General features: G+C 33.6%; 6 protein-coding genes and 1 pseudogene across 11 annotated transcripts; 1 reads left to right on the forward strand and 6 right to left on the reverse strand.

Moving 5' to 3' along the window:
• Positions 1–6,710: 6,710 nt before the first annotated feature.
• LOC118048845 (inorganic phosphate transporter 1-4) lies at positions 6,711–9,798 on the reverse strand. The gene is made up of 2 exons (XM_035058669.2): positions 9,476–9,798; positions 6,711–8,533 (listed from the first exon to the last, which is right to left on the reverse strand). The coding sequence occupies exon 2, from the start codon at positions 8,524–8,526 to the stop codon at positions 6,961–6,963; it is 1,566 nt and encodes a 521-aa protein (XP_034914560.1). The 5' UTR covers positions 8,527–8,533; positions 9,476–9,798; the 3' UTR covers positions 6,711–6,960.
• A 9,708-nt stretch (positions 9,799–19,506) lies between these two features.
• LOC118048844 (probable inorganic phosphate transporter 1-3) lies at positions 19,507–21,408 on the reverse strand. Its single transcript, XM_035058668.2, has one exon. The coding sequence runs from the start codon at positions 21,375–21,377 to the stop codon at positions 19,785–19,787; it is 1,593 nt and encodes a 530-aa protein (XP_034914559.1). The 5' UTR covers positions 21,378–21,408; the 3' UTR covers positions 19,507–19,784.
• Positions 21,409–24,337: 2,929 nt separating this feature from the next.
• On the reverse strand, positions 24,338–100,479 carry LOC118048842 (uncharacterized). Of its 6 annotated transcripts, none has more exons than XM_035058666.2 (5): positions 28,183–28,481; positions 27,981–28,099; positions 27,639–27,831; positions 27,360–27,536; positions 24,480–25,303 (listed from the first exon to the last, which is right to left on the reverse strand). In XM_035058666.2, exons 3-5 carry the CDS (start codon positions 27,804–27,806, stop codon positions 25,238–25,240), a joined length of 411 nt encoding a protein of 136 aa, XP_034914557.1. In that variant the 5' UTR covers positions 27,807–27,831; positions 27,981–28,099; positions 28,183–28,481; the 3' UTR covers positions 24,480–25,237. The 6 variants fall into 6 exon arrangements, with proteins under 6 accessions (XP_073267916.1, XP_034914557.1, XP_034914556.1 ...); XM_035058665.2 differs by having other exon boundaries at positions 24,482–25,303; positions 27,981–28,032; positions 28,183–28,477; XM_073411815.1 differs by lacking the exons at positions 27,981–28,099; positions 28,183–28,481 and adding an exon at positions 100,293–100,475 and having other exon boundaries at positions 24,338–25,303; positions 27,639–27,815.
• On the reverse strand, positions 48,585–54,361 carry LOC118048841 (probable inorganic phosphate transporter 1-3). Its single transcript, XM_035058664.2, has 2 exons — positions 53,588–54,361; positions 48,585–49,587 (listed from the first exon to the last, which is right to left on the reverse strand). The coding sequence occupies exons 1-2, from the start codon at positions 54,340–54,342 to the stop codon at positions 48,708–48,710; spliced, it is 1,635 nt and encodes a 544-aa protein (XP_034914555.1). The 5' UTR covers positions 54,343–54,361; the 3' UTR covers positions 48,585–48,707.
• On the reverse strand, positions 77,523–79,645 carry LOC118048840 (low affinity inorganic phosphate transporter 1-like; annotated as a pseudogene).
• A 19,819-nt stretch (positions 100,480–120,298) lies between the features above and the next one.
• Positions 120,299–121,331, reverse strand: LOC118048839 (ethylene-responsive transcription factor 1B). The gene has a single exon (XM_035058663.2). It carries the CDS (start codon positions 121,219–121,221, stop codon positions 120,556–120,558), a length of 666 nt encoding a protein of 221 aa, XP_034914554.1. The 5' UTR covers positions 121,222–121,331; the 3' UTR covers positions 120,299–120,555.
• A 13,437-nt stretch (positions 121,332–134,768) lies between these two features.
• LOC118048838 (ethylene-responsive transcription factor ERF098-like) lies at positions 134,769–135,587 on the forward strand. The gene has a single exon (XM_035058662.2). It carries the CDS (start codon positions 134,874–134,876, stop codon positions 135,318–135,320), a length of 447 nt encoding a protein of 148 aa, XP_034914553.1. The 5' UTR covers positions 134,769–134,873; the 3' UTR covers positions 135,321–135,587.
• The last annotated feature ends 8,592 nt before the right edge of the window (positions 135,588–144,179 follow it).

Below are 144,179 nucleotides of genomic sequence, written 5' to 3' on the forward strand. Positions count from 1 at the left end.
AGGGTAAGAGAAGAGAGAAAGATAAAGAGAGAATGAGATTCAAGTTCACGCTCTAGCTTTAATAATAATATTTCCCGTATTATATTAAAAATTTCATTGAAATAAATCCATAAATACCTTAAAATGCTACTATTAAAAACTAGAGCGGAACAAACACGATGCTTGAAGATGGTAAGTTGGCTATTTATTAAACATGTACATTGCACACACCAATCATGTAGATTATTTTAGCTTGATAAAAATGGGTGACCTTTATAGACATTTTAAGTTTTTAGGGTATAGTAGTATTTTAGAGAAAAAAGAAAAGGAAAAAGAAAAAGGGACCTCACCAAACCTAATAAAAGAAATTTTATTTACATTCTTAGCAATAACAAGTAGTAATAACATTTCTTGAAATCAATCCGCATGTCAAAGAGCCCACAAGAAATTAAGCAATGTAGTTGTGAGAGATGAAAATAACAGAGATAGAAACAGTGGTGAAAATAGAGGGCTGGCAATGCCTCGACCCTTGTAAAAACAATTTTGTCCCTGCCTCTCCCTTGAGCAATTTTAAGTTTTGTCCCTAAAATTAGTAAAATAGACGTGTCATTTGTATTCTTAAAAACAATTTATACACTACCTTTTATATAACATTGATATTAGTAATATATATTACGGTTGCTTAATTCTTAGAGAATTTTTATATATTTAAACATTTTTAAAAAATAAAATTAAACCTATAAAAACTGGATTTCTTTCCTAAACTGAGCTCATGTTTTTTTTGCTATTCTTTAAGGTTGAGCCCATGATGATAGGATTTGAACATATTATCTGAAATTATGAGTGTTTTTGGTTTTTAAGAGATTTTTTAAACTTGTTAATTTTTTTAAACCTGAAACTATGAGTGTTTTTTCTTTTTAAATATTTATTTTTTCTAAAATTTGACATTTAGTGACAAAAACAATACTCTTTTTTTAATAATATAAAAAAAAAAAACAATCAAGATTGCTTTCACGGGGGAATTTGAAATCCCATACCAAATGGTCCATACATATGTATGTAACAAAGGAAAGGCATGTGCATATTGAAATTAAGTTTTTTTTTTCTTTTTTGGTTTAATCAAATACATTCGTTTTTAAAAAAAAATCATGAATGTAAAATAATTTTCTTATTTTGTGTGTCTTGTTTTAGCGCGTTAGTCATGCTCAAGTTCATGCCATTCGAGGGAAATGAACATCACTTGGCAGACTGACGTGGCCAAGTATTAGCATCATTGAAGCAACAGAAATTTGGCACATCCAAGGGTGCAAAGCAGAGGAGACATCTTCCAAGATCCATATTGTGGGTACTTGCACCCTAGATATCGCCCCACCCCTTTCCCTTGTCTATTAGAATAATATTTTTATATTTTTAATATATTATATATAAAAAAAATATTAATTTAAAATAAAAAATAAAAAAAATTATTAAAAAAAATACTTTTAAAATATAAAAATAAATTAGATCTTATGCTGCGATGACCTAGGTTCTGAGGGGCCTAAAAAAAACAGTGGGGTTTTGTACATCAGCCCGTTGACAGGTCAGCCCAGAGCCCAGTTAGAGCCTTTAAAAAGTGGTTCTCCGTTTTTGTTTTGGACCAGAGAAATGTGATCCAATTTGATGCTTGGCAGAAGCCTGGGTCAATTTCCTTATCGTTGAGGCCGGTCCATTTCAATGGCTGGCGAGCTTAAATGCAACCCAATTGGTCTTCGGAACCCAGAGAATATTTAAACTTTGGAGTTCCTCCTCTCAAGTTCAAAAGGGTATGGAATGGAAATTTAGGACCGTGTCGAAACTTAATTTTAACATTAAATAAAATATATATGAGGGAGTTGTTAAGGTTTTTTTAAAAACAAAGAAAAAATTCAAATGTGAACGAAAATTTGTCGTGGGTATTTAATAAATTTTAAAAATAATTATATACACTAATAAATAATAAAAATAAACATAATTATAATAAAAAACTAAATTAGAAAACTATGAAATAAATGTAAATAAAAAAACCTTGATCTTGTGCCGTGTTATGCTATTTAAATTTTTTATTTAATTATATTTTAATATTTTTAGAAAAAAATTAAAATTAAATTTCACTCAAAACAGAATAATTTGTTAGCATAATTACTATTCTTATTGTTAATTTTACTTGGCCTTGCGACGTGGCTTCTTCGATGGTATAAACTTCAAAACAAATAGTATTGGAGTTGGCATGATGTAATTTATTCACTCGATTTAACTCAAAAGAATTTCAAGCCATTATCATTATATTTATTTAAAAAAATATATTGAGATAATTGTGTTTTTTATTGATATGGATTAACCCGCCACATGGAACCATGAACCAGTTAAGTTTAATAACTTTGTTTTCTAGAATTAAGTTTTTTATATAATTATATAATAAAAATAAAAATACAAAGGAAATTGATTGAATATAATTTAAGAAGAGAAATCACTAATGGTTGTTAAAAAATAGTGTTTGTTAATATTGAAAAAATATGTTATATTCTTATTGAAAAACAAAGTAGGAATTGATTTATATTTATTTAATAATATCCCAAATAATTTTTTAATTAATTTATTTAAATGAATAATATTAAGATAACTATATTTTGGATCAAAACAAGTTAATTTAATTAACTCTTAAAACTCGTATTTAAGTCATGCACATGCTTGAATCTATTTTTTTTTTCAAATTTATCTTTCATCCAATTATATGACACTAAAAATATATATTTTTCAAAAAATAATAAAATAAAATTAAAAATTAAAAATATTTTATAAAATTTAAATTTAAATAAATAAAAAAATTAAAGGCTAAAAAAAGCTCAAGGCTTGGGTGGGCTAGTGCACCATTTTCATAAATTGAAAAGGCTACACTTGCATGCCTACAAGGCTTAGGCCCACATCCTTTTATTTTAAAAAAAAAAATTAGACTAGATTTTTTAGGATCCAAAAAACTAATTTTCAAACTATTTATATATAAAAACACTTAATAAACACTCTTATATGCTTAAAAAAATATTTTATAAACTCAAAACACCCCTAAGATTAGTAAGAAAAAACAAAAATCAAATCAGGGGAAAAAAATATATTTATTAAGCCCCAATATACTTTTTCATAACATAATAAAGAGGAAAAAACACATAAATAAATTTTTTTTTTCATTAAATAAAACTTGTTGACATGAAAAATAACTTGTTTCATTGTCGAGATTTGGCCAAGCATCAACTGTTCTCTCTCTTTCTCTATTTTTCATTGATTTTCTTCTCTTTTAATTTCAAAGACTAGAAAATAAATAAAATGAAGATATGAACCAAAACAAAAATTACAAAAAACCAAAAGTATCAAAAAAAGATTCGAAATAATTCTAAAGGGAAGAAAGTTTAAAAGGCGTGATTTGAATAATAACAAAAAGAAAAAAAAACCATCATTTTTTCTTTCATTGTCAATTTTGATCAACTCATTCTTATTTTTCACAAACAATCAAAACATTTTATATATATATAAAATCAAGCAACTCAATATCAGGATGTTCTTTTTAACACAAGATTAACTTTATAAAAAATAAATCAAAATAAATTATTAAGTTTAATCCTTAATTAATGTAAGATGAAATTGATTTTTTTTTAAAAAAAAAAATATTAATTCAAAGGAATAAAAACAAAAACACTGTAAAAACAATAACAGAAAAGTACAAACCCCACTTTTTTACTTTACTGTCAACTTTTACGTCCATATTTTTAATTTTTCACAATCAATCTAACTAATTTTTTTTTTTTTTTACAAAACCAACCATCAATTAAATATAAAAATGTTTTTTTATATCACAATAACTCTACAAAAATCAAAATAAAACAAGCTAAAGAAAAAAAGCAATCTCCAATCAATACAATATGTAAAAATAAAACTGGAAAAAGAAAGGAAAACGACTATAGATTTGCACAGTATTTTATGAAGTGGTGAATAGTGAAATCATCCTCTCTTTTAAGTTTTCTGTAATATATATTTTATTGATAATGATGGAAATTTATGATTTGGATAACTTTCTCGTTTTTAATCCAAAGCCTATCGAATTTTTCCAACGTAATCTAGTTGTCTGTGCCAACCCTCCTCTTAGTTGATTTTCTTTTCTTTTTGTCCTTTTGAGATAAATACCATTAACTGAACAGAGGCAAACCAGGACATCTGTTAGTTAGTTAGGTTGTCTTATCTCTTTGGCTACACATATGCCCTCTCGAACTTTTTAATGGAGGTTAAGACTTTCGTTTGTAATGGCAGGCATTTCTCATTTTATAGTTTAAAATATAGAACAAACCAGAATATATTTATCTCATGGTCCATTCTAAAATTTCTGCTCGAAATATTCTTGTCTCATTCTAGCCATTTAATACCCGCCAAATAGTGTATTTGTTTTTATTTTTTTATAATTTGTTATGATTTGTTTTTTATATGGTTATCTCGATTTTTATATTACAAGTTTGATGAGTTAATCTAACTATTCAAGTTTTTTTGTCTATTTTTTTAATTGATTTTTTTTTCTAGTTTCATCACTCAACATCTTCAACATTGACTTGAATAGATCAATATGTTGTTGTTTTAATATTTTTTTCAAAAAAAAAAATGTAATCTTGTATTTGTTTTGAGTCAAACTATATTTTTACCAGTCATCCAAATTATTTTTGGACTCATTGAGTTAATCAGGTCATATCAGTTCAACTCCTTTTTTTTACTTCTTATTTAAAAAATTAAATTGTATAATTTTAAGTTAATTTATCCTTAAATTTGAATTGAAATTATATTTGTTGAATTAATATTTTAAATTTTTTATACACACATAAATATATAATCAGCATAACTCCAAAATGGTATACCAAAACATACAATTCTAATTAAAAAACAAAAGGCAACAAAATTAACGATCTTTTTGTAGTTCATTTGCTTCCGGAACTTCATGATAGTTTATTGAAGTTGAAAATTAATTAATTTATTATATAGTTCTCGTAATTCCTCGTTTTGATTTTAATACTCTGCCAGATTTTTTTTTAGTGAAAAAAGAAAACCCCTTGCATAAAAGCAAGATATTATATACTCCTTTTTGTTTAGCCAAAAGTTATTTTTCACATGGAAGTTTTTGCACAGCAAAATCAAAATTGTTCATTTGGAGATTCTCTAAGAAAAGACGTTAGTGGTTGTGATTGAAACATACCAAACAAATTTTAGTTCAATTAATTACTTTGTAGCATGAATCATGATGGATAGCACATACAAACCACTAAAAAATCCAACTAGCAACCTTGCGACAAAACAGTGGCCAAGCTGCCGATTATAAACGTGTTAATTTTTTAAAATGTTTTTTTTTTTAAATTAATGTATTTTTTTATTTTAAATTAATATTTTTTGATGTTTTCATATTATTTTAAATGTGTTAATATTAAAAATAAATTTTAAAAAATAAAAAAAAATATTTTAATATATTTTAAAATAAAAAATATTTTAAAAATAACCACAAATACACTACATGTAACCTCTGGAATATCTATTATTCTTGGAGGATAACGTCATTACACGAGTTGCTAACCAAAGTTTTTTTCAAAACGAAAAAAAACAAAAACTAAATTCCTTCAAGAACGATGGTCCATCTTGTGATTTCGCTCCACAAATTCTACTCTCCTATTTTGTTCTACAAGTTGGCCAGTAGCATCTTAACTTCGTTGTCATGTTGAGTACAAGTTCGTCATTGCGCTGGGCATGGACAGCTGCGCAGGTAAAGGGTCTAATCAAGGGGTCCCTTCAATTTGAAACCAACAAGTCCAGCTAAACTTCCCCGGACATTTACAGACCAGACAGCAGTGGAAACGAGAGAAAAAATGGTATGTTTTCCATTGGTTGCTAAAAGGCCGTGGAAGGAAGAATTGATGCAACTTTGGATTCTTTTGGGTCGATTCAGAATCCAAAATCGTATAAGAGAAAAATCACGAATGTTACGGAAAAGGATTGCGGAAATTGTAGTTATGTGCTCATAAAGTAACGTCTCTTCTTAAGAGTCTGATAAAGATGCAAATCTTTAGAAGATTATGAGAAAATGAAGTGCACTGACGAGCTATGTAAACTTCTTTTCGACTCTTACTGCTTGTTACAATGCGATACGGATGGCATCAAAGTACAGCTAGCAGGGACAGAAGCAACAAGCCAAGGTTAAATCAGATTCAAAGATGCCTGTCTTCTGTAGGTTGTGTTCTCGGTGGAGCGAAGTGACACTTAGCTAATGAAGCATGCTAAAGGCACCTTAAACAGTGATTGTTTCGATTAATTAAGAAAAGATTTGATCATGTTGGGACTGTTCTAGTACCCCTCAGGAGGTGTAGTGGCTGTCAGGATTAGTAGCCCAGAATACATCACTGCAAACAATAACAGAAACAATTGACAAAGGGTCCCTAATTTTCGATCTAATTCCACATCTCAACCTAAGGTAACGGAGAACAATGAATGTTACCAGTAAATGCCGCAAGCAAAACAACGAAAGTGCCCAGAAAAGAAAAACAAATCACATGCTTTCCTGTTGGTTCTAAGAAGAGACGAGGGCAAAACAACCAAGAAGAATTGGGTTTTCACTGTACTCTTGGCAAACCAAGGAGCCATGAGAAAAATAATTAAAAAAAGGTTATTAGAGTGCAGGAATACGATACTATAATGAGTTTGTGTGAAAAGTTATGTAAACGGTGAAATAGAGATTCATTCTACAGGAACCGTACAGGAAAGTGAGAATCACGCCACTAGAAACGCTAATTTTTCTTATTTTTCCTACAACTAAAAGACCAGATAATTCACGGCTAGAAAAGTAAGCACAGCCCTGAGAGCTTACTATGCTCATAAGCATGCTTATCCCTGCGTCTTCCGCTAAGTTCCTGAGGTTGTACAAAGATACCACGTAGTATGAAAACCTAACTAAACTGGAACGGTTTGCCTAGACTCAGCCGTGGATCCGTTTTCTTCCTCACCTTCACCGGACATTTCCTCGAGTGATTTTCCCTTCGACTCAGGTACTAAGAAAGTAAAAATCATTCCCAGGAAATTTACTACACCCAGAACTATAAGAGTCTTCCTCACTCCGATACCATCTGCAGCATACAAGAACCCGAATGCACCCACAATTGCCCCTGCTTTGCCAGATGCAGCTGATATACCATGGCAAGTGGACCTCAGTCTCGCTGGGAATATCTCTGCAGGAACAACAAATGTGGTGGCATTGGGACCAAAATTGGCAAAGAAGAAAGTGAGTGAATATATCACAACGAAGCCAATTCGGTTGTCGGGCAGAGTCCAGTGATGGTAAGGGATAGCCAAGGCAAACATGAATACTGTCATGAAGAAGAATCCCATCAGTTGAATTGCAAACCTGCCTATCCTGTCAATAAATGCAACAGTAAACCAGTAACCCGGAACCGTGCTGCAAAGAGCAATTAGAGTCTGTGCTCTAGCAATTTTAAAGAGCTCATCAAGGGCGTTCATAGTTTTGGGCTTAGGAATCCACCCAATAGCACTGAAAATGTCCTTTTGAAACAGATTCTGGCTGTAGAATGCAATGTCTAACAAGAACCAAGTGGTAGTGGTTCCAAGCAAGTGGAGTCCATGTCGACGAGCAAATTGTGTGGAGAAAAGACCAAAATCATTCCCCTTTTCCTGTGACATCTTCTCAATTTTCTCCTGCTCTGACTCCAACTCAACCTCAAGCACTTTTGCCATGTCAGACGCAGCCTGTTTAGCATTCTTCGCAACCAAGGCAGTGTAACGCGCAGTTTCAGGCATCTTCATTCGCCAGTAGTAAGTAAGAGCAGCTGGAATTGCACCAAACATCACAATAATCCTCCAAGCATAATCAGCTTGAGGCACAGTAGAGCCAGCTGGATCAACTTCAAAAACTGGGGCAGGAAACTGGGCCTTAAAAGCCGCAGAAATGATAACAGCGACCATCCCCCCGGCCAAGATTCCAAAACCTTGCATGGCAAAAACAGCTGCAATGAAAGCACCGCGGGTCTTTTTATTAGCATACTCCGACATGATTGTAGCGGAAAGTGGGTAGTCACCACCAATGCCAAATCCAAGCCAGAAGCGAAAGAAGCAAAGAGTAGACATAACAGCGGTCGGATTCTTGCCAAAAGAGAGGCCAGAAGCAATGGAGCAAATGACCATGATCATCAACGTCATACCATAGACACGTTTTCTGCCCATTTTGTCACCGAGCCAGCCAAAGAAGAGCTGACCGGAAAGGGTGCCACAGAAGGCAACACCATTAACAGCTGACAACACATTTGAAGGTAAAGCTCCCGGAGTATCAGAACCTGGCTGGTAGTAATATATCCGACCCAGCAGTTTGGTCACAAGGGAGATGCAAAAAAGATCGTATGCATCAGTGAAAAATCCCATGCCAGCAATCACTATTGCTGTGAAATGGTACCATTGTGTTTTGGCCACATCAAGTGCATTAAGCACCTGCAATTGTTCCCTTGCCATGATTTCCCTGGATTTATGGAACAAATATCAATCAATAAATCGGCATACAAAGCATACATAATACTTCGGACGGGAAAAAAAAAAAAAAAACACGCTTCTGGAAGTTTTGTGTAGTGTAACCATAGACTCAACCTGTTGAAACTATTAGACATGTGAGTGTCCAAAAAAGATGGTTTGAGAAAAAGACATGGAAGTGTTAATTATGTTCCAAAAGGTAAGGTCCACTGCCACACGTCATTACGACAACTGAACTGACGCGGGAAAATTAAAAACAACAATAAAAACAGCGAAAATTCAATTAACAAAACGAAAAACAACCAAATCTTTAAAACGGAAATAAAAGAGTAAAAAAAATTGTACGGTGGCTGATTGTGTTCGGTATTCTAATAACCCTTTCAAAGTATTTTTTTTAAATATATTTAATTTAAATATTTTTTTATTTTTAAAAAGTTATTTTTAATATCATTATATCAGAATAATATAATAATATTAAAAAACAAATTAAACAAAAAAATTCAAATTTTTTGAAACATGCAACTGTGAAGGGGGAAAAAACGCCAAGAGCATTTCTAGAAGCTATTTAAAAGAGCTAAATTGTTAAATAGTGTAGATACAGTATTTTTTTTATATACATACTCCAATAAAAAAAAACCATTTAGAAAAATTAATTATATTTTAATGTGAATTGGCTGATTTGGAGATGGTCTAAAAATCGCCATTGTTCTACAAAGTACTTGAGGGGTTTCTTCCTCTTCCATCTCTACCATCAAAAGATCAACCAGGCTAGAAAAGAAAGGGGTGCCTATCTATCTTGTTTCTAATTTCAAGAAAAAAAAAAGGGGGTGAATTAAGATATCAAAATTGAAGGAAAGATCATCCATGCTCTTAATTAACAGGAAAAAAAAAAGTATTTAACGAAGCAAAGTGGAAAACAGAGGGCAGCACATACCTCGAGTGCAGCAGAGAGAGAGAACAGCACAAAAAAGGATTATGAGCGCTCTTAATGTCAAGGAGAGGTGCTGGCTAGGTTTTGCTTTTTATTATAAGTAATCAACGGACGAAAGAGAATTATGGAAGAGCAAACGTTACGTAGAGTAGATGTTAGAGAGAGAGGGAGATTGGAAATGAAAGAGAGAGAGAGAGAGAGATTTAAGTGATCGCAAGGAATCACAAAGGAATGTACTATCTATGTATATCTCTTCTATGTATAGTTAATGACTCTGTGAGAGAGAAGAGAAGAGAGAGAGCATGAAGGGATGGAGGGATAGAATGGAGAGGCAGCTGCGTATTTAACTGCAACGCAACCTCTCTGCTTTCGGATTTTATTATTTTTATTTTTGTTATTATTATGACCTTAAGAGCTTCTGTCAGTTCTTTATCCCTCCTGGCTGCACTGTGAGAAATTTCTTTTTTTATATACACATTTCTTTATTTAAACAAAAAAACAAAATTTTTATTGAATATTTGAAAAAACACAATTATTTGGGTTTCTAATTAGTATTAAAATATTATCACTTAATTTTTTTCATTTACTTTATAAATTTTTAACAAAAAAAAAATATTAAGTTTCTTCTGTAGTTGGAGGAGGGAACTTATGGGTAGAAAGAGTTGGTTGAGGATTTTGGAAATTATTTAGTTGTCAGGATTTTGACAATAAAAATAACTAAGTTTTATGACAATTGGATTTATTCAACGATAAAAATTTAATAATTATTATATTTAGGCCTTATCTTGCTTAGAAAAGTAGAAAATTTTATAGTTTCTGATTGTTTGATGATTTTAACCAATGTTTTCTATTTTTATTTTATAAGTTTATTGAGTTTTTTATAGTGTTTATCAAATGTTTTTGTGTGAAGATTTTGTTGAAATGGGTGTGCTTCATTCAAAAGTTAAAAACTTGACTTTCCAATGATTTTTCGACCACACGAGATAGCCAGAAACTGGATAGCAAGCGATTCATCGTTTGCTTTAATTTTTTTTTAAAAAAAAAAAACAAAAAGGTCCGCTCTTTCTCGTGCGCACGCGTGTATATAAGATGGCCTTCGTATTGGAAAAAAAAAAAAGTGGGCTTAGCTTTTTTTCATTTCTAAGAAATAGACAAGGGAAGCTTCTTCTTTGCTTCTGTGAAACGTGAATCACCATCTCTTACTGTTTTATCTTTTTCCAAAGTTTTGAGCAATTTGCTATCAGCAATCCTATTGTAGATTTGTAGTGCGAGGCAAAGTGCGAACATCCTCCGTGATTGATAGACCAGCTACTCAGCTCTGGTCTTTAATGTCGTCTCGATTGGATCCCACTGTCTTTAATCTTTGTATGGGAAGTCAAGAGTCAACGAGTCAATTGAAGCATGAAAAAATATTAGAAACTACTAGTTATTTAATATAAACAAATTTAACGAAAAAAAAATTAAATATACAAGCTTTGCAAATGTCTCTTTTTTAAAAACATCAATTATAAATAAAAAAAATCTATGCATACATTTAATTAAATATATCAAAAATCATTTATATCAATAAATATAAAAAAAACAAAGTATTAACAATTTTATTTCAGGTCGAACAATTCTTTTTCTAACATAAAAAATTAATGTGTTTTTTTTTATATCGAGAGATAAATATAACACTGAATCAACAAATCAATGCTTATATATAATACAATATAGTAAATATTATATATGTTAATAAAAATATGTAAATTCTCAAACTAATTTTTCATATAGCAAAAGAAAAAACTAATGTTACAATTGCTATTGTGAAATATCATTTTCTTAATCTTTGTATCATAATTTTTCAAAAAAAAAAATGTAAGGAAAAATCTAAAAATAAATTACAAAAAAATAAAAAAAAATGATATAAATAGATCAAGTGTAAAGTAATAAATATTAAAGTATAAAGAATAAAAAATAATATTTTTTTTCAAAGAAAAGTGTAAAGAATAAAAAAGGAAAAACTAAAAAAATATATAAAAAAATGAAGATAAAAAAAAGAAAAAGAAATGGTGCTAAATCATAAGTGTAAATGATAAAAATACCAATTACAAAGAGTAAGAAAATTTGTATTTTTAATAAATAAATTGGAAATTACAATTTTACCACCATGCGGTGCCACTACAATAAAAAAAAAAATCCATTTCATCATGAAAACACTGATTTGTTTTAATATATGTATAATTACCTAATTACCGGTGTCATTCCCTATCATTTCTGCCTTGGCCCAGCTGTTTATGAATGAAATGGCATCCCATATGAAGTACAGACGATATGACACTATATAGACATCACAAAATGGCATCCCGCGTGCTGTCGGGTTTATATGTTAGATAGTGACATAATTATTAATCAGTAATAATGCTAGATAAATAATAAAAACTAAAACAATGATGAAATTAATATTTTATAATAAAAAATAAATTATGTTGGTGATAAAAATTTAAAAATTAAATAAAATAATTTATAACAATTCACAGTGTTTTATGAGGACAAATACAATACGTTTCCCACATGATTTAGCTTTTGAAGTTAATAAAAAATAAAAAAAAATTACAAAGCTAAATTCTTTACCTCTTAATATTAAAAACAAATCGACAAAGATAATTAAAAAAAAAGAACTTATGAGGAAAAACATTGTAGCAATTGACAATGTTTTGTGAAAAAAACTACATCGTTTTCCTCAATAAAATCGATAAATATAATTTTAGAAAAAATCAATAAAAAAAACCATTTAAAAAATTATTGTAGCAATCTACAATGTTTTTTTAAGAAAACTACAACATTTTCCCATATGATTTAACTTTATTGAAATTATAATTATTTACCAACTCAGTATTAAAAAAAATTAACAAATATAATTTTGGAAAAAAAATTCAAAAAAAAAATCATGTTGGAAAACATTGTAACAATTCACAGTGTTTTAAGGGAAAACATTACAAATTAAATTCTTAATTCAGCATAATATTAAAAAAATAAAATCGATAAAGATAATTTAAAAAAAAAACATAACAAGAAAATAACACAAAAAAACAAGGAAAAAAAAAACCGTTTTGAAAACACTGTCGCAATTTACAATGTTTTGTGATGAAAGCTACAATGCTTCCCATATTATTTAGCTTTATTTGTAATTGTAATTCTTAACCAACTCAATATTAAAAAAAAAAATTGACAGATAATTTGAGAAAAAAACAAAAACACAAAAAAATTAACCATGTGGGAAAAATAAAGTAGCAATCCATAGTAGTTTGCGATGAAAGATACAATTTTTTCCATATATTGTAAATATAATTTTTAACCAACTCAATATTCAAAAATAAAATCAACAAATATAATTTTAAAAAAAATTATTACAAAAAAAAAAACACAAAAGAAACTGGAAAAAACACCATGTGAGGAAAAAACTATAGCAATCCACAATGATTTGTAGGGAAAGCTACAGTGTGTTTCATCACATGATTTAGCCTTACTTATATTTACTTGTAATTGTAATTCTCAACCATCTCAATATTAAAAAAAATAAAAATTAACAAAGATAATTTGAGAAAAAAAAAACATAAAAAAACCATGTGGTAAAAATATCGTAACAATGTAGCAATCCACAATGTTTTAAAGAAAAAAAATTATAAAATTAAATTATCAATAAACTCAATATTAAAAAATAAAATAAAAAAATATAATTTAAAAAAAAATCATAGAAAAATAAATTAGAAAAACCATGTGAGAAAACACCGTATGGCAATCCACTGCATTTTAAAGGAAAAAAATTATAAAGCTAAATTTTTAACCGATTAAATATTTAAAAAGTAAAACTGACAAAGATAATTTTGGAAAAAAAAAAAAAGAGAAAGTACTCCAGGAAAAAAAAAAACAAAAAGAAAAGAAAAAAAGGAAAGTACTGTAGCAATCCACATAACATGCGAGGAAAGCTACAGTACTTTCCTTATATGTTTTAACTTTATGTACAATATTAAAAAAAAAATAAATTGAAAATATAATTTTTGAAAAAAAATCATAAAAAATAAAAATAGAAAAATTATGTAAGAAAACATCGTAGAAATACACAATATTTTAAATTAAAAAAAATATTACAAAGTTAACCTTTTAACCAGCTAAATATTAGAAAAATAAAATTGACAAAGATAATTAAAAAAAAAATAAAAAAAACTAAAAAAAAAAAAGGAAAATATTGTAGCAATCCACGGTAACATGTGAGAAAAGCTATAGTACTTTCCCTACATGTTTTAGCTTTATGTATAATATTTTAAAAAAATAATATCCACAAATACAATTTAAAAAAAATCATAAAAAAATAAAATAGAAAAATTATGTGGAAAAAAATACCTTAGCAATCCACGGTATTTTAAAAAAAAAATTACAAAGCTAAAATTTTTAACCATCTAAATATTAAAAGTTGACCGCATTCTATTTGTCATAAACTTTGATTGCGACTCCCATTTTCTTCGTTACCGCCAAGCTATCTATTCTGTTACTATCTGTTCAAGTTGGAGTTTTAACAATATTTGTTGAGAGCTAGAATCTAGATGTTGTCGAACACTAATTCTTCCTCAAAAATCAAAATCAAAATCAAATAAAATCTTACTTTTTATATTTTTATTTTCGAGAGTCACGTGTTCAGTCAAAAGTTGAATCCAAATATCTCTTAACGTCTTTTGCTCTTCCAAAAGTATTAAATTCAGTTCTTTGATTTTTTTCAGTTGTTTGGGATTCTTGTTGTATCTTTTATTAAAAAAAATTTTTTTTTTATAGTTTTATATTAATTTTTTATTCGTGTTACTGGATCCTTTTTATATTATAAATTAAAAATAATTTTTAAAAATAAAATAAATATTATTTTAATATATTTTCAAATAAAAAATATTAATTTTTTTTAATTATATTTCTAAACAGATACCTTATTTAAAAACCAATGCACTACACGTTTGGCAACACTTTGGGTTTTTTTTTATTTAAAATTATTTTTTATATTGAAAATATTTTTTAAAAATATTTTAAAATTATTAATTTTTTAAATAATGCTATTATCAAGTAGCAAACACTACAATGAATCTTCAGTACCAAACACTGCAGTGAATCTTCTAAAAATGAAAGTGATTATATATATCTGAGCAAAGATCATAATATCTTGTACTATTAGCAAAGATGATTTGTCATTCATGCGTGATTAGGCATAACTCGAGCCCCGTGAAAAAAGAAAAAAAAAAAAAAGAACTTAATGCTAATGCTATTATTATTATTATTATAGTATAAACTAAAAAAATGGTGTCCCTATTTATTTTTTAGATTTTATAATTTAGTGTAGTTTGCATTATATATTATTAACTCAGTTTTATAATTTATATTATATGTTTGACAAATTAACTTAAGGGTTTTTTTAATTAATAATTTTATTTTATAATATTTGGTTAATTAAGAATTAAACTTTTATAATTTATTTTGATTTATTTTTTTATGTGGTTATCTCGATCTTATTACTCAAGACTCTAGTTTAGCAACTTAACCCAGTTAACTCGAGTTTTTTATTTTTTTTAATTGATTTTTTTTTTAATTTTATCATTTGATATTGAGTTGATTATAAATTAAATTTCATGATTTATTTTGGTTTGTTTTCTATGAGGTCATCCCGATTTTATGGCTTATGTCATGTGATTTAATTTAAATAGATTTAAGTCATTTCATTGTACTTGCTCTTACATTGATTTTTTTTTTCATTTTCAATCTTTAACAATGAGGTTATTGAAAATTATACTTTATAATTTGTTTCGATTTGTTTTTTTGTGAGGTTATCATAGTTTTTATGACCTTGATCATGAGTTTGATAGATTAATCAAAGTTAACTTAGAACATTTTTATTTTTATTTTTTATGATGTTATCTTAATCTCATGACTCATGTTATGGTTCGACAGGTTAATTTAGGTCATTTTTTTTATAATTCTATTATTTAACATTTGGTTGATTGAAAAATTGAGTTTCATAATTTATTTTGATTTGTTTTATATAGGGTTATCATGATTCCATAATCCTGATCGTAGATTTGAAAGGTTAAACAAGGCTAACCTGAATTGATTTCAATATATTGTCATTTTAATTTTTTTTAGAAGATGTCGTCTTGAATTTTTATGAATCAATTTTTTATTATTTGAATTGTTTTTAGAATTATTAAATCAATTAGGTTATATTAAATTAAATTTTATATAATTTAGAAGTTTTTACTAGAAAAATATTATTAATACATAAATATCTTTTTTAACATATTTTTAAAAACTGATCCCGAAGTGGAGCGCCGGTGAACAATGTGTTTTTTTCTTACTGCTCATCGTGCGCCTAGGCCCTAAAGAGGCAATGAATGTATCCATTTTGTTAGGCCGAAAATTAAGTACGACCAGCCTTGCGAGTGGAGAATTATCTTTTCCCACTTCCCCAATCACTGTGTATTAGTGCCATATACCGTCCCCTTCTTTTATAATTTCGTTTCGCACAGACAATTAGTGACCTGTTCCATTTTGAGTCCTTTTGGTTTCTAGCACAGTAAAAAAATGATAGGCTTATTGACTCTTTCAATGTAAAATTATTCCAGACATGATAAAGAAAGAAGTGATAGAGGAGAGGTAAAAAAATATAATAGCATTAAGACACTAATAATACATCATTAATATTATTAAAAAAATATTAATAAAACAATTACAAAAAAAATGATTCATGATAACTAAAATAGACCACATAAATGATAAAAAACAAGTAAGGCCTGATATTTTGGGACAATTCACGTTATTCACTTCATTTATTTTTTATAATTTTATTGAATATTATTAAATTTATTTTATCGTTATCTTTTTAATAATATTATTATTGGAGTTTTTGTGTGGCTAAGAGGTTTTTTTTTCTTTTCACAAATTACAGAAGAAATAAAAAAGAACAAAAAACACCATGTCGACACATAAACTCTGATGAAGGGTGGAGAATATCGCAAGTGTCTGAAGTCCCGCGATGCACTGTAAATAGTGCTACAATCTGGTTTCTGTACCCTCAGCAACTATTTTTGTCTTCCACTTTCGTTATTTGGCAATAGAAGTCAAATTTTTTCACGAAGGCATCCATACACCTGTCACCATTTTAACCGGTATTATTGGTGTCTTATGATGTTTTAGTTACTTTAGTTTCTAAAATAAGGGTGGCCATTGACTTTTGAGTAGTGGCTATAAGCTTCAACGTTAATTACTGTTCAAAGTTCTGCCTTAAATTTTTTTATAAAACAATATTGTTATGGTAAAAGAAAAGGATTAGTTTTTTTCATTGAACGAACCTGGTTAATACCTGAAGTCACCCATGAGTACAAGTGATAATTTTTTATTTGATTAGGTTATTTTTACAAAAAAAAATAAAATCAAATTGATTTTTAAAAAAACAAAACCGAACTAAAACTGGTTCATATCAACTGGTTTCGATTTGGTTTTTTAGGATAAAAACCGGTTCAAACTGGTTTGACTTAGTTTTTTTAGTTTGAATTCGATTCAGTTTTTTTTTGTTTCAAGCTTATAAAACTGAAACCGAATCGAACCAGTTGATTTTTTCAAAAATTTAATCGGTTTTCTCGATTTTTTAATTTTTTTGCTCACTCCTATCCATCAGTTTGACTTGTTACCACTGTTCTTGTAACATTGAGAAAAAGTGTGATTCCTCAAAGGTCTCTCGTTCACGCTAGAACATTGTTTTGTGCCTAATATAATTACGAGGATTGTGGTTGAATAGATCAAGTTTTAAATTTTCTTCTTAGAAGTCATTATTTAAAGTTTTATAAATTTTAAGACAACTAAAAACTTATATGATCGTTAATTTAAGGATTCATGAAATTAATTGAGGTATATGCAAGCTAACACAGACATACATGTTAATAAAAAAAAAAAGTTTGGTGCCCAATATATCGTCTTCATTCTCTTCAAGAAAAAAGTTCATCTTTTGCAAGTGAGAAATTGGTCCCATTTCAAACTTTGAAAATGTAGAGCACGTATTGCACGGGGAGTCAGGAGCCAGCATCTTTAAGCAACATGCATCCTTTTAGTCTTAAAGTTTCAAGAAAACCCTATTGATATACGCAATAGGCCAACAAAAGCATCGTCAAAACAGAGGAGAAATGCAGAGTCTTTGTCCAAATCAGTAGACCTTCAAATGAAAGTAGTGGGGAAGTGATAAAAGTCTAAAGATGGGATGGGTCTAGGTTTTGGACCAGCAACCACCAAAGCGCTGGGATAAGCTTGGCTGCTTGCTTACTCTGTAACTTGGAGACACGTGTCTCCTTTTGTTGACTTTGAGGTGGTGGGTGGTTAGCCGTTTGACGATATGGACATGTGGAGCTGTCGGAATAAGTTTGGCCTTAAGAAAAACACATAATAGTGTGCAAGCAATTTTATACTAATCGGGTATGATGTAGCTAAAAACAAATGTTGATCCATGACTACAGAATCCGTACATCACTGAAAGTGAAGAGCAATTGTCTTTGAGTTTGTCATTTAGAGGTTGACTGGTTTGAGTTTCGTAAATTTTATAATTATTGAAGATTTATATATGTATTAATTTTAAGGTTTGTAAGATTAATTGATATACATGCAAGATGGTCTGGACACCCATATTAATAACAAAAATAATTTGGCACTAAGATCACATTTATTTTAATGTTTTAGAAGCGTTTTTGAATAAAATAAATTTTTATTTTGTTTTGTTTTGTTTGAAATAGTATTTTTTAATATTTTTATATCAATTTGATGTGCTGATATTACAAATAAATTTTAAAAAATAAAAAACTATTTTAATGTATTACAAACAAAAAATATTTTAAAAAATAACTGTCATCATAATATCAAGCTCTAAAACATGCTTTTAAGATGTTAAACCAATTATTAAAAAAAATAAAATAAAAATTATTTTGATGTATTATAAAAAAAAAACATTTAAAAAACCAATTGTCATTGTAATATCAAACTCTAAAACATGCTTTAAGATGTCAAACTACTTATTGCCAAATTTATAATATCCAATTTAAAGTTTGACATGAAAAAACTTTGAATTATTGAAATACTGAGTTAATTAGCGTGTACAGAATTAACCTAAATCTATTATTTTTGTTTAAAACAACATGATTTTACTCTTACAAAATTAAATGAAAAATTTAAATGAAGATTCCAAAACCGGGAAAATCAATTCAAGGACTGGCCACCTTTTCCAACACAAGCTCTGCTATTAAGAACACCAACTCACCTCTGCTATCAGCAACCAAATAGAAACTCCCTCTATTAGATAACCTTGTCCCTGGCAATCCACACCTCTCTCTCTTTCTCATCACCATGGCTATGGCTGTGGTCTTGCGAGTGGTGGTCATTTGGCTGGTAGCTAGCTCAATTGTGACTGGCAATAGGGATCCTGGGTTTTATTAATTCTGGTATTAGTTAAGATAGGATCTTTTGATAACTAGAATTTTGATATACCAAGAGCTACAAATCAAGCTGGAGACGGAGTTAAAAAGATTGAGAAATTAGAATAAGCGGGCTGAGCGGGTGGTTGTTTGAGTTTTTCTATGGACAGACATGAGAGATTTAATAATTTTTTTTTCTAATTTGCTTTTAAGAGGAAAATTAGTTCATCCCGTCCTTTAATTGATTTTTGCAGTTTGTTGGAAATCTTGATTTTGCAATTTTCATGTTCATGTTCAGATTTTTCAAAATTTTATTAAGAACTTTTTTATTATTATGCTTATCATCATCAAGAGGTGTTTAGTATTTTTTATTTGAAAATATAGTAAAATAACTAATTTTTTTATTTATTTAAAAATATTTTTTACATCAATACATAAATTAAAAAAACGAAAACATAAAAGCAATTCAAACAATACACTTGTTACATCTTTAACGTTGCTTTCCCCTTTACTTAAAATTTTCCCTCCAATTCTGTCACCACTTGATGCCAAACACAACTTTAGATGTGAAGTAAGAAACAAAAGGAACTCTTTAACTAAATGTATGACGTTAACTGATCGTCAAAACAAAAGCAATAGATTTAAGTATATAGACACGAATCACTTGGAAAGCCAAAACAACTAAAAATAACTAAAAATCAAATCAAATCACACCGAGTGGTTGCCGGTTGAACTAAGACATTGGATATGTAGCGACTACCTCCATATTTATTGCGTTGCACAAGAAGAACGAAGTATTGCATTAAACCCAGAGTCAAATAAACCGAACGAAACCTTGGCTGAAATCACACTGAAGCCTGCTTCTCCCCATCATTTTCGTCAGCGTTCTCCCCTGACAACTCTTCAAGTGATTTACCGTTTGCTTCGGGAACCAATAGAGTAAATAACATTCCAAAGAAGTTAACAACACCGAGCACAATAAGAGACCATTTGACTCCAATACCAGGAGGGTAACCTGCGTCAGTCTTACTTGGGTCTGTGCTTTGTGCAGCATAAAGGAAACCAAATGCACCTATTATAGCACCTGCCTTTCCTGCTGCTGCTGATATACCGTGACAAGTTGATCTTAGCCTTGCAGGGAAAATCTCTGCTGGGACAACAAATGTGGTGGCATTGGGTCCAAAATTGGCGAAAAAAAAGGTCAATGAGTACATGACTACAAACCCAATTCTATTTGGCTTCAAGGTCCAGTGATTGTAAGGGATAGCAAGGGCAAACATAAAAACTGTCATGAAGAAGAAACCCATCATTTGGATAAAGAACCTCCCCAAATGGTCAATGAGTGCCACTGTAAACCAATATCCCGGAACGGTGCTGCAGAGTGCTATAAGAGTTTGAGCCTTTGCAATTCGAAAAACCTCGTGAATCGCATTCATGTTTGCTGCCGGAGGAATCCAGTTGATTGCAGTGAAGATATCCTTCTGGAAAAGATTCTGGCTGTAGAATGCAATGTCCAACAAGAACCATGTGGAAGTGGTTCCTAGCAAATGAAGACCATGTCGCTTGGCAAATTCCTTCGAGAACAAGCCAAAGGAATTGGCAGGTTCTTGGGCTATCCTCTGTACCTTATCTTCCTCTACTTCAATTTCCACGTTCAACACCTTAGACATATCTGACGCTGCTTGTCTTGCGTTTTTGGCAACGAGTGCGGTGTAACGTGCGGTCTCAGGCATTTTCATACGCCAATAGAATGTAAGCCCAGCAGGGACGGCACCGAACATCAAGATTATACGCCAAATGTAGTCAGCTTGAGGAGCAAGTGAGGCTGCCGGATTCTCATGGTATGTTGGGGTCTTGAATGCATGATCAAATGCAGATGACACAATAAGAGCCACAATCCCACCAGCCAAAATCCCAAATCCTTGCATTGCAAACACTGCTGCAATAAATGCTCCACGAGTCTTCTTGTTTGCATATTCAGACATGATAGTGGCTGACAAAGGATAATCGCCACCAATGCCAAACCCAAGCCAGAACCTAAAGAAACAAAGAGTGGCTATGGTTCCGTTAGCAGAGCTTCCAAAGGATAAACCAGAGGCAATAGAACAAAGAACCATGAGAATCAGAGTTAGCCCATAGACTTTCTTGCGTCCCAATTTGTCACCAAGCCAACCAAAGAATAGTTGACCAGCTAAAGTGCCACAAAGGGCGACACCATTAACAGCTGCTGCTACATTAGGAGGTAATGTGCCTGGCTTTGGTGCCCCTGGCTTGGTGTAGTAAATGCGGCCAAGCAATTTGGTAACTAGGGAGATGCTGAAAAGATCATAGGCATCTGTGAAAAATCCCATTCCGGCAATCACGATTGCTGTGAAATGGTACAATTGAGTCTTTGCAACATCGAGTGCGTTAAGGACGACCAATTGGTCCCTAGCCATGCCTAATCCTTTCCACTGTATAACAAATTTCCTGCACAGTAACAGCAAACCAGAACCCCCGTCAGGACATTTGATAAATATAACAAATTCAATTAGCCCAATAATGAATTGAGATGTTTACTTTTCAAATACGACCCACGAGCCTTTACTACATATCAATTGGCATCAGTGTTTTTTTTTTTTTTTTTAAGGAGATTTTTGAGAAGGAGAAAAAAGAAAAGAAAAGGAGCAAAGAGTGACGACCGGATAAAAAAAAAGTATAGGCAGACTAGGAAACCAAGCCCGAAACCAATCAATAAGTGCTCGAAGAAAAAAGAGAGATCAGTTCGTAGGAATTAAAATTGCAATCTCAAAACAATTACCCAGATCTTGGAAATCTTATCTTCCTTGGTTATGCTAATTAACGTGACTCTATCAAGGATAACTAGTGTTGTTTTTTTTGGTTAGAGAGTAATTTACTGTTTGAAAGTAGTGGTAATTTCTATTTTTAGATGCGTTTTAAAAGTTTACTTAAAAAATAATATTAAATTTATAATTTTTTATTATTTTCTGATGGTTTTGGTATGTTGATATTAAAAATAAAATAAATAAATTTAATGTATTTTTTGTGAAATACATTTAAAAAACACCCTATATCATAATAACAAATATAAAAGTGTTGATGTAGAAGTTAGAGTTGGTCAAACCATCTAGATGATGCAAGGGTTTTAACTAAAAAAAATTATAATATTTTATTTATCAAGTTAAACTCCATATTAGGGATTAGTTGCCCCTGGTATCCCATGACAATATGATTTTTTTGAAAATTGATATAGTTTGGTAAATTTTGTGGAAGAATGATATTTTTCAGGTTTGAAAATTATTTGAAAAATAATACAATTTAAAATCAGTTTGTGTTAAAATCTTGTTATTTTTCAAATATTTTTTTAACATGTATTGTTCTCTCAAATTTGTTATTAAACTGAGTTATCATTACAAATTAAAGACCCATAACAATACATACAATCTCTTTAAACCACCTACCAAAATGGGACGAATGAAAGCAAAAACAAAACAAATAACACATTTTCAAAGTAGCAGCAGCATATATTTTAGCTCACTAGCAGTCGAAGATCATGTTATGATCAGCTTTAAGATCTTCATGAAGATAAGGTATCCACTACACATAAAGTGATTTACTTGCTACGTATACCAAAGTGCTCCCACTACTTTATACAGAGAAGCCAGTTCCAAGAAGCAAGGAACTTGTAGTGGCTCATGATGACTCGTCTAAAAAGACAAGACTTCAAAAGACTCAGATATTAGACACAGACTCACGTACCTGCTTCTTCAACTAATTACACCAGTGAGAGAAGATTGGAAAAGGCCGGAGAGGGAGAGAGAGGAGAGGGAGAGATGATTGTTGTTGGGGGTGGAGAGTGGCCAGCTATTTATAAAGGTTTCAACTTTCATGTGATTAACACAAACCCAAAATCAATGCGGCATCTAATTAATGGTATATACCCACTTAATGATAGTCAACTCTTTCACAGGCTTGCCACTTCTCTGTATCCTCTCTGTTAATCACAACCCCTTCTTTATTCTTTATTGAATGGATGTTTTAGCCTTTATATATATATATATATATATATATACTTGTGCCCTTTAAATAGTTATTAATCGTCATCTCTAATTGAGGCGTTGGTACGTTCAAAACAATCATGATCATCATGGTTCGTACATGCTATTCTGAGACCAGCTCGTACAGAGTCTAGACAGCTACAGGCTGATATATTAAAACGTCACCACTTTGCATTGCAAATTCGATGTCGACTCGTTGTGCTTGACAATATTTTATAATTTATCCCGAGGCCTCTTAGAGCTCACAATATAGCAACCCTCCAAGTTTACTCTCGTCTCGTTTAAATAATATGAAATGATTGATGACTGAGCGGCAATCAATTGAACTAAATATAATTAAATTAGTGATTTGAGCTACGAGTTAAATAAAGAGTTTAATTGAAGTATTAATTATTAATTAAAAAGGACATCGGTGATCGCGAAAAGTTATTTCTTGATATTTCTTTCGATTAATATATCTTATAGGTATAGCAACAAGGAAGGGCAAGATGCAAGTCAAAGAGATCTTTCACAGCATATGCCATATTCCATGTCAACCAAAAGCTAAGTCAACACCCTTAAATTTTTGGAATGATAACCTGACGATCTGAATAGAGAGTGTTTGAAAACATGATGTAAATCGTATTTTTATAAAATTAAATTTTTTTTATTAAAATTTAATATGATTTATACATTTTGAATTGTTTTGATGTGCTGATATCAAAATAATTTTTTAAAAATAAAAAAAAATATCATTGATATACATTTCGGCACAAAAAGTTATTTGAAAAACAACTGCTACCACACTGCCAAACACGCTCTTAATTGACTACATGGAAAATCTTGAGGTTGTTTATTTGACTTTCAGATGCATTCTCTTCTAATTATTTTACCTTTAATCTGTTTTTGGGATGAACATTTTACGATGTTAATGAAAACAAGTTTGTTGTGCTATTTTTTACCTTGAAATTTAATTTTTGAGGATTTTAAAAACAATTAGCATAGTAAATTATAAATATTGGTGAAATAATTTGAAAATAAAATAAAATAACATACTTTCAACCCATCATGTTTTAGAAGCACAATATCCATGAAATATTAGGATTACAAAACACTACAATTGATGCTATCGCAAAATAAAACCCCAACCCTGTTCTTCTCCCCTAACAAAAACAAACTCAATATTTTACATCGTGTTTGAAATTATAGTAAATATAAACCATGCTATTTAACTAATTTTGTTATTTCAGTAAAATTTATATGTCATGTTTGAAATCGTGGTAAATACAAATTAATCATGCTATTTCACTAATTTTGTTATTTCAGTAACATTTTAAAATTTATATGCTAATAGCCCACAATTAATAACCTGCATGGTGGACCTTCATCTACATACCATGGGTTGATGATAATGGGTGAAACTTTACTTAGATTATTTTTTTTGTTAAGCAGACGTTCGTTCCCATTATTTTTTTCAAGAAAATATCAGTGATAAATCTTGAAATCAACGGTTGGGTTTTGAAATTACTACCATTCTTGGTGTGAAAAAGAAAAGGAAATACTGATATCTTTTTTTATTTGATTGCAGAAAACACAGTGAAGTTCAATTATATAATTTATAGTCCATAGGAAAGTTTAGGAATCTGTGGTTAAAACTGCGTCTAGATGTGTAGGCATGAAAAAGCTTATGCACAAGCACCTATGATTTTTTTTTTTTTTTTTGTGTGAAATGAATATATTATTTTCACACAACCTGTTAATAAAGAAATATCGATGCGTATTGCAGTAATGTCAACTGTGGGCGCACATCAGCCGGGAATGCAACTGCAACAAGCAAATGTCAAATGCATTTGACATTACCTAATTAAACCAAAATAAAGTGTCCGTTTCGTTAATCTCGTTAATAAAAACATCAGCTTTAATCATCTATGAAGACATTCAAGATGTTACCTTAAGAAAACAACATTTTCAGAAGCTGTCTTATCCTAAACAAAAATGAAGCGCGATTAATTAAGAATGTAGGGACGTCAAGGTACATAGAAAGTCAATGTCTTCTTGTACTCAAGTGGAGAGCGTGACATTTTTAGAGGATGGGAGTAATAAATTTCACATCATAGAACCAAAGTTAAGCGTTTTCTATGGTTAGTTTCTTCGAAGTAGCCTCATAATAATGAAACGAGGATGCTCCGAAAGAATCTCACAAGGAAATGGATGCTTCGAAAGAATTTCTCTGTGGATGTGGACCATGTACTTCGTCTATTTCAAGCTTGCCTAGTGCCAAGGGGTTCTAATATAAATGTCCAAAGCTTAACTGCGAAGAAAAAGGGCTAAGGCCCGAGAAATTGTGAGTGGGATTGCATTTATTAGTAACTAACTTATTCAATTCTCGAACAAATAAGCCCATCCTTACTTCGGGCATGATTTTTGTCCATTCATGATCGAAGCTTTTTGGGCCTGGGGTGTGTGATTGCCGAGAAGCATGTTCAAGTTTACACAGATGAATGAAGAAACACAAGGACGATACTATATTTACACATGAACAGAGAATCAGACACAAATAATAAACAGATGGCAAAAATAGTCAACCTAGAGCTAGAAGGAAGCCAGCAACATCTTGGAAAAAGAAAGGGAGAGAACATTTTAAGTGGGACCCTCCGTCGTCTGCAATATTCTCAATTTCAATCTCAATTTTAAATGAGAAACTTTAAGGGACTCCAGGAACACTTACGATCGCCTCAAAGAGACCTCGAAGTTCAATACCCCATGATGTAATTCATGGATTCCCAAATTTGAAGTAACAAAAGTAGATTTTGTGCCACAATAATCTCAAATAGAACTGTCATAGCCCCACAAGTGATCTAAGATAATGAAGAATAAATTAACTGTCCAAAAGATCAATGTCAAAATCTCACACTAGATTTTCACTTGCACTATAACACGCCATTGGAAAGGTTAAGACTTGAAAGAGAACCCACTCTTTAAGGTCATTATTAATGTTTGTTAGGTACAATGGGCCATTGTAATCTGATATATGCAATGGGATAACGGTCAACTTTGCAGATATATGCTACCACTATTCGTGTAATAGAAGAGATAAGCCTTCTATTCCCCTACGTGGCAGGTGCATCTCTTGTTGAAGCTGGCAAATGCCCGCAAGAAACCTATTTATTTATCTATTTATCGTCTAGATCGATGGGGTAGGTGAAGTCTACCTTCGTACAAGATCCAATCTCGATTATGTTTCCGCGGAAGTATCTACTCGTTACAGAATCTCAAGTATCAAGGTAATAGATGTTATGTTAGAACCTGGCTTTCTGGGCAACTGGGATCAACTTTCAGTAAAAAAGGGGGCATCTATGTCCGTCCTTGACAGACCAACAACCGCCTTTGGGACGTGCTAGAGTCATGTCTGTAGTTCATGGTTTAAATCTTGTGTTTTTTCTAGTTTTCTCTCGTATTACAATATTCGTCAATAATTACATAATTACTGCAGGTTTTTCAAAACAAACTTCTAATGCATGTTGTAAGAAAAAAAAAAAAAAACCGAAGTGCTTGTTCATCAGCCGGGCAAGTTATCTGTTATTCAGCGTTCAAGATAGACAGGTTTGCTGTTAATCTAAAGAAACGCATAAAGAAAGAAGTGAAAGGTAGTCAAGAAAGTAAATAAAAGCTGTAAGATAAATTGAAAATAACGCTAAATTACTTTAGGAATTTTCCATGATTTTTTTCTGCCACGTTGCACATTCCATTTCATTAACAAGTCTCGTAAGCAGTAGATTTGAAGTTCCCACATGTGCTGGTCGATGCTGCGCAGCTTCTCCCTGAAGCTTTCTTATCTTGATCGCTCTCTTTCATAAGAATCGACCAACTCACATGTGCTCAATGGGAGATGTTTATTTTGGGTGTAATCAATATTAAATATCATTATGTGCATGGAATACTCGTATGTGATGCTTATTGAAAAACTAATTGACCAGTTTTCAAGCACTATACCACTCGGAGAAAGCATTATAAGGCAGAGTTGAGGAAACACCACGTAGCTTTTAATGATTCCTAGGTGCTATATCTAGATACTGCCACTCACAACCAAGACTAACTAAAACCTCAACATAAAGCACATACGTGAAAGTCTAACAATGCTGATGAAAGCAAAAAATCAATTATCGGAATCAATAAACCTTCTAATCTGATTTTTCTTACTTCTAAGGAAAAGGAAAGGATAAACGATGAGAAGGAACTCCCCTGGCAATGAAACCTCCACTAAGATCTACACTAACAAATGACCATGGTTCTCCTAAACAAACCACCTAAAAACCTCTTGGAATATTATTTGTAAATAAAACAACAGGTATGTATACGAGGAGCAGGGTGGCCTGCATATACCTTGATTTTATGTGGAATGGTGCCACTCTTAGCTGTAACAGTGCTCCCAACGCCAAATTTTGGCTTCTTCGCTGCGGGTCTCAGTATTTGGAAAGAACATTGTGGATTCTCATCCAAGGTCATCATGGCACCAGCATTGTCAATCTCAGGCAGACAGCTATTTCTCATATCGCTTGCCTGCTTGTTTCATAATCTAACAATTCCTGAAAACCTCTTGGAATATTATTTGTAAATAAAATAACAGGCATGTATACGAGGAGCTGGGTGGACTGCATATACCTGGATTTTATGTGGAATGGTGCCACTCTTAGCTGTAACAGTGCTCCCAACGCCAAATTTTGGCTTCTTCGCTGCAGGTCTCAGTATTTGGAAAGAACATTGTGGATTCTCATCCAAGGTCATCATGGTACCAGCATTGTCAATCTCAGGCAGACAGCTATTTCTCATATCGCTTGCCTGCTTATTTCATAATCTACCGATTCCAAAAAAATTCAGCAGGCCGAATATTAAAACATCACCTAGATCTCATTTTTTTAGTGCATATTGTCCAATGAGTCCTGTGTGCTATATATTCAGAAATGAAAATTTTCAATCATTTAGGCATTAGATGAATGCACTCACCACTTTTATCCATAAGAACAGAGTTTAGGCAGTTTCCCATAAGCCTTGATCCCTAACAAATTCAAATTCCAATCAATATATACATAACAAATCCACTTTGACGTGATAATCTGCTTTGACTGTCCTAACATGCAAAATTCAATTTTGACATTATAGATATGGTTGGGAAAAAAATAATGGGGTTTTATAAAAGGATATTTACCACAAATCTTGATAGGAGCTTCAAGCTCTAGAAGATTGGGCCGCTTCAAGAAAATCATCCTCGAAGTGATGCGAAGTTGCCTAATTTCAGCCTCGGAAAGCTGAACCTAGTTTCCCCCAACTTCAAGCAACCTATTAATGATTCCATCAAGAACAAAAGGCTCCAATTTTATTTTATTTTATTTTGCCTCTGTTAAGTCTTCTGACTAAAATAAAAGGGTGAACAGGATTAAAGGGAATATGATCTCTTTGGGGGTCTGGGTTTCTTAGTAGTGGAGTAAAGAATGAATGGTGTTATTTTGAAAAAAAAAGAAGATAAATGGAAAGCAAGTAGCGAGTGTTTCGAGTAGTAGAAAAGTGGTGGCTAGGCGAAATATTAACCCCAAAAAGAAGCTCTTCCTCGAGAGAAAGAAATACTGATAATTACAGAGATCTTGACGCTTATTTTCTTTGAAAATTTTTAAGCGGGGCGGCAGGCTGCGACCACCCAATTGAAGCATTGTTGCTTTTTTGAAAGTGATGGTGGTGGACCATTGTCCATTGCCACTCGAGAGCCGGGCCGGCCTTATCTCCATCTCATATTCACTTCTTATGCCTTCTCTTTGGGCTGAAAAATTGCTTCCTCTTGGGAGCTCTTTGGTGACCTTGAATATTATCCTCAACCAACCAACACAGAAAAGGGCTCCGAAAAGAGGTGGACATGGTTACTTATGTTCTGTTTGATTTAAGATACGAGTGTTAAAAGATAAAATATTAAAGATGTAAAAAGTGATTAAAGGATAAAATATTGAGAATATTGCATTCCCGTGTAATAACTATGTATAATGATGGAATCCAATAAATTTAAATTTAAAATCAAAATTTTAATTATAATATTTATTTGTGGCGCCTATTGATTGTTTGTAAAGAAATAATAGTTAGAAAAAAATAAAACTTGCACTAGTCTTAAAAATTTGGACCGAAACTGTCTAAGGAATAGAAAACCGTGACCAATGTCAAATATTAGAAAAAAGAAATGGTTATTCACGTGGATACAATTTTGGTGCCTAGAGAAATAAGAAAACTTCATCACACAATTTTCCGTGAATTTTTTTTTCCTGCCAGGTGTGTAACTTTCATGTCCATCTTCATTTATAAAGTTTTCTAGCAAACAAATATTTCTTATAAGATCAGCTATATAATCTCTAGAAGATGAAAAAAAAAAGGGACGAATGAAACAAAAACAAAACAAATAACACATTTTCAAAGTAGTAACAGCATATATTTTAGCTCACTAGCAGTCGAAGATCATGTTATGATCAGCTTTAAGATCTTCATGAAGATAAGGTATCCACTACACATAAAGTGATTTACTTGCTACGTATACCAAAGTGCTCCCACTACTTTATACAGAGAAGCCAGTTCCAAGAAGCAAGGAACTTGTAGTGGCTCATGATGACTCGTCTAAAAAGGCAAGACTTCGAAAGATTCAGATATTAGACACAGAGACTCACCTGCTTCTTCAACTAATTACACCAGTGAGAGAAGATTGGAAAAGGCTGGAGAGGGAGAGAGAGAGAGAGAGAGAGAGAGAGAGAGAGAGATGATTGTTGTTGGGGGTGGAGAGTGGCCAGCTATTTATAAAGGTTTCAACTTTCATGTGATTAACACAAACCCGAAATCAATGCGGCATCTAATGGTATCTACCCACTTAATGATAGTCAACTCTTTCACAATCTTGCCACTTCTCTGTATCCTCTCTGTTAATCACAACCCCTTCTTTATTGAATGGATATTTTAGCTTTTTTTTTTTTTTTTTTTATATATGTATATATACTTGTGCCCTTTAAACAGTTATTAATCGTCATCTCTAATTGAGGCGTTGGTACGTTCAAAACAAACTGAGGTGTTGGTGGTCTATTTACAAAAGAATTTATGGTCAAGTACCATAAAGTTACAGTGATCAAGATGGAAATTGCCCGCCCTCCTCCTGGTAAACTAGCTGGGAAAGTAGAAATCAAGGGATTTCCAGGATTCTGACCAATGCGAGAGCCATAGACAAACCATGGAGTCCTCACTAACGATGAAGTTGCTCGAAAAGACTTGCCTTTTAGCAACCGCCTGGAGTCCATCCATCCTTCCACTCCACCTTGATCCATTCTTAATTACAAATAGTTTGTATAAAAACATAACGTAAAACTTGGGGATTCCTTCATCCCTTTAGATAATTCTCATTTCGTTATCGTCATCCTATTTTTTAATCTAACCAAGGAGGCCTGATTCTATGGGACAGAATTCATCTCAGAGAGCGCATTTTCTCATCCTCTACTCTCCAAAAATAAATAAATAGATTAGTGAAGACCGAGGAGTAAAAGAAGTTCAAAGGGAGTTCAGGGAATGTAACCGTGAATCAAATACTTTGTTGACCCCATCATGAAAATGATCACGCAGTTATTTTCTGAGATATACTTGTATTTTGTTTTTTTGTTTAAAAAATGTTAAAAAGAAATTAAAAAAAATAAAAAATCTTTATTTTTTATGCGTTTCTAATTAAAAAAACTTTTAAAAATAAATGCTACCATAATTACATATTAATGCGTTTTATTTATAGTTAAATGATTAGAATTTAGGAGTACTGAGTTTGCCGCAAGCAATACGAGGGATTTTCAGAGCACCTCGTCCCTCTTGTGTGCAACGATATATAACCTTAACAACTACTCACTGACTTTAAAAAATGAACGTCAACGTGTTATTATAGTAATGTTGCTTGTAAGGAAGGAGACAGTACAAGTAAGGTACAGATAAGTTGCCCTTACGGGTCCCACCCTAACTTGAAAGTTATCGGTTTATTTGATAAGCCATTCGAGGCTCTCCAATTTATTAATTTTCTCCCTAAAGTTAGGGTAGTTCTATTGATTGTTCATTCTGTCTTAAATGTTGATTGAGTGCTTAGCAGTCATGATCATCATGTCCGTACATGCTATCCTGAGACCAGTTCGTACAGAGTCCAGACATTTACAGGCTGATATATTAAAAGGATGCCCACTACCACCACCACCATTGCAAATTTGATGTCGACTGGATATGCTTGCAATATTTTATAAGTTTATTTTTCGCATCAGATTAATTTTTCCGATCCTAACACGGATATTGCAAGTTAAATATGCAATATGCAGTTATGTAACTTTTTTAAAGATTAATATAAATACTCAAATTAATTTATACATATTTTAATTAATTTTACATATCCTAAAATTAATTATCATTTAACCATAATTTAATTCTTAAGTAAATTTAAAATTTATAAAGCTAATCATGAAAATCCACAACGGCTAAAGTCTATAGGCATCGGAGTTGTGTCATCGCATCATAATTTAGAACACCAGCAAATGATTCAGAAGTAGAACTCCATCTTTTTAAGCCCGCAGGATTGGAAAATTTTTCAAGGGGAGGATCTCAGCCAGTTAGTTCTTATCAGAGGTGATCCGAGATTCTGCTCTGTTGTCCTGATCTTGAATTCTTCGTAGCAGGTGCTCCATTGTCCATAGCTTTCCTGAAGCTTAGGTTCTTCTAATTAGACAGTTTATTGTTTTTCGCCTTTTTTTTTTCTGTGTGATGTGATGGCAGAACAAACTTATGATCTAATTAATTATATCAGCTTCTTCTTTTTTTTTTTTTAAAAAATTAACGTGTCCACTTGATTGTTCATTCTGTCTTAAATGCCGATTGAGTGCTTAGCAGTCATGATCATCATTACCGTACATGCTATCCTGAGACCAGTTCGTACATGATCATCATGTTCCCGAAGCCTCTTAGAGTTCACAATAGAGCAACCCTTCAAGTTTACTCTCGTCTCGTTTAAATAATGTGAAATGATTGATAATGGAGCAATCAACTGAACTAAATATAATTAAATTAGTGATTTGAGCTACGAGTTAAATAAAGAGTTTAATTGAAGTATTAATTATTAATTAAAAGGGACATCGGTGATCAATCGTTAATTAGACATCATTTCCGGATATTTCTTTCGATTATATATATATATATATATATATATAGCAAGAAGGAAGGGCATGAAGCAAGTCAAAGAGATCTTTCAGAGCATATGCCGGATTCCATGTCAACCAAAAACCAAGTCAACACCCATTACATGCTAACCTGATCATCATTTCCGTACATGCTTACCTGAGACCAGTTCGTACAGAGTCCAGACAGCTACAGGCTGATATATTAAAACGATACCCCCCAGATCACCACTTTGCATTTTTTTTTTTTGTGTGAAATGAATATATTATTTTCACTCAACCTGTTAATAAAGAAATATCCATGCGTATTGCAGCAATTTCAACTGTGTGCGCACGACATCAGCCGGGAATGCAACAGCAACAAGCAAATCTCAAATGCATTTGACATTACCCAATTAAACCAAAATAAAGTGACCGTTTCGTTAATCTCTTTAATAAAAACATCAGCTTTAATCATCTATGAAGACATTCAAGATGTTACCTTAAGAAAACAACATTTTCAGAAGCTGTCTTATCCTAAAATAAAATAAAGCGCAATTAATTAAGAATGTATGGACGTCAAGGTACAAAGAAAGTCAATGTCTTCTTGTACTCAAGTGGAGAGCGTGGCATTTTTAGAGGATGGGAGTAATAAATTTCACATCATAGAACCACAGTAATGCGTTTTCTATGGCTTGTTTCTTCGAGGTAGCCTAATAATAATGAAACGGGCATGCTTCGAAAGAATCTCATAAGGAAATGGATGAGGCCCTGTGTTCTTTGAGGTCGGTAATGTTCCTTTTAAACTTTATGTACGGTTTAAAGTTTGTTATAAATATATATTATATCACTCAAGTTAAAATAAAACTTTACATTCCTGTGGATGTAAATATATTCTCCAACCACATTAAATTTTATATTTTTTCTGCTTTTTTTTTTCTTTTTTTCTATTGTGTTAATTTTGGTAGATACGGGTTCTCTCTTTATGAAATATTTCTCTGTCTTTATTAATTCATCTTTACAACATAACAACACTTATATACAAGATGGTAAGGAACCTATTCTACACCGACTCCTTCTCCATGGACTCCTATTCTACATAGGATAATACTATGTATAAGAAAACTAACAGATTCCCTATAACTCTGGAATCTATAAATATCTTGCTAGCTAACACTCCCTCTCATATTGATGCATATATATCTATCATGCCTAACTTGTCGATTATACTATCAAAGTCTTCGTTTGATACTGCCTTGGTGAGAACATCAGCTAGTTGACTAGCAGATCTAACAAATAAGAAACATATAATTCTTTGATCTAGCTTCTTTTTGATGAAGTGACGATCTACTTCAACATGTTTAGTTCGATCATGCTGAACAAAATTGTGTGCAATCCGAATTGTAGCCTTATTATCACAATACAACTTAATAGGATCCATATATTTGACCTTTAAATCTTTTAGAACACTCTTGATCCATAACAACTCACATATTCCCTGAGCCATTACTTGAAATTCTACTTCTACACTAGATCATGCTACAACCTTCTATTTTTTACTTCTCCAAGTAATCAAATTTCCTTCCACAAAGGTTAGATAGCCAAATGCGGACCTTCTGGTTGTTTGATCTCCTGCCCAATCTATATCAGTATAACCTTTAATATTTGAGACATCATTCTTCACGTATAATAAACCTTTGCCAGGCACACCTTTAAGATATCTTAAGATTCTATAGGCTGCATTCATATGCTCCTCACTTGGTGCATGCATAAATTGGCTTACAACACTTACAACATTGTGATATCTGGCCTAGTATGGGTGAGATAGATTAACTTACCCACAAGTCTCTCATATCATCCTATATCAGTAGGGATTTGATCTGGAAGAATCCTAAGTTGATGATTCATTTGTATTGGTGTTTCAATCAGTTTGCAAGCTAGCATCCCAGTCTCACTTAGAAGATCTAATAAGCATTTATGTTGTGGCAAGGAAATTCCTTGTTTGGACCTTGCTACTTTAATGCCAAGAAAGTACTTTAGTTGTCCCAAATCTTTCATTTTGAATTCTGCAGACAAGTACTCTTGCAATGTCCTTATTTCTTTAGCGTCATCTCTTGTTAAAATTATGTCATCTACATACACAATCAAAGCTGTTACCTTTCCACCTTTATGTTTTACAAATAATGTGTGATCTGCATTACTCTGTTGATAGCCAATTGTTTTCATTGCAAATTAAACCTTTTAAACCAAGCTCAAGGGGATTGCCTCAAACCATACAAAGCCCTTTTTAGTTTGCACGCTTTGCCTTCATGTTTATAGCTTTGTTTTATTCTAGGTGGAAGTTCCATATACACTTCTTCTTCGAGATCGCCATTCAAAAAAGCATTTTTTACGTCAAATTATTGTAGAGGCCAATCTTGGTTCATAGTAATAGATATGAGGATACGAATGGTATTCAGCTTAGCTACCGGTGTTAAGGTATCTTGGTAGTCAATTTTATTTTTCTAGGCATACCCTTCGGCTAGGAGTCTTGCCTTATATCTGTCCAAGCTCCCATCTGCTTTAAGTTCAACAATGTATACCCATCTACACCCAATTGCTTTTTTTTTTCTTTCTTGTAACACAACAAGTTCCCAAGTTGAGGTCTTCTACAATGCTTCCATCTCTTCATTCATTGCCTTTTTCCACTTTGGATCTTCCAATGCATCCTGCACATTACTAGGAATAAATACTTTGGATAATTGATTAATGGTTAGTGCATAAGATTTCGAAAGTCTATGAGTAGAGACATAGTTATTGATAGGGTATTTAACATTGGTTTTAATATCCGGCTCATATTGTTTCTTTTTAATGCCTTTGTTGGGTCTTTGTGGATACCTGATAGCTGGTTGGGGTATGTCTTCAATGATGAAATTATCCAGGACATTATGGGTAGAAGACTCTTTGGTTTGTGGTGCAAGTATGTCGATTATTACAATCTCTTCCTCATTAAGATTTACGGCTTCTGCAACTGTTTCACCATTACATAATTCAATCATCTCAGTGTTTCCCCTATCATGATGTTCAACTTATTTGTCATCAACATAACCTTATAAAAGTCATTGTCCAATAATAGATTCCTCTTATCTAGAATAATTTGAGTATCAGCTAGTGAAGTTATATTCTACTTGGTGTTACTTATCCCTTCTTCAACTGCCTCCAACTCTTTGTCATTCACCTTCTCCCCCCTGAAGAGTAGAGCTGAAGTCACCTTCTAAGTAGTAAGGGGTCGTTTCATGGAAAGAGACATCAACAGAGACATGAAGCTTACATGTGTGAGGGCAGTAACATCTGTACCCTTTTTGAAAATTAGAGTAACCCATAAATACACATCGTTGGGCATAGGGATCAAGTTTTCTACGCAAGACTTTGGGTATATGAACATACATAGTACAATTAAAGATTCTAGGTTCTAAGTTCGGTTGATGGGGTGTCTCAAAGAAGGTTTGTAATTTCTGGTATGGGGTCCGAAACTTAATCACCCGAGAAGGCACACGATTGATAATATAGACAACAGACTTAACAACCTCTCCCCAATACAAATGGGGCAATTCATCCTAAAAAGAGATGCATGTACCATTTCCATGATCTGCCTATTCTTTCTCTCTGCAAGACCATTTTGTTGGGGTTTGTAGGGGCAAAAAGTATGATGTCGTATTCTGTGTTGTCAAAGATAATTACCAAGCAAGTTCATAAGAAATTCCATGGCATTGTCAGATTGCAATACCTGAATTTGTTTTTGAAACTGAGTTTTCACCATGCTGTGGAATTCCTGACAGGCAGTACTAGCATCACTTTTCTTATGAAGTAAGGATACCCACGTCATTTGAGTGCATTCATTAATAAAGGTAATAAAGTAACGAGCTTTAGACATATATGGGATTGTTGCAGGTCCCCAAATATCATAGTGAATAACCATAAAAAGGTTTAGAGCTTGTATTCAAAGAGGAAGAAAAAGGTTTACGATGGCTCTTTGCCAATTCACAAATGTCACATTGAAGATCCAAAATTTGCAATTCTGTAAAAAAATAAGGTTTCAATTTCTTAAGATAACTAAATGAAAGATGTCCTAGTCCCTTATACTAAAGCCACACTTCAAACAATATCTTATCACTCTTTGTCGCAAAACAAGTCATGCTATATTGTTGTTCACCAGTTTTTGGCAATTCCAAGTAGTAGTGATTTCCTCGTTTAACACCACAACCAAGAGTCTTCCGGGTCAAAATATCCTGAAAAACATAATAAAAAAGCCAAAAAGTAACGGTACAATTTAGTGCTGAAGTGATTTGGCTTACAGATAAGAAATTATATTCAAGGCTAGGCATAACCAATATTGTATCAAGAATTATAGTTGTAGTTAAATCAATGAAGCCTTTCCCTGTAATAGGGGAGGTACCACCATTAGTTATAGATATGACCTGTTGGGACGATGGACAAAGATTTTGTAGTTTACGAGAGTCTCTGATCATATGCACCGGTATCAATTATCCAAGTATTATCCATAGTAATAATAGAGAGAGCACTAGCCTTATCAATACTACCTGGTTGAGTTAAATTTGCAGTAGGAATTGAAGTCCCCTCTTAGGTTGAAGAACTTACACTCGAAGTGGCCATTGCAGCTTTCCCGACAATTTTCTTCTATGGTTTCTTCGAAAAATCCCACCATTCAAAATATCCAATAAGCTTATAGCAACATTGTTTGGAATGGATAATTTCACCACATTAAGTGCATACATAATTATTTTTCCCTTTGGTAGAAATAATACCCATCCCTCGTTGATTTCGATGAGTTATCATAGCTGTGTTTTCAGGAGCTAACTGAGAGAATCCTATAACCTAGCACTGCTGTGACTCTTTTCTTGCACATGCATAGGCTGCTTCCAAATCCATTTTTGGTTCTTTTTGAAGGATTTCACCACGGATTTGATCATACTCAGGATCAAGAATGCTTAAAAAAATATGTACCCGTAACCTCATCATCGCTGCATGAAGATGTATAATTCCTTCAACAGATTCTTCTTGATTTGTGCTGCGATGATTGATTTCCTGGAAGATTGCAACACGTTCATTATAATATGTGGACAAAGACCTACCATTCTGAGTAGTCGAAAAAGACTTTTGATTCAATTCAAACAATCGTGTTTCATTAGATCCATCACAAAAGGTCTTTGATACTGCCTCCCAGATTTCTCTAGCTGTGACATGATGGATAAATCTCTGCATCAGATGTGGACTCATTGATTCGATAAGCCAGCTCTTGACTCTATGACTTTCAGTAATCCATATATCATAGTTTGGATCATTAAGTGTAGGTTTTGCCATTGCTCCAGTTAAATATCCAACCTTGTTACGGTCTCCAATACACATCTCTATCAACTGAGACCATAATGTGTAGTTTGTTTCATTGAGAATAACATTGACAGGGAAGCCAAAGGTTTCCTGCTGAATGATGATTCAGTTTGACAAGGAATTGTTTGTGGTGGTTTGAACGATTGGACTTTGTTTGTGTTCTGCCATTATTTGCAGGAGGAAGATTTATGGATTTCAAGGTTCAAAGAAGGATGCAGAGAAGAAACGGTGTAGAAAAGAAAAAAAATTCAGGTTTGCTCTGATATCATGTTAATTACGGTAGATACATGTTCTCTCTTTATGAAATATTCCTCTGTTTTTATTAATTCATCTTTATAGCAGAACAACACTTATATACAAGGTGGTAAGAGAACCTATTCTACATGAACTCCTTCTTCATGGACTCCTATTCTATGTAGGATAATGCTATGTACAAGGAAACTAACAGATTCCCTATAACTTTGGAATCTATAAATATCTTACAAGCTAACATTTTGTAATATTCATCAATAATTACATAATTACTAAAGACTTTCACAACAAACTTCTAATGCATGTTGTAAAATGATTGTTCATTGCTCGGGCAAGTTATCTGTTATTCAATGTTCAAGATAGAATGGTTTGCTATTAAGCTAAAGAAACGCATAAAGAAATAAATAAAAAGGTACTCAAGAAAAAAAAGTTGTAAGATAAATTGAATTAAAAGCGTGTATGGGTCTGCCTGGAGAATTAAAATGAGATGACCTAAACTTCTATTTTAGTAACGCTAAATTAGTTTAGGAATCTTCCATGATTTTTTTTGCCATGTCGCACATTTCATTTCATTAACAAGTTATGTAAGCAGTAGATTTAAAGTTCCCAAATGTGCTGGTCGATGCTTCGCAACTTGTCCCTGAAGCTTTCTTATCTTGATCGCTCTCTTTCATAAGAATCGACCAAATCACATGTGCTCAATGGGAGATGTTTATTTTGGCTGTAATCAATATTAAATATCATTATTTGCATGGAATACTCGTATATGATGCTTATTGAAAAACTAATTGACCAGTTTTCAAGCACTATAGCACTCGGAGAAAGCATTATAAGGCAGACTTGAGGAAACACCATGTAACTTTTAATGATTCCTAGGTGCTATATCTAGATATTGCCACTCACAACCAAGACTAACTAAAACCTCAACGTCAAGCATATACTTGAACATCTAGCAGTGCTAATGAAAGCATTAATTGAAAAATCAATTATCGAAATCAATAAACTTTCTAATTTGATTTTCTTACTTTTAAGGAAAAGGAAAGGATAAACGATGTGAAGGAACTTCCTTGGCAATGAAACCTCCATTAAGTGTCACAGAACCATCTCAATCCAATAACTTAAGCTGTTAGGTGAGACGTCGAGATATGATTTATACTATTCTCTAATACACCCCTTCAAATGAAAGCCCTTTTAGGCTTTAAACTTGCACATGCACACATTATCTTATGCTTAATTTTTATCAAATAAATAGAAATGATAAGATTCAAACTCATGATCTCTTGGTCATTAAGGCTCTGACACCATGTAAAATCATGTTAGAGAATAATATAAATCATATCTTGGGGCCTTACCTAACAGCTGAACCTATTAGGTTGAGATGATTCTTTTACATGGTATCAGAGCACCTCGTGATGGCTTTTCTTTTTCGCTGCAATTTTTGTCTTTTCTCTCTCTAATTGAAACATCTTTCTTTTCTCTCTCTCTCTTATTTCATCATGGGCAATGACGATGAGTCTTCTCAAAACCTTATCACTGAGACATCTAATTTTCTTTTTATACACTCTTCAGATCACCTAGGGCTCTTGCTTGTTACCAAGTGCATTAATGGTGATAACTATCCCACATGGAAACTCTTTATGATCATCGCCTTTACAGCCAAGAATAAGATTGGCTTTGTCAACGACTCCATCGAAACACCTTCACAAGCAACAAAACTAGCTAACTTCGCCTTCTGGGAAAGGTGTGACAAAATGGTGCTTTCTTGGCTAATTAATGTAGTCGAACCCGATTTGGCGGAAGGGGTTGTTTATGCAGACACAAAACGTGAAATTTGAAAAGATTTTAAAGATTAATCTTCTCAGGGCAATGCCCCACGAATCTACCAAATTCAAAAGGAAATTACCTTTCATACCAAATCCACGAATCTACCAAAGATTTTAAAAATATTTTTTAAAATAAAAAAGGTGGTGTCATTATTTATTTTTTAGACTTCATAATATATAATTTATTGTGGTTTGCTGTATATATAATTAGCTCAATTTCATAATTAATGTTATAGGTTTGATGAGTTAACTTGAGTTTTTTTTTGTTTTTTTAATTAATTTTTTTTTCAATTTCATCATTCAATACTGGGTTGATTGAGAATTAAATTTTATGATTTATTTTTCTTTTCTCTTTATGAATTTATTTCAGTCTCGTGATCCAAGATGTTGGTTTGGCGAGTTAACCCAATTTACGTTGAGTTTCTTTTGTCTTTTTTAATTGATTTTTTTTTCAATTTCATCCTTAAACATTGAGTTAATTATGAATTAGGCTTCATGATTTATTTTGATTTGATTTCTATGAGATTATCTCAATCTTATAACTCCGGTCATATGTTTTGCAGGTGAGCTTAGATAAACTTAAGTCATTTTATTATATCTTGTTTTTAAATTGATTTTTTTTTTCATTTTCAATCTTTAACAATGGGGTTATTGAAATTTAGGTTTCATAATTTGTTTGATTTATGTTTTATGAGGATATCATAGTTTTAGACCTTGATCGTGAGTTTGACTGATTAATTCAAGTTGACTTGTGTTATTTTTTGTGTTTACCTTCTACGAGGTTATCCTGTTTTCATGACTCGTGTTGTGAGTTTGACAAGTTAATTCAGGTCAATTTTTTTAATTAATTCTCTTTAATTTTATTTTTTAACATTAGATTGATTAAGAATTAAGTGTTTTAATTTGTTTTGATTTTTTTTATACGAGATTATCAAGATCTTGTAATTTGAATTGTGAGTTTGAAAAGTTAACCCCGGCTGGCTTGGAATGATTCAATATGTTGTTGTTTCATTTTATTTTTAAAATAAAATATTGTCTTTTAATTTTTATAAATCAAATTATATTTTTAATGGTTATGTAGATTAATTGTTTTTAGATCTATAAAATTAATTAATTCATATTTATCTTATGTCTGGTTTAATTTTATTAGCAATGCATAAATATTCTTTTATACTTGTAAAAATTTAACACCACTGCTCAACGATGTAAGGCCACAAATTAAGTACGATCACCCTTGCGACTGAAGAGTTATCTTTTCCCACTTCCCCAATCATTTTGAATTAGTGCCCTGTACCGTCCCTTTCTTTTATAATGTCGTTTTGCACAAACAATTGGTGACCCCTTCCATTTCGAGTATTCTTGGTGCACAATAAAATACACAAACACACGAGGTTTAAAATAAAGTGAACTCTGGTATCTTGGTTGACTCATTGATCTTTTTTATTGAATTGGAGTTTTGTTGTATTTCTAAGGTTATTTTTATTTTTTATTTTTTTCCCTATCCTCTCTTTGCACATTATAAGAATGACACAGAACCGGAAAAATGTAACTTAACTAATTAGGCTCTATGTTTGCTTTATAGAGATCATCAGTTCGAGTTTTACAAATCTAAAGATCACTAAAATTTTAAATAATTATTAATTTTAGAACCCGTGAAATTTAATTAAAGTATGTTCAAGCTGGTCCGGACTCTCACATAAAAAAAAAAAGAGGAAGAATGACAAGGGAGTATAACTATTTTTGTCCTCCACTTTCGTTATTTGGCAATAGTAATCAAATTTTATCACTAATTAATCCATACACTTGTCACCATTTCAACCGGTATTATTGGTGTCTTATGAAGTTTTAGCTACTTAATTTCTAAGATGTGATTCCTCGAAGGTCTCATTCACACTCGAGCAATGTTTTGTGCCCATTATCATCTTCATTCCCTTCCAGAAAAAGTTCATCTTTTGCAAGTGAGAACCTGGTCCCATCTCAAACTTTGAAAATGCAGAGGATGTATTACACGGGGAGTCAGGAGCCCAGCATCTTGAAGCAACATGCATCCTTTTAGTCTAAAAGTTTCAAGAAAATCCTATTGATATACGCAATAGACCAACAGAAGCATCATCAAAACAGAGGAGTGCACAATCTTTGTCCAAAGTAGTAGACTTTCAACTGAAAGCAGGGGGGAAATGATAAAAGTCTATAGATGGGAAGCCAACAAAGCGCCGGGATAAGCTTGGCTGCTTGCTTGCTATAACTAGGAGATACGTATCTCCTATTGTTGACTTCGAGGTGGCGGTGTTGAGAAAATTAGTAACTTCCATGTTTGGGTTGTCCTAGTCTTTAGGAGTGTCAGTAAGTTTGTTTTCTGTTTACCTAGTTAATAGGAGTTTGTTTTGAACATTGGATAGTGTGCCTATTTTCATGTTGCTTTCAGTTATGTATTTGTCTATTTATAGGCTGCTTGTTTATCAATAAAATGCAAGTTTATCCTCTGCTTTCTCTATATCCTCTGCGTCCTACTGTTACGTGTAAAAACATCCTAGAGGCACTTTGTTTTTATCAGTGGTATCAGAGCAAGGTTAAGTTCCTCAAAAAAGTGAAATTGATGGCTTCTGAAAGTTTTGTACAACCTGCCATTCCACGCTTTGATGGTCACTATGACCATTGGAGCATGCTCATGGAGAACTTCTTGAGGTCCAAAGAATATTGGACGGTTGTTGTTTCTGGAGTAGCAGAACCAGCAACAGATGTTGTGCTGACCGATGCGCAACAGACAGAGCTTGAAGGGTTGAAGTTAAAGGATCTCAAAGCAAAGAATTATCTCTTCCAAGCTATTGATCGCTCAATTTTGGAAACCATTCTTTGCAAAGACACAGCCAAGCATATTTGGGATTCCATGAAAAAGAACTACCAAGGTACAACAAGGGCTAAGAGGCAGCAGCTTCAAGCACTTCGTTCAGAGTTCGAATTGCTTCTAATGAAGTCAGGAGAATCAGTTACAGACCATTTTTCAAGAACGATGGCAATCGTTAACAAGATGCGGATCCATGGTGACAAGACAGAGGACATTCTCATTGTTGAGAAGATTCTTCGATCTGTGACACCAAAATTTAATTTTGTTGTCTGTGCAATAGAAGAAGCTAATGATGTTGGTTTACTGTCAATTGATGAATTACAGAGTTCTTTGTTAATTCATGAACAAAAAATTAACCAGCAGGAAAAAGAAGAACAAGCATTGAAGGCTTTATCAGAAAATCACTCTACACCCAGTAGAACTTATAGAGGTCGAGGTAGAGGAAGCAGAAACAACAATGATCGTTGGAACCAACAACAAAATCATTATCATCAAAAGAGTCAATTTCAAGGAAGAGGCAGAGGACGTGGAGGCCATCACCCAACAACTCATAGTTCAGAGTCAGTAGACAAGTCCAATGTTGAGTGTTTCAGATGTCATAGGTATGGCCATTATAAATCAGAATGTCAAACTGATTTGAATAGACACAGTGGAGATCAAACTAACTTTGCAGAAAAAGAAGAAGAGGTGTCTCTTTTGATGGTTGTCACGTGAAGGAAGAAACTCAACAAAATATGTGGTATTTAGACACTGGTTGCAGAAACCACATGTGTGGGGAGAAGGAGGCATTTTCTTCCTTGGATGAATCCTTTCGCAGCTCTGTTAAATTTGGTGACAACTCCAAGATTTCTGTTATGGGCAAAGGAAAGGTAACAATTCAAACCAAAGGAAATTCTACTCACACTATTGCTAATGTTCTTTTTGTGCCAAATTTAAAGACCAATTTGCTTAGTGTGGGTCAGTACAAGAAAAAGGATATGAGATTTTTATCAAAGATGGAGTATGTCAGATTCAAGATGCAAAGTCGGGCTTTATTGCTCAAGTTAACATGACGGCGAATCATATGTTCCCACTTTATCTCCACAACACAGCTCATTCGTGTTTCTCAGCAAAATTAACAGATGAGTCATGGCTATGGCATTTTCGCTATGGGCATTTGAATTTTGGCGGATTGAAAACACTACAACAAAAGAACATGGTGACAGGGCTTCCTCAAATTACAGCTTCTTCCCAAGTTTGTGAAGAATGTGTTATTAGCAAGCAACATCGTAATCAATTCCCACAAGGAAAATCCTGGAGAGCGAAGAAAGCATTGGAACTTGTTCATTCCGACATTTGTGGGCCAATTACACCACATTCCAATGGAGGTAAAAAATATTTAATTACCTTCATTGATGATTATAGTCAGAAGTTATGGGTTATTTTTTGCAAGAAAAATCTAAAACTTTTGTAGCTTTTAAAAGCTATAAAACGTTTGTTGAGAAAGAAGTTGGCCACCAAATAAAAGTTCTTCGCACGGATCGCGGTGAAGAATATAACTCACATGAATTTGTAATTTTTTATGAGAACCATGGAATCAAGAGACAACTTACAGCAGTTTATACGCCCCAACAAAATGGTGTATGCGAGAGGAAGAACCGCACTATTCTTAATATGGTGCGAAGCCTTTTGACAACAAGTGGCATTCAAAAAAGTTGCTGGCTTGAAGCAGTTAATTGGAGCGTCCATATATTGAATAGAAGTCCCACACTTGCTATAAAAAATATGACACTAGAGGAAGCATGGAGTGGAAGGAAACCTGATGTAAATCATTTTCGAGTTTTTGGGTGCATTGCCTATGCCCATATTCCAGATGAGAAGAGGAGGAAGCTAGATAAGAAGGGAGAAAAATGCATTTTTCTTGGTGTTAGTGATAAGTCAAAAGCTTATAAATTATACAATCCTAACACCATGAAAATTGTCATCAGCCGTGATGTAATATTTGATGAAAAAGAAACTTGGTCATGGAATCAAAATGTTGTTAAAGAAAGTATTCCAGCAGATTTTGATGATCATGAGAAAAGGCAGCAGCCTATGGAGAATGAGCAAGAAGTGGAAGTCACTCAAAATGTTCCAATTGATCAAAGCCCACTTGGAGCTGAATCACAAAGATCTCAATGTGTTCGAAGAAAACCCGCATGGATGACTGATTATGTGATAACTGGAGTTGATCAAGGTGATGACCCACTTACACATTTTGCTCTGTTTTCAGATTGTGATCCTACCATTTTTGAAGTAGCTGTCAAAGAACCAAAATGGAGAAAGGTTATGGATGCTGAGATTACAGCTATTGAAAGAAATGATACATGGGAGCTATGTCATCTTCCAAAAGGGCAAAAGACAATTGGTGTAAAATGGGTTTACAAAACAAAGCTGAAAGAGAATGGTGAGGTTGATAAGCACAAGGCACGCTTGGTGGCTAAGGGCTACAAGCAGGAGTTTGGTGTTGATTATAAAGAAGTATTTGCTCCGGTTGCAAGGCATGATACAATCAGATTGGTGATTGCTATGGCAGCTCAAAACTCATGGCCTATCTTTCAGTTGGACATGAAATCAGCTTTCCTCCATGGAGATTTGAAAGAAGAGGTATTTATCGACCAACCTCCTGGTTATGTAAAACTTGGCAATGAGCATAAAGTGTATAAGTTAAAGAAAGCTCTATATGGATTAAAACAAGCTCTAAGAGCTTGGTATAACCGTATAGAAACTTATGTTTTAGAAGGAAGGATTTCAAAAATGTCCTTATGAACATACACTTTTTATAAAGATTGAAGATGGAGGAAAAATGCTCATTGTTTGCTTATACGTAGATGATTTAATCTACACTGGAAACAATACAGCCATGTTTGGAAGTTTTAAGAAATCCATGATGGCTGAATTTGAGATGTCTGATCTTGGCATGATGCATTATTTTCTTGGCATTGAAGTGGTGCAGTCTTCTATTGGCATTTTTATTTCCCAAAAGAAGTATGTGCGCGAAATCTTGGACAGGTTTCAGATGATGGATTGTAATCCTGTAAATACTCCATCTGAGTTTGGTATAAAGCTGCACAAAGATAATGGAGGAAAGAAAGTTGATGACACTCTTTACAAACAAATAGTGGGGAGTTTAATGTATTTAACAACAACAAGACTTGATATAATGCATGCTGTAAGTGTGATTAATAGGTACATGGAATGTCCTACAGAGATTCATCTCTTGGCTGCAAAAAGAATTTTCCGTTACTTGCAAGGTACTAAGGAATTTGGGCTGTTCTACAAGAATGGAGAAAAATCACAGTTGCTTGGCTTTACAGATAGTGATTATACAGGAGATTCAGATGATCGAAAAAGCACATCTGGGTATATTTTCATGATGGGGATAGGAGCTGTTTCATGGTCATAAAAAAAGCAACCCATTGTGACATTATCATCCACCGAAGTTGAATTTGTTACTGCAACAGCTTGTGCTTGTCAAGCTATTTGGCTAATGAAAATCCTCAAAAAGCTGCATTTTAAGGAGGACGGACCTACTCAGATTTATTGTGACAACAGTTCAACAATAAAGCTTTCAAAAAATCCAGTTTTACATGGTCGAAGCAAACATATAGATGTGAAGTATCATTTCTTGAGGGATCTCACGAATGATAGAGTCATTAATCTTATTTACTGCAGAAGTGAAGACCAGCTCGCTGATATTCTAACCAAGCCTCTCAAGTTTCCTACATTTCAGAAGCTCAGGAAGTTACTTGGTGTTTGCACTTCAAATGATTCAATTTGAGGGATGGTGCTTCAAATTTTGACTCTTATTAAATTGAATGTTATGTTTGGAACATCAGTTTAAGAGAGGGATTGTTGAGAAAATTAGTAACTTCCATGTTTGGGTTGTCCTAGTCTTTAGGAGTGTCAGTAAGTTTGTTTTCTATTTACCTAGTCAATAGGAGTTTGTTTTGAACGTTGGATAGTGTGCCTATTTTCCTGTTGCTTTCAGTTATGTATTAGTCTATTTATAGGCTGCTTGTTTATCAATAAAATGCAAGTTTATCCTCTGCTTTCTCTATATCCTCTGCGTCCTACTGTTACGTGTAAAAACATCCTAGAGGCACTTTGTTTTCATCAGGTGGGTGGTTAGCCGTTTGAGGATATGGACATCTTGAGCATTTGGAATAAGTTTGGCCTTCTGAAAATTAAACACATGCTAGTGTGCAAGCAATTTTATAATAATCGGGTAAGATGTGGCAAAAAAATGTTGATATATGAATACCGGATCCCTGCATCGTTGAAATGATAAACAATTTGGTATTAAAAATTAGTTTGTTTTGTGTTCTAAGAGTTTTTTTAAGAAATTAATTTTTTTTATTTTGTTTATTTCAAATTAATTTTTTTATATATTTTTGAATCGTTAAAAATAAAAAAATAAAATATTATTTTAATATATTTTTAAAATAAAATATATTTTAAAAAATCACCATTATTACACTGTGATCCAAAACATGCTTTTATGATGTCAAACTAGTTATTACAATATTTGTCATATCAAATTTTAAAAAACCATGAATCAGTTAAAATTTGAGTTAATTAATGGTTCATCCGATTAGCTTAAATCTATTATTTTACTCTTAGAAATTTGAATGAAAAATTTAAAAGAAGATTCCAAAACCTGAAAAATCAATTCGAGGCCACCTTCTCCAACACAAGCTCTGCTATTAACAACACCACCAACTGACCTCTCTTATCAACATCCAAATGAAACTCCCTCTATCATCTCTCTCTCTTTCTCATCACCATGGCTATGGTTGTGGTCTTGCAAGTGGTGGTGTTTTGGCTAGTAGCTAGCTCAATTGTGACTGGCAATCGGGATTCGGGTTTTATTTGTAGGAAATTCTACTAATGATGTTTTGATAATTGTTTATTGAAGGCTAAGTACACTGAAACATAACATTTAACGTGGTTTGATAAATTATCTACATTCACGGGAGAGTTTCATATTATTAGAAATAGAAAAAAAATACAATATAAATACATGGAGGAGAAGGATCGCATCTACTCTACTCAACTCCCATATCTCACTACTGCATTTGCAGGTGTTGCAATTGCAGCCCTCTCTCTTTCTCTATGCTTCTCTTCTCTCTCTAACACTCATTCACTTTGCTTTTCAAATAATACCTTTATTTATATGCAACAATAGCAAGACAAGATCCATAAAACATGGCACCAATTATGCTACAACATGTGCTTTCACTTTGTACCAAGTGAGTGATGAGTTGTTCCACTTGTACAAAGTGGAAGTGGGGTATTTGTTACAATAATAATAATTTCCTAACATTATTGCTTCTGGCATACTAGTTAAGATAGGATCTTTTGATGACTAGAATTTTGATATAACAAGAGCTACAAATGAAGCTGGAGACAGGGAATTAAAAAGATTTGGAAATTAGAATAGGCGGGCTGAGAGGGTGGTTCATGGTTGTGTGAGTTTTCCTGTGGATAGACATGAGAGATTTAATAGTTTTTTTTGCTTAATTTGCTTTTAAGAGGAAAATTAGTTTGTCCCGTCCTTTAATTGATTTTTACAGTTTGTTGGAAATCTTGATTTTGCAATTTTCATGTTCATATTTTTCAAAATTTTAATAAATACTTTATTATTGTCATAATTAAGATGAAAAAGTGTAAAAATGGTTGTTTTTTAAAGTATTTTTTATTCAAAAATATATCAAAATAATAATTTTTAATCTTTAAAAAATTATTTTTAATATCAACATATAAAATAAAAAAAAAATAACATAAAAGAAATTCAAACAATATACTTTAGAACACTTGTTACATCTTTCACATCGCTTTCCCCTAAACTTAAAATTTTCTCTTCAATTCTTTCTCCGCCCGATGCCAAACACAACTTTAGATGTATAGTAAGAAACAAAGAAACTCTTTAACTAAATGTTTGAGGTCAACCGATCGTCAGAGCAAAAGCAAGAAAAGAAAAGAGGAAATAAAATTCAGATTTCAATCGATTTAAGTATATAGATATGAATCACTTGGAAAACCAAAAACAATTAAAAACCAAATCAAATCACACCGAGTTGTTGCCAGTTGAACCAAAACATTGGATATGTAGCGACTACCTCCTTATTTATTGCGTTGCACAAGAAGAACGACGTATTGCATTAAACCCAGAGTCAAATAAACCGAACGAAACCTTGATCAAACTTGGCTGAAATCACACTGGAGCCGTCCTAGGTGAAGCAGCCTGCTGCTCCCCACCATTTTCATCAGCGTTCTCCCCTGACAACTCTTCAAGTGATTTACCCCTTGATTCGGGAACCAATAGAGTAAATAACATTCCAATGAAGTTAATTACACCGAGCACAATAAGAGACCATTTGACTCCAATACCAGGAGGGTAACCTGCGTCGGTCTTCTTTGGGTCTGTGCTTTGTGCAGCATAAAGGAAACCGAATGCACCTATTATAGCACCTGCCTTTCCTGCTGCTGCTGATATACCGTGACAAGTTGATCTTAGCCTTGCAGGGAAAATCTCTGCTGGGACAACAAATGTGGTGGCATTGGGTCCAAAATTGGCGAAAAAAAAGGTCAATGAGTACATGACTACAAACCCAATTCTATTTGGCTTCAAGGTCCAGTGGTGGTAAGGGATAGCAATGGCAAACATAAAAACTGTCATGAAGAAGAAACCCATCATTTGGATAAAGAACCTCCCCAAATGGTCAATGAGTGCCACTGTAAACCAATATCCCGGAACGGTACTGCAGAGTGCTATAAGAGTTTGAGCCTTTGCAATTTGAAAAACCTCGTGAATCGCATTCATGGTTGCTGCTGGAGGAATCCAATTGATAGCGGAGAAGATATCCTTCTGGAAAAGATTTTGGCTGTAGAATGCAATGTCCAACAAGAACCATGTGGAAGTGGTTCCCAGCAAATGAAGACCATGTCGCTTGGCAAATTCCTTCGAGAACAAGCCAAAGGAATTGGCCGGTTCTTGGGCTATCCTCCGTACCTTATCTTCCTCTACTTCAATTTCCACGTTCAACACCTTAGACATATCTAACGCTGCTTGTTTTTGTTGGTGGGAGAAACCACTGGTGGTGGCTTTGAAACACTCAGAGGGGATAAAACACACTGTTTTATTACACAAAACCGAAGCTTACAATTAAACACAAAAGCTTAACAATTACATGCCCTCTCTCTCTCTTTCTCTTTCTAGTGTTCCTCTCAATTCTCTCCACACATATAACATAAGCTGGGCACTCTATTTATACACAAAAACAGAATACGAAAATTCAAACTTTCTTCAAGTGTGAAAGCGGCTGGCGGCTGTGGCAGCTGGTGGCTGGCGGCTGCGGCTGGTGGCTGGTCGGTTGGTGGCTGGTCGGTGGCAGCTGGTGGTTGCCTTCCTTGACCATCTAGAGGTTGAGTTTAATTCAACAAATCTCCCCTTTAAACTCAATCGAGAGATATCATGCCAAGCATGAACACTTCTCTCTTCAATGCCTTCTCTCTGCTTGTAGACCCTTTTGACACCTATTGCTTTCTTCTTTTCTGGTGGGTCCTTATCTGCATGGAAACAAAATAGAGTTGTATCTTCCATAACCTGAGTGGTATCGTACAACTCTTCAAGATTCCGCATCTTTCTTGGTCCTTCTGACGAGGATGCTGATGGTGGTGTTGATGATGATGCTCCTGGTGTGTTCCTCCTGTTGAATACAGGGAAACTGTGTGCCGGACTTTGTGGTTCAGCTGCTGGCACAATAGGTTCTTCGACAAGTACTGTTGGTACTTCTTCACCTTCAAGGATCAAATCAAGATTGATCCATTTGATTGCTTCTTGATCATCATTCCATGCCCAAGATTTATCTTCTTCAAAGATAACATCTCTACTTGTAATCACCTTCTTCGTGATGGGATTATACAGTCTGTATCCCATCCTTCTTTCACCATATCCGACAAAGATGCATTTCTCGCTCTTATCATCGAGCTTTCTTCTTCTTGCATCTGGGATCTTTGCATATGCCACACAACCAAAGACTCGTAGATGAGTAACACTTGGTTTGTGACCACTCCATGCTTTTTCTGGAGTAACTCCTTGCAAACTTCTGGTTGGGCAGCGATTCAGTAGATACACTGCACATGATACAGCTTCAGCCCAGTATTGCTTGGGCAACTTCTTTGCTTTGAGCAAACTTCTAGCCATGTCAAGAATCGTGCGATTCTTCCTTTCTGCTACACCGTTCAACTGTGGTGTATAAGCTGGCGTCGTCTGATGTCTGATGCCTTGTTGTGTACAATAGGCTTCAAAGTCGTTGGCTGTATATTCTCCACCTTGATCAGATCTTACAGTTCTGATCATGTAACCACTTTGCTTCTCCACAATTGCTTTAAAATCTTTAAAACAATTGAATACTTCTGACTTCCTCTTCAGAAAGTATATCCACGTCTTTCTACTAAAATCATCAGTAAAAGTGAGGAAGTACCTATTTTGTCCAGTCGACATAGGCGTGATTGGGCCACACACATCTGTGTGTACTAACTCCAGTGGCCTCTTTGCTCTCCAGTTGACTTCTTTAGCAAAACTGGATCTGTGATGTTTGCTGAGGACACAACTCTCACAGACTTCATCTGGATGATCAATGTGAGGCAAACCTTTGACCATCTTCTTGCTTGCTAGCATCTTCAAACTCGTGAAATTCAGATGTCCAAGCCTCAGGTGCCAAAGCCATTCTTCACTGTTGGTGATGGCGCTCAAACACCTTGCTGCATCATACTGGATGTTCAAAGGAAACATCCTATTCTTGGACATTTTCACATAGGCCATTAATCTCCAATTATTGTCTCTAATTGCCAGATGACAATTCTCCGAGTAAAAAGTATAGCCTCTCTCCAAAAGTTGACCTAAGCTGATTAGGTTCTGTTTTATGGCTGGGACATAATAGACATCGGCGATGTAGCTGGAATCGCCATTCTTCATCTTGACTGGGATGTTGCCTTTACCTTTGAATGGAACCTTTGTGGTATCTCCAAAAGTAACTAGACCTTGCTTGGTCTCATCTAGATCACCAAATAACTCTCGGTAGCCGCACATGTGATTGCTGGCTCCAGTATCTAGATACCATATGTCCTCCTTTTTCTTATCAAGTCCTTGTTGGACAAGATATGCAGTTTCTTCTCTGTCATCCTTCTCTACATAGTTAGCTTGCTCACGTATCTCTAATGGAGCTTTGCTTCTGCATTCAGTGCTATAGTGCCCAAATTGATTGCAACTATAACATTGGATATTCCTCTTGTCACGGTTATTGTAACCGCCTCCTCTTCCTCTGGGAGTGAATGCTTGTTGTCCTCGGCCTCCTCTGGTGGTGTTTCTACCACCTCTTCCTCTAAAGCTTGTATTCCAAGAACCTCTTCCTTGGAATCTCTGGAATCCTCCTCTAGATTGTTGACTTCCTCCTTGAGTGGTGTAGCCACTTGATGAAGTCTCCCCTTGCTCATATCTGTCCTTGAGGGACAACTTTGCTTGTAAGGCATGCTCAATTGCCTTATCTCCATTTCGCTTTACAATCTTCTGCTCATGAGCTTGCAAGGAACTCATAAGCTCATCTACTGTCAACTTGTCCACTTCCTTGGACTCTTCAATGGCGACAACAACATGATCAAATTTTGAATCTAGGGATCTCAAAATTTTCTCCGTAATTCGAGAATCGATGAGGGCTTCTCCATTTCTCCTCATCTGGTTGACTATCACCATAATCCTTGTGTGATAATCAGAAATAGACTCCGAGGACTTCATTTGCAATAACTCAAAGTCACCTCGCAAAGATTGAAGACGAATCTTCTTGATTCTGTCAGCACCTTTGTATTTCTGTTGGAGAGCCTCCCATATATCATGTGACGTTTCAGCGGAAGCTATGATCTCGAATGTATCTTCATCAAGACCTTGGTAGATGATGGTCTTGGCTTTGTTGTCTTTCTTTCTGTTGACTTTCAAGGCTTGTTTCTGAGCCTCTTGTAAAGCATCTTCTCTTTCTTTGGACTCTGGTTCATCATAACCAGTTTGTACAATATCCAAACACTCTTGTGACCCAAGGAATGCTTTCAATCTGATGCACCAACTATCATGGTTGTCTTTGGTCAGCTTCGGGATGAGTGTATGTGTACCTTCTGTAGTCATTTTGCTTTTGGAATGACTATATCACCTCTTTGGGAGCCGAATTTGGACAAACGGACACTGTATATCGATCCGGAATGGTCCAAATAGTAGGGAACCGGTCTGACTTTGTTAAAATCGGGTCAGAAAATGGGTGAACCGGTCAAAAAACCAATTCTGTACGGCGGGCGGTTCGCTGGGTTGAACCGAGAATATTCTGGGAATATTCTCTCGCTCGGCTGCGGCTTGAAACGCGGCTCGGCTCGGCGCGGAGTACGGCTCGGCTGGACTCGGCTTAAGCGGCTCGGAGCGGCTCAAATATGGCGCGCGTGTACGTCAGTCGTCGTCTTCCTCTGGAGCGCGTGGCTGCGCGTGGTCTTCTGGGCAGAATCTTCAGGCGGCGCGTGTAGATCACCTCTGTCTCCGATCAGGCTGATTCTTGCGACAGTGAGTTCGTCTTGATGAGATCTACACTTTGGAATGATCAAAACTTGTTTTTGACAACTTTGAAAATTCGGATATACCCCAAAACACTTCTGTTTTCTGACGAACGGGGCTCTGATACCAATTGTTGGTGGGAGAAACCACTGGTGGTGGCTTTGAAACACTCAGAGGGGATAAAACACACTGTTTTATTACACAAAACCGAAGCTTACAATTAAACACAAAAGCTTAACAATTACACGCCCTCTCTCTCTCTTTCTCTTTCTAGTGTTCCTCTCAATTCTCTCCACACATATAACATAAGCTGGGCACTCTATTTATACACAAAAACAGAATACGAAAATTCAAACTTTCTTCAAGTGTGAAAGCGGCTGGCGGCTGTGGCAGCTGGTGGCTGGCGGCTGCGGCTGGTGGCTGGTGGCTGGTCGGTTGGTGGCTGGTCGGTGGCAGCTGGTGGTTGCCTTCCTTGACCATCTAGAGGTTGAGTTTAATTCAACAGTTTTGCGTTTTTGGCAACGAGTGCGGTGTAACGTGCGGTTTCGGGCATTTTCATACGCCAATAGAATGTAAGCCCAGCAGGGACGGCACCGAACATCAAGATTATACGCCAAATGTAGTCAGCTTGAGGAGCAAGTGAGGCTGCCGGATTCTCATGGTATGCTGGGGTCTTGAATGCATGATCAAATGCAGCTGACACAACAAGAGCCACAATCCCACCAGCCAAAATCCCAAATCCTTGCATTGCAAACACTGCTGCAATAAATGCTCCCCGAGTCTTCTTGTTTGCATATTCAGACATGATAGTGGCTGACAAAGGATAATCGCCACCAATGCCAAACCCAAGCCAGAACCTAAAGAAACAAAGAGTGGTCATGGCTCCGTTAGCAGAGCTTCCAAAGGATAAACCAGATGCAAGAGAGCAAAGAACCATGAGAATCAGAGTTATCCCATAGACTTTCTTGCGTCCCATTTTGTCACCAAGCCAACCAAAGAATAGTTGACCAGCTAAAGTGCCACAAAGGGCGACACCATTAACTGCTGCTGCTACATTAGGAGGTAATGTGCCTGGCTTTGGTGCACCTGGCTTGGTGTAGTAAATGCGGCCAAGCAATTTGGTAACTAGGGAGATGCAGAAAAGATCATAGGCATCTGTGAAAAATCCCATTCCGGCAATCACGATTGCTGTGAAATGGTACAATTGAGTCTTAGCAACATCGAGTGCGTTAAGGACGACCAATTGGTCCCTTGCCATGCCTAATCCTTCCCGCTTAGCAGTATAATAAATTTCCTGCACGGTAACAGCAAACCAGAACCTCCGTCAGGACAATTTGATAAATAAAACAAATTCAATTAGCCCAATAATGAATTGAGATGTTTACTTTTCAAATACGACCCACGAGCCTTAACTACATGTTATCAATTGGCACTAGTTTTTTTTTTCATTTTTTTTCAGGAGATTTTGAAGAAGGGGGAAAAAAGAGAGCAATGAGTGACGACAGGATAAAAACAAAGTATAGGCAGACTTGGAAACCAATCAATAAGTGCTCGAAGAAAAAAGAGAGTTCGTAGGAATTAAAATTGCATTCTCAAACAATCACGCCAGATCTTGGAAATCTTATCTTCCTTGGTTATGCTAATTAACGTGACTAGGATAACTATTGTGTTTTTTTTTTTTTTTTTTTTTTAATTTTTTTTATAAGAGAGTAATTTATTATTTAGAAGTGTGGTAACTTCTGTTTTTAGATATATTTTAAAAATATATTTCACTTCAAAAAGTATTAAATTGATAATTTTTTATTGCTCTCTGATAATTTTAGTGTGTCAGTATTAAAAATAAAATAAAAAAACTAATGTATTTATAAACAAAATACTTTTTAAAAACACTTTACACTATAATAATAAATATAAAAATGTTGATGGGAAAGTTAGAGTTGGACCGAAACTGTCTAAGGAAAAGAAAACCGTGACCAATGTCAAATATTAGAAAAAAGAAATGGTTATTCACGTGGATACTAAATTTTGGTGCCTAGAGAAAAAAGAAAACTTCATGACACAAATTTTTTCCGTGCATTTTTTTTTTCCTGCCAGGTATGTAACTTTCATGTCCATCTTCGTTTATAAAGTTTTCTAGCAAAAAAATATTTCTTATAAGAGCAGCTAATCTCTAGAAGATGGAAAAAAAGGGACGAATGAAAACAAAAACAAAACAAATAACACATTTTCAAAGTAGTAACAGCATATATTTTAGATCACTAGCAGTCGAAAATCATGTTATGATCAGCTTTAAGATCTTCATGAAGATAAGGTATCCACTACACATAAAGTGATTTACTTGCTACGTGACGAAAGTGCTCCTACTACTTTATACGGAGAAGCCAGTTCCAAGAAGCAAGGAACTTGTAGTGGCTCATGATGACTCGTCTAAAAAGGCAAGAATTCAAAAGATTCAGATATTAGACACAGAGACTCACCTGCTTCTTCAACTAATTACACCAGTGAGAGAAGATTGGAAAAGGCTGGAGAGGGGGAGAGAGAGAGAGAGATGATTGTTGTTGGGGGTGGAGAGTGGCCAGCTATTTATAAAGGTTTCAACTTTCATGTGGTTAACACAAACCCAAAATCAATGCGGCATCTAATGGCATATACCCACTCAATGATAGTCAACTCTTTCACAGGCTTGCCCCTTCTCTGTATCCTCTCTGTTAATCACAACCCCTTCTTTATTGAATGGATGTTTTAGCTTATATATATATATATATACTTGTGCCCCTTAAATAGTTATTAATTGTCATCTCTAATGGAGGCGTTGGTACGTTCAAAACAAACTGAGGTGTTGGTCAAGGACCATAAAGTTACAGTGATCAAGTTGGAAATTGCCCGCCCTCCTCCTGGTAAACTAGCTGGGAAAGTAGAAATCAAGCGATTTCCAGGATTCTGACCAATGCTAGAGGCATAGACAAACCATGGAGTCCTTACTAACGATGAAGTTGCTCAAAAGATTCTGACCAATGCTAGAGGCACAGATAAACCATGGAGTCCTTACTAACGATGAAGTTGCTCAAAAGACTTGCCTTTTAGCAATCGCCTGGAGTCCATCCATCCTTCCACTCCACCTTAATCCATTCTTAATTACAAATAGTTTGTATAAAAACATAACGTAAAACTTGGGGATTCCTTCATCCCTGTAGATAATTCTCATTTCGTTATCGTCATCCCATTTTTAAATCTAACCAAGGAGGCGACTCGTTACTTCAAAAGGAGAATTTAATCCTACCATCTCCAATTTCCCTCAGATTGAATTCGTTCTAACACCCGTTCTCCTCTTCTAGGACTAAAGCAAAGCCTTAAAAGGTTGTACTACTAATAAAGTCCCCACAAAAAATGGGGACTATAATGACACTTTACATCAGCCTCTCAGTTCTGGTGGATTGCAGTGCGGGCCACCGCTGATTCTATGGGACATAATTCATCTCAGAGAGAGCATTTTCTTATCCTCTCCTCTCCAAAAATAAATAAACAGATTAGTAAAGACCGAGGAGTAAAAGACGTTCAAGGGAGTTCAGGGAGTGTAGTCGTGAATTCAAATACTTTGTTGACCCCATCATGAAAATGATATCGCAGTTATTTTCAGAGATATTCTTGTATTTTGTTTAAAAAATGTTAAAAAGAAATTAAAGAAATAAAAAAAATTTTATTTTTTATTTTATAATTCAATAACATAAATAAATAAATAAAATACAAACACACACATATCATTGTTTTGTTTTCACTGTAATATACTCTCACACACCCTTAACTAAATATTACAAAATAATCAATGTTCAAAACAATCCAAATAACACATTAAACAATTTAAATTTACAAAAACAAAAAAAAAAAATCCCTAAAGATAAAATCATGAACAGTGTTGGAAGCCTATAAGTCACAGAAACAGTGCATGGAGGATTTCTGGGCAACTTCTGTGATTTCAAAACAGTGACGGCTCGTTCCCTACATGCGCCCCAGCAACTGGCGGCGCATGAAGCCACACGCCGCCGTAGCTGCTGGAGCGTGGGTTATTGAATCTGAAACCCTACGGTCTCCTCTTTACTCCTGCATCAGCGGTGATCTCCACCACTTCTCAAGAAAAGAGATATGGCTGCCTTAAGGTTTAGCCTTCTCTCTCCTTCAAATCTTCTCCGCCGGTGGAGATTTATTGTCACCTAAACAGAAAAAAAAACCCCCACCTCAATGATAGTCAACTCTTTCACAGGCTTGCCACTTCTCTGTATCCTCTCTGTTAATCACAACCCCTTCTTTATTGAAAGGATATTTTAGCCTTTTTATATATATATATATATATATATACTTGTGCCTTTAAATAGTTATTAATCGTCATCTCTAATGGAGGCGTTGGTACGTTCAAAACAAACTGAACGTTAGGGCAATTCTATTGATGATGATCAGTGTAATGTTACGGGTTGCAAATTTTCACTTTGAACCCAATAGTTTTTATTCATAAAAACCAATGCTGTGTGTGTGTGTGTGTGTGTATGATGACATTTAAATAATTAAATTATATTTCTTAATCTTTAAGAAGTATTGCTAGAGATCATACCTTAAAAAAGCAAAGAAAAACCTTTAGGAATTCTGTTATTCCCATGCATATTATGAGAATTGAATGCATTCTATAGAACGTTTTATGTTGTGTAACTAAACCATATATAGAACGTTTTATGTTGTGTATATTTTCTTTTCCGTTATTTATTTTTTGCATCAGTTTAATTTGTCCATCCTAACATGGATACTACTAGTTAAATATGCAGTTATTTATTTATTTTTTATTAATATTTTTAGATAAAAATGAGTGTTGAAGTCAACTTATACGCACCTCAACTAATTTAATAAATTCTGAAATTAAAATTTTAAATTCAAGATTATATAAATCTCTAATTATTTTGAAATTTATAAAATTAAAATTAATAACTTTTAAAAAATAAATTTAAAACATGAGGAGTTAAATCTTTAACATGTAAATCCAGAACGGATAAAGTCTATGGGCATCGTGGTTGTGTCATCTTATCATAATTTAGAACACCAGCAAATGACTCAGAAGTAGAACTCCATCTTTTTAAGGCCGCAGGATTGGGAAACCCATTTATAATTAACGTGTCAACTTGATTGTTCATTCTGTCTTAAATGCCGATTGAGTGCTTAGCAGTCATGATCATCATGTCTAGACAGCTACAGGCTGATATATTAAAACGATGCCCCCCATATCACCACTTTGCATTTTTTTTTTTGTGTGAAATGAATATATTATTTTCACTCAACCTGTTAATAAAGAAATATCCATGCGTATTGCAGCAATTTCAACTGTGTGCGCACGACATCAGCCGGGAATGCGACTGCAACAAGCAAATCTCAAATGCATTTGACATTACCTAATTAAACCAAAATAAAGTGGCCGTTTCGTTAATCTCTTTAATAAAAACATCAGCTTTAATCATCTATGAAGACATTCAAGATGTTTCCTTAAGAAAACAACGTTTTCAGAAGCTGTCTTATCCTAAAATAAAATAAAGCGCAATTAGGGACGTCAAGGTACATAGAAAGTCAATGTCTTCTTGTACTCAAGTGGAGAGCGGTCCATTTTTGGAGGATGGGAGTAATAAATTTCACATCATAGAACCACAGTTATGCATTTTCTACGGCTTGTTTCTTCGAGGTAGCCTAATAATAATGAAATGGGCATGCTTCGAAAGAATCTCATAAGGAAATGGATTAGGCCTTGTGTTCTTTGAGGTCGATAATGTTCCTTTTAAACTTTTTGTACGGTTTAAAGTTTATTATAAATATATATTATATCACTCTATTCAACGCATAATGTAAAAATAAAACTTCTCATTTTTTTTGGATGTGAATATATTCTCCAACCACATTAAATTTTATATTTTTCTATTTTTTTCTATTATATTATTCATCAATAATTACATAATTACTAAAGACTTTCACACTAAACTTCTAATGCATGTTGTTGACATGTGACTATAGGCTATTTCTTCGATGACCATGAAATTGCTTCTCCATTTAGCATGAAAACATAACTAGATGTGCTCTTTCTGTCCTAAGTGTCTCTTGTATAACGAAAAAAAAAAAAAAAAACAGAGGAGAGGGGGTTGAGAAGAGAAACAGAGGAGACAGAAGAGAAGGAAGGAAAAACACCGTCGTTGCCATTGCCACCTTCCACCACCGTTGATGACCACAACCATGCTTTCCTGCTCCAGGTAACTTTCTCCCCTCCCCTGCCGTTTTTTATTTGTTCATTTTCATTTGCATGTAGAACATGAGCAATTCACGTTCTGCAGCAAAAGAAAATTAATTAGCTAGTTACTGTGCGCACTTTTGGGCTGGAACATCAGCCCAACCCACGCGGTTGGGGCTGAGTCCAGCCTTGTAGCTGGGCCAATACAGGCCCACCCCTATAATTGGGCCAGGTCCGGCCCAATTTACTTTTTCAATGCTAGAACATCAACGTAGCCTAGTTCATTTCATTTTTATTTAAAAGAAATATATATATATATATATATATATATATATATATATTTGAAGAAATTACGATTTCCCCATTTCCCCGCGTATTTGTTTTACGCCATTTTGATTGATATCGATCTGTATTTTTTTAAAGATACAAATCCGATATTAAAATACATAGTTTTTGTTAGAACTTTGAAAACATATAAAAAAAAAAATTTGTGCATACGACCAAGTCTCTCAAAGCGAAAAAAATCATATTTATTTTTATACAAGATAGAAAACTTCAAAAAATATATATTATTTTAGCATGCATTTTGACTTTAATAACCAGTTTATTAAAGTCATAAAAACTTGGCCAATATTTCTAAAAAGTCAAAATTTTTTTTGTTTTGTTTTAATGTTTGGGATTATGAATTTATATGTAAAACATATTCCTGATATTAAAAAGGTAGTTCTTTTATAGACATTAGACTGGTTAGGTTTTTAACCCCATAAAATAAGAATCTCCTTACCGAGGAGGGCTTTTCTTGAACCATAAACGGACCAACATGACAAGACCTTAGATTTTTATATGACAATAAAACAATGTAGCTTACCTTAGGTAGGACGTATTTGGGGTGCTAATACCTTCCCTTTACACAACCAGTCTCCGCACCTAATCTCTGAGACCAGTTAGGGTTCCTAGTGATCAAAATACTAAGTGGTGACTCCCATTCTATTTTTTCACTAATAAAAGACAAGAATTCCTTATCTCCCCATACTTGCCAGAATACATAGAAATACCACACCTGATGATGTGGGTGGTGGGCGATCGCTGCGACGCCACGCCACACACGTGCGATAGAATGACGACTCCACTAGGGACCTTGTGGACTAAGCATTGTTATCTGATTTTTGTGTCTGGTTTTGGGCGTGTTTGTCATTAAGATGCTTATTTTATTTACACGCTTTAATTTTTTGTGTATATCTATTCATGCATTGCATAGAATTGTTTCATGCATCATTCATTTTATGTGAGAGTTTATATGGGAAAACTTTAGGTTAAGTGGGGGACTAATAGCTTACCTTATGACTTTTAGTCAAGGTTTAAGTATGTGTAAACCCTAACTCTTCACTGAGTGCTTAAACTGATAATGATTGGTCCATATGCCATCCCATTACCTACTGAGCCCCCATATTGCCTTTACAAGGGCAATCACTAGGATAGCAAGAGGCCCTTTTTAGAGCCTGAGAAGTCAACCTACCTTTTGTCTCACGTAAAAGAACTATAACTTGCCTTTAGGGTGTATGTTCACTACCTTTTGTTTTGCATCAAAACAAACCCTTCTCGAAGCATCTAGAACTTAAGACTTGTGGGTGACAAAATGGTCGTCACTCAGGAAATTTTCATTGTAGAGTTTGGACAAGAATCAAGATTCTTGTTTCATCATACAAAAGGTACAACCATATGTCACCCCTTGAAGGGAAAGTTTATCATTTAGAACACTCATATGTTTAAACATGCATGCTCGTCAGTTTGGAATAAAGCCCCCTCAATTCTGTTTTCCCCGCCAGAATTAAGAGTGGTCGACATCCGCTAGTGTCAAGAAGGATTCGCTCAAGCCTCCAATCAAGAAACATAGCTTGTGGTAATAAGGTTCTCTGTTTTACCATGGACTCAGCTAGTGACCTATGCCGAGATGCCATCTATGAAGTGCTAACACGCTCATCAATGGAGATTATGAGGAAATGTAGGCTTTTATCTAAAGAGTACAACAAGTTGACCTATGAATCTCTTTTTATAAAGCTACATAGCCAAAGAACCAACATTGTCTCTAGTTTCCTTATCCAAAGTATCATCAGGAACAAATATCAGTTTTCCTTTGTTTCAACTAATAGTTTGAATACTCATACTCGAATCTCCTCTGATTTTCTTTCAAAGCACGTGGAGATTGTGTCATCAACAAATCAAGGAATTCTACTTTGTCGCGCACATAATAAATCATGTTATTATGTGGGCGACCTTTCTATCCAACAATGGCAAAAGATCCTAAATCCAAAGACACGATATGATACCATAGAATCTGGCCTAATGATTGAAAGGTCAAAGCCTTTACGATATAAGATTATGAGATTCTCAAAGCCCAAGTTTTGCTCACATAAAGAACTCTATGTGTAACACTGCATTAGAGTCGAGTTGTTTGAATCATCAACTTGGAAATGGAAGTTGTTGGATGAAGTAAAGTTGCCTCATGAAGAATGTTGCTACCCAATTTTTGACCAATGTTTTGATATATTTTCAAAAAATCCAAAAAATTGAGAAAAACAAAGAAAATCCAAAAATATGTTTTTTTTATATATTTTCGTCATTTTAGCATTTTCAACGTCGTCTAAAAAAGAATTTAAATTGTTAAAAGATTTTCAAACGCGTTCGACTTTTCACGCATCATTTTTAAAATCTTTGTTTTTTCTCATTGAGTCGGCGTTGATATTGCTCGTTTTCAAAAAATACAAAAAAATAAGAAAAATCAAAATTTACAAAAAAAGAAAGAAGTTGAGGGACCAAGTTGAAAAACCTAGCAACATTTTGCCTATAAATACTGGTTTCCTCAACACATTCAAGGGGGGTCAATTTGGACACATTCAAAAAAACACAAAAACCCTAAAACCCAACTTTTTCTCCCCACTCAAAGAAAATTGGCTGGCAGCGCCTCCCCCCTTGATTTTGAATTCCCCCCCCCCCCGGGGTCCTTGGATTTTTCGCTCTCAGAACCAGAGAGCCAAGGACCCCTCACCATCCCTCTCTTCCTCCGGTTTCCCCAGCCAATCGCCGATCTGCTCTCCTCCATTCGGCCCCCAGCGGCGGCAGCAGCAGCAGCGGCGTCCATCTCTGCTCTCACTCTTCTCAGCCGACAACACAGACGCCTCCACCACCAGCAGCCCCTCTCTCACTCACGGCGATCAGGCAGCAACGCCTTCCTCCAACACCGGACGAGTTCAGCCTCCAGTAGCAGCGGTCAGAGCAACCGACCCAGAGCAGCCCCAAGACAGCCTCTCCCTCTGCTGCGACCCAGAGCAGCCACCGCTGCCACCGACCGGAGTGAAGACCACACAGCAGCAACCCCAGCAGCGCCGTCCATAGATCGGCTGCCACCGCCACAGACACCGCCCGATCTGCCATCCTGAAGCAGAGGAGAAGAAGAAGAAGAAACCCACGGACTGATCTGCAGATAAGAACAGATCCGAAACGGGCAGAAGAAAATTAAAAACAGATCTAAAAAACTAAAACCGACTGCTCTTTGTGTGTGTTTCGTGTGTTTGCAGGTGACCGGACCCTCACCGCCGGCAGAAAAATGAACGGGGGAGGAAGGCGCTCCATACACCCCTGGTTGCCAGTTTTTCCAGTGGCGGCGCGTGAACCCACGCGCCGCCAGTAGAGGGGGCGCGTGGGAAGACGCGCCGCTACTGTTCAGTCGGGTTTAGGTTGCTTCCCAGAGTCGTTTTTCTTGAATTTTGGGGGATTATGGTGTAATTTTCAATTGTTGATGTAATATTTATTTAATTTGAATTTTATTTGTATTTTGTAAATATGGATGTAAAAGAAAAGAAAAGAAAAGGAGAAAGAAAAAGAAAAAGAAACAAAAAATAGTGAAAGTGTATGTGTGTGTTTATTTTTTTATTGAATTATTTATTTATTTATTTATTTAATGATAGAATTGCAAATATATTAAAGAAGAATTTAATATTTTGATCGGATCTCGGTTAAGAATTATTAACTTATACGTAAGTGATATTTCTAATTTCCGATGAAAAGACAATTATTAAAACTTCTTTAACACATCAAATTCGCGAAGCAGCTTACCCCAGGTAGGGTGTGTTAAGGGTGCTAATACCTTCCCTAACCACAACCAGTCCCGTACCCACGAATCTCTGACGAGACCAGTACATCCGGTTTCCTAGTAGCCCGCAATCAATTACTAGGTGGCGACTCCAACGAACCAAATTCCAGCAAACCACAACAGAGACGAAAAATCGCCAGCCGATGCCGCGCGCTGATTTTTTTGGGGTGCGACAGAATGGCGACTCCACTGGGGAAGGTACTGTTTCTGACATTATTGGACTAAGCTTTGTGTATTTGATGTGTTTAAGTTTTTTGCATTTTTTTGTTAATATTTTTTCCATGCATTTTATAGAATTGTTTCATGCATCACCTGTATTTATTTTTGAAAGCACACACAAGCTTTTAGGTTAGGTGGGGAACTAGCGATCTGCCCTAAGACTATTGGTCAGGGTTCAGATGCGTGAAACACCCAACTCATATCTGAGTGCCTGCTTGGTAATGGTGGGTATACGTGCCTTAACCATTCCTTGCAACGCCGCTATACTGTCTTTACGAAGAACGTCACTAGGCAGATATGAGACCCTTTTGAGACCAGATAGAAAACCAACCCATGTTCACATAATGAATAGAACCTGTCCTTAGGTTGTATGTGCTATTGTTTTTTGCATAAGGGCAAACTCTTCTTGAAGCATCTTGAACTCAAGACTTATGGGTGACACATTGGCCGTTGCTCCGAAAATTTTCATTGTAGAGTTTGGGCAAAAATCACGATTCTTGTCCATCATACAAGAGTTACGACCATATTGTCACCTCTCGAAGGGTGAGTTCGTCATATAGATTACATGTTCATACATTTTTCATGCATGCGCCAGAATGAAAAGTAGGTCCCCTACGAGTCTACAACACCCGACTTTGAATGAAGAAAAACACGGAAGATGAACAGTATGCTCGTCGTAATTTCTGAAGACATGTGTGATTTGCTTCTAGCTTACTCGAGTAGATACTGAAAAATAACTCTAGGAAAGTTCCTTCCAACCGACCTATCATCTTTGTTCAAAACCCAACAATGACTCTGCCCGAAGAAATTGGGGGCAAAATTTGTCAAGAGCCTCGGCGCAATCATGTATTTTCGCAAAAGCTTTGGTGGGAAGGCTAACCAAAGGGAATTGCATCACCGCTGCATATTGGAGCCTATTCTCGTTCTGCAAAAAAAAAAAAAAAAAAAAACCTTAGTTTGATCATGCCTGCAAAATTTCTTGATTTTTGTTTCAACCTGTTCCAGTTTTTGTTGATAACTTGGCTCAAAATTCCACAACACTTCCCTTGTCAAATGAGTCTTTCTTGTTAATAAGATCATGTGTTTTTAACATACCTTCATTTTTGTTGTTGTTTCATGCAAATAACATATTGAGCATAACCTTTAAGCATGAAACCATCACACCAAGAATATTTGAGGTGTGTTTCCCTTTTTTTTTTCAAAACTATGCATGATCGCACATGTTCACAAGGATTTTTGGGAATTCAAAGTTTAGTACAGAAACTGAAATCATGTTGATGTTTGTCCAAAGCAAACGAGTTCTGGAAATTCAGGCGATTCCTTAGAAAAGTAACCATACACCTAGAAAAACCCAAAAAAGAAAAAAAAAAAAAAACAAACAAACACCATGGAGTGACTCTAAAACTGAGTTTTGATTGCATGAATAATGAGAAATCACTTTGCATACTCGCATGAAAGCAAGGCTTACCGATCCTAAATGCATGCATTTGAGATGAAGAAATGCCATCTTTGATAATCCTTTCACGAGGCTAAAATATATCATTTGTAGTCCCCTTTTGAGCCTTATGCTTTTCTTGAGATAAATAACCTTGGCTAGGATCACACCCCACACTAGGGGTAAGTGCGATGACATAGAGAAAACCTCAATGATTGAAAATGCCCAAGCAATACTAGGGGGCATAAAAGAAAATTCTCAATCATTAAAGGTGCCCAAACAAAGCTAGGGGGCACGAAGAAAAATCCAAAGGATCAAGAGTTTTGAGCATAAAAAAATATATATATATATTATGATGCTCAAAACCATATGAAGAAAACAAAAACAAAGAGAATAAGCCCAAGCCCAATACAAGGGGGCACGATAGACAATTTTTGAAAGACAGTCAAATGACAAAAGGTCAAGAAACAAGCACAAGTGATCCTTAGTCTTCAAATCCCTTAAACACCTTTTGAGCCTACAAATATCATTTTCTTCATAACCAAGAGCCCAAGCCTACATTACGTGCCTAATCAAGCCCTTTCTGATCAAAGGCAAGCAATCTGGATCGGTAGGCAATGCTTTCTCATGTGAACCAATTCATTATTCGTGCAAATAAAATAAATGCTTTGAACCTCGGTTCTCAATAACCCTCAAATTGAGATTTAAACCTTTTCTGACAAACCAGAGGTCACTTCATATTTTTTACCAAAAGCCAAAACAAGAAGTTTTCATCACTTCTGATAACCTCTCCATAGGAATCACTTGAATGTTTTAGAATGAGTTTGCTTTGAATCGATGTCAAAATAATTTTTGTGTTTGGAATAACTTTGGAATTTCAAAAATTCTGCATGAAAACAACTCCTTGTCAAACCTTCCTTCATATAGCCTCGTCCACAAACCCGAATTGAACACTTGGGGGCATGATCAAGCTAGGGAGCAATAAAGAAACATATGATAGGGCAGGCTCCATAATTCCCATTCTAAGAAAATGTCGAGCAAAGTTGGCAACCCTTGAGATAAAGGGGCGGAGGACAAAGAAGTACGATGATATCAAGTCTTTCCTAGAGGTAAAAATCACAAGAGATGACTCGAGTAAGCAAGAGCGAAGAAGCCATCGAAGTTCACTGCCAACACTCCAACTTTTGAGAAAAGAAACACACCATGAAGAAAGGGGGACCTATTTTTTCTCAGGTAAGTATACATGCATATTGATCATAATGCATTGCTTTTAACATTGTCAGGTCGGTGTTTCATCATCATCTTTTGGGTAGTGTGTTTTCTAACCCTACCTCATTTTGAGTGCGCCTTTGAGCTCTCACCTCTTTTTGTGAGCGCCTTTGAGCTATCATCTCGGGTAGTGCGTTTTTCTAACCCTACCTCATTTCGAGTGCGCCGTTGAGCCCTCACTTCTCAGGTAGCGCGTTTTCTAACCCTACCTCATTTCGAGTGCACCTTTGAGCCCTCGCCAACATTTTTTGGGTAGGTCACCCATTACAATGAGACCACACTTCATATTCTTTCCATCTGGGTAGGTCACCCATCATAATGAGACCATTTTTTTCACATTCTTTCCACCTGGGTTGGTCACCCATGACAATGAGACCGCGTTTATCACATTTTTTCCATTCGGGTAGGTCACCCATGACAATGAGACCGCACTTCATCATATTTTTTCCATCTGGGTAGGTCACCCATTACAATGAGACCACACTTCATCATATTTTTTCCATTTGGGTAGGTCACCCATTATAATGAGACCGCACATCACATTCTTTCTATTTGGGTAGGTCGCCCATCACAACGAGACCACCTTTTCATATTCTTTCCACGTGGGTAGGTCACCCATTACAATGAGACCACACTTCTTCACATTTTTTCCATTTTTGGGTCGGTCACCCATACAATGAGACCATTTTTCTGGGGTCGGTCACCCATACAATGAGACCAGCATTTTTCTAGGGTTCGTCACCCGTACAATGAGACCAGCATTTTTCCAGGGTTAGTCACCCGTACAATGAGACCAACATTTTTCTAGGGTTCGTCACCCGTACAATGAGACCAGCAGTTTTCTAGGGTTCGTCACCCGTACAATGAGACCAGCAGTACCAGGGTTCGTCACCCGTACAATGAGACCAACACTAGGGTTCGTCACCCGTACAATGAGACCAGCTTTTTTCTAGGGTTCGTCACTCGTACAATGAGACCAGCTTTTTTCTAGGGTTAGTCACCCGTACAATGAGACCATTTTTTACACATTCTTTTGTTTTGGTTAAATGAGGTCGCCAGATGGGATCTCATGTAGCTTTGGTTAAAGGGAATCGCCAGATGAGATTTCAGGTTAACCGAGTTACACAGTTTAATTCCAGTTGAATGAGGTTGCCAGATGGGATCTCATGTAGCTTTGGTTAAAGGGAATCGCCAGATGGGATTTCAGGTTAACCGAGTTATGCAATATTTTCGTTCCAGTTGAATGAGGTCGCCAGATGGGATCTCAGGTAAACCCAATGTGTGGGCAGGTCGCCCGTGAAAATAGACTATTGGGAGAGTGTGGGTCGGTCGCCCGTGAAAATAGACTAGAGTGAATATGTGTGGGCAGGTTGCCCGTGAAAATAGATCAGTGTGAGTGTGTGGGCAGGTCGCCCGAGATAATAAAATCATTTTCCTTTTGTTTTCTTTACAAAGCCTACTATGCAAAATTTTGAGGAGTTTTGCTTCGTAAGCATTGTAAAGAGGGGGCATCTGTTGCTACCCAATTTTTGACCAATGTTTTGATATATTTTCAAAAAATCCAAAAAATTGAGAAAAACAAAGAAAATCCAAAAATATGTTTTTTTATATATTTTCGTCATTTTAGCATTTTCAACGTCGTCTAAAAAAGAATTTAAATTGTTAAAAGATTTTCAAACGCATTCGACTTTTCACGCATCATTTTTAAAATCTTTGTTTTTTCTCATTGAGTCGGCGTTGATATTGCTCGTTTTCAAAAAATACAAAAAAATAAGAAAAATCAAAATTTACAAAAAAAGAAAGAAGTTGAGGGACCAAGTTGAAAAACCTAGCAACATTTTGCCTATAAATACTGGTTTCCTCAACACATTCAAGGGGGGTCAATTTGGACACATTCAAAAAAACACAAAAACCCTAAAACCCAACTTTTTCTCCCCACTCAAAGAAAATTGGCCGGCAGCGCCTCCCCCCTTGATTTTGAATTCCCCCCCCCGGGGTCCTTGGATTTTTCGCTCTCAGAACCAGAGAGCCAAGGACCCCTCACCATTTTTGAGATCCCCGCATTTTTTACCCAGCCGCTCACCCGAGGAGCACTTCTTCTCCTTCATCTACAACAAACCGAACCCCCCCTGGTTTTAATTTTTTTCAACAACCGCCGGCCACAAACAGAAGCCAAAACAGCTGCTCCCCACCCGGTCTTGATTTTCTTTCTTCGGAACCAGCCCCTTTCCCCTTCGCTCCTTCTCATTTTTCCCCGCCGCTCCTTCATCCCTCTCTTCCTCCGGTTTCCCCAGCCAATCGCCGATCTGCTCTCCTCCATTCGGCCCCCAGCGGCGGCAGCAGCAGCAGCGGCGTCCATCTCTGCTCTCACTCTTCTCAGCCGACAACACAGACGCCTCCACCACCAGCAGCCCCTCTCTCACTCACGGCGATCAGGCAGCAACGCCTTCCTCCAACACCGGACGAGTTCAGCCTCCAGTAGCAGCGGTCAGAGCAACCGACCCAGAGCAGCCCCAAGACAGCCTCTCCCTCTGCTGCGACCCAGAGCAGCCACCGCTGCCACCGACCGGAGTGAAGACCACACAGCAGCAACCCCAGCAGCGCCGTCCATAGATCGGCTGCCACCGCCACAGACACCGCCCGATCTGCCATCCTGAAGCAGAGGAGAAGAAGAAGAAGAAACCCACGGACTGATTTGCAGATAAGAACAGATCCGAAACGGGCAGAAGAAAATTAAAAACAGATCTAAAAAACTAAAACCGACTGCTCTTTGTGTGTGTTTCGTGTGTTTGCAGGTGACCGGACCCTCACCGCCGGCAGAAAAATGAACGGGGGAGGAAGGCGCTCCATACACCCCTGGTTGCCAGTTTTTCCAGTGGCGGCGCGTGAACCCACGCGCCGCCAGTAGCGGGGGCGCGTGGGAAGACGCGCCGCTACTGTTCAGTCGGGTTTAGGTTGCTTCCCAGAGTCGTTTTTCTTGAATTTTGGGGGATTATGGTGTAATTTTCAATTGTTGATGTAATATTTATTTAATTTGAATTTTATTTGTATTTTGTAAATATGGATGTAAAAGAAAAGAAAAGAAAAGGAGAAAGAAAAAGAAAAAGAAACAAAAAATAGTGAAAGTGTTTGTGTGTGTTTATTTTTTTATTGAATTATTTTTTTATTTATTTTTTTAATGATAGAATTGCAAATATATTAAAGAAGAATTTAATATTTTGATCGGATCTCGGTTAAGAATTATTAACTTATACGTAAGTGATATTTCTAATTTCCGATGAAAAGACAATTATTAAAACTTCTTTAACACATCAAATTCGCGAAGCAGCTTACCCCAGGTAGGGTGTGTTAGGGGTGCTAATACCTTCCCTAACCACAACCAGTCCCGTACCCACGAATCTCTGACGAGACCAGTACATCCGGTTTCCTAGTAGCCCGCAATCAATTACTAGGTGGCGACTCCAACGAACCAAATTCCAGCAAACCACAACAGAGACGAAAAATCGCCAGCCGATGCCACGCGCTGATTTTTTTGGGGTGCGACAAAGAATATTTGTAAATGGCTCACTTCATTGGCTTACTTGGAAGAGAAACATCTTTGTATTTGATGTAAAAAGAGAGAGTCATTGTTTATTCCCGCTTCCCCTGCCAGTCTCTGATGGCAATGATAACAAAGATGTCAGACTTACTAAATACAAAGGAAAGCTCACCATGACCTGCATCGATAGGGAGAGAAATTTAATGGAAATATGGATCATAGAGGATCATGACAGAAAACAATGGAGAAAAAAGCATTCGATAAACATAGGGGTTTTAACAAGGAAACCCCCCCCCCCACATATGTCCTTTGGCCTTCTGCAATGCTGATGTTGTGCTGATGAGATAATATTTTCCTGATGTGATATTCTTCAACTTTAATACTGGGCATATTGATATGTTGTGATTAGGGAAGGGTCTGTTCCATGGATGCTTCCCAATTTAGCTCACCTTTGCCACCAAGGAAAAAAGCACAGTTAGTTCATTACCCCAAGGCATGGTTCTCTAGATGGAATAATCCAAATGAGATGTGAAGAATTGCAAGAAATTCAAAGATGAAGTCAGAAGGTTAGTAAGCAAGACATAGCCATATTTTATAAAGAATGATATCAACGATCATATCATCCATAGGCCGTCACCAATGAATGATAACAAGACATGTATAACCAATGAAAAAGCTGTTTAGAAATGTCATGTTGTAAATTTTGTTGCCCATCATTTTGTTTTAGGATCACATCTCACTTTTTAATGGATTTTACTTTATTCTTAGTCTTATTATTGTCTTGAAATAAAGAGATGTTTCCTTTAAATTTTATTTTGGCGAAATTTTTTATTGAACTCCAACGCGCAAAATTAAAGGTCTTTTAGTTCAAAAAAAAACTTGATGTTCGTTAAAATAACAAGAGATGACCAAACTAATCTTGAGCTCACACGCCACAAAATTGAACCACACATTATATAGCTAAGTTTTAGCAGTATGTATAATAACACGTAGTGGATTCACCAGTTATGGGTTCGCGAATCATGATTTTTTGCGAATCATGATGTTTTACAAATCCAAATCATTACACTAGAGTAGGTTAAAATTTATTGGTTTTAACCGACCTTGCTAGAAATGAAAAAAAAAACCATCTTTGCTATCCCTTTACTTTCTAAAGATTATATCCCTTGTGGTCCCCATTTGAGCCTGATAGAATATTTCTTTCAAAGAAACTTTGACTTGGATCACACCCCACACCGGGGGCAAATAAGAGATATTTTAAAGACAATGATAGAATCAATAGAAAAGAAAAGGATAGGAACAAAAGACTAACGTTTGAGATAGGGCTAAAAGAAAAAAAAAAGACATAGACTAGGGGGCAAAATATACCGATGTTGGTTTTTCTTTATCATCTTGACAAAGCAGTGAAGATGGGTGCTGGAATCAATCATGTCACATTTGTTTGACACAGCAAAAGCTAAAAGTCAAAAACCAAAAGGGCTGAGCTACAAACATGACTTTTGAGGCCTGTGATAAAGCCTCTAGTGTCTTTAAGTTGATCAAGATTGGTCATTCATAAAAAAAAAAAAAAAATTATGACCCATGTTAAGAGAAATTCGATTTTGTCCTTAACATGACTTTATGTCATTCCTCTGCAACAACAACAAAAGAAAGAGAGTCGATGGATAATTGATATTGATCCTAGATCTTTGAAGCCCTCGAACACATTTTGAGTTGGTGAAATCCCTTTCTTTTATAGCCTTGAACCATTGCCTGCATTACATGCTTTGAAAAGCTCTTTTTGATCAAGTAAGCAATCTGATCCGATAAATGGTGCTCTCAAAGCCTGAGATGCCTTGTCATGAGAGTCATAGCTTCATGAATTAAGCTATTGGTTATTATGCATGCTGATAAAATAAGTGCTAAGAAAATAAACAACATTTCTTGATAAGGCCTAAGTGTTGACTTGGGTGTCTTGTTTTTGAAATTCACACAAAGGTTACCTTATCATAGACCATTAAATGATTTACCCAATATCAAGGATTCAAATTCATACAAAGAACCATGGAAAAATCCATTGTAATCTTACATTAGATCAATTTCTATTTTCAAAATACATGACAATGAAATGACTGTATATTTCGAATAACGTGTGTTGGATCTTTGAAAAAAAAAAAGCTTGATTTTCAAAAGGTCTTCTTAAAAAAAGACATCTCTGATTTCATTATAACAAGCTATACTTTGAATAAACATGATCTTTGAAATATGACAGTTGATTCCAAAACAAGGAAGATTAATGAACATAGACGAACATTTATTGAGTCTGCGAAATCCTTGATAGAAATGACATTGATGCTCCTCGACACTCTTTGAAAAGCTGAGTAGCCCGGGGAAATATAGTAGACCTTAAAAAAGAAAAAAAAAACAGTATTCAAATCAGCTGTGGGGCAATGAAAGATGATTAAATGATGAATCAGTGAACTGAAGACAATGTCATTAAAAAAAGATGATCAATGAACAAGCACATTCAAATCATACTAGGGGCAATGTTGTTAAAATATAGTCCATGATGTAGTGAACCCCGATAACAATCAAGAAAGCAAAGATGTACTTGAAAGACATCTTCATATCATCATCTTTTGAAATATGGCTAGCGATCGATGAGGATACATGAATGAATATAATTGAATGGCGAAAAGATGCACACCACCAAGGCTGACTGTGGAACAATGATGTACCTGAAGGACAATCTCATAATGTCATCCTTTGAAACATGGTTATCGACAGACGTTATCATATAACTGCATTGAATGAATGTCAGAAAGGCACTCACCTCAAAGACTGACTGTGGGACAATTTGTTTTGAAGCCAAATAATCACTTCACCACATGAGTATGAGTGATAAAAGCAACATCATTGATGTCACATGTCCCCCGCGCGGAGTTCGATGGCAATTTTTCATTTGTTTTTGCTTGGTTGATTCTTTTAAGTCACCACCTAGTATTTTAGTCACTAGGAACCTTAACTGGTCTTTCAGAGATTCTAAGGTAAGGGACTGGTTGCGTAAAGAGAAGGTATTAACACCCCTAGTACGCCCTAACTAAGGTAAGCTGCTTGGTGTTTGGTTTGCTTTATAATTGCTACGGTGTTGATGTTTTCTAATCCCATCGATTTTTCCTAGGTTTGATTCAAACTAAATTTATTAAGATAAAAATCCAAGGAGATTCCATGTGCTTTAAAAACTCATTTTCCCCTTAGGGTTTCTTTATCCAAATATTAACAATGAATAATAACAAGTTATTCCCAATAATATTTTGGATATTAATCCCTTTGGAATTTCTTTATCCAAACATTAACGGTGAATAATAGATGAATTCCCCCCAAAGTAAGATTTTTGTATTTTTTTTGGAATATTAGGTAATACCCTTTGGAGTTTTACAAACATGTTGTAAAATCCAGAAATGCAAGAAAATATTTTTTTTTTTGTTTAAGAAATCCATGCGAAAACACATTTTCAAAACTTCAAATATTTTTTTTAATAAAAAATTTAAAACATATTAGGGTATTGGTCGTATGCAGCACACAAGAAAACATTTTTTATATTTACTTTGTCAAAAAGACAAACATTATAGTTAATCACAATTAAAGTAAAAAAACCACATATTAGTCAAATTCTTGAGGCTTTAATAAATCAGTTATTAAATCCCAAAAGTATGTAGAAACATATTCTTATATTTTCACGGGAAATACAATATAATTTTATTTGTCCTTCAGATACTTGATTAAATACCAATTAAAACATTAAATTCATTTTTTCTTCTTTTTTTTTGTATTTTATAATTCAATAACATAATTTAAAAAAATATACAAACACACACATCCCTCACTTTTTACTATGTTTACTCACACCCATAATTGGCTACTTCTGCCTAGAATGACTTTCCTAGATCTGCAGCCTTCAACATTGCTTTTGTTCTTTCTAATAGAGTTTTGTTCATCCGCTTTGCCACTCCATTTTGTTGTGGAGTGTATGCCATTGTGAACTGCCTTTTGATACCTCCATGTTGACATAAGTTATCAAATTCATCACTGGTATATTCTCTTCCATTGTTAGTCCTCAAACACTTGATCTTCTTTTTAGATTCAAGTTCTACCCGCGCTTTGAAGGTTTTAAAGACTGCAAGCACATATGCATTCCTTCTAATTGGATAAACCCAACATGTTCTAGAGAATTCATCTATAAATTATACAAAGTATCTTGCTCCTCCCAATGATATAATCGGTGCTTGCTAAACATCAGAGTGAAGAAGGTCTAAGATGCATTTGCTTTTAGTTGTTGATGTGCCAAACTTTAACATGTCTTGTTTACTTGTAACACAATGCTCACAAAAGGGTAAAGTAACCTTTGTAAGCCCAAGGAGTAACTTCTAATTAGAGAGAATTTTCAAACCTTTCTCTGACATGTGACCTAATTTTTTATGCCACATCATCGTCTTCTCTTCTGCAAGACTGACTGATGTGATTGACACCCTTACCTCATATTGTGTTTCTCCTATTAACATAAACAAGTTTGCAACTATCTATCTTACATTTAAAACCACAAGCGCTCCTTTGATAATTTTCATGATTCCTTTTTTTATACGAATCTTACAACCAAGACTATCAAATTGTCCATGAACAAAAGATTCTTCTTTAATCCTTTCACATGTTGCACTCTTGAAATAGTGCAAATTGAGCCATCATACATCTTTAATTTGATGGTGCTAATGCCAACAATCTCTAGAGTATGATCATAACCCATGAACATTGAGCCTTCAGATATAGGTTCATATGTATATAACCAATCTCGATTAGGAGTCATATGTCATGTTACTCATGAATCCATTAACCAAACCTCAGTGAGCTTTTTTCTATCTATAGAGATTGTCACTACTTCACTATATAAAACCTCTCCATCTTATGAAGTGCTTGCAACACATCCTTGTGGTGTTCTCTAAAGCCTTTTTAAACCAACAATCCCTTTTGAAGTGCCTTTTTCTGCCATAATTATAGCGTTTCACATTCTTTTTACTTCTTGATTTGGACCTCTCTTGTATTTGACTTCCACTAGAGCCACGCTCCATTGATCTTTCTTTTGACATCAATAATGCCTTTTCTTGGTTTGAACTATTTCTATCTTCCATGTTTTTGCACCTATTTTCTTCTTCCAAGATAGCGGTTGCAACATCATTAAAGACTAAATAGTCTGAGAGGATATTATTGGTTAAATTGATAATGAGTCAATCATACGAATCATAAAGACTTTGAAATAGAAGCTCTGCACGTTCATTTTCCTCTATTTGTTGACCCAACTTAGTGAGTTGTGAAAATAGAGTTCTTATTGTGTTGATGTGGTCAGTCACCGACATGGTTTCTGCCATTCAAAGGGTATAAAGTCTCCACTTTAAGAAAATCTTATTGTGTAAAGACTTGGACTCATATAGCTTTGTTAGAGTATCTCATATCTCTTTTTTTTTTCTTTGCCACACTTGATAATACTTCATCAACTAATTCTAAATGTATGTTAGCAATAGCATTGCCATCCATCTCATTCCACTTTGCATTATTAGTGATCTCTACGGGTCTATCTCTAATTGCTGCCAAGCAATTATCTTTCCTTAAAATTACCTTGATTCTCATTTTCCACAGTGAGAAATTGCTCCCCTTGAACCTCTCAATCTCTTACTTTACTGTCATTTTATTCACCAAGATCTATTCAGCTATCACTGTTTCACTGATCTTACATAAATAGTATCGTGTGAATAATATTTCACTAAGTAAGTTCCCATGAAAGATTGGAGGGTTCACAAACGAACCCACTTAAAATCCAATCTCCTTAGACATAATTTCCTAGACTGTATTTAATCACCACATTGACTTTCTTTATACGCTAACAGTAACATATGTGAACAATACCGTATGGATGAATAATGTCGTAGACATGAATAGTAATTGTATACAAGAATAACTTTTATGTGTTAACAACACCAACCAGAAGGCTTTGATACCACTATTGGGATACTGGCATGTAAATCTGACAAGATAAAAGACAAGGTATAAGATAAAATAAGAAATAAGACACACATGAATTTACGTGGTTCACCCAAATTTGGCTACGTCCACGGGCAAGTATAGAAGAATTTTACTAAGTAATGTGGGAATTACAACCTCTCTTTACTAATAGAAGAACAACTGAAACCTCTCTATTATTAGGAGAAAACACCTCAATTACTTTCTCACAAATACCTTATAATTTTACGGGATTACTTTCCCTCTCTTACTATTCTCTTCTTCTCTCTTGTGGTGTATCTTAAAGCTTGGATGCATTGTCTATTTATAGGCAAGCATCTAGCCTTTGTCTTAGAAAAGACAAGAAGCAAGTGGCACCAATTGATCCCCAGCTGGATTTACATGTGGTCTCGCGAGTGGTGGTTATTTGGCTGGTAGCTAGCTTAATGGTGACTGGCAAAAGGATCATGGGTTTTATTAATTCTTGTACTAGTTAAGATATGATCATTTCATGACTAGAATTTTGATATACCAATAGCTACAAATCAAGCTGGAGACGGGGAGTTAAAAAGGTTTGGAAATTAGAATAGGTGGGCTTAGAGGGTGGTTCATGGTTGTGTGAGTTTTTCTATGGACAGATATGAGAGATTTAATAGTTTTTCTTTTTTCTTAATTTGCTTTTAAGAGGAAAATTAGTTCATCCCGTCCTTTAATTGATTTTTGCAGTTTGTTAGAAATCTTGATTTTGCAATTTTCATGTTCTTCAAAATTTTATTAAGTACTTTTTTATGGTTATGCTTATGATCAAGAGGTGTTTAATAGTTGTTAGAAAATAATATAAATTATATAATGAGAACTCACCTAACAGCTTAAGTTATTGAGTTGGAATGGTTCTTTGACATGGTATCAGAGTCTTGATGACTTAGCGATCACGAGTTTGAATTTCACTATCCTAATTTATTTTATATAAAAAAAAATTAAGCACAAAATAAGTGGGTGTGGAAGTTTCAAGCCAAAAAATAACTTTCACTTGAGATGATGTGTTAAAGAATAATATAAATCATATAATGGGACTTTACCTAACAGCTTAAGCTGTTGGGTTGAGATGATTCTTTGACAGTAGTGTAGTAGCTGTTATTTTTCAAAGTACTTTTTATTCGGAAATGCATCAAAATAATAACTTTTTTATTTTTTAAAAAATATTTTTAATATCAACACATAAATAAAAAAATAATTAACATAAAAAAAATATACAAACAATATACTTTAGAACACTTGTTACATCTTTAACATCGCTTTCCCCTTAAAAATTTTCTCTTCAATTCTTTCCCCACCTGATGCCAAACACAACTTCAGATGTGTAGTAAGAAACAAAGAAACTCTTTAACTAAATGTATGAGGTCAACTGATCGTCAGAACAAAAGCAAGAAAAGAAAAAAGGAAATAAAATTCAGATTTCAATAGATTTAAGCAAATAGATATGAATCACTTGGAAACCAAAAACAATTAAAAACCAAATCAAATCACACCGAGTGGTTGCCAGTCGAACCAAAACAGTGGATATGTAGCGACTACCTCCTTATTTATTGCGTTGCACAAGAAGAACGACGTATTGCATTAAACCCAGAGTAAAATAAACCGAACGAAACCTTGATCAAACTTGGCTGAAATCACACTGGAGCCGTCCTAGGTGAAGCAGCCTGCTGCTCCCCACCATTTTCATCAGCGTTCTCCCCTGACAACTCTTCAAGTGATTTACCCCTTGATTCGATCGGGAACCAATAGAGTAAATAACATTCCAATGAAGTTAATTACACCGAGCACAATAAGAGATCATTTGACTCCAATACCAGGAGGGTAACCTGCGTTGGTCTTCTTTGGGTCCGTGCTTTGTGCAGCATAAAGGAAACCGAATGCACCTATTATAGCACCTGCCTTTCCTGCTGCTGCTGATATACCGTGACAAGTTGATCTTAGCCTTGCAGGGAAAATCTCTGCTGGGACAACAAATGTGGTGGCATTGGGTCCAAAATTGGCGAAAAAAAAGGTCAATGAGTACATGACTACAAACCCAATTCTATTTGGCTTCAAGGTCCAGTGGTGGTAAGGGATAGCAATGGCTTCTCTTCCTCTACTTCAATTTCCACGTTCAACACCTTAGACATATCTGACGCTGCTTGTTTTGCGTTTTTGGCAACGAGTGCAGTGTAACGTGCGGTTTCGGGCATTTTCATACGCCAATAGAATGTAAGGGCAGCAGGGATGGCACCAAACATCAAGATTATACGCCAAATATAGTCAGCTTGAGGAGCTAGTGAGGCTGCCGGATTCTCATGGTATGTTGGGGTCTTGAATGCATGATCAAATGCAGCTGACACAACAAGAGCCACAATCCCACCAGCCAAAATCCCAAATCCTTGCATTGCAAACACTGCTGCAATAAATGCTCCACGAGTCTTCTTGTTTGCATATTCAGACATGATAGTGGCTGACAAAGGATAATCGCCACCAATGCCAAACCCAAGCCAGAACCTAAAGAAACAAAGAGTGGTCATGGCTCCGTTAGCAGAGCTTCCAAAGGATAAACCAGATGCAAGAGAGCAAAGAACCATGAGAATCAGAGTTATCCCATAGACTTTCTTGCGTCCCATTTTGTCACCAAGCCAACCAAAGAATAGTTGACCAGCTAAAGTGCCACAAAGGGCGACACCATTAACAGCTGCTGCTACATTAGGAGGTAATGTGCCTGGCTTTGGTGCACCTGGCTTGGTGTAGTAAATGCGGCCAAGCAATTTGGTAACTAGGGAGATGCTGAAAAGATCATAGGCATCTGTGAAAAATCCCATTCCGGCAATCACGATTGCTGTGAAATGGTACAATTGAGTCTTAGCAACATCGAGTGCGTTAAGGACGACCAATTGGTCCCTAGCCATGCCTAATCCTTTCCACTTAGCAGTATAATAAATTTCCTGCACAGTAACAGCAAACCAGAACCCCCGTCAGGACATTTGATAAATAAAAAAAATTCAATTAGCCCAATAATGAATTGAGATGTTTACTTTTCAAATACGACCCCACGAGCCTTAACTACATGTTATCACTTGGCATTAGTTTTTTTTTTTTTTTTTTTTTTTCAGGAGATGTTGAATAAGGGGGGAAAAAGAGAGCAATGAGTGACGACAGGATAAAAACAAAGTATAGGCAGACTTGGAAACCAATCAATAAGTGCTCGAAGAAAAAAGAGAGTTCGTAGGAATTAAAATTGCGTTCTCAAACAATCACGCCAGATTTTGGAAATCTTATCTTCCTTGGTTATGCTAATTAACGTGACTACGATAATCATGTTATGATCGGCTTTAAGATCTTCATGAAGATAAGGTATCCACTACACATAAAGTGATTTACTTGCTACGTATACCAAAGTGCTCCCACTACTTTATACAGAGAAGCCAGTTCCAAGAAGCAAGGAACTTGTAGTGGCTCATGATGACTCGTCTAAAAAGGCAAGACTTCAAAAGATTCAGATATTAGACACAGAGACTCACGTACGTACCTGCTTCTTCAACTAGTTACACCAGTGAGAGAAGATTGGAAAAGGCTGGAGAGGGAAAGGGAGAGAGAGGAGAGGGAGAGATGATTGTTGTTGGGGGTGGAGAGTGGCCAGCTATTTATAAAGGTTTCAACTTTCATGTGATTAACACAAACCCAAAATCAATGCGGCATCTAATGGTATATACCCACTTAATGATAATCAACTCTTTCACAGGCTTGCCACTTCTCTGTATCCTCTCTGTTAATCACAACCCCTTCTTTATTGAATGGCTATTTTAGCTTTATATATATATACTTGTGCCCTTTAAATAGTTATTAATCGTCATCTCTAATTGAGGCGTTGGTACGTTCAAAACAAACTGAGGTGTTGGTGGTCTATTTACAAAGAATTTAAGGTCAAGGACCATAAAGTTACAGTGATCAAGTTGGAAATTGCCCGCCCTCCTCAAAAGATTCTGACCAACGCTAGAGGCATAGACAAACCATGGAGTCCTTACTAACGATGAAGTTGCTCAAAAGAATTGCCTTTTAGCAACCGCCTGGAGTCCATCCATCCTTCCACTCCACTTTAATCCAATCTTAATTACAAATAGTTTGTATAAAAACATAACGTAAGACTTGGGGATTCCTTCATCCCTTTAGATAATTCTCATTTCGTTATCCTCATCCCATTTTTTAATCCAACCAAGGAGGCGACTCGTTTCTTCAAAAGGAGAATTTAATCCTACCGTCTCCAATTTCCCTCAGATTGAATTCGTTCTAACACCCGTTCTCCTCTTCTAGGACTAAAGCAAAGCCTTAAAAGGCTGTACTACTACTAAAGTCCCCACCAAAAATGGGGACTATAATGACACTTTGCATCAGCCTCTCAGTTCTGGTGGATTGCGGTGCGGGCCACCGCTGATTCTATGGGACAGAATTCATCTCCGAGAGCATTTTCTCATACTCTACTCTCCAAAAATAAATAAACAGATTAGTGAAGACCGAGGAGTAAAAGAAGTTCAAGGGAGTTCAGGGAATGTAGCTGTGAATTCAAATACTTTGTTGACCCCATCATGAAAATGATCACGCAGTTATTTTCTGAGATATACTTATATGTTGTTTTCTTGTTTAAAAAAAGTTAAAAAGAAATAAAAAAATCTTTATTTTTTATGCATTTCTAGTAAAAAAAACTTTTAAAAATAAATGCTACCATAATTACATATTAATGCTTTTTATTTATAGTTAAATTATTAGAATTTAGGAGTACTGAGTTTGCTGCAAGTAATACGAGGGATTTTCAGAGCACCTCGTCCCTCTTGTGTGCAACGATATATAACCTTAACAACTACTCAATGACTTTTAAAAATGAACGTCACCGTGTTATTATAGTAATGTTGCTTGTAAGGAAGGAGACAGTACAAGTAAGGTACAGATAAGGTGCCCGTACGAGTCCCACCGTAACATGAAAATTATCGGATTATTTGATAAACCTTTTGAGGCTCTCCAGTTTATTAATTTTCTCCCTAAAGTTGGGGTAATTCTATTGATGATGATGTTGTGTCACATGTTACCCGTGTAGTATCTGTTGGTAATTTTTGTTTGTTTACTTTGATTTGAAGTCTTGAAAATCATCATTTACTATTTCATTCAAGGCTACTAGAATACCTGAAAATATTAGTCTTGTTAGAGATTCAAGGGTAAAAAATTGATTATAACTAGAAAAGATGTTAACAACTCTAATTTACTCTATCTGAGACAAGTTACTTCGTGATTTGATATGATTTAATAAAATATTAGTCAAATTCTAAGACTTTAATAAATCAATTATTAAATTCCAGAATATATGTAAAACCATGTTCTTATATTTTCTTGAAAAATACAACATGATTTTATTTGTCCTTCAAATACTTATCATAAAAAAATTAAAACATTAAATTTATTTTTTTGTATTTTTGATTTTATAATTCAATAATATAAATAAAATATAAACATACATATATCACTGATTTGTTTTTCCTGTAATATACTCTTACACACCCTTAACTAAATTTTACAAATAATCAATGTTCAAAACAATCCAAATAACACATTAAACAATTTATATATATATATAAAAGCCCTAAAGATAGAATCAGGAATGGTGTTGGAAGCCTCCAAGTCACGGAAACAGTGCGGGGAGGTTTTCTGGGCAACTTCTGTGATTTCAGAACAGTGACAGCGCAATAGCTGTTGGTTTTAATTAAATTTTACAGGTTTGTTCTTGTTCCCCTTTTTAGATCTGGCGGCTGTGGGAGACGAGGACCTGGTTCGGTTGGCGAGGAGAGGTTGATTTTGTGGGGGAAGACCAGCCTGGGTTCGGTGAGAGGGAGAATCTGATGAGGGAGTGTTGGCTCTGGGAGATGATAGTGGAGAGGGGGGACCAGCAGTGGCTTTCTTTTTTGTAAAGGCTGGGGGTCGCCGGCTGGGAGTTGTTTTCTCTGAAGATGGTTTTGGGAGGGAGGTTTGTGTTTTTTTTTTTTGGAGAGTCCCCGCAGGGGAAGGAGAGCTCTGGCTTTTTCAAAGGGAAGGGTGGTCGACCGGTTTTCGGGAGAAAAAAAAACAATTCAATGAAGATGGGGGCGACAGTTGCCTTGAAAAAGATGAAAGCTTTAGGTATCTTAGGGTTTTTTCTTTTAATGTCCCCCACTCTTTTTTTACTATAGCCACCATTTATATGAGAAGTGTGGCTTGGCCACAGTCACATTGATCCCTTAACTTTTTATTTTTATTTTTATTTTTATTTTTATTTTTTAAAACGAGTAATATCGACGTCGACTCAATAAAAAAAATCAGTAATTATAAAATTAACGGGCTAAAAATTAAATGCGTTCAAAATATTTTTGAAAATTTAAATTCTTCTGAAATGACGTTGAAAATGTTAAAAACGATGCAAAGATATCAAAAATGTATTTTTTTTTGTTTTTGCTGTTTTTTGCTATTTTTGGCTTTTTATTTCTGAAAATTTATAAAAAACATAGGTCAAAATTTGGATAGCAACAATGATAAGTGACATTTAAATAATTAAATTTTATTTCTTAATCTTTAAGAAGTATCGCTAGAGATCATACCTTAAAAAAGCAAAGAAAAACCTTTAGAATTTCTGTTATTCCTATGCATATTATGAGAATTGAATGCATTCTAGTATTGAGAATTATCCAAAATTGCACTACTTCCTATCAATTGAACAGCACCATATATAGAACGTTTTATGTGTGTATATTTTCTTTTCCTTTGTTTATTTTTCGCATCCGATCCTAACACGGATATATTGCTAGTTAAATATGCAGTTATATATATATATATAGATTAAAATTAAAATTGACAAATTAAATCATCATCATGCAAATCCACAACTGCTAAAGTCTATGGGCATCGTGGTTGTGTCATCGCATCATAATTTAGAATACCAGCACATGACTCAAAGTAGAACTCCATCTTTTCAAGGGCGCAGGATTGGAAAACCCATTTATAATTAACGTGTCCTCTTGATTGTTCATTCTGTCTTAAATGCCGATTGAGTGCCTAGCAGGTTGTCAATTCCGTTTCGTTATGTCTGAAATGATCGAAACATTCCATATCAATTCAAAAAATAAAACAAAACGGAAAAAATTTCATCTCATTTTAAATCTCGGTCTGTTCCAGATTTTTCGACTAAATTCCGCCCGAAACGTTTCGGTTTCATTCCACATGTTCCGTTCCGCTCTTAAAAAGCCATTGAATCAAATTAAACCTTGCTCAATTTCATTAATTATACCACTCGATTATAAAAAGCTCTTTTTCATTAGTATTTTCAATAGCAATGATATTAATAATAATATTGAAAATTATTATTACTATTTTTATTAACAATGATATTAATTTTTTAAAATTAGATTTATCACTAATATATATGGTTTATATTCATGTTGTTTTTTTTTCATATTTATATTTTGTAGGAATTTGAGCAAAACAAGGGATGTTTTAGATTCCATTAGCCACTTGATAACATTGACCTAACTTTATATTTAAATATTTTTGTTAAAACATTTTACTTTTATAATATTTTGATATTTTGTTTAAGTTGATTTACTTTAAGTTAAAAATCTATTTAATCTTGACTATTTAGAAATATTTTAAATTTTAAAATTATATTTGTTTGGCATTGTGTTTGTATTGCATAATTTATAATTAATTTATCTTAAATTTAAATTATGTTTGTTGAATATATATATATATATATATATATATATATATATATATGAACAGTACAACCCCAAAATAGCACGCCGAAATACTCTGAAACTGAAACATTACATTCTGATTGAAAAAATAAAACACCTATCAAAACGGAATTGACAACCTTGTTAAGCAGTCATGATCATCATCTCCGTACATGATATCCTGAGACCAGTTCGTACAGAATCCAGACAGCTACAGGCTGATATATTAAAACGACGCCCACCACAACCACTTTGCATTGCAAATTCGATGTCGGCTGGATGTGCTTGCAATATTTTATAATTGATCCCGAAGCCTCTTAGAGCTCACAATATAGCAACCCTTCAAGTTTACTCTCGTCTCGTTTAAATAATGTGAAATGATTGATGACTCAGCAATCAAGTGAACTACATAATTTAGAACACCAGCAAATGATTCAGAAGTAGAACTCCACCTTTTTAAGGCCGCAGGATTGGAAAAATTTTCAAGGGGAGGATCTCAGCCAGTTAGTTCTTATCAGAGGTGATCCGAGATTTCTGCTCTGTTGTCCTGATCTTGAATTCTTCGCAGCAGGCGCTCCATTGTCCATAGCTTTCCTGAAGCTTAGGTTCCTCTAATTAGACAGTTTATTGTTTTTTGCCTTTTTTTTTTCTGTGTGAAGTGATGGCAGGACAAACTTATGATCTAATTAATTATATCAGCTTCTTTCAAAAAAAATAAAAATAAATTAACGTGTCCACTTGATTGTTCATTCTGTCTTAAATGCCGCTTGAGTGCTTAGCAGTCATGATCATCATTTCCGTACATGCTATCCTGAGACCAGTTCGTACATGATCATCATTTCCGTACATGCTACCACTTTACATCGCAAATTCGATGTCGACTGGATGTGCTTGCAATATTTTATAATTGATCCCGAAGCCTCTTAGAGCTCACAATATAGCAACCCTTCAAATTTACTCTCGTCTCGTTTAAATAATGTGAAATGATTCATAATGGAGCAATCAATTCAACTAAATAGAATTGAATTAGTAATTTGAGCTACGAGTTAAATAAAGAGTTTAATTGAAGTATTAATAATTAATTACAAGGGAGATCGGTGATCGTGAATAGTAAATTAGACATCATTTCCGGATATTTCTTTCGATTATATATATAGCATCAAGGAAGGGCATGATGCAAGTCAAAGAGATCTTTCAGAGCATATGCCGGATTCCATGTCAACCAAAACCATGCCAACACCCATTACCACTTGCATTCCCGGAATTATCACCTGACGATGGTGAATCTTGAGACTGTTGATTTGACTTTCACATGCATTCGATTCTAACGATGTTACCTTTAAAATCTGCTTTTTGGACGAACATTTTACGATGTTAATGAGAACGGATTCGCCGTGCTATTTTTTATCTTGAAATTTAATTTTTGAGGATTTAAAAAAAATAGCATGATAAATTAAAAATATTAGTGAAATAATTTTTTTAAAAAAAAGATAAAATAACATACTTTCTACCCGTTGTGTTTTAGAAGCACAATATCCATGAAATATTAGGATTATAAAACACGACAATTAACATGAAACCCCAACCTCCCTTCTTCTACCTTGACACGAACAAATCAAATCATGATATTTCACAACTTCTTTATATATTATATTTGAAATCGTGGTAAATACAAATCGTGCATCATCTATATACCACGGGTTGATGATATTGGGTGAAACTTTACTGAGATTATTTTACTTTGTTAAGCAGACGTTCGTTCCCATTATTTTTTTCAAGAAAAAAAATCAGTGATAAATCTTGAAATCAACGGTTGGGTTTTGAAATTACTACCATTCTTGGTGTGAAAAAGAAAAGGAAATACTGATATCTTTTTTTATTTGATTGCAGAAAACATAGTTTAAGAAAAAGCTTAGGAAGCTATTTGTTTTCATGTTTGGCATGAAAAAGCTTATGCACAAGCACCTATGATTTTTTATTTTTATTTTTGTGAAATGAATATATTATTTTCACTCAACCTGTTAATAAAGAAATATCCATGCGTATTGCAGCAATTTCAACTGTGTGCGCACGACATCAGCCGGGAATGCAACTGCAACAAGCAAATCTCAAATGCATTTGACATTACCTAATTAAACCAGAATAAAGTGACCGTTTCGTTAATCTCTTTAATAAAAACATCAGCTTTAATCAGCTATAGAGATATTCAAGATGTTTCCTTGAGAAACAACATTTTCAGAAGCTGTCATATCCTAAAATAAAATGAAGCGCAATTAATTAAGAATGTATGGACGTCAAGGTACATAGAAAGTCAATGTCTTCTTGTACTCAAGTGGAGAGCGTGCCATTTTTGGAGGATGGGAGTTGTAACACCCGACATCGCAGCGGTCTTAAAAAAATTAATTCTTCAAATGAATTAATTATGGAAAAAGAACATATTTCTGGCATCCAGTTCTTTTAAGGAAAAATGTCTCGTTTGAGGAGTCGCCACCTAGTATTATGATCACTAGGAACCCTAACTGGTCAACAGAGATTCTATGACTCGGGATTGATTACGTAAAAGGAAAGATATTATCACCCCTTAAACGTTCTGCCTAAGGCAAACTGCATTGTTGGTTTTGTCTTAAATTGCTAAATATTTATTAATTTATGCTGTGATGATTTGTTTATAATATTCCTGACTCTGGCGCCAGTGAATATTCGAGCTCGAATAATTCCAACTCTGACGTTGGTAAAAATTCGTAGCTACGACAAAAATTAGATCAATATATTTTTTTTATTCCCTACTCTAGCGCCAGTGAATAAATAAATAAAAATAAATTTATTTTTCACACATGCAAATATATTTTTTTCTAAATAAAAAAATAAAATATAACGAATAAAAATAATATAAACTCAAACCAGTATTTTATTCCCGACTCTGGCGTTGGTGAATAAACCAGTAAATTTATATTATTTTTATTCATGCATACAAATATTTTTTATTTTTTATTTCTCCTATTTTTATTTTTTATTTTTTATTTTTTATTTTTCCTATTTTTTTTATTTTTTGGGGCTGGGCTGGACCCGGCTGGGCCACATGAAGCACGCGTGAACCAAATCACGCATGCATGAGCAGCTAAATTTGAAAGACAGAAGGCGATAATTAATTAACAAAATGCAGGGAGAACAAAACAAAAGGCTTACCTGGTTCTTTTGCAGATAATTCGCGCGAGAATGCTGAGGGAGACGCTCCTGCTTTCAAATTTTCTCTTGCTCCATCTGCTTGTCTCTCACGTTGTATTCCTTTCCTGCGTCTTTATTTCAGCCTGTTTTCCTTCGTTTTTTATGCTCTGTTTTCAGAACACTGTCTCTCTCTCTCTCTCTCTCGGTCGGTCCTCTCCCTCTTGTTTTTCTTAAGTCAGGACTGGTGAGGGAAGCATCTTTCTGGTATGGGATCTCTGGAGATGAATTTAAAAGTTCTGTGCTTTGCTTGTATTTCTCTTCCTTTTGGTTTCTTTCGTCTCTCTCTCTCTCTCTCTCCTACTCTCCAACCAGCCCCTTGCTCTCGGTGTTGCTCGGTTTATATAGGCTTATACGGGTGGTAACGGGCGGTAGGCTGAGGGTAGACCACCATTAAGGCAACCATAATTGAAGCCAACGGACGACCATTACTGCTGCAATGTTCTGCCTCCTTTACTACGGCAACGGCTACTAGCTTAAAGGAAGAAGAAGAACAGCTGACAACGTCTTCAAAACGACGCCGTTTGGGAGATAAAAACGGCTATTTTACGTTTTAGCCCATGCAGTTTTAAAATTCTTATAATTTAGCCCCTGGTCTAAACTGTAATTGGCCCCCTGCATTTGAGCGCCTTTTTCAATGTGATCCTTGGATTTTAATTACGCAATTTGAGCCCCAAACGTTAATATTTCTTCAATTAAGTCTCTAATTTCATTAATTTAATTAAATCCAAGTCCAATTAAGTCTCAAAACTTATCAATTATCCAATTAAACCCTTAATTGGATTAATTAAATCAATTCCAAGCTTAATTAAGTCTCAAAACTTATCAATTCTCCAATTAAACCCTTAATTGGATAAAATAAATCAATTCCAAGCTTAATTAAGTCTCAAAACTTATCAATTCTCCAATTAAATCCTTGATTGGATGAATTAAATTAATTACAAGCTTAATTAAGTCTCAAAACTTATTAATTTTCCAACTAAACCCTTGATTTGATGAATTAAATTAATTTCAAGCTTAATTAAGTCTCCAAACTTATTAATTTTCCAATTAAACCCTTGATTGGATGAATTTAATTAAGTCTCAAAATTTATCAATTCTTCAATTAAACCCTTAATTAAACAAATTAATTCCAAACTTAATTAGATTAATTCCAAAGTTTAATTAAAACCCCAAAACTTCCAATCATATTGCCCTTAACCCAAATTTTAATTCATTCTTCATTTATTTTATTTTACTTGTTTTTTTTTTCATCATCATTATTATTTTTTTCATCAAATTTTTTTTATCCTTTTTAGTAAATAAAATAATAAAAATAAAAAATAAAATGGTCAAAAATTAGGTTATGACAGCTGCCCCCTCTTTATAATATTTACTTTGCAAAGATATTGGAAAATTTCATTTTCTATTAGCTTTGTGTAGTAAATTTATAAAGAAAAGTAGATAGAGAAAGAACCCCCCCTTTTTTTCAAGTCTTGAAAACTTTGAAAGCAGTAGATTGACACACGACCTTTACAGAGAGATGTAGAAATCAAGAAACAAGCCATTTGAAAGACGACCTATTTTTTGTTTTTTGTTTTTTTTTTTTTTTTCTTTTATTTTTTAGAAGTGGTCTCATTGTGGTGGGTGACCTACCCAAGTGAAAAAAAAAAAGAAAAAAAAAGGGAAAATGAGGGCTCAAAGGCGCACTCAAAAGGAAGCGAGGGCCTAGAGGCGCTCGAAAAGGAAATGAAGACTCAAAAGCCCTCGAAGAGAAAAGTGAGTGCTCAAAGGCGCTCGAAAAGAAAAGTGAGTGCTCAAAGGCACTCGAAGAGCAAAGCGAGGGCTCAAAGACGCTTGAAAAGGAAAGTGAAAGCTCAAAGGCGCTCCAAGAAGAAAACTAGTGCTCAAAGGCGCTCGAAAAGGAAAGCGAGTGCTCAAAGGCACTTCGAGAAGAAAATGAGTGCTTAAAGGCATCATAACTGTGGTTCTATGATGTGAAACAAGCCATTTTCAAGAAATCAGCGTCTGACAAAAAAAGACAAGATAGCCACCCGTAGACTTGTGATCATCAATATTATTAGCCCAATCTGCATTTATAAATCCATGTAGAGTGTCGCACATCACCCGCGCAACGAATCATTAGCAATTTTTTGTTTTGTTGCTTGATTTGGGGTCTTGGGAGTCGCCATCTTGTATTTGGTTGAAGGCTACTAGAAAACTTGGATATACTGATCTTGTCAGAGAAAGCATTATAAGGCAGATTTGAGGAAACACCATGTAGCTTTTAATGATTCCTAGGTCCTCTATCTAGATACATCCACTCACAACCAAGACTAACTTAAACCTCAACATAAAGCACATACGTGAATGTCTAACAGTGCTGATACAAGCATCAATCAAAAAATCAATTATTGGAATCAATAAACCTTCTAATCTGATTTTTCTTACTTCTAAGGAAAAGGAAATGATAAACAATGAGAAGGAACTCCCCTGGCAATGAAACCTCCACTAAGACCTACACTAACAAATGACCATGGTTCTTCTAAACTGTCATAATGCAATTCTAGGGTATTCACAAAACATCACATTCTTTTTTAAAATAAAAATCAACAAAATAAAATAAAGGCTAGCAACATTGAGAAAGTAGATCAGGAAATTAAGCAGTAATTTTAGAGGAAATTTTAAAGCTTAATTGTACCCTATTATACCAAAAATAAAGAAAACAAATACAAATTCAAGGTCAAATTAAATGATTATTGGAGGAATTTGCATAAGTATTAAGTCCAAGGACATAATTAAATGTTTAATAGGCCAATTTGATTTAATCATGGTTCAAATTAAATTTTAATTATGTTTAAAAATTAATTTGGGTCCAATTGAAGGATTTAATTAAGTGCAAGGACTTAATTATACTTTAAATGGGTCAAATTAATTTTATTTGAGGCTTAATTGGTGAAAAATTAAGTTTGAGAGCCTAATTTAGATTTAATTGAGAATGAAATTTTAAGAAACCAAATTAATTTTTACCAAGTTAATTGATTGAAATTAGGGGCCAAATTGCATGAAAATTGAAGTTTTGGGGTCAATTATGGGTTAAATTGACAAAATTCATAGCTAAGGATCAATATGCAAAAGGCGTCAAACTATAAGGGCTTAATTAACAAAAATCAAGGATTCAATTGAAGAAATTAGAAGTTTAATGGTCAATTAGGGGCTAAATTGTATAAATCTAAGACCAAGGACCAAAATGCAAAAGGCACGTAAATACGGGGCTGAAGTTGAAGTTTCATAGGGGCTTAATTGTATTAAATCAAAAGTTTATGGTCAATTAGGGATTCTATTGAAAACAATTGAAAGCTGGATGACTAGATTGTACTTCGGCGAAATCCCTAATTAAACCTTAAATGGCATCATTTTATCATTAAAAAAAAAAAAACGACGCGTTGTGTGGTTACTGTTCATTGTCTTCCCTGTTTTACCCGAAAGAAACTTCCTGGATGCCTACTTTTCAGGTGCATTTAATACTTCATTTCTCCATCAAATCTAACAAAACATACACGCAAATGGTCACCAGCAATTTCTCTACAACCTCATGTGAACAGATAAGGCTTGATGTAACCATATTATTCGATAGTTTCACCCGCATTTAACTAGTGTTTTGCATATGTTATTTATATAAAATGCCTTGATATTCTTTGTTTTATGTTTTGAAGGCATTTTTGGATGAAAAATGCAAAAAGGAGTAAATTGGAAGTAATTGGCAGATTTGATGTTCAGTCGGTATTTTGTGCAGAGCGTGAGTTCCAGAGATCGAAATGAAGTGATTCCAGTGGCATTAAAAAGCTAACATCCATACCTTTTTGGAAATGTAATGCAAGAAAAATAAAAAGAGAAAGATCATGGAAATCACATCCTTCAAAGTCAAATCTCGCAGTCTGCCAATGTTGACCTTTGCCCATTCAAAATTCAATATCTGGAGCTTTAGAAGTCCAATTGATGCAAACTCAATTGGGTTGGATTCCTTACTCAAAGATCTATAAACGCTCCAAATTTCAACCAAAAACGATGTCATATGAGGGAGATATGATTTTTCAAAGATGACAGCTGAATTCTGCCAGCAAGCAGGTTGCGTGAAGAAACGAATCAAAATTTCATCCAGAAGCATCCAAACCGACCAGCAATTTAGCTCCTCTAGTAAATATTCTAGAAGGTCAAGGAAGGTAGCCACCAACCTCAAGGAAGGCAGCCACCAACCTCAAGGCAGCCACCAACCTCATGGCAGCCACCAACCTCAACCCAGCAGCCAGCAGCCAGCAGCCATCAGCCTTCACACTACCACCATCTATTGATGTTCACACTTGAGCTTTGATATTTTCTTACTTACAATTTGTGTATAAATAGAGGGTGAGTAGAAGGAGGAAAAAAGAAGAAGAAGAAGGAAGAAACACAAACTCTCCTCTCTACAAATCAGAAATTATGTATTCTTTCATCTTTAGGAGTAGTTGTTCAATAAATATGCAAGGCTAAGCTCGTTTTCTTGGTTGCAAGGACACAACAAACCTTCAGATTTCAAGAACCGTGAGATTTATTCTTCCTTTTATTTTCAGTTTATGTTATGAATGAGTATGTTTGTTTTCCTATGCATATTTCCTATGATTGTTTATCTTAATTGCTAGAGCGGACTCTAAGTTATTATTGTGAACAATCTATTGCTAAGTTTGATATCAAAACCGGAGTTGTGGTATATAAACTTGTGAAGCAACTAAGCTTGATAATTATAGCGGAACTACGTTATTAAACTTAGGGAGAACATTCGATCATAGCAACACAAATTGACAACTTGGTTGTTAAGATTAATGAATTTATCTGGATCTTAAGGCTGCCATTGGATTAAATCATTAGTGCGGACACTGTGATTGTTTGTTGGTTAGGGATAGTTATACGGCGGATCCGTTAATTAACCAATATTAAGAAAAGATAAAATTCATAATATAAACTGGAGTTTCATTTCAAGGATCGGTTCTAATTTCCGTTGGTGGATGTGTGCTTGCAACCAAGGTTTGTTTTCTTGATATATTTCAGTTTCAATTGATTTTGTTTGCTAGTTTAATTTCTGCCATAGTTTAAATCATTTCAAATCAATCCCCCCCAATTACATAACGTACAACATAAAAATCTAACTTCAAACTTCCTCGTGGGATCGACCCCTTGCTTGCTCTATACTATCTTGTGTGTTTTAAGCTAGGGTAATTAATTTGTGCGACCGCGACATCGCAACAAATTTTGGCGCCGTTGCCGGGGAAGTAATTTTAGTTGATTCTTGTGCTTGTACTGTTATTTTTAGTTGTTGTGATTCTTATTTACATTTCTGAAAAAAAAAAAAAAAAAAAAAAAAAAAAAGAGAAACAGAATTTTTTGCTTGCGAAGTTACTGTTCACTTGCCGCAGCGGTACTGTTGAAGATAGAATTGTTTGAGGAATTAGGTTTTTAACCTTTTGTTTCTTGAAGTGAAACGACGTTCTGAACAAGACTAGTGGTTTACCACTAGCCCCACCAGATTGAGGCCAAATTCTGCTATTTTCTAAGGTTTTTAGGTAGTTTTAGTTTTCTAGCGTAGGATTTTCATATAATTTGCATTTTTTTTATCTCTTGTATGGTTGCTTTCTTTTGAGTTTTCTTAGCGATTGATGCCAGTAACCCGTTCTACTAATCAGAGTCTAGTGCAGGTTGATCTTGAAATAGAAAGCACTTTACGCAGGTTAAGAAAGGAAGTTCACCTCAACACCATGGCGGTTGCACGACAACAAACACTCAAGGAGCTTGCTTCTCCTAACATGGAAAATCAATCATTGTGCATAAATATTGACAATAATGTAAACTTTGAGCTCAAATCTGGTTTTATACATTTGTTACCAACATTCAATGGTCTTGCAGGAGAAGATCCTCATACTCATCTCAAGGAGTTCCATATGGTTTGTGTTGGCATGAAACCGAATGGAGTTGATGAAGAACAAGTTAAGTTGAAAGCTTTCCCTTTCTCTTTAAAAGGGGCAGCAAAGGCATGACTTTTCTCTATTCTCCCAGGATCTATTGGAAATTGGAATGCCATGAAGAAGATTTTCCTTGAGAAGTATTTCCCAGCATCTCGAGTTGCCAACATAAGGAAAGAAATATGTGGGATTCGGCAATCTCATGGAGAGACTCTCTCAGAGTATTGGGAAAGATTTGAGCAACTGTGTATTCAATGCCCTCATCATCAAATACCCGATCAGCTGCTCATTCAATATTTCTATGAAGGATTGATGCCTACTGACTGTAGTATCATTGATGCTGCAAGTGGAGGCGCATTGGTGGATAAGACACCCGAGGCTGCACGCCAATTGATCTCAAACATGGCAGCCAACTCGAAACAATTTGGCACTCGTGGAGACTTCTCCAACAAAAGAGTAAATGAGGTAAGTATTTCTAACCTTGAAAATAAAGTTAATGATCTTACTTCTCTTGTGCATTTTTTGGCTTGCGGAAATGTGCAGCAGGTGAAAGTTTGTAGCATATGCTCCTCACAAGGACATGCTTCGAATATATGCCCAACAATGCAAGAAGATTACATTGAACAAGCTCATGCAATTGATGGAGCATTCAGCAGACAACCTCAGCGTAAGTATGATCCTTTTTCCCACACGTACAATCCTGGATGGAGAGATCATCCTAACCTACGATATGGGAACCAACCTCAACAAGGCAATCAAGGCCAACAATTCCATCCCAATGGATTTCAACCCCAACAGAATTATCAAGCAAGACAATCGTCATCCAATGATGATCTTCGTGAGATGATGAAAACTTTGGCTTCTAATACTGTTACTTTGCAACAAAATGTCATGTCTTTTCAACAGGAAACAAGGTCAAGTATTCATAACTTGGAAAAGCAAATGGGGCAAGTAGCTTCAAGTGTAGGGAAATTGGAAGCACAAATGAATGGAAAGTTGCCCTCCCAAGCATTGAATCCAATAGAGAATGTTAGTGCGATCATGTTGCGAAATGGGAAAGAACTTGAAGAGAAAAGGTCAAAACAAATTGAGATGGAGGAAGAAGAAGAGATAGAAACTGAATTGAGTACAAATAAGATACATCATCCTTCTCCTCCACAAACTGAAACAAAGACCAACACTCCAAAGGTAACTCCTCACTCAATGAATTCCAGTTTTAAAACAATTCCACCCTTTCCCGTGAGTTCTTCTAAGTCAAAGAAAGAGGACAAAGAAAAAGAGATTTTAGAGGTTTTCAAGAAAGTGGAACTGAACATTCCTTTGCTTGATGCTATCAAGCAAATTCCCAAGTATGCCAAATTCTTGAAGGAGTTGTGTACTACCAAGAGAGCTTTCAAACTGAAAGGTCATGAAACGGTAAGTATGGGTGAAGTTGTATCAGCTGTTGTTCAAAATAATCTGCCTTTGAAACAAAAAGACCTAGGTGCGTTTACTATCCCATGTGTTATTGGTAATGCTAGTTTTAAAAGTGCTTTATGCGATTTAGGTGCATCCATTAGTGTTATGCCTAAACATGTTTATGATTCTCTTAGTCTAGAGCCTTTGAATAAAACTAGCATTGTAATACAACTTGTGGATCGTAGTTTTGTTTACCCACTTGGTGTGATCGAAGATGTCCTAGTCAAGATTGATAGTTTGGTCATTCCATGCGACTTTTATATTCTTGATATGGAACATGATTCTTGTGATTCATCAACCAGCACTCCTATATTGTTTGGGAGACCATTCTTGAAAACTGCCAACACAAAGATTGATTGTGGTAAGGCATAGACAAGGTATCCTTACCACAAAAAAAACTGCCAATTTTTTCGTCACCTACCTCCATAGACAAGGTATCCTTACCACAATCAATCCTTATAACAATGTTTATTATATCACATGCTATGACCAAATTGATAAGTGTGTGCAGCAAGTTTGTGATTTTGATTGTGAAGATGGATTAAGCATAGCTTTGAGTTATGACTATGATTTTACCAAGATAGAAGAGATGGAAAGGCATATATGTGTTCCCCAAAACATGCATGAATCAACATTGGATTTGCAAGCTTTGCAAATTGTCCTTCATGATGCAGGAGTCATTTACTCCATCACGGATAGTGAATGGGTGGCGCCTATCCTTTTGGTGCCCAAAAAGATTGGAATTACGGTGGAAGAGATTCAAAATGATGCTTACGAGAATGCAAGGATTTACAAAGAAAAGACTAAGAATCTTCATGACCGAATGCTTACAAGAAAGGAGTTTCATGTTGGAGACAAAGTCCTTCTTTATCATTCGCGTTTGAAACTTTTTCCTGGAAAGTTGTGCTCTCATTGGATTGGACCCTTTGATGTTTCTAATATTTTTCCTTATGGTGCAGTTGAAATTACAAGTTTAGACACTAACAACATACTCAAAGTCAATGGGCATCGTTTGAAACCTTTCTATGAAGGTTGGACGACAGAACTCACCGCTTCTGCAGAGTTAGCTGAACCAATCTATGAAGAATGAGCATGCAATATGTCGAGCCAATGACATAAAACAAAAGCGCTTACTGGGAGGCAACCCAGCACAAAAAGAAAAAAAAATCAGATTTGCTTTCTTTTTCCTTGTCTTTTATTTTTCGTATTTTACTTTATCTTTGTCATTCTCTTATGTTCCTTTGCTTTTATTTCAACATTGAGGACAATGTTGTGTTTTAAGTGTGGGGGTATTAAGAGCATTGTGGTTTTCTTATTTTAGTTTTCTTTGTTGTTCTTTAAAAAAAAAAAAAAAAATTATGTTTGATCTTTTTAACTCCCATTGGTTTTTGAGAATATGAGTATTATGTATGAGAATTAATTGAGATAGATGAAGATATAAATCAAATGAAGGAGTATGCATGCAAATTTTAAGGTTTAATTGGTTTAGGGATTGACTTTGAGAATATGCCATGTTGACTGTATAGTGTTATACCAATGCAAGCTTTTGAGCCTTCAACATTATATTCTTTGAGTGTGCATTCTTTCAATGATAAGTATCTCTAGAACTTGCTTCATATCTTATTGAGATTATATTCCATTACAAATATACATGAAGATGATAAAGGCATTAGGAATTTTTACCCCTCGAGCCAAAAAGCCAACCTAAAGCATATTATCCTTAGTGAGCCCGTTTTGAGCTTGTTTATCTTTTCTTTTGCTTTATCCATGTATAAGCCTTAACTTTATATATGTTTTTCTTTTCCCCTGGCCAAGGATTAGTAGAGCATATACTTGTAATATCTCATGGAATTATGGTTGGAAAATTATATGAAAACAAAGAAGTGATGCTTGATGAAAAAATGGGCAAAGTTGCCGAAGAAAAAAAAAAGAAAAAGAAAAAAAAAAGAAAAAAAAAAGTATTCCTTTATGTTCTTAAGGTTTTATGTTGAAAGAGCTTGAAATCAAAAGGAGTTAAACATTTGTGATTAAAGATGAAAAATTTATGAGCTTTGATGGAATATCTTGTTTGAAGTATCATTTTTCAAAATGCTCTACTTTCATTGGTTTGAACCTTTCCTTTTACTTTCTTTTACCTCACCTTAACCTCAGACCCATTACAACCGGAAAATAAGACCTTTTGATTCATGTAGTAATTGTAATAAGTTGCTAATGGAGATGAGATTGAAAAGCAAGCTTATGGTAGAACATACTCTTTGATTGAATTTGAGAGATTTAAACACATAAACCCTAAACACATGAGTGTTGGAGTGTATATCAATGAGAGGACCTATCACTTTGGCATGGCATAGATTTCATTTAAATCCAGACGATTGATTGAGTTTTGAAGTTTGCATGTAAATAAATTCATGAGAATTATATTATTTATCCTTCATGATTGTATTCTTGTTTATAATGCTTCTACTCTTAGACATTGATGGGAGATTAAGAAATTGATCATAGTTATTTTCATTTTAATTTTATTTATCCTTTCTCGAGGACGAGCAAGAGCTAAGTGTGGGGGTATTTGATGTAACAATATTATTCGATAGTTTCACCCGCATTTAACTAGTGTTTTGCATATGTTATTTATATAAAATGCCTTGATATTCTTTGTTTTATGTTTTGAAGGCATTTTTGGATGAAAGATGCAAAAAGGAGTAAATTGAAGGTAATTGGCAGATTTGATGTTCAGTCGGTATTTTGTGCAGAGCGTGAGTTCCAGAGATCGAAATGAAGTGATTCCAGTGGCATTAAAAAGCTAACATCCATACCTTTTTGGAAATGTAATGCAAGAAAAATAAAAAGAGAAAGATCATGGAAATCACATCCTTCAAAGTCAAATCTCGCAGTCTGCCAATGTTGACCTTTGCCCATTCAAAATTCAATATCTGGAGCTTTAGAAGTCCAATTGATGCAAACTCAATTGGGTTGGATTCCTTACTCAAAGATCTATAAACGCTCCAAATTTCAACCAAAAACGATGTCATATGAGGGAGATATGATTTTTCAAAGATGACAGCTGAATTCTGCCAGCAAGCAGGTTGCGTGAAGAAACGAATCAAAATTTCATCCAGAAGCATCCAAACCGACCAGCAATTTAGCTCCTCTAGTAAATATTCTAGAAGGTCAAGGAAGGTAGCCACCAACCTCAAGGAAGGCAGCCACCAACCTCAAGGCAGCCACCAACCTCATGGCAGCCACCAACCTCAACCCAGCAGCCAGCAGCCATCAGCCTTCACACTACCACCATCTATTGATGTTCACACTTGAGCTTTGATATTTTCTTACTTACAATTTGTGTATAAATAGAGGGTGAGTAGAAGGAGGAAAAAAGAAGAAGAAGAAGGAAGAAACACAAACTCTCCTCTCTACAAATCAGAAATTATGTATTCTTTCATCTTTAGGAGTAGTTGTTCAATAAATATGCAAGGCTAAGCTCGTTTTCTTGGTTGCAAGGACACAACAAACCTTCGGATTTCAAGAACCGTGAGATTTATTCTTCCTTTTATTTTCAGTTTATGTTATGAATGAGTATGTTTGTTTTCCTATGCATATTTCCTATGATTGTTTATCTTAATTGCTAGAGCGGACTCTAAGTTATTATTGTGAACAATCTATTGCTAAGTTTGATATCAAAACCGGAGTTGTGGTATATAAACTTGTGAAGCAACTAAGCTTGATAATTGTAGCGGAACTACGTTATTAAACTTAGGGAGAACATTCGATCATAGCAACACAAATTGACAACTTGGTTGTTAAGATTAATGAATTTATCTGGATCTTAAGGCTGCCATTGGATTAAATCATTAGTGCGGACACTGTGATTGTTTGTTGGTTAGGGATAGTTATACGGCGGATCCGTTAATTAACCAATATTAAGAAAAGATAAAATTCATAATATAAACTGGAGTTTCATTTCAAGGATCGGTTCTAATTTCCGTTGGTGGATGTGTGCTTGCAACCAAGGTTTGTTTTCTTGATATATTTCAGTTTCAATTGATTTTGTTTGCTAGTTTAATTTCTGCCATAGTTTAAATCATTTCAAATCAATCCCCCCCAATTACATAACGTACAACATAAAAATCTAACTTCAAACTTCCTCGTGGGATCGACCCCTTGCTTGCTCTATACTATCTTGTGTGTTTTAAGCTAGGGTAATTAATTTGTGCGACCGCGACATCGCAACAAGGCTGAATGGCAGCACGACTACCCCGGCGTCGGCCTAAAGAGGCCAACACAGGAAGCCTTTTCCTACAGATTTAACAACTTAGGAAGCTTATTTTAAACCAACGGTTGGGATCCTTCCCAACTAAATTAAGGGTTGAAATTTTTATTCAGTGTAGACATAATTGCCCTCTTCCACTGTCTATAAATAGAGGTGACTTTCAAGGCTTGAGGGAGGAGAAAATCGAGTCCAAAGTCGGCCAAAAATTAGCCCTTTTGCCCCTTGTTTCTGCAATTTTTTCTCTCCCTCTCTACCTAGCACTTCAGCCACCAACCAGAACCACCACCAACTTATCCACCAAGCAGAACCACCACCAACTTATCCACCACCAGCTCCACCACAGGAAGCAAACACAACCACCAACCGACCACCAAGCTATCATCGCACCTCTCTCTCTTCTCCTTCCAGCCTCTTTCTCTCCTCTACAATTTTTTCTACTTCCTCCCACAGCAGACTCCAGCCACCATCACCTCAGCCGATGCCTCCTAAGCCATTGGCCAAACATCCTGATCACATCCGAGACCTCTAAGTCAGGCAACTTTATCCTCCTTACTTCGCCTCCTTCTTCATCGAGGCCACTTCATGCAGAATTCATTTCTGCATGCAACGGCAGAATAATTAACTTCGGCTTTGGGCAGGGCCAGTTCTGGCCCAACCAAAATGGTTGGGCTGGATCTAGCTCGACTCAATTTAAAAAAAAAAAAAAAAAACAGATCCAAAAAAATACAAAAAGTTTTTCAAAATCATTTTAAAAAAATTTGTGATTTTATCCATTTTACATAATATCGGATTGTATATTTACACTATAAAATACAAATCCGATATTAAAATACATGGGTTTCTCCAAAATATTTCAAAACAAATTCGATATATTTCCAAAAATCTCAAAATATTTTAAATTATTTCTCATTTCTAAAACAAACAAAAAAATATTTCATTTTTATGCATACGGTCAAATCCTAAAATTTTTCCAAGTATAACTTCATAGAAACAAAAAATGCATATGTTTTACGTTTTAAAATGCAAAATGGATATAATAACCAATTTATGATTATCCATTAGGATTTTGCTAAAATATCAAAAACCTTTTTTCTAACCTTTTTTTTCTAGGGTCCAAATGTAGACTTTAATATCTGTGGGGTGTAAGATTACACGATAAAGTACACCCTTCTGTATTAAAGATACAAGGTGTAAAATTACAATACTAAAATGGTTATGATTTAACCCGATAAGGTAAAAGCTTTCTCATTAAAAGAGATCTACCTTGAACCTTAAAAAAACAATCAGATAACAATGCAGCTTATCTTAGGTAGGGTGCACTGGGGGTGATGCGTCTTCCCCTTGCACAACCAGTCCCTTACTTAGACTCTCGCAGATTATAGGTTCCTAGTAACCATAATATTAGGTGGCGACTCCTAAACATTAATCATAATTTTATGATTAATCTAAAAACCCTTCCAAACATACAACACCTCACACAGGAGGCACAACAAAAGCCTCCGCTATCACTAGACGACACCACAACACGCACAACCCGCAACATAAACAACCACCTAAAAACCTTTTGAAATATTATTTGTAAATAAAATAACATGTATGTATACTAGAAGCAAAAAGGACTGCATAAACCTTGATTTTATGTGGAATGGTGCCACTCTTAGTTGTAACAGTGCTCCCAACGCCAAATCTTTGCTTCTTCCCTGCAGGTCTCAGTATTTGGAAAGAACATTGTGGATTCTCATCCATGGTCATCAACGCACTAGCATTGTCAAACTCAAGCAGAGAGCTATTTCTCATATTGCTTTCTTGCTTATTTCATAATCTACCAATTAAAAAAAAATTCAGCAGGCCAAATATTAAAACATCACCTACATCTCATTTTTTTAATGCATATTGTCCAATGAGCCATGTGTGCTATATAAAAGAACAGAAGAGAATATATTCATGAATGAAAATTTTAAATTATTTAGGCATTAGATGCATGCACTCACCGTTTTTATCCATAAAGCACATCTCAACACCAATGTCAAAAAATGTCATTACATTCATGATGGGTCACGGTTTTCTTAAACCTCCTCTATTTAAAAGGTCAATGCATGAAGTCATAATCCAAAATAAAGTTATGTCTTTTTTGGTGTCCAACCATAGGTTAGGCTATAGCAGGCCCGCGCCCAATTTCAAGTTGAGTAAGAGAGCATCCATGTCCAACTCCATGCTAGATCAAGGACGCGTCCTATCCAACTCCACATTGGGCTATAGGGGTTCGTGCCCAACCCCTTGTTGGGTCAGGGACGTGAACGCGCCCAACTCCACGTTAAGTTGTGGCATGTTCGTCCCTAACCATTCTTGGGTGCAATCGCAAGCTGAACCCAACTCCTCCTGGGCTGAGTGTGTGAGTTGAACCTAATATCCCTCAGGTTGAGTGTGCTACTGAAAGGTCACTCCACATTGAGCCTCTCATACCTTGAGTCGGGGTTAATAATTATAATGTTCATCATAATCTTGTTTAATACGAACAAGCAGTCCATGCCTACATTAATTAGATGTGATGGTACGAGCAAAAAGATAATATTATATTTCTCACATAAGATTACATTTCTACCCCTCCTACAGTGCATGAAACAGGTCAAGTCAAGTAATATAAAAAAGGCAAGAATATACAGAAAGAGGTTCGAAACCTTATACTCAAAGACACAAACACATTATCTGCTTCTTCTTCTTCCTTAATTCAACATCTTCTTCCCCTTCCTCTTCTCTATCTTCGTAAAAGCTCATTAATGCTTTCATTAATTTCATTTACTACATAAAATACCTAGTAATGACTTGATCTTCGGAGGGTCCCCCATCAACACCGTAGGAGACTTTGCGCGGGTATTTACGCAGGTATTTATCAGGATTATGACTCAACTAAGGTTAGTCAAATTTTCTTTATTCTTAAGTCTCCCTATTTCTCCAAAAATAAACAGACTTAGGGGGCTACTGATGGGTTACAGTTTCCTTAAACCTCTCCCATTTAAAAGGCCATCACACGAAGTCATAACCCTAAATGAGGTTATGTTTTTTTTTGGTGCCCAGCCCTAGGTTAGGCCATAGTAGGCCTACACCCAACCTCATGTTGGCCCAAGATGCGTTCGTGCCCATTCTCTTTTCTTTATAGGAATTTATAAGGATATAAAAAATCACAAGGAATATTATGAGGTGAATTATCTCTAGGGATTCATGTATGTCATTCACAGTATGTTTGATGACATTCACTTCAAGACTGACTTTTTCTTTAATGGATCTTCTCAGGGCATAGTTATCAAACCCGGCCCGGGAGTTGACCCAGCCAGGGGATTGAGTCTCGAGTTTCATAGGTCAACCCGGAAAAATTTAAAAAAATAATTAAAGTTTTAATTTTGACAATATAAATATGGTTGGGAGAAAAATAATGGGGTTTTATAAAAGGATATATACCACAAATCTTGATAGGAGCTTCAAGCTCTAGAAGATTGGGCTGCTTCAAGAAAATCTCCCTCGAAGTGATGCAAAGTTGCCTAATTTCAACCTCGGCAAGCTGAACCTGGTTTCCCCCAACTCCAAGCAACCTATTAGTGATTCCTCTGTTAAGTCTTCTGACTAAAATAAAAGGGTGAAACAAGATTAAAGGGAATAGGATCTCTTTGGGGGTCTGGGTTTCTTTGTAGTGGAGTAAAGAATGGATGGTGTTATTTTGAAAAGAAAAAAAAAAAAAAAGATAAATGGAAAGCAAGTAGCGAGTGTTTCGACTAGTAGAAAAGTAGTGGCTAGGTGAAAAATGGACCCCAAAAAGAAGCTCTTCCTTGAGAGAAAGAAATGCTGATAATGACACCGATCTTGACACCTACTTTCTTCGAAAATTTTCAAGCGGGGCGGCAGGCTGCGACCACCCAATTGAAGCGTTTAGGCTTTTTTGGAAAGTGATGATGCTGATAATGTCCATTGCCACTTGAGAGCCCGGCCTCATCTCCATCTCATATTCACTTCTTATGCCTTCTCTTTGGGCTGAAAAATTGCTACCTCTTGGGAGCTCTTTGGTGACCTTGAATATTATCCTCAACCAACCGACACAGAAAAGGGCTCCAAAGAGAGGTGGACATGGTTGCTTAGGTTCTATTTGATTTAAGATAGAGTGTTAAAAGATAAAATATTAAAGATGTAAAAAGTGATTAAAGGATAAAATATTGAGAATATTGCATTCCCGTGTAAGAACTATGTATAATGGTGGAATCTAATAAATTTAAATTTAAAATCAAAATTTAAATTATATATAATAAAATATAATATATAATATTTATTTGTGGCGCCTATTGATTATTTGTAAAGAAATAATAGAAGTTAAATGGTTAGTTAGAAACAAATAAAACTTGCACGACTCTTAAAAATTCTCTCCTCTCAGCATTTTGTTTCTCATCCTACACTTGCCCCTTTTCTGACATAGATAAAAGGTGGATGTTTGTTGGAATATTTAGAAATGTATTAGTAATTGGTTTTTAAAATATTTATTATTTTGAAATGTATTAAAATTATATAATTTTTTAGTTTTAAAAATTATTTTTGACATCAATATATTAAAATAATCTGAAAATTAAAAAAATATTAATCAAAAATTAAAAAAAAAAAAAAACAATTTTAAAATAGAAGACAAACTAAACTCTTCCAACCTGGGCCAATTATAACCTAGGCTGCTACAATAGGAAAAGTCTATGTCTAGTTCCCTGTAATTATCAACAAAGCTTTAAATGCCTGCACAATTTGACAAGTGGCCGACGACATTTGTAGCCAATTCAGTGAAACATTTATGGAGTATCAGATTTAGCTTCTTGTCTCAGCCCTTAACTACCTAGTCACATTCACACTATAGTTTTGAAACCCGATTAAATTGACGTGGTATAATAATCAAGTTATAAATCTGATAGATTTATCCGGATCAATTCAAAAAAAAAAAAAATACAATGTGCACCAATTATCATGAATTAGACACAAAATGCAAGGCAACAACTATGCATCTATAAGCAATTCGCTAAAAAGGCGATGCTGTAATTCAACATAATTCCATATGAAATTCTGCAATGTCATTGACAATCCAATTGTACACTTCAGGCTAGAATATAAGGTCGCCAGTTCTAAAAAGAGAATGAATTCCATCGAATATTTACTTAGCATTACTTTTTAAAATATATATTTTTATAAATATATTAAAATAATATATTTTTTTAATTTATTTTTAATATTAGCATGTTAAAATGATTTTAAAATACTAAAAATATTAATTTGAAAAAAAAATAAAATAATCTCAATTTTTTTAAAAAATATTTTTTAAATATAAAAATAAATATATATAAAAAAACCTAAACTTCTTTCCATCTCATTTTAAAACAAAGCCCAAATGAAGGGTTTGTTATTGGGATAAACCATTATTTTTTTAAAATATATTAAAATAATATTTTTTTTTATTTTTAAAAATTTATTTTCAATATTATTATGTCAAAACAATAAGAAAAACATGAAAAAATAATTTTAAATAAAAAAAATAATTTTAAATTCTTACCAAACAACATTTCAACCACTGTTCATTTTGGTAATCGTGCATTTGTTGAAACTGTTCATTTTGATTTTCTCTCTATTGTACTCTTCATTTTTTTATCAAAATAACATCATTTCACACACACACACACACATATATATATAAGACGTTGGCTCTCAGCTCAGCTAGGTTTACCTGGGTTACCCGGGTTCACACACACACACACACACACACACATATATATATATATATATATATATATATATATATAAGATGTTGGCTCTCAGCTAGGTTTACCTGGGTTACCCGGGTTCGGGGTCAACCTAGTTTTGTTAGGCCAACTTCCCGGCAGGTTTTTACTTAGACCCGGACCGGTTTCAGGCCCGGATCAGCCGGATTTCGGGTCGACCCATCGTGCTAGTCCATATTTCAAAATTATAATGCACACCATCACATGGATTTTTTTAGAATTATAATTAAAACCTAATTAATCTCGTCACGTGGAAACTCCTCGACCTAGCTTTTAAATGGAGTCATGTTTCAAAATAAACAAAGTATGAGTTGATTCATTTCATCATATGACATAGGTAATGGCCCTAACATGCCCTAACCGAATTTAATATTTTTATTTTTAAAATTTTATTTTATATTTAATTAAATAATTATCGCACATCACCTGCACGGTGTTGGTTGGTAATTTTTTATTTGTTTGCTTGATTTGATTGATTATTGGGAGTCAGTGGCTAAGGAATTGATTGTGATTAGGGAAGATATTAACACCCCTAACACACCCTACTTGAGGTAAGCTGATTCGTGACTTTGATGTGTTAAATAAGTTTTAAAAAAAAATTTATCGAACATTAGAAATATGACTTATATATAAGTTCGTAATCCTTTATCGTGAGCAAATCAAAATATTAAATTCTTGTTTTGCCTTTGTAGCTTAATCATAAAATAAAAAATAAATAAATAAAAACATCCATAAAACAAATACAAACACACATTCAATTTTACTATATATTTTTTTTTTTACATACACACTACAAATTATAAAAATTCAAAAAAACTAAACAAAAATTACATTTAACAATTTAAAAATTACAAAACAACCCCTAAAAATCCTGGAATTGTCGGGAACGTTTCTATGAAGCCTCAGGGACAACAACAACAGTGGCAGCGCGTGGGTTCATGCGTCGCCGTCAATGAAGGTGGCAAAACCGGTGGATCGAGAATGTCTTCCTCTTCTCTGTCTCCCTACGCCGGCGGTGACCTGCAAAACAACCGAAAACACAACAGGCAATTGATTTTAATTTTTTTTCTTTGTTTTCAATCTATTTTTCTTTCTCTTCTTCTCCGTTTTGGATTTGCTTCCCTCTCTATTTCGCCTTCTTCTCTATTTCAAGCGGTCGGCTGGTGAATGGGTTTTTTTCAACAATTGTGTAGCTGTTGGTGGCTGGTCTGTGCAAAGGAGAGCTGGTCGATGGAGACGAGGGGGACAACTCTGTGGTGTGTTGCTGGAGGCTGGTCTATGGGCATTGTTAAAGGCCAGTTGAAGAAGGAAGATCTGTTGGCTACTAGATCTCTAGTGAGGGCAGCGCTGTTGTGTTCGACCTGAGGAAGAAAGGAGTTGCTATTGGGCTAGTCTCGGTTATGGAGAATTTGGGTCGGGCATGAGAGCGTGAGCGGCAACTGGCTGAGAGAGAAAGAAAAAAAAGGAAAGTGCTGGGAGCAGGGAGGGGGACCTATGTTATGTGGTTGTTGGGTGCAAGCGTTGGGTCTGCTAGCTGAAGGGGAAGAAGGAAAAGGGAGAAGAGGGAAAATGTTGGGTTTGGGGCTTGTGGTGGTGAGCGAGAGGTTTGTATTGATGGGGGAATGTGGGATGAAGAAGGTGGGCTAATCGAAGAAAGAGACGGTGAGATGGCCCCGAGGGAATGTGGGGCTCCTAGTGATGGAGCTCTCATGTGTCTTTACTAAAAAAGAGGAAGGGCAGCAGCGTGGGAGACAAAAAGCAAGCCAAGGAGGGAGGCGGTTGTTTGGTTAGAGATAAGTTTAAGTTTAGGGTTTTTTTGTGTTTTTTCTTTCAAAATTACCCTTTTTTTGTGTGTTGTGGAGATTAGTATTTATAGATAAAAATATTGCTAAGTTTCTAAACTTCGTCTCTCAACTTCTTTCTTTTTTTTGTAAATTTAATTTTTTAATTTTTTATTATTTTTCTTATCAACATTGACTCAAAAATGAGAAAAATCTATTATTTTAAAAATAACGTGTTAAATGTCGAATACGTTTCAAAGATCTTTGAAAATTTAAATTTTTTTAAGATGATGCTGAAAATGCTAAAAATGATGTAAATACATTAAAAAAAAAACTTATTTTTTGGATTTTCGTTGTTTTTTGTAATTTTTTTATTTTAAAAAATTTATAAAAAAAAAGTGGGTTAAAAATTGAGTAACAACAATAATTATAAAAATAATTTTTTTTTTTTATAAAAAACAACAAATAAATTTATAAAAAAAAAATACATTTTTTCAACCTAAATTTCATTTACTTTTCAATGTATCTCTTGAATTTTTAAACAAACGTATGTTTATTTTTAATAAAAAACTTTGTTTTTTAAATAAACACTTACCATGATCTTAAAAATATGTTTAAAAAATTAAGACAATGTCTTTGTATTTGATTGAAGGAAACAAATTTAATAAATATGATAAAATAATGTAAAAACCCCATCAAATTTTTTAAAGAAAAGTAAATTTATTCAATGAAAATAAAACAAAATAAATTCTTAGGAAAAAAACATAGAAACAGGCCAGGGTGCATAGGCAAAGGATTTGGGGCCAGCAAGCTTGAACCGAAAGAAAGAAGGGCCATGCATGAGAGCTTGTAAGGCTAAGCCTGAGTGATTGACAATTTTTTTTTTTTTTTGTTAAAAGGCAAACAATATAATTTTTAAAAAAGAAATAAAATAAATGGCGTGCTATCTAACAACTTAGATTTCAATCATTAGAAGAAAATTAGGACAAGATTTTTTGCACCTACAAAATTATTTTTATTCTATTTTTATCTAAAAACACTTTTAAAACCTCAATAAATTAATTTTTCAACCAAAACACCCCAAAATCAGTTCAAAAATACATAACTAAATCAGAAAAAAAAAAAAAAAAAACTTTCTCAATCCTTGTCTACTTTTTATGGCAATATAAAAGTTTAAAAACACTTTAATAATACTTTTCTCATCAAGAGAAAACACAATAATATCCAATTTGGCTAATTTTTGCTCGTTAAATTTGGGTGAATGATTGTTTTGTCTTTTTATTTTTTTTGTTAGTTTCTCTTTTTTTTGTTGTTTAAATTTTGGTGACTCTTCTCTCTCTCTTTTAAATTCAGAAACTGAAATATAAAGAAAATAAATTTTCAGAATAAAATATGAAAGTTTTTAAACTAAAAAAACTAGAAATAAAATCAGAAAAGTCCCGTGGATAAATTTCTTTAAAAAGGCACAAGATGAATAATACCAACAAAGGGAAAACATTATTTCTTGCCTCATTGTCAATTTTGATCTTTGAATTTTTAGTTTTTTGTAGGCAATAAATTGATTTTTTTCATGTAAAATCAAGTAACATTTTTTTTTATATCGTGATATCCCTATAGAAAATAAATTAAAAAAAATAAACAAGTTTAATTCTAAATTAACACAACATGAAAAAACAAAATAAACAAAAAATTCAATAATCAAAACAAAATTAAATAAAAAACTGAAAAAAAATCACTATTCCAATTCACAATCTTTATGCACAATAATTTTTCCTTCTCTTGTAGGTTTTTTTTAATGGGTTGATTATTTTTCTTACAAATTAGTAATACAACAAGTATTATATAACTAAACTTGTGGTGATTACGCTCATTAATTGATCAGTACTTTCCGGGAGGGAAAATGATTTTGAGTGCTATATATCTGCAAACTTTCGACACAATGTGTGAAAGGTTTGAAACAACTTTTGCCTGCAATTGTAACTTTTCCTCTCTTTTTATGTGAGAATTGCTGTTGCGATGTAAGTGCAGCTTTAAGCTGGAATCCAGTGAAAGCAAAAGATCATTAAAATCATATATACCTTTCTTCCTCACATGGTGTAAACAACTTAGCATTTGCCCCCATTTTCAAAATTTTCGACTCAATGGGACCTAAAGGCAACCTTCACATAAAATCACACCTTTCCTCCTCACATGGAATGGTATAAACAACTTAGCATTTGCCGACCTAAAAGCATAACTTGAAACCTGATTCAAGTGAAAAGCAAAAGATAATTAAAATAACACTCTCGCATGGTATAAACAACTTTGCATTTGCCCCCATTTTCAATTTTTTTCAACTCTTTTGAAACCAGTTCTTATACTTTTTTTCTTTGAAAAAGTTTTAAATTAATATGTTGATCTTAAAAACAAAAGAAAATATTACTTTAATATATATAAAAAAAAAAACAATATTAAAAAACAATCTACACTCCACTACTCCACTTCCAAAGAGACTCCTAAAATCACATCTTTCCTCCTTCACAGGGCCATTTGCCCTCATTTTCAACATTTTCAACTCCATGGGACCTAACTTCACCCACCACAGTTATGTCTCAGCTAAATATTAAATTTACCCTTGACTTTTTTCACTAAAATACGAAATGCATACCAATAAAAGATTTGACACGTGTACGTCGAGGAAGGGTCCGAAACTAGTATTAAAGGGCAACACTTTCTTCTAATTTTTCACCACCAGAAGCCTCAAAATGCAAATCACATCCTTGTTAGTGTTGTTCGTGGGAGTAGTTGTTTTAGTCACTCCCTCTTTCGCAGATGGCGACAAACGTCCTGAGTATGAGCCTGCGCCACCTTATTTGAAGCCTCCTAAGGTAGAGAAGCCATTCCCAGAACACAAGCCTCCAGTCTACAAGCCTCCAAAGATTGAGAAGCCACCAGTCTACAAGCCACCAAAGATTGAGAAGCCACCAGTCTACAACCCTCCAAAGATTGAGAAGCCACCAGTCTACAACCCACCAAAGATAGAGAAGCCACCAGTCTACAAGCCTCCAAAGATTGAGAAGCCACCAGTCTACAAGCCACCAAAGATAGAGAAGCCACCAGTCTACAAGCCACCAAAGATTGAGAAGCCACCAGTCTACAAGCCTCCTGTTATAGTGAAACCACCACCCTTTCACAAGCCATTGCCACCTTATGGTCACTATCCGGGACACCCTCCAGTTGAAAATGCTGAATATATCAAGCCAAAAAACTGAATTAAACTTTATATATATAGATATGCAGGAGTACTATTAGTAGCTGAGAATAAGTGACATGGCATGAAGCTCATTAATTAGGCTTTCTAGTGCGTTTTCTATATCGATCAGTTGCACACTGTAAGTGAGGAAAGCTCTCGTTGAAACGTCTCTTCGTTTTTCTTGTAATTGATGAGCATATCCTAGACTTTATTATGTAAACCAATGAACTTCATTTGCAGGAATATTTATGAATATATTCGATCTTGTGTATTAATTTGGTGCGAGCGTACGACGTGGTTTTGAATGTTTAAACCATCTTCAAATATTAATCGCTTTTCACTGGTGAAATTAATCCATGTTAATTAGTAAGTGGTGATCCTTCCCTCATTTCAACCAATACATGTGCTTCTAACCTCAAGCGTAAAGAATTAACAACTCAATGACTGTCAGCATGTGTATTGCTTGTTATATTACCAGTAACATTATATAAAACACACTGCAGAGATCAAATCTAAACGTTTTCTAGTTCTTGAGAATATGTTGATCACGAATATATAATTGTAATCGTGCGAGAAATTTCCATTGCAAGATGATGTAAAAAATATTAAAAATTGTTATAAAACCATCCCCTCGTTTGATAAATTAAACTTTTAATTCGAGAAGTTTCTTAATGCAATTTTAAAGTTTTATTAATGAAATAATCTTAAGTTTGAATCCTAACACTCCTACTATTTCTAATTAAAATTAGCTGAAGTTAAAAAAAAATATAAAAAAACTAATATAGAAACTAAAAGAAAATACAAGACACATCTTGCAAGCGGATTTTGGGAGGTACTCGGTAGTCATGAACTAAAATTTAATTAAACAGTAACTACAAAGCTAGTGCCAAATTAATACATGTATACATTATCTTGGGGGTAACGATGACATTGTTATTCACAGAAAAAAAGAAGTTTCATTTATCTTAATTAGCACAACGTCTACTTATATTGTATAATTCATAAAGTATTTGAATCATACAACAAATGTGTGTATAGTCTATACATTTTTTTTTTCAATTAAGTTATCTTCTCTTATCGACCGTTGTTAAACTCAACATGGCTTATTAGGTTGATAAAAAAATTCGAGACGTGAAACCTCACTCAGACTAGATTTTTAATCAAACAAAAAAAAAAAAAACATTGATTTGACCAAGTTTGTTTAACTTGATTGTGTTTTAATGACCTGAGTAATTGTCAGGGTTGATCCGACAATTGATATGAAAAAGAGCCTAGATGGCTAAGTTAGTAGATAAACTAGGATCAAAAGACTCCGATGGTCACTTTATCCATGCACGGGTCCGAAAAGGTCCTGTTTGCAAATCTTTTATTTCAAGCCTCAACCGAATGTTGCCTATCAATTCAAGAGAAAAATGCCCATCTTCGAGAAATGGCCATCGAAAACTTGAAGGTATGAGCTAATTAACTGGTTTCAGCCAGTAATGTTGACTCGGTACATTATAAGATTTGTCAAAGACTAAAGAGAATTCATGTGGCTCTCAGCCTCTCCTGATGTCGGTATAACGAGAATTAAGATAGCTAAGTTCAACAAAAGCATTAATTATTCGTGCCCCTCCTTCGCGTGCGTGGGCCGAGAGTAAACATTGAAGTAGATCATAATCAAGGTAGGAAAGTCTCTAGGTCAGGGCACAAAAAGCCCATCATCGATCAAAATGGCCCACATTTCCGGACCTTATTCATTGTCCTCAGTCAACTCAACTGCAGCCATTAATGAGAATGAACACTTACTTGACAGAAATGAGGACCACTATCCACAGCCCAGCCCCGATGGTAATTGTTTTTTAAAAATATTTTTTTAAATAAAAAATATAATAATAATATTTTTTTATTTTTTTAAAATTTTTAGATTAATACATCAAAATAAATTGAAAATATCAAAAACATATTAATTCAAAATAAAAAAAAAATTTAATTTTTTTCAAAAACGCTTTTGAAAATGCAGTGCCAAACAGGGCAAGACTGGTAAGCACCATAATTCTGCATCTAGTTATTTATTTTTGTGTTTTAAAAGTTTTTTTGAAAAAAATTAAATTTATTTTTATTTTTTCTTTAAATTAATATTTTTATATATATTTTCATATCATTTTGATACGCTAATGTTAAAAATAATTTTAAAAAAATAAAAAATATATTATTTTAATTTTTTTATAAATAAAATATATTTTAAAAAATAATCATAATTACACTCTCAGACACCCTTAAATAATCCTCCAGGCTCTTAAAAATACCAACCAGCCATCGGCATGCGTGTTTGGAAATTAATTGCACGTTTCTTGAGTATAAATATGAAAGAAATTATCACCACCAAGATCCGGAATAAATACAACTCAATGTCAAACTGTGACATGCAAGAGCGGAGGCATGCTAAGGGCTAGGTGGGCTCTAGCTCAGGTAAAGATTTTATTAATATTTTTTTTATTATTTTTATATAAAAAGAATTTGTAATTTTTAATTGAGTTGTCAAAAAAATTTGAAAATTTGCGTGGAGCCTTCTAATATGATGATTTTGCTTAGGTTAAAATTTCAAAATTTTTGAAGAAATTCAAAAATTTGATGAAAAATCATAATTTGACCAATTTTACGTTATTAGACGTAATTTTCAATCTGACCATCAGATTGAGCTGAAATTTTATAAGGAATCTTAAAATATATTGAATAAAATCTGATTAAAAGTTTATGATGAACAAAACTTGGTAGTGCTATAAAAAAAAAAAGACCATCAAATAAAAGCAAAACAACTCATTAAGGTTAGAATGATTATTTGTCATTAAAATATAAAACAAACCAGCTCTTCTTTCCTTTTATATTTTTCCGAATCTGTAGAAGCAAAATAGAAAAAAAAAAAAAGGTGAGAGAGAAAAGTTGAAGAAAAATATATAAAAGAAATTCCAAGAAAAAAAAAGTGAGAAAATAACCTTGTAAATTTATAAAGCCCAACTTATAAAACACTAATCTAAAGAAGAATCAAGTGAAGGAAGAAGAAATTGAGAAGGGAAAAAAAAATTTAAATACTTTGTTTTCCAGTTGATATGACATTGTTATTTATCACGGTTGAGGAGTTGTTACAATATCAATTCAGATTCGATTATAGATGAATTATATTCCACCAAACATCAAAGAATATAACTTTAATAGTGGGTTTATTTTTACTTTCACTTTAATTTTATAAACTTTTAAATTTATTTTTTAATATTTTAGGTAGTGTATTTAAATTAAAAATTTTACTGATAACTTTAAAAAATTCATATACATGAGTTAATAATTAATTTTATAAAAAAATTATATGTTTATTTAATAGCTTAGGGTAAAAAAAATTATTGGCTCAGCCCTTGATGACATGAGTGGTGTCTAAGCATGACCTCATCCAGAAATCCGACCATGTCGAGGGGAACTTGAAATACTTGCAGCAGCAATTCCTCGGAACAATTAGATGAAAGTTTCCTGAAGCCTCTAAAATTTATAGCCAAGTATTTCAGCTTTGCGAAGGGCTCGACTGCTAGCCCTCTACAATAGTGCTTTGGTTGGCTGTGTATGCATGGATTTTAGCTAGATAGAAGCCACAGCGTCCTCTGTACTTGCTGCCCAAATACAGTAACCATGTGAATATCAGAGGCTTGCAGTCCAAACTCGGCAAGTAAAGGGGAACCCTAGAGTTCGATGTTCACATGCCAAAGCTCATTAGAGAGCACCCCAGAGCAAAAAAAAAAAACTTTATTTTTCTTTTTTTATGAATGTGAAGACAGTAATTTAGCCTCGCGGGGATTTTTGGCAAGATTTTAATATAGTTGGCCAACACTTTACTTGCATGAAAGAGGGAGCTTCAACGCACCAACAATCTACCGAAGAAGAACTCGCCGCGAAGTTTTTCAATACAGAGCAAAATACAATCGCAAATTAGATGATTCTGTATTCAAAAACACCACTAGATGTCATGCCCGGTCGAGTTTATAAAATAAATATATTTTATAGTATTATAATTATAAATCAATATTAAATAAATAATAAAAACTAAAAATATGATGGAGTCAAGATTTCATCACAGAAAAAAAAAAGTTATGTTTATGATAAAAACTTTAGAAACTGAACAAAATAATTTATAGCAATCCACAGTGTTTTATGAGAAAAGATATGGTGTTTTCGCCACATGATTTAACGTTTTTGTTAATAAAAAAACAAAAAAAAATACAAAGCTAAATTATCTACCAACTTAATATTAAAAAAAACCAACAAAGATAATTTTGGAAGGAAAAAAACTCATGAAGAAAAACGTTGTAGCAATTGACAATGTTTTGTGAAGAAAACTATAGTGCTTTCTCCAATAAAATTGACAAATATAATTTAAAAAATAATAATAAAAAAACCATTTAGACAAATACTGTAACAATTCACATTATTTTGTGAGAAAAGCTACAACACTTTTCCCATATGATTTAGCTTTATTGTAATTGTAATTCTTAACCAACTCGATATCCAAAAAAAAATCGACAAAGATAATTTTGAAAAAAATCATATGGGAAAACACTGTCACAATTCACAGTGTTTTAAAGAAAAACAATTACAAAGTTAAATTCTCAATAAACTCCATAATAAAAAAAAAATCAACAAAGACAATTTTAGAAAAAAAAATAACAAAAAAATATAAAACAAAAGGAAAGAAACCATGTTGGAAACACTGTAGCAACTCACAGTGTTTTGTGATGAAAGATACAGTGTTTCCCCACATAATTTAGTCATATTTGTAATGACTTGTAATTTTAATTCTCAACCAACTCAATATTACAAAAAAATTGACAAAGATAATTTTGAAGAAATCATAAGAAAAAAAAAACCATGTTAAGAGACACTCTAGCAATCCATAGTGTTTTGTAAGGAAAACTACAATGCTTTCCCCATATTATTACGCTTTATTACAAAATTAAATTCTAAGCAACTTAATATTAAAAAAAAATCAACAAAGATAATTGTGAAAAAAAATATTACAAAAAAAAAAAAAACAAAAGAAACTGAAAAAAAAAAAAGTCATGTGGGAAAAAACACTATAGCAATTCACAGTAATTTACGAGAAAAGTTACAGTGTTTTTTTTTCACATATTGTAACTGTAATTTTTTAACCAACTCAATATTAAAAAATAAAATAAAATAAAAAGATAATTTCTAATAAAATCATCAAAAAACAAAAAAAAAAACATGCGAAGAAACACTATAGCAATCAACAATGTTTTTTTTTTTAAATTACAAAACTAAATTCTAAATCAGCTTAATATTAAAAAAAATCAACAAAAAATATTTTGAAAAGCAAAAAAAAATAAAATAGAAAAACCATGTGAAAAAACACTGTAGTAATTCACTGTATTTTATAGGAAAAAATTACAAGGTGAAATTTTTAACCAGTTCAATATTAAAAAAATAAAATCAACAAAATATAATTTAAAAAAACAAAAAAAAGGAAAAGTTGGGGGGGGGAAGGAGAGTAATTTTTTTAAAAAAAATAAACAAAAAAAAGGAGAGAGAGTTGGGGGAAAATGAAAAAAATAATAAAAAGAAAAATACAGTATAAATTACTGTTGTAACACACAAGATATGGGTAAATAGAGAATCACCCGTACCCTATTACTTAATACAACCCCACCTCCAACAAATTAATTTGTCTTGTTCGAGGAAGCTTTTAATGGACTTGGTTCGCTAGTACTTGATATAATCGAGGTCCTAATCCCACCGGCATCTTACAATAACTAAAATGAACAAATCTATTATTGGTTGTTGTTTTTAGTACTGTTTGGGATTCTGACATGATTCCGTGATGCATGGAGCCTAACTTATTCGGTTCTTATTTAGAATAGATAATAGATGACTTTTGTGGTATCGATTGTATCCAACACATCATCTCTATCATTATAACTATATAGTTTGTTCTGTCAGACAATGTTCTGGCAGGCATAAGCTTGCTTAAGGGAGGGGTTTACTTGATTGCATGCTTTGGTGGTAGCATCTACTTCGGATGGCATGATGTGTGTGTGCAAGGGTAAACGCAAACCCTACTAAATTTAGACCTCCAATTATTAATTGAATCCAGTAATGGACAACGAAAATGGAAAGTTTTCATGCATGTATTGAGAAATTTCCCCAAAGCTCAGGTGATATGGAAGACTCTAGTCAAGCCTAGTGAAAGATCAATTTTAAATACAAAATAAGGAAGAAAGAAATTGGTTCACATTTAAGCCCATTATGAAAAAATAAAAGGCCCATTGACCAATACACTTTGGGTCAATATTGGCATCGTTTGGGCTTTCAAAACAGGCAAGTCTGAAGACGAATGAGGTTAAGTTTCCTGCATTTAGAAGTTCATCAACTTTGTAATATCTCTATATGCCACACGCCATAATCAAATCCTCAAACCAGTCCCGAGACAGTAATTCCATGCTGATTCAAGTCCTTAGAAAACATTTTTTCTTAATTGGATTCTCAAATGTTCAAAATTTTAAATTGAATCCCTATGTTAGATTTATCAATGGATTTCTATTTGAAATGCGTATGATTTACACAAGAAAACGAGACTATTTCAAATGAAGTTTGGTATTTTTTTGTTTGAAACTGTGATGATTTTAACTAAGAGGACTTATTGAAAATATCTGGATTTCTAGAGATCTAACAATTGTGTTAATTGTACTTAATTATCATAATAAGTTAATAACAGAAATTAACACAAATTAACACACATTGAAAGATAAAATTAAAAAAATCCTAAAAAAAATTGAGGATCAAAATAAAAAAAATATTTTGTGTTTTACTATTCATTACTACAGTAAAACACCAAGCTTTTTTTACTATAAGTAGATGATGAGTAAATGATGGGCTGGACCATTCCATCCATTTTTTTAGAAAAGGGTTCAATTTCGTATTATTTTTGGTGCTCTTTCCTATGATCCTCAACTCATACTAAAAACTTAGAGAGAGGAAAACAGATTAACATAAGATCATAGATGTTATCCCCACTCAGACCAAGACATAAATCCTCTTTCCGAGAACAATCAAAATCACCATCTCGCTCCTTTTCCTTTAGGCATTTCAATTTCAAATTAGTTCGATAGCCAAAATGCTGCTGCTCATGAGCCTATTGCTTGTTCTGAAAAAACATCAATCAGCCACTACCAGTCATTTTGAACAACAGAAAGTGACTAATCAAGTTTTACAACAAGCTTTACAAGGAGCTATATCAATTCGTAATATATAGAAAGAGTAGTTAATCAAGTTCAACCTCTGGCATTCTTGTCATGAACAAAAAGCGTGGTAGGGCAAACGCTAACAAAGAGATCGTGATCGTTTGGGTATAAGAAAAGGTCGTTATTATGGCTTGTTTATATATCTTATTTTACTTGAGTTAATTATTTAATTGGATGGAGTTATGGATTGAAATTAAAAAAAATAAAAAAAAGGTGTAAGTTAAATACTGCTTCACCCCATATGAAAACAATTTAGATTGAAGTAATGGTTTTTTTTTTTTTTTTTTATGTTGCCATTTTGAAAGAAGGTTTTGGTGTTAAATGATGTTTGATCTGACAAAACCAAGTTTAATTTTCTTCATTAAACATAATTAGAAGTTTAAAGATTGAAATTGACACCCAAACAAATTCCAAGACTTTTTTTTAAAATAATATAGCAAAGGTGCATTTTTAGCTTCTTGGTCCCTAAAGTTTGTTTTTTTTTTTTTTTCCTTTTAATACTATTTAACAATTTTTTTACATGTTATTCCAACACTTCATTTCCTTTATTTCAGTTTTTTGAGTTTAAGAGAAGAAAAAGGATCCTTTTGAAAGACATGAAAGAGATAAAATTTTGGTTGACTCAATTCTATCCATGAAAAAAATCGATATTGATGTTAACGAGTATCATTTAATGAGAGGAATTCCATAGATGTGTTCTTTGGCCTTTACCTTACTTGAAAAGATAAATATAAGCCCAGAAAAGTTTTTTTTTATTCCAGGTTGGTTTTGAATTTCTTACTAATTTTTGGGTTGTTTTAGAGTCATAAATGAGTTTGTTCAGGTCTCTAAGGTGTTTTCAAATGATTTCAAGTAAAAAAATATATTTTTGACATGATGTTACAATCATCCTATGAACTCTACATGACATGTTAATTGTGTCATTTTAAAGAAAAATAAGTAGACAACGCGTCTCCAGCCTAACTTAATGAAAAAAAAAAACTTAAGGCTCGCGTCCGTGAGCTAACAAGATCACACGTCTAAGCTTTTTTTTAAAAGGCCTAAACATGTTGGGTCACTCAGACTCGTGTGCCTAGTTTTTTTTTTTTTTTTAACTTTATCATTTGATATTGAGTTTTTTTTTTTTTTTTAAATTTCAATTTCATCATTTGCTCTTTTTTTTAACTAATCTTTGTGATCTTTTTTTGTTTGCTTTTCTTGGGATTATTGCAGTTTTGGACAAACATTCTAATATTTGATTGATTTTTAATTTTGCGAGTATCTATTTTTTTGTCATATAATTAAAATAATAAATAATTTCATAAAAAAAACTATTGAACCCAGTTGTGTGCATGACCTAGATCACTAGATTGACATTTTAACTCGAGTTCTCTGAAGTCTTTTTTTGGTTACTTTTTTTTAAACTTAATTTATTTTTTTCACTTTTGTCTTTTAATTCGAGGTTAATTAAGAATTAGACTTTATAATTTATGTTAACTTGATTTTTATGGCTTATTATAGATTAATGATCTAAGTTGCGAGTTTGACGGGCTGACTTGAATTTATCCAATATACTACCATTTTTAAAAGATATCATCCTATATGTCATTGTCTCAATATTTAAAAAATTTGTTTAATATATAAATAAATGAAAATGATTTGAAAATATAAAACAATATAATTTAAAATACAAAAATATTTATAAAATACAAAAATAAATAGAAGTAGATCCATCATAAGAACTTGACCATTATCAAGACTAATTTGCAAGTAATATTAACTTTTGCGAAGCATGGAGAAGAGATGAGGTTTCACTTTCAAATTCGAGTTTCAAGAATCGAAGTGCACTCCGCGTGTTCATTTTCCAGAGGGAAAAACTGAACATGCCTGCTCATGTCTTGTTGACATTTGTTCAAGTTTTGAGTGAGAACAGAAAAGGAAAACAGAATTGAGACAGGTGCCCTCTTGTGAGATAGACAAATCTAAATTGTCTCTTTCCTTAAAAATACATGGCCAAGTTCAGTTAACCGAGGAGCAGGGAAGTGATATATCCGTTACCTGTCAAAGTGGCTCCTCAGTTCTATCAAATTGAAGACAAATAATGATCCACGTTGAATGAGTAGATATTGACCACTCATGAAATCTTGGTGTGGAGTTTGGAATAATCAAATACCACGTGACGAATGGTATGCTTGCTGCCGAAGTTTCTTGGTTCATAAATATTTGCCCTACAGGCTAGTTGTTTCGACAATCTTTCAAAAAGAAAATGTGAAACCAGAGAAGAGATGTTTGCTTGAATAGAAACCATCATCGGATGAATTGATTGTTTACTGATTGCTAATAACTAATTTGTGAGGCCGAGAGTACTATGGCGTTAATTAGATATTTTTAGTTAAATCACAATTCGAAATGTAAGACCCCTCCGAATAATAGTAGATTAGATCACAATCCGACGAGGAAATAATATTTTCAACCAGCAAAGTACGTTGTTAATAATGCTTTACAAGAGGAAATTCGGTGGAACGAGTAGAAGATAGGGACGATGAAATAATAAAATATTATCCTGTTCGTCGAAAGAATTGTTTCTCAACGAAGAGTGGTGGCCATACTCCACCTAATCCAAATATCATTAGTTGTAAGGAGTTATATTTTTCTCGAGTCTTGAACTCAAATTAGACCCTAACAGTGTTTTCAAGATGAAATGTAAGACCCTTTTCTTCGACTGCCCCCTGTTTACAAAGATACTTTGCAATTTGCATAGGTCCGCCACTTGTCAGTTTCGAAGATTGCTGATATTATTATCTTTCCGAATGCTTTCTCTCCCATTTGCTTACCATTTTTTCTTATTATTTATATCCCCAGCTAGAGTGTTCCTTCATGACTGCAATTCGATTAACACGTGCACATTGATTTTTCAAAGGACGAAAAGTATTGTCTAGTTACTGTTTTAGGATAAAAATCAACGCAAAAGAAATGTATTTAATTAAAGAAATATAAATAAAGATATAAAAGTATTGTCTAGTTTCTATATTTTTAAAATACAAGGTATAGAAAAGATATGTCTACTAAGATAATATTTTTTTATTCTTAAATATTTTTTAAAAAAACTCTTAATTTCAAAACTATTAAATAAAGACGTATAAAAAAAATGATAATTATCATAGTTCCAACATGAAATTAATATGGTGTTTGAAATAAATTCTCTACTATAATTAAATTTAATTAATAAATAAATTGAATTGAATTTAATTGATGAGGATTACATTTTTATTCAACGCAAAGAACAAGGACAACTTCTAAAGATTGATGTTAATTAATATGTAAGATGAATTGCTGACAAATAAAATCCTTCTTGGGATGACAATGAAGCTGATGGCTTCATTATCTTTAATTAGTGTTTGAGAACACTAGTTTTATTTATCAATAAATTTTGGTGACGAATGCCTTGTTGAACTGCAGCAGTGCAACTTAACTTTGTGTAGATCTGGGTATTTTTACCCAAAACAGAGAATGAAGCAATTTTTGACTCTGTTTAGCCGAGTCTCTGTGGAACCATATTAAAAAAGTATTTCAACGAAAGGCAGCAGTCACCTCGTTTTTTTTTTTTGTTTTTTTTTGTTCCATTGATACTTATTTATGTGGTATATTAGGCCCACGTACAAGAGAGATACAACAATCTTCAATCCCTTCACAAGGGAAAAAGGGAGAAATGAGAAGAGAAAAAAGAAAAATACACATGTAGATTCAGCATATGATCAATCCTCCCATTTGGATAAATTTCATGGAAGGAGAAAAAAAAAATGAAATATATAAAATCAAGATACTTCACCAAGGACTGGCAGCCTTTCCAGATGAATTCAACAGTTGTTCCAAATAATCAGCACCTAGATCTTCCAAAACCACTACATTTTCTATCCTTGCATTCCTCTCTTTCTTGCCCCTGCTTCCCAGTTTCCTTCTCATGGAGTACTTTCTCTTCAGAGCCACCACCGGTGAGCACCCATCCTCATAATGATGACTGCACTTCATATCCTTAAGCGACTCCCTCACTCTTTCAACTGGGAAATTTAGAACAGTCCCAGGTCCTCTCATCGCAAAAGCAGCTTGATCATAAGCCAAAGCAGCTGCTTCTGCACTGTCAAATGTGCCTAACCATACCCTTATGCCATTCCTTGTGGAATCCCTTATCTCCGCTGCGAATTTGCCCCATGGCCGCCTCCTGACACCCCTGTAGGACTTTTCCTTGTCGGGAGTTTCTTTGGCAACTGAACTGACCTCTTCTTCCTTAACAATTCCATCACAGAAAGTTGTTCTTGATGTTTCTTGAGTGGCCTCCGAGATCAGTTCAAAGAGAAGCATTTCGTCGGAGTCATTTTCATTGAAAGGGAGAGAGCTTTGGTTAAAAGATTGGCTATAAAAAGAGTCTGGTGATCTAAAGGAAGATTCCGATGAGAAATCAGAAATTGCAGAGTGAAAGATGGAGGCATCCATTTGAATTGGTTGGGGATTTTTGGTTTGTGTTTTCTGTGGCCTCTTTGTTTTCTTGATGTCCACTGGGGTATGCAAAATTTGAAGTCTTGTGCACTTTATATACCAAAAAAGGGAGGCAGTCAGGTAGGCAGGAATTTGAGCTTTGACAGTCATAAGAGTGAATGAAGTATTTACTTAAAATGGTAAAGAAAAGGGATCTACCAGCAATGAAGTATTTAGTTTTTTTAAATATATTTTTTTAAAAAAATATATTTTTAAATGAAAAAACAAATACAATCTAAATATTTTTTTTGCTCTTTATTTATTATGCAAGATCTCGAATGTTTTTTAAAAAACAAAGATTGTAAGAAAATCTCTTGTGAATATATCATGTGGATATTCTACATGAAATTTAGCACTTGGAAACTAATTAAATCTCAATTTAAAAAGCTAGTGTTATTCATAAAAAAACAAAATATCCTAAATAACAAAGAAGATTGGCCAAAGTGAATATGATGGGAATATGTTTTAATCATTTAATTAAGTGTGGGATCCGCATCGCCTATGGGCTCAAATTGCTGATTTGTCAAATGAAGATAGATTGCCAAGTCAGAACGGCATTTGTGATGACATCATCCCGATGATCTCAATTTTTGTCTGTCTCAGATTTGTTGGATGGAGCCTTGTCCACTTGTCACCCACGTGAAAGATAATGGTTTTTTTTTTTTTTTCTAGATGTATAATTAAATCTAATCTAATTTTTTATATTTAAAAAATTATAAACCTAAATTTATTTATTTTTTTAATCTAAGTTTCTTAGATATATAAGATTTTTTTTTTTTTTTTGTGAATATTATTTATATTAACAAGTTTGGCTTATATTATTTTTTTTCCATGTATTAAACTTAATAAAAACTAAAATTTATGTTCAATAAGTTAGCTCAAAACATGTTATAGATTATAACAAATAATTTTAGCTTAATAAACCAACTGAATGAATTGACTATAATAAAAGCATTAATTGAGAAAAAATAAAATATATAATAATAAATTAATTTTGTTGTTATAAAATATACAGATTGAGTCAATTTAATTAAGTTTCAAAAATCTTGATTTACCATCTAAATTATAATATTTAATTTTTAGATTTTATAATTAGCAATCATTTATAACATTTATATTATCTAATTTTGGCAAGATAAGTTTGGAAAATAATGTAAATATTAAATAAAAGGTTTTTTTTTTACAATAATTTTCCTACTCCATAGTCTCCACCTGATCAGGAGCCATCTCTTCCGTTGGTTAGTTACTTTGTTTCGCTGCCATGGCTTGACGTTACGAGTATCTACAGAAAAACAAAAAAGGGTAACATATTTATAATTACTTAATCCACTCCATGTATTTTTCATATAAAAATAAAGATTAGATACGAAAATGTGAATAAACTTACTTCAAATTCAATAATAAAATTACCATAATTGTGGTTTTCAATTTCCACACATGGAAGAAATTCCAATTTTTTGTTTTCCTTTTAGAGCTATATATCATCAATGAGCATTAAAAAAAGTTTGTGCAAGCTAGCACTCAACTAAGATAGTACGTTTGATGTGATAAAATTATTTATCAAATAAAAAAAAATTCTATGTGATAAAATTATGTCCCTTTAATTTTCTTGTTGAAAAATAATATTTGAAACCCAGTATTCAAGTGCAGTGCGTTATTGTATTTGTATATAAGCAAACAACTTTCGGATATTCTATAAGCCAAATACCAAAAAAAAAACATTTCATTTTGAGGGGAAAAAAGAAGAAAAAGAAACCATTTTTTATTTGTGTTTAAAGTTTTTCTGAGATTATGTATTAAATTACAATACTAAAAGAATTAAAAAAAAAATTCAAAGTTGAATAGTTTTGGAGTTGAGGGATCATTGTTAACAAAACTTAAGATCCATTGGATGTTTACTGAAATAGTGTAATAATATTTTTATTTTTCCATTACTTTTGAGACTATTGAAACTTTTTTATATAGTTTATTTGTCATTTATAAATTGAACGGGGATAAATATATATATATATATATATATATATATATATATATATTTTTTATTGTACAGTGAAACAACAAGAATATATTTAAAAAGATATTTTGTATTTTTATAATGATTTTTTTATTATTAAAATTTAAGTTAAAAAAGAATTTTATATTTAACAAAATATAAAAAATAAAAAATAATTAAATTACACAATAAGATGACTTTCTTTGAACGCTAAATGTACATGATTATATTCACATGAATAGGGACTTTCTTAGTAACTTCCGATGTGATGTTGTTGCGTTTTGTTACGCCTCTCCTCTCTCATCTCTTACTATGAAACATTGGGATTCATGTGAATTGATTTCGTGATCGAATCATAATCTCCAGTCAACTCTGATGAAAACTTCTTCTAATACATGTATAATATGTATTACTTCACAAAAAACAAGTAAAAGAGCTGCAAACTTTTCCTTAAAGATTGCTTATCTACTATCAGTGATCCAAACGTATTATTATCCTACATATAGAGCCTATGGATCATGATTTTGAAAATTAATTTTGTAATTTTGAAACGGTCCAGATTCACACCCCCTTGAAACCCAAGGAAATATTTCAAAGTCGCCAAAACTGGGAGATAATTGTTGAATGTTTGAAAGTCTCCCAGAAAGAATGGATGCTATTTTGTGGATGGTGACCACCTCCTCTCTTCTCTAACGCACCAGAAGCTTTGATGTTCACGCATGATACGCAGCTTCTTGGAAAGCCCGTTCCAAGAGAGCGGTCTTTTCAGACACAAATCGATCCAAAACAATTTGGAAAATTCTTATGTCTTGACCGAGAACACCATTAAAATCTTGTTTTTCATGTGGCCCTATTTATTTTGCAGTACTTTCATCTGTAAATATTCTTCGGTCTATTTTTTCTTCCTTGTTCAGACACTACTGAATCTTGTGTGTCTGGCAATTTTTAATTAATGTCCCAATGCGACAAGGGCAGAAATCTCTTCTTCGCTAAGTCCTCGTCATTTTTACATCATGCATCTTTGGGCATCTAAATGAGAAGCTCTCCACTGCTAGAAAAGGAAAAGGGCTAATTGAAAGAGACTAAATTATAAATACCATACAACATGTCCATAGAAATCAGAACATGGACGAAGGTAAAAGGATACTCGGAGGTTCTTCATATGTAAAGATTGACATCAACATTGGAAGAAAAGGAAAAGTCTGGTTTCCACTCCCCATTTTCTTTCCAGATCCTGACCTGTTCAGATAGTGAGAGTAACATATGGCCTTTTATTCTGTTTTTTTAACCACAAATAGCATTAAAAAAGGAAAATAAAAAAGAGGATCTAATTAAGGCAGGAGTGACACTACTACTTGACTGCTAGTTAGGCGAGCTATGATGCCAACAGATTCACGGTACATGGTCGATTTGTAGATGTTCACAATTCTCTTTGCGTCCATGTCAAGGCCCCACTACCAGTGCTCCTTCCACTAAGCCAACGACCTATTCTCTGAAAGGTTATCAATACCGTTTTGATAGGTATTTTATTTTTTTAATTAGAATAAAATATTTTAATTTTAGAGTATTTTCACGTATTGTTTCGGGGTTATATATATATATATATTCAACAAATACAATTCAAATTCAAGATAAATTAATTATGAATTATACAATACAAACACAATGCCAAACAAATATAATTTCAAAATTTAAAATATTTCTAAATAGTCAAGATTAAATAGATTTTTAAAACTTAAAGTAATTCAACTTAAACAAAATATCAAAATATTATGAAAATAAAATATTTTAACAAAAAATATTTTAAATATTAAGTTAGGTCAACGTTATCAAGTGGCTAATAGAATATAAAGCATCTTTTTTTTTTGCTCAAATTCCTACAAAGTATAAACATGAAAAAAAAAAACAACATGAATATAAACCATATATATTAGTGATAAATCTAATTTTAAAAAATTAATATCATTGTTAATGAAAATAGTAATAATAATTTTCAATATTATTATTAATATCATTGCTATTGAAAATAGTAATAAAAAAAAGCTTTTTATAATCGGGTGGTTTAATTAATGAAATTGAGCAAGGTTCAATTTGATTCAATGGCTTTTCAAGAGCGGAACAGAACATATGGAATGAAACTGAAACGTTTTGGGCGGAATTTAGCCGAAAAATCTGGAACGGATCAAAATTTAAAATGAGATGAAATTTATTCCATTTTGTTCTGTTTTTTGAATTGATATAGAATATTTCGGCCATTCTAGACTGAACAGAATAAAATTGACAACCTTGATTCTTGGCGATCTTTTTCGAGCCATCCCCCAAACTGTCCGGCTAGAAACTTTGGTAGTTCCCCGTTGCTCACAGAATATTTCCAGCATAATGTTTGAAATTCGACAAAAATAATTTACACCCTTGCTATTGTATTGGCATTTGCAAAAATGGGTCATCTAAAGATATTTGCCTATTTGAAAAGAAAAAAAGAAAAAGAGTGCAAATTGTATTTTAGGTTCTATTTGAAATGCTTTCTGAAGAGTATGAAAATAAATATTTTAATTACAGGTATTTTTTATAAACAATTTACGATAAATAATTCGAATTGGAAGTAAAATAACTCTTTTGAATAATAAAGACGACATAAGTAAGAATTAATGAATTGAAAATTAAAGATTTTGACTTTTGATCATATTTTAAAACGATTTTTTCTATTCAAATGAAAATTATTTCTGTCTAAAAATAATCGTAACATTCTTTGAATCAGATTAAAAAATAATTTAAGCCGATATATAAAATTTATATATAGCAGATAGACCCTTAATCTACAATATCAAGATTATATTTTTACAAATGCAGAGAATAAAATTGAACCTTCTTTTTTTTTCTTAGATAATTTCGTCCACAGCTAGCCCCAAATCACAAATATCTCCCAAACAATATTACAATATTAAAAACCATATTTAAAAAAACTAAATTCAATAATCAATTTCAACAAGGAGAAATTTGGTCCTCTTCTAATGTGCAATTATTGATTTGACCAAATCGACCAAGTTTGAAATGCATGAAGGGTAAGACAACCAATTACTATAAAATTAACATAGATGATAAAAAGGCGGTTTTGTCATTTTAATGCAATTGTTAAATATCAATAAAATATTAATTTTTTATATTCTTTTGTTGAAAATATGGCAAAACAAATTGTAATATCACAATATATAATCATTAGTATACCATTGGTTTGCACCACACCAAGGATTAGATAAATTATTTTTTAAAATATAAAAAAAATATCTATGTATTGCTAATATTTATTTTTAATTAATAATAAATTAAATTTTTTTTTTATATTGGATGATTATTTTTTTAATATTGAGATGGTGATTTTTTAAACATATTTTTTTTATAAAAAATTAAAATAATAACATATTAAATCAACTTGAATCAAGCTGAGTTACCTTGCGAAACTCACAAGTTATGTGATGAGACCGTGAAAGTTTTACAAAAAATAAATTAAAAAGTTCAATTCTTAGTTAACTCAATGTTGAATGATAAATTGATATAAAAATATTAATTTTTTAAAAAAAATTCCAAGTGAATCCAAGTTAACATATAAAATACCTGACCCGGATCATGCACCTCACCTAATTTAATAATTTGTTTTATCTCTTAGATTGTTTTTCATTTAATTATACAATGACTAAGTGTGTGAGATTTTTTTATATAAAATATTTTATTAAGAATAAAAAAAAAACAGACATGTAGGAATAAAATAACAAAAACATGTCAAATTTTTTAAAATTAAATAACAAAAAGATATATTTTTCTTATTTTAAGTTAAATAAAAATCAAATAATCAAATAACAAAGAAAGAAATGTTTTATTTCTCTTTTATTTTGAGGGACTCAGAATGCATTAAATAACAAAAAAAAAAAAAAAAGGTTAGGCATGTGGGTCAACCCACACACTTGCCTATAAACAAGGCCTGACCCATATGTCAAACCTTTTTTTTATTTTATTTTTTAGAACGCATAGTGCATCACCAAATTGTTTTTTTTTTTTAATACATGAACAATACATTATCTATAACCCTAAAATTTGGTTACCATAAGGTTATTGGAAAACTGAGATAAAGGTTTGTTTACTTTTAAAAAAAATACCCTAAACACCTACATAAACAACAAAAATTCAAACAACAAGAAAATCAATTAATAACCTAGAAATCAAGCTGAATTAAAAAAAAAATCTCTTTAGCTCAGATTTACATTCACAAACAATGGAAAGGGCAAAAAACACTTAGAGGAACCCCTCATTGAATGGAACACATTGACACCAAAATTGACTTCTTTCATTATTGAAATCAATGACAATCAAAACTCTTTTCAACAGAATCTAACGACTCTCTTTCTCCTCTCTCAAATTAGAAACTAAAAAACAAGGAAAATTTTTGTATTAAAATTAAATTTTAGAAAATTAAAGGGACTAAAAATTGATCATTTGAAAAGTAGAAGGACTAAAGTGATTTTTTAATACCAATTTTGAAACCCCAACCTAGTTTTGCTGCCCCTTTTCACTTTACTTCTCTTTCTTTCAATTCTGCTACTAGTTAACAAACCAAAAGTAACTACATATCAATTTTGCAATTGAATGACTCAATCGAGGAGAAAAAAATATTTAATGATTTAAATAAAAAAAAAATCACCGCTTCAATCCACGGGGAATTATTAAGAGAGTGCACTTTATTTTCACCTCACCTCTTAGTTCTTTACTAGCTATAGGGCCCGTGCTAGGCTGCTGGTTGCATTTAACCTTTTTTTTGCTTACATCAAAAAAATATTCAAGTGGTGAGAAAAATTTTTGGTGGCCAATGTGTTAATACTGAAATCTCTTCATCTATTTCCTTACTTATATTTAATCAAATAAATAAATATAATGAAGTGAGCATCTCATATTTATATTTAATTAATCAATTTAATTTTATTAAAAAATAAAATATCTTTTTAAAAAAGTTAATTTTAACAAAGAACAATAAATAAAAAGACTTGAGATAACTCAAGTCATTTTTAAAATTATTAAAAAATCATACAGAAAGAAAATAAAAAATAATAATGCAACACAATCTCCAATTAAATAAATATTGAAGGATGAACTTATTTTAAATAAAACAAATAGTAATTAAAATAAAATAAGACCAATTCTAAAGGAAAAATAAATTGAAAAACTACTTTGAGAATTTGTAGATAAAATTCCATGCCTCCATTTCCTTGAAAAATCACGATCAAACCCTATTTTTTCTTTTCATTGTTATATGCTTCATCTCTTGCTTCTATCTCTTATACAAAAAGAAAAATAAAATAAAATAAAAGAACTCACAGTTCATCATAGTATGTCTGACCTCTTTTAGTTTTTATTATTATTATTATTTTCTATATATATATATATATATATATATATATATGTGTGTGTGTGCGCGCGCGCGCGCGCGCGTGTGTGTTCATCCTTAATTTTTTTTAAAAAATAAAAGGTTGGTGAAACAAAACTAGAATTATGTTGATAACACACGTTGTGTAGAAATGAATAGATTGTTGAGCTGATTCAAACACCGCCTTTTAATTTCAATGTTTGGCCGTCGAGCACCACTGGAAGCAATGCTCAAAGAGTACAACCACTACTCAACCATTTTTTTTAAAAATAATATTTATATTTGTAAAATTATAATATTGTCTCTTTATTACTCGATAATAACAAAAAATTCAAAGAAAAATACAAAAATATTCCTAGATGTAAGTTAAAGTCATTTCACGGTACTTGAGAAAAAAAAAATACAAAAACACCCATGGACACCAGTTTCAAAAGATTTTAATTTTAAAGATAGAATAGTAATTTATTTATGCATTATAAATGTGAAAATACTGAATTTACCCTTTTTAATCTTAAAATAACTAATATATCCATGTGAAATTATTGAATTACCATCTATAACTAGTTATTTAATTTTGTTCGGGAAAAGAGGCAAAACACCATGCTTTTTAGAGTAATTTCTTACATCGTTGTAGTGTAGATTTTGTTCTCTCTTATCCACTGATAGATCCTTGGCAATGATGTGGGAACAAACAACAAGACATGCTTAAATGCATGCACTTTGAAAGGTGGGAGACACCTATGATGTCAGATGTCATTTTCTATCAATTTAAAACAAGAATCAGTAACAGTAAAAGTTCTTCCCGAGTAAACTTTGATCGAGAGCCTACGCTTTTCAATTCTTCATTTATTTATTTTTGTAAATCAGTTCCACTCTTTCAAGTTGTAACATCGATCATGGCATATATTCCACGGTTAACAGAGGCTTCAAAACATTCTTAGCAGATTAAAGCAAATTTAATAAAGAGCGAATCAACAAAAAGGGTGAGATTAATTGAATCAGTACTCAATACATTAATCAATAGCTTAAAGATTCAAACTCTCACTGTTTCAGGGTACATGAACCGGAAACTAAGCCTGAAAAATGTATATAAATAATGTAAATAACTGAGAAAAAAAAAAAACTTATATCAGTTGAGTTTTGCTTCAATGAAGTGAGTATTAAATTTTTTTTTTATATATATATTTTTGAATTGTTTGGATGTTTTGATGTAATAAAATAAATTTTAAGAAATTATTTTAATATATATTTTTTTTTAAAAAAATACTTTTAAAAAACAATTTAATATACAAATAGCAATTTCTATCTCTATCTCAGACATCCCCGAAGTCAAAACCATAGTGCAGAATAATTAGTTGCAAGGTATGTGTCCATTACTGTGACAATTTCATGAGTTCAATCTTGATACTCTCTCTATCCAACCCCATCAACCTCGAATCCTTTATGCTGTTCACATTATAAACAAGCTTAAAGAAATATTTTTCAATGCTACGTCTTTTTTTGTTTGGGACGATGAAAAAGAAAGACTTCTCATCTTTTATGGCTGGGATCAATGTACCTACGATCTCGATAAGGTAGGTGGCAAATCATAGTTTTTATCTTATTAAGGTTAATTGTTTTTTTTTTTTTTGTAATCTTGTGATTTACCAGTAGAAAAGCGTAAGAATTACTAAAATGTTAATTTGATCAAGAATCTAATCGATTGAATTCCCGAGAAGAGGTGAATTATGCACCGCCGCCTCTAAGAATATTTTTTTAATATGCACGTGGACTAATTAAAGATTTGGAGCCACCAGTCGCAACACGTCTCACTTTTCTTTGTATAGAGTTGATTATCAGTCAAGTCATGCTCAAAAAATTATATTAGTCAAGTTCAAAATTTTGTGTCTTCAATTTGATCCAAACTTGAAGAATTATAGCTCAATTTAGATTGTTCTAGAAAACCTTAGGAACACCAGTAGCTTTATCCTACACTTCTCCAATTTGCTTACGTTGTGCTCATAGAATTGGCTTCGACTTCTTCTACTTGAGGATTTAAAATTGTTTATTTTTATCTTCATTTGAAATTGAATTTTCTTAAGTTTTGTCTTCAGGGTTTTTTGTTTAGTTTATGAAGCAGTTTTTGACTCGTAATTAAGATTCAAATTGAAGAATTGAAAAAACAAATGAAGAAAAAGACGAGATATGGCTGGATTGGGCTGGCTCGGCACTTGAAGCTGTATCCCTGAATGATCTTCGATCGCCTCCTCGAGAATTGAGATTCCATGCCCGGAAAACTTTTGGGCATGGACATCCATACAAAGTTGACCACTAGTGTTTGATTTTAATTCAAATTGTGATAACTTGTTCTGGAAAAGTATACTATCATTTTAAATTGATGTGTGGAAGAATCATTATTATAGAACCAAGGGGTTGGTAGGCAAAGGCTCGTTAAATTCGAAATCTGAAGTTCGAATCTTGTAATTGGTTTGGCGTAGAAGTTGCACTATCACATTTCGGGGCATAAAATAATTCCTGTTTATGGGCTGGGTTTAAAGCCCAAGATTGATTAGACATCTTTCCATGTTAGAAAATTGGGGTGCGTGTTCGTTAGAAATTAGAATTTGATAACTCATGATTTGGATGGCCAAATTAAATTGATTTATATCAATAGTATATTTGTGTGCATACGCAGATAAGGTTTTTTTTTTTTTTTTTAAGATATGTAACCTCTAATAAATTTATTGTTATACAATATTTTATAAAATTGATTTATCGGCTTTAATAAATAATAAAAAAACAAGTTAAAATATTAACACACTAATTATTATTTTAGATTACAGTTTTCTAGCTAATAATAAGATTTTTTCTTGAGTAACAAACTCAACTCAATCATTTACAGAATTATTTTAATTTAGTTCATATTACCAGACTAGCATATATATACATTTTTTCTAATATCAGGGCATATTATCTAAATACAAAAATAAATGGTTTTGATATACTTTTTTCACATGTAAAAGATTTTAATACACAGTAAATGTGAAAAATTAAAAGATAAGTTCATATACCAGATTACATGAGAATCCACTATAATTTTTAAAAAACCTCTTATTAATTCCGCAAACATTTATGAGGGGCTAATTTATAATTTCTTAAGGAATATACAATCAAAATGATTTATATAAAAATAAGGATAAAAATAAATTCTAAGATCCAGTTTATTTTTGCGTTTTAAAAATATTTTTGAAAAACTTTTAAAAATATTATTTTTTTCCTTGCTTTAAATTAATATATTTTTTGTTTTTAAATAATTTTGATATTTGATATCAAAAATATTTTTTAAAAAATAATTAAAATCATTATTCTAAAGTGGCTCTATCATGAACCACTACGTATAGTGTATTGGGAAGTAGAGGTTCTATGATATATCCTATCTTTAAGTTTCTATGAGGCTTGTCTGACTACTTAAAAAGTTAGCTAATAAACCAGGAGGCTTCTCTCTACCCACAAATAATTAATTGTTGAGATTCAGACTTCCTTATTCTCATAAACATTGAATGATGTAGATATCTTTAAGCTTCTCCTTTCTTTAATAGATTGTTTATTCTAGGCTTCTTACTTTAAAAAAAAAATTGATTATGTTCTTGACTTCCTTGCGCCTTTAGAAGATGATGACTATGGAGTCTTTATATTTTAAAGTGACAACACAATTTTGCTCATTCGACTCTACGTGTTAAAATCAATAAATTCGTTTGAATAAACCTTCTAATTTCTTTATTGAAAAAAGTATTTGCTCATTCAAATATATGTGATAAAACATTTTATGCTCATTCAGAAAATTATGTTCTAATCTAACTTAGATTCTTTTAGGTTCTCAAATTACCATAAAAATACTTTAGTTTTAAAAGTGCTTTAAAAGTAGGTAGACTACATACTAGAACCTCGGAGGCTCATGGGTCACCAGACTCATGATACATAAAAAAATACTAGTTATATAATTCGCGCAATGCTATAGGTTATTTTTTTTGTATAAAAAAATATTAAAAAAAACTAAAATTTAAAAATTTTGGGTTTTTTCGTAAAACTATACTCAAGAATCTTGGATTTGACTGCAACGCCTGATCTAAGAGTAATATTTATAATATTAATAATAACATTAAACTTGCATGATCCAAGTTTAAGTGAGCCTGTCTGCAACACCAAATCCAAGAATATTGGATGTGGGTTTTGCTATAAGGTCGTGTCATAAAAGTATGATACTTAAATAGATTAATTAAAAAAAACAAAGAAAAAAATCAATAGGAAGAAAAAAAAACTAATAAGGAAAAAGAAAAAAAAATGAATTAATTGGGTTAACCCTTTAAACCAGGTTATCCCGTAAAACCTGAGATTCGCGTCATGAAAGTTTGATAACTAAATCGAAAAAAAATGACTGGTTTACCCAGAATTAACTGGGTTAACCCATCAAACCAAGTTAACCCGTCAAGCCCAAGATACGTGACATGAAAGTCTGATAATTAAATAGAAAAAAAAAATAACTTTAACAAACTAAACTAAATGAAAAAAATAATTAAAAAAAATCCGGATTAACTCATCAAATCAGGTTAACCTATTAAACCCGGGATCCATAAAATAATTTTATTCTTGCAACACATCAGATTGAAGAGCCATGGATACAAATAAATTGAACCAAAAAAATCTCATAAAATGGGACCAAAAGAACCCCTCAAAGTGGACCTAGAAAATCCTTTAAAAAGAAAAAACTCAAAATACACCTAAAAAACATGGGTTCAAGTGTGGTAACACGAGCCCAAATAGGATATACGTCCACCCACCAAGAGCATTGGACGAATACCTATATAGGGTGTATACCACTGCCATTGGGGGGTTACTAATTGATCAAAATAAAATAGACCCCCCTACCCCTAAAAGTGGACAAAAAAATTCATTAAAAGAGGAAAAAAAACCCAAACAACATCTAATGAATATGGAATCGAGTAAGTAGCCCAAGCCTATACACCTAGTAGCCCAAGCCTATGCACCTAATGCAAAGGTGCATAGGCGCCATGTAAGGCGTACGCCCATGCAGTGCACTGGGCGCATACCTATGCAGGGCATATGCTCATGCAATGCATAGGTGTATACTCATTTGGTGTTGGGCATGCACCCTAACGCTCTCTTGGGCTTGAGTTATCTTGCTCGAGCCTAGTGTGTTTGAATCCTGGTAACGTGTTAGGACCTACTTTCACCTCTAATGGATTTGAGCACTTTCCTTAAATACAACACTCATCAAAGAATTTTTCTCGAACCCAATATGAGTCCCTCAATATTTATACTAATTTAAGACATATTATTTAAGTAGGATATAACTTAAAGCATCACAAAGATAAAAATTACATTTCACCCTTTTTTTTCTTCATAAAAGAACAAGACTCATGAGCTATAAATATTCCATGAATTCTTCATGTACTACGTTCACAATCTCTTCATTTTTAATATTTTCAATATATATATTTATAGAGCTTGTCTTGCTAAAACACCATTACACTTTCTCTCTCCACAAAGTTATTGACTTTATTATTAAAGAGTTATCATGTCCATTAAATAAAACATTTTATAGGAACCAGCTACTAATCATCTGACTTACCAAATTACTACTACAATTACCAATCAATTAACTTATTAGGCACCACTTGCTACTACTATAATTACAGGTCATCATGGCTTACTAGATGTCACCCACTATTAGTTACCAGCCCCTTAAACTTTTCATATCAAGGAAGAACAAATCAGTTTAATTGAATTAAAAGATTAACTAATTATCCAATACATCAATCAATTTTATTATAAAACATTTTAAATTTTAGGAATTATCAAAGAGGCAAGAATCAGAACCATCAAATTAAGTAACATATCTATACAAAGAGATTTATTACACTTTTAAAATTCCATTATAGGAAAAGTCCACCAATCGAATATGTAGATTGCTCGATGCGAGAACCTTCCTAGAAGTTGGTATGTTTTTTATTCTTCTTTAATTTTTATTTTATTTTTTTTATTAAAAAAAACTCTAGATCTAGATATTTTCAAACCACGTTCTGGAAAATTCAAACATCTATCGTCAGATAGGACCTCAGCTCCGAAATACATATATAGGCATTCACCGAATAATATGACACAAATACGACCATCTTTGTCAAGAACCAAATTTGAAACAAGGGCATGGAAGAGCCTGATAAAGGGAAGGAAAAGGAGTTGAAAGGGAGAGAAGAGGTTCGATACCGGGGTGTTCGAAGGAGACCTTGGGGAAAATTTGCGGCGGAAATACGAGACCCATCAAGGCAGGGAGCCAGGTTATGGTTAGGGACATTTGATACGGCAGAGGAGGCAGCTCGTGCTTATGATAGAGCTGCATTTAGCATGAGAGGTCATCTTGCAATCCTCAACTTTCCTAATGATTATCTCTCTCAAGTGATAGGATCTTCTCCTCGTCGTCCACCAGTTTCATCATCTAGTAGTGATGTTGGTGCAAGCAAGAGTTTTCAGAGGGGAAGCTCATCAAGTGACGGACAAGGAAAGCAAGTTATCGAGTTTGAGTACTTGGATGATAAGATTTTGGAGGAGCTTCTTGAAACAGAAGAGGAGAAGAAGAAACGGCAGCAAGATTGAGTTTTAGTTTTTTCTGTGCCTGTTCCTTTCTTTTTTTTGTTCATGATTTAAGCTTATTCAAGAATTTTTTTCAAGAAAAATCTCTATGATTTTCATATTATTAGTTCTTACTTCCACAAGATGAATAAGATTCTTAGGGATCCATGAGTTACGCAACTACTGGGGAGAAATGGCGTGCCTAAATTAGCTGACAACGATAAATTTGGTATGGAATTCTTGAAATTTACATGTATGATACCTTGCCCCTTGGACTCAAAAATATGTTGAGCTGCTCACTCGTTGCCCCTCTTCAGCCGAGGGAGAGATCACCCATGCAATACGGACCTTTTTCTCACCAACCCAGTAAATGTAATTTTAATTCCTAAGCTCATAGCCTTAGCTTCTTTTGGTTTAGGAATTGAAATCCTACCAAATCAAACCAAAACTGTATAGAATGAAGTATTCTTAGCAGTTGGTTAGTTTGACGAATAAAGATCAAATCTTGCTCATATTCTCTCTGTCTCAAAGTTATTGTCCTATACATGTCCCAAAACTATTGCGTGTTATCAAACAATTAAACTATTAATTACTTGATTTTACTATTATATTTGTAATTATAACTTTCTATTCGAATTCCTTCAATCCATGTTTTGCGAGATTGTAAATGGACCGAGAGTGTGCGGCTCATTCTGGACATTTGAATCATGTGGATGGGTTTTTCATTTGGGATTGGGACGGGTGGCTGCATATGAATGTATTCCAAGTTGCTTGCATTGAAGACAGAATCCTTGAATTCACTTCAACCTGTTGGGTGATCTGATGTTCTCGTAATAAGGAAGTTATTCAAGGTAAACTTGCTTAATCATACTCCCAATGCAGTCAATTGAAAGATCTCTTGATAGCATGTAAACAGGCATTTGGAGATGATAGCGCGAGAACTTATTCTCAGCAACAAGGATGGATCTCTTGGGCTAAACCTCCACGAGATTTTATTAAGGTGAGTGCCGATGGAAGTTCTTTGGTTAATCTGGGCAAAGCTGGCATGGCGGACCATGGCTGATTTAATCCGAGGTGAAGAAGGCAATTGGATCATGGGTGATTTTGCTATCCTTTGTACCAAAAAAACCCGATTTCTTTCTCTTATTTATATTCAAATACGGTAATTTGAAAATAATTGATATTTTATGCTATTAATTGCACTTTGGATGAAAAATTAAATGATATTGAAACTTTGAGACGGAAGGAGTATATGAAATGCAAGACTAAAGAGAAGAAGAGACATTCCAAATGTTTGGAATCATTTTTACGGTACAAAACATGCTTCACTATAGAAGAGAAAAACTAAACAGCAGATCACCTAGGTTTACGATTATTGAGTTTCTTAACCACTGGTTATCTAATAGGCCATGAAGATTTCATAAGCTTTTCATCTTTTGCATCTGGATTTTCTTCACATTTGGGTTCTGTGTGTTTCTCTCATGTTCATCGCGATGCAAACTATATAGCAGATGGTTTTGCAAAACAAGGTATGACTACTATAAGTTGTGAATGTGTAGCGTTGCTTTGATCTTCATTTGCTCCATAATCAATTCCTACCTTCTCATCTTGAGTTATTGTCATTGATGCTGTTTAGGTTGTTGGCTTGCTTGATAGTAATGGATAGTACAGAAGAATTTATAGCATGGACATAAAACTGTATCATATGTTTATGTGGTGTTCTAGTTATGCATTTTCTCTCGGTTTATAATAACTGCTGACCCATAAATTTGCAGATTTGTTAATCTGTATTAATTCCACTGTCAATAATTTAGTTTCTATATAATGAAACCAGTGGTGAAATTTATATATATTGATGAAGGTCTGGTGTGTGAGAACGGATAGCTCGTTGTTTTGCACTCCCACTGACGGCTGGAGAAGAGAGAGGGACATAACCCGAGTTTGTATTATGTTAGACATCAGCTCAGGTAAAAATGAATGCAGAAAAAGAAAATTCAGGCATATATAGTTGAAGAAACTAAGATGATTCAGGCTGAGTTCCAGCTTGAAAAAGAAAAATGTAAATCTCAAAGATGTTCTTATCAAATATATATAAAACTTCAAGACTAAAAGTGTCAATAGTATATAACTAGCAATAAAAGCTCAAAAAGAATTGGAATCTTGTTGATCAACATTATGAAATGAATTTATTGTCTTCATACGATATTCTGCATCCAGTAATTTAGAGCTAATTGTTCTTTTGAAATGCGAGATCTGATGTAATGGTGGTGGCTATACAGAGGGCTGCGTGTGGTGTGATTAATCCTATTTCTGGAAGGAAAGAAGACAGTAAAGCTTGCAAGAGAACTCCTGATCATGGCGGATTCCCCGTTGAACATTTCTGGTGTTTAGATGTAGACGACATGGGCACAATGGTGGATTGGTTTATTTAAATTTCAGTTTTTGGTTTATTAACCAAATAATTTAGTGTCTCCTTTCGCTCTTTTTTCAATTTCTTTTTATATATTAATCCAATCCATATGCTGAACAAACCTGTATATTTTCATGCTCTTCAACTTGAACAGCAATAAGTAATGCCTATGCACACGGCTAATACCTATTTGTTTGTTATAAAGTAATTTGTTTTGGTTTTAAAGGGTTTTTTTTTTTAATAAAAAGTAAATTCTTGTAAAATATATTATTTTTTAATATTTAACAATAACATCAAAGTAAAATAAAAAATATTTTCAGTATTTGACTATAAAAAATAAAAAAGAGATATTAAAACTGTAATGGTGGGGAAAAAATAATTTATTATATCATATATTTATAATACTTTATTTTATAAAATGTTACTAACACACACACACACATATATATTCTAGACTTCTTTTTTTTATCCTTTAAGCATTAGAAAATAAATATAAATTTTTTTTTTGAAATAATAAATTTTGAGTAGAGTTTTGACTAACTAACTTTATAAAAATAGTGGAATTTTTATTTTTACTAAACATTTTTTTGGTGTTGGAGAAGATTGAAAATAAGTTTTTTATTTTTTCAATAATACCCTATTTTTACAGCACAATTTAATGATTCAAAATGTATAATTATTGTATAATATGACATATTTTGTATTATAATATATTTTCTAGCTACATTATCTAAATTAAAGTATAAATACAATAAAATATCAAATTAATATATTTTTATATTGTATATTAATATATAATAATTTATTATTTCATATATAAATATATTAGTAATTTATTATTTTCTAATAATATGATATTTTAAAGTGTTTTATTAATGTCTTTACCACTTTAGTTCAGTTCTTAAGTACATGTTTTCCACTTTCTTAAATTATAAAACACTTTCTCATTTTTCTGTTATTAAAAAGTGAATTTTATTAACTTTTTTTTTATATAATGTTATAAAACATGAGGCTGTCAATTCAAGAAAGTATTGTTTTTTTATTTCAAAAGCGCTTTTAAAAAAATTAAAAAAATATATATTTTTACTTTAAATTAATATATTTTTTTGGTATTTTTAGATCATTTTGATGTTCTGATTTCAAAAATAACTTTTAAAAAATAAAGAAATATATTATTTTGATATATTTCTAATTAAAAAGCATTTTGAAAAGTAATCGTAATCACACTCCCACCAAACAGGCCAGATCAAATTTCTGCTTTGGGTTGCCACCTTATTAAAATTTAAACTTGTTTTTCTTGTAGTCTTTTCATATTGGTAAATTGCTCTTAGGCTATGTTTGTTAATGCGGTGGATTCCACGTTTGCGGTGAACCACAATTAATATTTGTTTGGTAATGCTAAAACACATTTTACTGTTCACGTGGAATCCATATAAAATTTGTTTAAACTGCAGGTTTGCGGAAAGCAGTTCTCAACTGCTTTCCGCAAACCTACGGACAGTGGAGAGTGAAACTACACTGTTCACGTGAATAGTGGAGTTCACTGTTCTGGCCAAACCGGGTCCGCTTCAAAGTTAAATGCATTGAACCAAGTCTGATTCAGTTAATAAAAAATTATTTTTATTTTTATTTTTATTTGTGTTTTATTCGAAAAAATTTGAAGAAGATCGCTTGATGACGTAACATTTGCAGAATTTGATCGCAATCTCAATTTTGTTCATGATTATATGTTACCTAATGTTGTTGCGCGCTTAAGAAACCAAGGAATTTATAGTCCTTATCAGATGGATTTCGTACGTGATGAAATTATAAATAGTTTAATGGAACAATAAAAAATATTTGATATAAGTATTATTTATTTAATAATGTAATAGCAATAGTTAAATCTATAATATTTAAATTAAAAACTATCAATATTAATACATATATTTTTTAATTATTTTTATAATCTCAATTTGAAAAACAATTTTTTAACTAAACACGTTAAATTACTTTTTTTATTCAACCTTAATTTCAATCACAGTTTTAACCAAATATATATATAAATACTAAACCAACTTTAATTAAAAATACTTTTTATAAAATAATATTTTCCAAATCATAATAAATAAATAAATAAACTATTACAATACTAAAAACACTCAAGCTGGATCTTTTGGCCTCACATTAATTTTTATATGGGCTAAGCATGCTCTAAATTTAGGACCTATCGAGAAACAAAGGAATGAACCACCAGATAGGCCAGCGCTTCCTAGTTTGGATTTCCTTATTGTTCAAATTTTTGCTAAACTATGTCCAATACAAAATTATAACAACAAAAACCATGGGAATATCACAGCTATGGATGCCTTCTAGAAGGCTAGGAATATTCCAACAATGATATTTTCGAGGGACCGCTTATGCATGCTAATCCCGTTTATAAAATGTAATCAAATTGAAACGATCGATAAATACTCAGGCGCCCGTTGGGAATTGGAATAGATTATATAGCAAGCAAACTTTTGGCAAATTGTCTGTCATTCCATGATCATTTAATCATGTACACCCACAGACAGAACTATATTGATGTACATGATCATTTAATCATCAACGTGAAATATGTTATTTCCATGGGGAGATCTTATGCTATGATCTCCAGTCTCACAGCAGGTGATATATATATATATATATATATATATATATATATATATATATATATATATAACAAAACCCTACTATTGACCATTACTTCACAAACAATTTCTTTATTTTTTTGGTTTCTAATTCCATTCAGAAACAGAGCAATGGGGTGCTATAAGGATCCCCCACTGATATACTTATTACTCCTCATGCCATGATAGCTGGTACATGTCAGCTGCACAGTTTTACGTTTTCTTACTCCTTTTCTCTTCTTGCTCTAGCAGCTCCTCAAGCAACTTATCATCCAAGCATTCGAACTCAAAAACTTGTTGCGTTGATGATGAAGAGGAAGAAGAACCTGGATAGCCTGAAGAGGAAAAGGGAGTAGAACTACTGGAGCCAACGCTAGCATTACCGGCCATATTTGGGTGCTCGTTAGGAAAATTGAGAATTGCCAAGTGCCCTCTCATTGCATAAGCTGCTCTGTCATAGGCTCTTGCTGCCTCCTCCGCCGTGTTAAAAGTCCCCAGCCACACCCTCGCCCCTTGCCTGGCTGAATCACGTATCTCCGCAGCGAATTTTCCCCATGGCCTCTTCCTGACACCTCTGTACTTGACCTCTCCTCCTTCATCCTTGCTCTTTGTTTTGTCCTCGTCCATGATCGATGTTGGTTTTATTTTTGTTTTGTTTTCGGTTTCCGTCTGTTTTTTGCATGGCTATAGTTCACCTGGAAATAGCTTTTTATATGGGTGCCAAAAGCCAGGCTTGGCAGGGTTAGAAGGTCAACAACATTTGTCCACGTGAAGAAAGTCTCATGGTCCTACTTATTCACACGTGTGAATCAGAAAGTTCTACATGGAGAGTTTTGGTCCATTGTACCTAGATGGTCAAGGTGATGGCTTTGGAGTTTAGAACATCCTTTTCAGTGCTCTTTTAACTTTATTATGCTTGTTTGCAAATTGTTAATTATATATGAAAAAATTAAAAATTGGAAGGGGATTCTGTTCCGGTGATCACAGGTTACATATGAACGATGACATCATTTGCATCATCGCTCTTCTCCTATTTTCTTTATCATTAATTAATTTGAAAGCTTATCTTCTTCTTTTTTTCTATTGTTTTTAGCTTTGATTCCATTGTTGATTCTGACTGTAAAATACATGTTTCTGCATTTCCAAGATGAATTCTTGTATCTCTGTCAACAAAAAGAATAAAATAATCCTTATATATCAAATCAAATATATATCTCTTATCAATTTTAGGGTCTGTATAGTTGTTGATTTGATTAAGAAGGTTATTAATGAGACATGTGTGATTTGCAAAGTAAATAGCAAGGAACAGGACTTGGGTTAGTTTTAATTATGCGTTGTCTGAAGAATCATAAGAAACTCGGCGTCGGCAATTATCTAATTCAAGGCTCTAGCCATGGTCGGATGGGTCATTCCAAAATAATATTGTTATCATTTTATTAAAAAGTTAAAACATCATTTTGATAAAAAAAAAATATATAAATTATTCTCACTTGCGGTTTCACCAATTCCCGAGTTTACTTAATAAGTCAACCAAGTTTGATCAGATTAAATCTTATTTAGTTTAGTATAAAATCCAACCTAAAATTTTATTAAGTTCCTAAATTAACAAATTAATCTCCCGGGAAAGATTAAGTTTAATAACACCGCTAATAATGCCACTTTATTGTTCTTGATATGTAACAAAACAACAACTTTATTTGCTTGTACATTGCATGCTATGTGCAAGTGTAATGTCATATTGCATTCTAGTTAAGTTTCTTGCATTTCTATCTTCCAGTACTAGTCTGGTTTCATGAGGGGGAGTGATGCAAATTTGAAAGATGTCCCTTAAAACAAGGGGTCTACGAGCTTTTATTGTACATAGAATTTGTTTTGGAAGCACATGTCAATTATGATTAATTTTTGTTATTTCTTTCCTAGTTGGCTGTTTGTTTCCTAGTCAAATTAGTTATTTGTTTCCTAATTTATCTCCTAGATTGTAGTCCTTTGGCTAGACAATTTATTAGGGATAAAAAAAAAAGAACAAGGCGTTTTATTTTTTTTTACAATAATATTAGACTTGGAGTAATTCCTATTATAAAAAAAATTCTATGTTCTTTGTTTATTCTTCTTGGATCTCAAAATGAGGTTGAACCAAGAGGTTTTGTATTATTTAGGTATCAGAGCATTTCATGCCTATAATATGTCGAACACTCACATTCCCAACAACCCAAATCGTGAGCAGGTCAATCTACAACAACAAATCATCCACATCGTTACTATTTTGGAACAACTTTCTCACCAACTAGATGTTATGGATGAGTGTTGGGCTCGAGAGGGACTTAGATCTCCTAATAAGAAAGGGCATCATTAATTTCATAAGGATTCACTTGATGAAAATAATATGGATGATAAGGAGAATTTAGAAAATAAAGACATCAAAGAGTTTGTGAATTATCAACCTCAGTTTCAGCATAACAAAGAAGAGTTTCATTAAAACTATAATAGGTGTGGTTTGGATTATCAACCTTTTAATGAACTCACTAAGAGGATGAAGGTGGATGTGTCTGACTTTTATTGAAAATTAGAGCTTAATGCTTTTGAGGATTGGTTAATAGTCATTAAAGATTATTTTGACTGGTTTGGTGTATCGAAGGACTAAAAGGTTTGTTATGTTAGAATAAATTGGAAGGAGCATGCACAAGATTGGTGGGAAAGTGTGGAAGAACAATTATGCTTTACCCAACACCTATTAATTTCTAACTAAAAGATGAACGAACATATGAAGGAAATATATTTACCCATTGATTATGAGCAAATGATGTTTAAAAAATGTTACAAATGAGGCAATGATCTTTAAATGTGGATCAATACACGTCATTCCCATGAGCTGACTATTCATAGCAGGATTGTGGAAACTAAACAGTAAATGTTGGCTCAATACTATAATGGATTATATGGTGATCTGTGCCATAAAATGTTGATTGCATGATTAATTAATGTGGAAAAAGCATGTCAACTAGCATTACGTATTAAGAAATAATTGGGGGTTTTGAGTGGAAAACAAAAAATATCAATGGATCTAAGATTGAGGTATATGCAAACTTTTCAATCCTAAAGCCATCATTACTGTATCACAAACTAGGAAGTACAATGATGGGTGATCATAAGGGAAAATTGAAAGTTATAAGTGAAGGTCTATGGTGTTACAAATGCAAGGGGTTTAGACACTATGTTATTGTTTGTCTTACTATAAATAAGAAACTAGCCTCTATCTATGAGAAAGAATTGACAAAAATGAAAGAAATAGAGGATGAAGAAAATAAAGGGTGTACTGATGATGATGAGCATTTAAGTGCATCAAAACTACCTAGCTATGTGATTCATCTAGTATTGATTGGGACTAAGAATGAATTCAATGCTAATCATGTACCAATATCTTTCATACATGTATAGAATTTGGTGGTCGAGCATTGAACATCATTATTGATAATGATAATGGCATGAATGTGATCTTTAAAATAGTTGTGAAATGTTTGGGCTTGAAAATTAAAAAGCACCATACTCTTTATCGAATTAGTTAGATCAATGAGAATAATTTGGTTTTGGTGAAGCATCGATTTTTAGTAAAGTTCTCATTGGGAAAGAAATATTTGGACGAGGCTTGGTGCGATGTCATTCCTAGGACTGTTTGCCACATGTTATTGGAATGACCTTGACTTTATGATTAGAGGGTCTCTTATTATAGGTATACCACTATTTACTTTTTTTAATTTTAAAGGCAAGAAGTTTGTTTTGGTTTCGTTGTAGATTTCAAAATTTGAGACAATGAGAGACATTGTT

Source organism: Populus alba, chromosome 10 (assembly GCF_005239225.2).
Source record: "Populus alba chromosome 10, ASM523922v2, whole genome shotgun sequence".
Classification (NCBI taxonomy): Eukaryota; Viridiplantae; Streptophyta; class Magnoliopsida; order Malpighiales; family Salicaceae; genus Populus; species Populus alba.

Excerpts from the sequence above, each read along its gene's own strand:
- LOC118048845 (XM_035058669.2), bottom strand. The coding sequence starts at position 8,526 with ATGGCAAGGGAACAATTGCAGGTGCTTAATGCACTTGATGTGGCCAAA.
- LOC118048844 (XM_035058668.2), bottom strand. The coding sequence starts at position 21,377 with ATGGCTAGGGACCAATTGGTCGTCCTTAACGCACTCGATGTTGCAAAG.
- LOC118048841 (XM_035058664.2), bottom strand. The coding sequence starts at position 54,342 with ATGGCAAGGGACCAATTGGTCGTCCTTAACGCACTCGATGTTGCTAAG. Across the intron at positions 49,588-53,587 it reads GTTGCCAAAAACGCAAAACT|TGGTTTCTCCCACCAACAAA; the intron begins GTTGAATTAAAC and ends AGCCACCACCAG.
- LOC118048842 (XM_073411815.1), bottom strand. The coding sequence starts at position 100,460 with ATGAGAAATAGCTCTCTGCTTGAGTTTGACAATGCTAGTGCGTTGATG. Across the intron at positions 27,537-27,638 it reads CCATTCCACATAAAATCCAG|GCAAGCGATATGAGAAATAG; the intron begins GTATATGCAGTC and ends TGAAACAAGCAG. Across the intron at positions 25,304-27,359 it reads CCATTCCACATAAAATCAAG|CCCTTTTTCTTCGCAGTTAA; the intron begins GTATATGCAGGC and ends CTCGGGCCTTAG.
- LOC118048839 (XM_035058663.2), bottom strand. The coding sequence starts at position 121,221 with ATGGATGCCTCCATCTTTCACTCTGCAATTTCTGATTTCTCATCGGAA.
- LOC118048838 (XM_035058662.2), top strand. The coding sequence starts at position 134,874 with ATGGAAGAGCCTGATAAAGGGAAGGAAAAGGAGTTGAAAGGGAGAGAA.